We start from the raw sequence: 144,179 nt of genomic DNA, 5'->3' as shown, positions 1-144,179 counted from the left end.
CCTGAGACTACATAGTGAATCCCAGGTCAGCCTGGGCTAGAGTGAGACCCTACCTCAAAAAACAAAACAAAAAATGCTAAGGATATGAACTCCAGTCCTTATGCTTGTGTGGGAAATGCTTTATCCATTGAGCTAACTTCCTAGCTTCGTGGTTGACTACCTTTGTTTCAAGCCTGATCTCTGGAGATGAGATGAAAGGCAGGTTTTGAATAGCATGTTCATCTGCTGTCTTTTCAGCTTTCTGAATAAAGCACAACTTAAAGATTCAATTCCTGTCTGTGTTCATCGAGGTTTGTGTGACAGGCATCACAAGTGCAAGCATTGCAGTTACATTTCTGCATGCCTCATAACCCCACAGAAGTTAGTTTGATTTTTTAAAAGGATTGCTAAGATAACAGCTAAAGAATTTAAATAAAATCACCCTAAATGAGTAAACAGAGATGCTTATAAAATCCATATATATATATATATATATATATATATATATATATATATATATGTTTTTTCGAGGTAGGGTCTTACTCTAGCCCAGGCAAACCTGGAACTCACTATGTAGTTTCAGAGTGGCCTCAAACTCATGGCAATAGTCCTACCTCTGTCTCCCGAGTGCTGGGATTAATGGCGTGCGCCACCACGCCCGGCTCCATATGGTTTTTATTTTTATTTTATTTTTTTGTTCATTTTTATTTATTCGAGAGTAACACAGAAAGAGAGAGAGAGATTAAGAGAGAATGGGAGCGCCAGGGCTTCCAGCCACTGCAAACGAACTCCAGATGCGTGCACCTCCTTGTGCATCTGGCCAATGTGGGTCCTGGGAAATTAAGCCTTGAACCAGGGTCCTTAGGCTTCACAGGCAAGTGCTTAACCACTAAGCCATTTCTCCAGCCCCCATATGGTTTTTAAATAAAAACTTCAGTGCCACAGATGGCCTATATATGAATTGTTGCCGAAGGAAGTAACTAAAACTCCATAACATGCAAACTACTATTATGCCAGTCAGTTGCATGTCAAAACTGAATAATAAGTCCTTATTGCTAAAGATAGTATGTACACTGGATATAAGACATAGAAAAATCAAGTGGAAATTGAACTGGAAACTACTCATAGCTAGCATGTATAGTGCCAGAGAGTACTACAAAAGCTACTGGGGAGAACTGTTACTAAAAGTCCTACTGGGTTATAGATCCTATGTGTTACATTATCAACATGTCATGCAGGATGTGCCACTGGTGCGATAATGGTACAATTAGTATGGATGTAAGCAAGTACATTCTTGTTGAATCTTAGGCCTACTTCACTGGATGGAACCTAAGCCTTATATGGTAAACCAGGACATAACCCTTGCCTAAGGAAGTCATAGGACCCAGCAGAGAAGCCACTACTATTTTTTAAGTGGATATGATGAGCCACTGAAATTGCAATCTGTAGTAGTTACTCCTCTCTGGTTGCTGTAATCAAATACCTAATGACAAATGACTTAATGAGTTCAGGGTTTGTTTTGGCTTACAGTTCCAAAGGATATAGTCCTTAGTGGTGGAAAAGTCATGGTTGCAGGAGAACAAGGTAAATGGACACTTTCTTTTTTTTAAAATTTTTATTTATTTATTTGAGAGCAACAGACACAGAGAGAAAGACAGATAGAGGGAGAGAGAGAGAAGGGGCGCGCCAGGGCTTCCAGCCTCTGCAAACGAACTCCAGACGCGTGCGCCCCCTTGTGCATCTGGCTAACGTGGGACCTGGGGAACCAAGCCTCGAACCGGGGTCCTTCAGCTTCACAGGCAAGCGCTTAACCGCTAAGCCATCTCTCCAGCCCATAAATGGACACTTTCAATCCTGTTAGGAAGCAGAATGATGAATGCTGAAGCACAGCTTCCTTTCTGCTTTGCAGTAAGCCCATTACCACAACCCATGGTATGATGCCATTCATTGAGGGTGAGTCTTCTTCAATGAACCTAATCTAGAAATTCCCTCACACACATGCCCAGAAATTTGTTTCCATGCTGATTCTATATCCCAAATTGAAAAATAGGATTAGCTATCACGCAATCTAAACACGTGTCTGTACCCACGGATTACTATTACAAGCAGCCACAGTTGAGGTGATCCTCTTGTGGCCATCAGTAGAGACAGTGGCAACCCACATTAAAAACAATTGTTGAGTGTGTGGTAAATTCTCATATGCAGTCAAACAAACTTTCTGGGGGACCTCGGTGCCAAGATGAGGCTTTCCTTCATGTAGCATACATAAAAGGGAGCATGTGCTACAGTCTTGGATCCAGGATAAGGCCCCGGTTGGGGTGAGAAAGCACGTACATAAATATTAATCCATCTGTAAATACATACATACCACAGGGCAGGAGCCTCACAAATTCAAAGTCTACCTGGACTACAGACTGAGACCAAGGCCAGCCTGTTCAATTTAGCAAGACCCTGTGTCAAAATAGAGTAAAAACAGGTTTGGGAGATGGTGCAGTAGGTAAAATTGCTCAAGCTTAAGGCCTGAGTTTGGATCACCAGCAACTATGTAAAATTCCAGATGTAGTGGTGTATGCCTATACTCCCAGCTCTGGGTAGGCAGACATTGGAGGGCCCCAAAGCTTTCTAGCTAGCTTGTCTAGCCCAATCAGGGCACTCCAGGCTCAAGTGAGAAATCTTGTCTCAAAAAAAAAAAAAAAGGGCTGGAGAGATGGCTTAGCGGTTAAGCGCTTGCCTGTGAAGCCTAAGGACCCCGGTTCGAGGCTCGGTTCCCCAGGTCCCATGTTAGCCAGATGCACAAGGGGGCGCACGTGTCTGGAGTTCGTTTGCAGAGGCTGGAAGCCCTGGCGCGCCCATTCTCTCTCTCTCCCTCTATCTGTCTTTCTCTCTGTGTCTGTCGCTCTCAAATAAATAAATAAAAAAAAAAAGAAATGCTTTTAAAAAAAAAAAGAAGTACAGAACATATAAAGGAAGACCCTTGATATCAAATTCTGGTCTCCACATATAGTCCTGTGCAACTGTCTATATTTGGAGGCCAGCTCACATCCTGACACATATGAACATGTATACACATGCCACACATGCACACACAATACACACAAATAGATGAGGTGGAATATAGCTCAGTGATAGAGCTCTCTTCTAGCCTGTATGAGGTGCAATCTCCAGTACCGAAAATAGACAACAAAACCATGCATATCACGGTATGGGACAAACTAACCTGAAGAAAAGCTGAACATGGACACCTGTAGTCATATGCTTCATTTTGTCTTGAAGGACATAATAACACTGACACTTGTCTTCATCAACATACAGGATAGTTGCCACATGAGAGTGGTATGAATACCCCATAGTGAAGGAGGACAGGAGAAAGCTAGCCCCTTTTAGGCAGTTTCAGTTACAGATTGAGGCTAAGGGAGAACCAGAAGGTACCACCCCACCTGACACCTTGCCTGACACAAGAATGGATCTCTTGGCAGAAATGGAACTTGGATCTGATCAGGACTGATCTCTAGTGTCCCCTGCTGTCACAGTCTAGCACGCTACCTAGAGAGATGGCTCAAATGGGCTGGCCCAGCTCCACAAATCTAAAAAACAATCAGGTCTAGAAAGGCTCCTGTCTTCCTCCTGTTGCTAGCTCCACCCTGCCCCACCCCAGTCCTTTCTCTGGAATACTCTGCTCTCCTTGCCTCTCCTCCCTCTGCTCCAGGGACACACAGTGGGTCTTGTTTCTGCCTCACCCAGCCGCTGGGTAGGGAGAGGATCATAAAACTGTTTCTTGGTCTGGGGGAACTCTTCTGCTTGCCTCTGTTTGTGCTTTATAGTTTGGGATAACTTCTCATTTTGGTTACATGCATGATTTCCCTCTAGTCTCCTAATCTACCACTTGGGTATTTCCCTTATACCCCAGATCATGGAGGCTTTCACTAACCCACCTCGTGGGTGCTTTCACTAACTCTGGGTCTGCCACCTGTGTAATTTCTTTAAACTCAGGGGAACCATGAGTGTAACTTTCTTCATTACTCATTTCTCCTCTGGATTTCTTGGTCTCTGCTTTGATATTTTCCCTCTACCCTACCCATTTTCCCTCTTAACTTCCCTCCACAGGAAAGCCCCTGGCAGATGTCATATGTGTTCCTTCTAAGTCTCCCTACACAAAATCCTAAATTCCACCTTCTACGTGCAGCCCTACCTCAGCCTTTCCTTGAAAGTCTGTTTAACTCCCCTCCATGTGGTTGCGGCTTCACCCCAGTTTTTTTTTTTCCCCAAACCTCAATTTCTCTTAAACGAACCTTATAAAGTATGCAGTGATTCCACATGAGAGTGTGCTTCCTACTTCCCATGTGTTTATTACTCTGCTCTATCTTTCCTTCCTAGATCCCAATCTCCCTTAAACAAACCCTACAACTTATGATTTAACCCTTAAATAAACTCTACAATTTGTGATTTCTCCATAAATAAACGTAATAATTTATCCTTCCTGAGTCTGTCTTTATCAATTCTTTGTTAAAGGTAGGACAAAACCCAAACTTGAGGGTCATATATTTAGAGAACCCCCCTTGAGCCCCCAAATCCTGCATCAGTAGTCTCTGTGATACAGAATGGAACATAGGACAAAATCCCTTCTACATACTACACACAAACAAAAATGGGATGATAGTGTGGAAATGATTGGTGGTCATATTTGTCGGATCCTATCTATGGTACCTGCCTGCGTTGCTTATTTTCCCTGCAGGCTGGTACGGCAGGGATCCTACCTTTTCCTTCTCATGCCTCCAGAAGGGTTTCTAGATGTTTGGATTCCAATACAGGCTTTCATCAATTTTCCTCTGGAAGCATTAAACCTCACACACAACAAAATGGTCTACATAAATGAGGAAGATAGGATTACAAATCAAAATGGCCTTGGACATACTAACTTCTGACAGTGGAGGCATTTGGCCTTCCTCAGCACCACATGTTGTGCTTACATAGTAAATGGCAAGGATAGTAAACAGATACTAATGACAACATAGATCATTTAGATGTCTTCTGTTGTGCTTTTGCATATTTTCTGCCGCTACCTGATCCTGATCATGGACATGGACTTCTTTTTCTTCTTGATTTTTCGAAATAGGGTCTCACTCTAGTCCAGGCTGAACTGGAATTCATTATGTAGTCTCAGGATGGCCTCAAACTCACAGCGATCCTCCTATCTCTGCCTCCCGAGTGCTGGGATTAAAGACATGCTCCACCATGCCTGGCTTGACATGGACTGCTAATTAGTGTCCATTTTGTTCTAGAAGTAAGCATTTGCCAGTGCAGGCTATACTGTTGTGATAGCATAGTAGCCCGGTGCTTCACCCTAATTACACACACTAAAAGAAATAATATTTCTCCATAAAAGGGTCAAATACCATCACAAAAGAGTGATCAAAATGTAATAATAGGGACCAGGTGTGGTGGTACACATCTTTAATCCAAGCACTTGGGAGGCAGGGGAAGGAGGATTGCCATGAGTTCAAGGCCACGCTGTGACTACATAGTGAATTTTAGGCCAGCCTTGGCTAGAGTGAGACTGTACCTCAAAAAACAATGTAAGGGGCTGGAGAGATGGTTTAGCAGTTAAGCGCTTGCCTGTAAAGCTAACACCCCCCCCCATTCGAAGCTCAATTCCCCAGGACCCACCCTGCCGCTGGGTAGGGAGAGGTTCATCCCCAGATACACAAGGGGGCCCACAGGTCTGGAGATCATTTGCAGTGGCTGGAGGCCCTGGTGTGCCCATTCTCTCTCTCTCTTTCTCTGTCTCTGTCTCTGTCTCTCTCTCTCTCTCTCTCTCTCTCTCTCTATATATATATATATATATATATATATATATATGTGTGTGTGTGTGTGTGTGTGTATCTGCCTCTTTGTCACTTTCATATAAATAAATAAAATTAAAAAAATTTAAAAAAACAATGTAAGAATGGGGCTGAGGAGATGGCTCAACAGATAAGAACACTTGTCACACAAACATGAGGGCCTGATTTGCCTTAAGTCTGGTTCCCCAATACTCATGTAAATAGCTGGGGGTGTACATGCACTCTTGTAACCTCAGTCTTCTGAGGAGCAGAGAATGGAAAATTACTAGGACTCCAGAATCAACCAGTTTGACCAAAACAAACAAACAAACAAATCTCCAGCTGATTCAGGTTCAATGAGAGACTCATTCTTTTTTTTATTATTAATTTATTTATTTGAGAGCGACAGACACAGAGAGAAAGAGAATGGGCGCGCCAGGGCTTCCAGCCTCTGCAAACGAACTCCAGACTCGTGCGCCCCCTTGTGCATCTGGCTAACGTGGGACCTGGGGAACTGAGCCTCGAACCGGGGTCCTTAGGCTTCACAGGCAAGCACTTAACCGCTAAGCCATCTCTCCAGCCCGAGAGACTCATTCTTAAGGAAACACCTGGATGAGCAATTGAGGACCTCAGACATTCAGCTCTGGCCATACAGGGCAAATGCATCTGCACACATACATGTGCACACACACATAGCACATCACACATGTCAAAAACACACACATAAATGTTAGAACTGAAAAAAAAGGTGATGTGTAGGGAGATGAGTCCTCCAAATTCTAGACTGAGTGACATCATTTTGCAGTCTTTTTGTAGTCCTGTGCACAGAGGCTACAAATCAGACTGCAGCAAACCAAAGCCAGCCATCCTAAGGGCTGACAGTGCTTACTGCGTCCCTCACCTTTCTGATGAGGACAAGAATGGAGTGCACCCATATGTAGGTCTGCTTTCTCTCTGCCTTTGTTGGGCACTACAGACACTTTAGAATTCTATAAAATAGGCTCTACCGAGAGCTGGAGTTTGGGGGCGGGTTGTGGTGGGGAGTAAGTAGCAATGGCAACTCTGGTAAGTGCAGCTGCCTGTATTGTGAATAACCAACCCATTTACTTGTCCAACTGGCCTTCACTAGAGGTCTTTTTTTGCTCTGTCCACCCCATCCTGATTCAGAGGCAGACAATGCTTTTAAAACTCCCTGGGAAAGTTATACAACACTTGGTAACATTCCTGGGCTCAGTAGTGACCCACCTTTAGAAAAAAAAAAATCTCAATCCAGCCCACTCCTGAAGTATTTTGATCCCTTGACATACAAAATGCAATACCAATGTTGTTTGACACAGATAAAATGACCTCTTTAATGGCTTAAATGCTGGATTCTCAGCATTGAGGCACCTCATTTGTAACACTGCATTCTCCAGCTCTGTAGGGCAATTTCTGGGGTCATTGCCCTGAAGCTGGAAACCATTACTTTTACCGTCCTTTCCTAAGCTTCCTTTCTCTAATCTTTTTTTGCTTTGTTTTGTTTTTTTCAGCATGGGGTCTCACTCTGGCCTGGGTTGTATTCCCAGGCTGGCCTCAAACTCACAGGGATCCTCCCCTCTCTGCCTCTGGAATGCGAGGATTAAAGTCATGTGCCACCACACCTGGCTTCTCTAATCTTTTAATAACCCATCCTTTTCACATAGTATTCTAAAGAGAGGCCTCTGTAATAACCTCTTCCTCTCTTTAGCTCTTATGATTTGAATTTCAGAAAATTAATGTTTGTTTTTTTTGTTTTGTTGTTCGAGGTAGGATCTCACTTTAGTTCAGGCTGACCTGGAATTCACTATGTAGTCTCAAGCTGGCCTTAAATTCCCTGCAATCCTCCTACCTCTGCCTCCCAAGTGCTGGGATTAAAGGCGTGAACCACCATACCCAGCTCAGAAAATTAATGTTTGTACATAAAGAAAATATAGGTGATCCAAGTCCCAATGAACTTTCTAAGAGGAGAGGCAAAAAGGTGCTCTGGAGAGAAAAACCCTGCCAAGCTCAAGGGTCTCCTGCCCATTTTCTCATGGTAACTCTTAAGCATCTTTTTTGTTTTTGTTTTGCATGTAGATACGTGTGGTGTGCATTTGTGGATTCATATGCATAAGAGTGAACATATGTGAGCATGGAGGCTAGAGGTCAGTGTTCTCTCTCCCCTAATTTTTTTTTTCTTTTGGTTTTTCCAGGTAGGGTTTCACTCTAGTCCAGGCTGACCAGGAATTCACTCTGTAGTCTCAGGGTGGCCTCAAACTCACGGTGATCCTCCTACCTCTGCCTCCCAAGTGCTGGGATTAAAGGCGTGCACCACCACACCCAGCTCTCCCCTAATTTTTAAGACAGTTTCTCTTACTTGAACCTGGGCTAAACAAGCCATCCAGCAAGCCTTGGGAATCCTCCTGTCTCTGCCTCCTCAGCACTGGAATTGAAGAGATGCACTGCTATTCTTGACATTTTATGTGGTTGCTACAGATTTGAACCCAGATCTTCATACTTGTACAGTCAAGCACTTTACCAATGAGCTATCTCCCTGACCCTCCTTTGCATCCTTTTTTGCTAAACTGTAAATTTTATTTGTCCAAATCTTGCTCTGGTGGCTACAGGTAATAATGATTCCTCCAATGTCAGTTCAACAAGATTTCGGGTTTTTTATTGGGACTCTGAGTAGGGTCTTTATGGTTCTGAGCTCATCATTTCTGTCCTTAAGTTCTCTAGTACTTTTATAAAGAATACATCAACTAATAGTATTCTATTTTTTCTTTTTTTATTTTTTTTTTCGAGGTATGGTTTCACTCCAGCCCAGGCTAACCTGGAATTCACTATATAGTCTCAGGGTGGCCTTGAACTCATGGTGATCCTCCCACCTCTGCCTCCCAAATGCTGGGATTAAAGGTGTACACCACCACACCCAGCCAGTACTCTATTTTGACTAAATTATACTAAGGTTTCATTTGACCTACAGACTTCTCTTTTATATAGTATTGGATTATAGCTTTGTAAAGGTGGGAATTTGAATAATTGTTCCTTCCCCCACTGTGTCCCATGGACATCCAGTGCTCTCCTTCCAGAATAGAAATAGAGTCATTAAAGTCCATAAATGAAACAAGATTAAAGACCCAGTCCAGGAAACCCACGATGGATTTAAGGAAAGCATCATTTTGAAAGTCTGCTCCCAAGAGAGGGAAGTGAAGTATATAACGACATGAAAGCAGCAGGGAGGATATTTGATGAGGGGGGTGGAGGAGCAACAAGAGCAGATGGGAAGGCAGTGGAGGGTAAGAACCAAATATAATGAAAAATAGAAAATGTTGCAATGAAATGAATTTCTTTGTATACATCCAAAACTTGATTTAAAAGAAAAATAAACATAGCTTCTTCATAACCAGGGTAAAATAAATTAAAATTCTACTGATTTGGAAACCACTCTTAATGCCAAAATCTGTATCAGTCAGCCTTTATCCAGAAAAGTATAATTACTAGACTTGTTTATGTATACAAATACACATATCATAAAGGTAACTGTTACATGAAACTCCTCTAAAATAATTGTTTGGAGCTAATGAAACAGTCCTTTAAGTACTGTTGTCTCTAGGTTGTGCACTTTATGCTTGAAAGCATTAAAGAAAAAAAAACATAATGTGTAAATTTCCTCTAATGTTTACAAAAGTTTAAATTTAGCTACATGTTATATTTAAATTTTTGTTTATTTTTATTTATTCATTTGAGAGAGAGAGAGAGAGAGAATGGGTGTGCCAGGGCCTCCAGACACTGGAAACAAACTCCAGATGCATGTGCCCCCTTATGCATCTAGCTTATATGGGTCCTGGGGATTCAAGCTTTGAACTGGGGTCCTTAGGCTTCACAGGCAAGTGGTTAACCACTAAGCCATTTCTCCAGTCCCCATTGTTATATGTTTTTATTAATGGGTAAATATTTTGTGTAGAAAAAAGATTTGACTTTACATATATCAAATAACATACTTTGGTCTGGGAAGATGGCTCAGCTGGTAAAGTGCTTGCTGCCCAAGCATGAGAACTAGAATTCAGATCTCCAGCAACTATGTAAAAGATGAGTGTGGCAGTGCACACCTGTAATCCCAGTGCTGAGGAGGTGGAAACATGAGGGCCCAGGGGGGCTTGCTGGCTAGCTAGTCTAGAAGAATAAGTGAGTACCAGGGTCAGTAAGAGACTCCATCTCAAAAAATAAGGTGGAGGGCTGGAGAGATGGCTTAGCGGTTAAGCGCTTGCCTGTGAAGCCTAAGGACCCCAGTTCGAGGCTCGGTTCCCCAGGTCCCACGTTAGCCAGATGCACAAGGGGGCGCACGCATCTGGAGTTCGTTTGCAGAGGCTGGAAGCCCTGGCGCGCCCATTCTCTCTCTCTCCCTCTATCTGTCTTTCTCTCTGTGTCTGTCGCTCTCAAATAAATAAATAAATAAATAATTTTTTTAAAAAAAAAGGTGGAATAGCCAGGCTGGTGTCACATGTCATTAATCCCAGCACTTGAGAGGCAGAAACAAGAGGACTGCTTTGAGCTCAAGGCCACCCTAGAAGTACATAATGAATTCCTGGCCAACCTGGACTAGAGCAAGATTCTACCTTGAACCCTACCACCACCACCAAAACAATAAGGTGGAGAGAGATTGAGAAAGATGCCCAATATCTCCCTCTAGCCCCTGCACACACACACACACACACACACACACACACACACGTACCCCATATACACACAAAAAATTGAAATAAAGCATTTTCATAAGTTTGCTAATGCTGGGGCAATTTCTAGTTGTCTTAGTTTTTAATTCTTTCATAGAAATTCAAATTATATCATTTTCCCAAAATATTAAGATGAAAGGCATCTCTCATTGTCAATGCAGTGTGTTCACGCTGGATTGAGAAACATTGAACTTATATTTTAAAAATGTTTTTATTTATTTACTTGCAAACAGAGAGAAATAAAAGAGAAACAGAGAAAATAGGTGTGCCAGGGTCTCCAGCTGCTGCGAATGAACTCCAGATGCATATGCCATTTTTTTGTGCATGTGGCTTTACATGGGTACTGGGGAATCAAACCCAGGTCATTAGGCTTTGAAGGAAAGTGCCTTAACTGCCAAGCCATCTCTCCAGCCCTCGACTTATTTTTTTCATGAAAATTTTTACTTAAAGTTCATATACTTGTTTCTGAAATGTCTGTTAGAATATTTAGTGAAGTCATCTGTGCCTGGAAATTTCTTTGTAGGGATTTTAAATTAGCAGGGAAGATGGATTTCAAGACAGACTGTGTACAAGCAATAGCCCAGAGGAAAGTTATACAACTCCACAAGCAGTGATGTGCTGAGACTTAATAAAAGCAGATGATACAGATTAACTCATGGACAGATTTGTGAAAAAAAAAATTGGGGTTATGCAATTATGTAAAGTGCTTAAGCAGTCTGGGTGAACTTGTTGTCACATGAACTGAGGGTAGGAAATAACTTGCAGGCTGAATGTTTTATGATCTGGACACAGGTACCAACTGAATATTGTTTTTTATCCATTCAATTAGAGAGTTAAGGCCACTGACATTTAAAATTAGCCTTACAATCTATGTAATAGTCTCATTCATATAAAATGTGATTTCAAGCCAGGCGTGGTGGCGCACGCCTTTAATCCCAGCACTCGGGAGGCAGAGGTAGGAGGATCACCGTGAGTTCAAGGCCACCCTGAGACTACAGAGTTTATTCCAGGTCAGCCTGGACCACAGTGAGACCCTACCTCGAAAAGCCAAAAAAAAAAAAGTGATTTCATTGGGTTGAGAATACTACCTTCTAAATTCTCATTTTTCTCTCTTCCAGTGAGTTTTTTTTTTCTTTCTCAAGTTCTCAGGCACCTGTATATATTTCTTCACTTCTGTAAGTGGTATTCCATCAAATGTCTTCTATAATGTTGGGTTAATATAAATAAATTACTTCAGTTCATTTTTCATTTCTGAAATAAAATCCCTGGTCAGAAGAAGCCTAGGGAAGGAAAGAGATTATTTTTTTAAATATTTTTTGTTTATTTATTTATTTGAGAGCGACAGACACAGAGAGAAAGACAGATAGAGGGAGAGAGAGAGAATGGGCGCCCCAGGGCTTCCAGCCACTGCAAACGAACTCCAGACGCATGTGCCCCCTTGTGCATCTGGCTAATGTGGGACCCGGGGAACCGAGCCTCCAACTGGGGTCCTTAGGCTTCACAGGCAAGTGCTTAACCGCTAAGCCATCTCTCCAGCCCGTAAAGAGATTATTTTGGAGGAAGTATCTGTCATAGTGAGGAAACCATGGTAAGACTGAGCAGGAAGCTTGTGTACCATCTTCATATCAATAGGGAGGAAGTAGAGAGAGCAAGCAGAACTGGCCTGTAACAAATCAAGGCCTACCCCCAGTGATACACTTCCTCCAGCAAGGCTCTACTTCTTAAAAGGTTTCATAGCTTTTCCAAACACTATTGCTGGCTGGGGATAAAGAATTCAAACACATGGGGCTATCAGGGGGGACTTTTACAATCAAACAAGTCCAGAAAGTAAGGCCCTTTTTTTTTCACTAATTTTAAAGGATGACTTGCTGGACATAATAATTTTGGTTGGCAGTTACTTTCTTGAAGATCCTGAAATATATCAGCCTATTGTCTCTTGGCCATTGGGGTTTTAGCTGAGTAGTCTCATATTCTGATAGATTTGCCACTGTAAGTAATTTGGTACTTTGGGAGTTTTCAGTTTTCTTTCTTTGGTTCTTTGGTTTCTTTGGTTCTACATTCTTGCTATCCTACCTCTAACATGACATGAACAGATTCTTTTCTGGTCATGTCTCTTTGGTACTCACAATTCCCCCTAAGTTTACATATTCATATTTTTCCCTATATTTGGACAAGTTTTTCCTATGCTTTCATGGAAAGGACTTTTTATATGTTTAGACTGTAACTTGGCTTTTTATTCTTACCCAAAGTTTGATAGGATTAGACTCTTATGTCCCACAATATTTGGTAATAATTATGTACTTTTTTCTGTGTTGCTATGTGAATGCAATAATTTCTCAGCCTCAATTTAAATCCTTGGAATGTGAATAGAGATTGCTGGGGAGATGAGCATGTTCAAATTTGAAATGCAGAAACCTAAGCATACTTAAAGTAGTCTCTTTGCAGCAGATTTCTCAGCAATTTAGCATCTTTCTATGCAGCCAGGCACCTATGCATGTTAAATAATCAAAGGTGTGAAAGAGTAGCAAAATTATTTTCTTTATTTTTTTTCCTCTCACAACTATCAAGAACTTCTAGAACAATATTTCAAGGAATATTTTTTGCAAAGTAGGAAGCTAAGTTTTAAGTGATCTTCAATAGATTACTCAGTTATTTAAAAATAGTGAAAGTTCTTCATTCTTCCTCCTGCTCCCAGTGCCCTCTTTGTTCTGAGTTCACTTTCACTGGCCTCAAATACTTGGCGATCCTCCTACCTCTGCCTTCCGAGTGCTGGTATTAAAGGTGTGCGCTACCATGCCCGGCTACCTTCCCCTTTTTTCCCCAACCTCTCCCATTCTTCTCTTTGCTTCCCAAACACTTTTATTTCTATATTCATGTCATCAGTATGTGTATGATTTTATGTATCTATAATATCTAATATGCACATAGTAGAGAAAACATATGATATTTGTCCTGAGACTGACTTAATTCATTTAATATATCTCTAGAAGCATGATTGCTGAGGTATGGATTAATGAAGACTGGGTTCTGTATATTTCTGAAAAATACTGAAGTATTCTTGTATTATCTTCAGAATGTGAAGGCACTTTTGAATTGCTTGAGTTACTAAAAAAGCCTCTGGAATTCAAAATAACATCTGTTGAATTTACCATCAAGGATGCAGCAAGGTGGGTCCAGATAGGAATTGTCTATCTTTTTCAAGCTATTGGTGCAAGGTAGTCTTGGAGTGAGGGGTGAAGAACAGCACCTACTTTGGGTTTCTCAGGCCCTGGCCCTCACTCATGGTTAAGGCTGACTCCACTGATGTTTATGTTGATGCCATCTGTATCTGACACATCCTTCCAGGCCCACTCAGCCCTCTCACAGTAATCTGAGCTAGGCGCTAATTCTTGGTGGACAAACTTTATATTTGCTACAACATCCAGTACTTGTACTGATCATTTCCACAGAGATTGGGAGCCCCTTCTTCGAATCACATAGTACTTCTGACAGCAAAGGTTCTTTGGGTGTCTTTTGGTTACTGACATGTTTCTTTATCTTTAGGTTTAAAAGATGACACTCAATTCAATACCTTGAGGAGAAAATGGACAAGTTAATGTCTGATAAGTTTCTCAACAGCAATCCACAACAAGACATGTAACAACAAACAAGGAGTTTGCTACACTCTAGAATGTAACAGGATAAAGCTGAGGCCTCAGCATGTGTTAGATAAGAAAATTACATATTAGCCAGGTGTGGTGGCGCACGCCTTTAATCCCAGCACTCGGTAGGCAGAGGTAGAAGGATTGTTGTGAGTTCGAGGCCACCCTGAGACTACATAGTGAATTCCAGGTCAGCCTGAACTAGAGTGAGATCCTACCTTGAAAAAAAAAAAAGAAAGAAAAGAAAAGAAAAATTACATGTAGAGTCTCTGTTAGTAAACACTACGTTTTTTCTCTATGCATTGAATTTTAAAGCATTGTTGTTTGTTGATTGTTTTCTCATTGTGCTTGTGGATGTTAATGTTTCATCAGGCAATGCTATTACAGCCCTGGTCTCTGCAATAGGTCACAATGTCATCACTGGTGTTTATAACTGTCTACTTCTGTTTTCTTTTCCATCCATTTCTTACTCTCATTGCCTAGGAATAGCTCTTCTACAGATCATGGTGCTCAGCTTGTTGGGATGCCTGAAACCCTCTTTCTTATTTTTTTGGTTTTTCGAGGTAGGGTCTCACTCTAGCCCAGGCTGACCTGGAATTCACTATGGAATCTCAGGGTGGCCTCAAACTCATGGCGATCCTCTTACCTCTGCCTACCGAGTGCTGAGATTAAAGGCGTGCACCACCATGCCCAGCTTTTTGTTTTGTTTTGTTTTTTGAGGTAGGGTTTCACTATAGGCTGGCCTGGAATCCACTCTGAATTCTCAGGTGGCTTTGAACTCATGGCAATCCTCCTACCTCTGCCTCCCAAGTGCTAGGATGAAAGGCGTGCACCATCACACCTGGCTGAAACCCTCTTTTTCTAAAAGTTTTATTTTATTTATCTATATGAGAGAGAGAGACAGAATGGGTATGCCAGGGCCTCCAGCTGTTGCAAATGAACACCAAATGAATGCACCCCCTTGTGCATCTGGCTTTGTGGGTCCTGGGGAATCAAACCTAGGCCCTTTGGCTTTGCAGGCAAATGCCTTAACCACTAAGCTGTCTCTCCAGTCGTGAAACCCTGTTTTCTAAACAGTGTAATCCATTGAATGTTCTGTGTGAATTAGGTTGCTAGAATTTTCCATTATCTCTAATCACAAGACTTAGGCGTACTAAGAAAGCCTCCTCCAGGAATTCCAGACATGATGGTCTTTAACCCTTTTATTCCATTCCAATATTATTTAATAATAATGTATGATCATCCTAGGAATTAAAAGATTCCTTTCTTTGTAGTTGCTGATTAAGTGTGATGAAATATATGCAGTGATCAGTTTTTAGCTTCAACTTCCTTTTCGATAGAATCAATTTTGGAGTCTTTGCAATGAAGATATAGCAGCAGTGTACAAAACTGTTGGGAGCAAAAACAAAATATTCACTCAGCATCCCTAGGAGTGATAAGTAGAGAAGCCCCTCTCATCACTTTCCATATTGCTGGAGACATAGCTGTGCCTGTGGTTGAAGCTGTACCATGCCCTTTATGCCAAAAGACAGTCCTTCCTCCTCCTGAATCACATTTACCCAACTTCACATGTGGTGCCATGGGTCTAGAACCATGCTGATTCTCCAGTAAACTTCATTTCAGTCAGAGCTAGTGATAAACACCCGTAATGCCAGCATTTGGGAAGTAGAGGCAGGAGGATCAGGAGTTTGATGTCATCCTCAAATACATAGCAAGTCTGAGGCCAGCCTGGCCTACATAAGACCCTGGGAAAATACAAAAAAAAACAAATTACCTCAGTCTTCCATTGAACCTGTCACTTTATTTTATAAGGGAACACAACTGTGAATTCCAAGAGAATGTGCCCTAGACACATACAAATTTCCTATTAGAGATGTTGCTCTGTGAAATAGCATGATGGCGAACAAAACATTTTCTAGGCTCACGAATGCTAGTGTTCTCCATTTAACATACTTGGGAAGGAAAATACATGTCATGAGTAGATGCCTACTGAAGTAAGAACAGGTCTGTCTTTTTTCTTAAATATTTTGGTCAGCCAGTCTGCCACTTGGAGGCCAAGTAATCCATCTGGCATGTAAAGTGCTCAGTGCTTAGGGCTGCCCTCTCCTGCTGGGACATAGGGAGTTAGTACAGTTAATCTTGAGAATTTACTCTTTACAGACTCATGTATAATTCCCAAATCTCCATCAGCTGGGAACCTAGCATTCAGAACACCTAAGTTTATGGGGGACACCTGAATCAAACCACCACAGCCTACCTCCAAATGACCAACGTACTTCCTCAAGCAAGGCTCCATCTATTAAAGGTTCCATAACCTTCCCATACAGTGTCACCAGCTAGGGACCAAGTGTTTAAACATATGAGCATAGGTGGGACATTTCACCTTCAAGTCACCACATCCTGCTCTGGCTCCTGTAGACTTATAGCCATTTCATGATGCAAAATTTATTCAGTCTAACCTCAAAAGTCCCCACAATCTTTAATAGTCCCAACACTGCTTAAAAGTCCATAGTCAGGCCAGGTGTGTTGGCACATGCCTTTAGTCCCAGCATTGTGGAAACTGAGATAGGAGGATCACCATGAATTTGAGGCCAGCCTGGGGCTACAGAGTGAGTTCCAGATCAGCCTTGACTAGACTGACACCCTGCTTCAAAGCAAACAAGCTAACAAACAAGGGCTGGAGAGATGGCTTAGTGGTTAAGGCATTTTCCTTCAAAGCCAAAGGACCCAGGTTTGATTCCTAGTACCCAAATAACGCCAGATGTACAAGATGGCACACATGTCTGGAGTTCATTTGCAGTGGCTGGAGGCCCTGGCATGCCCATTCTCTCTCTCTCTCAAAAATAACTTTTTTTTTAAAATCCTAAAGTCTTTTCTGAGAATCAAGGCAAACTTTTAACCCTGAGCCTTGCTAAATTAAAACAAAAAGTTACATACTTGTAACATATAATGACACAAAAGAAACATTCCTATTCCCAAAGCAAGGAATAAGGGAATAGCAAGGAATGGTTGGGCCAAAGCAGGACCAAATCCCAGTAGGGCAAAGACCCAATCCCATAACTCCATGTTTGAAATGTAGGATTTGTAATCATCTAGGCTTCAGTGAGGTTGGGTAACCCCTCCCCTCCAGCCTGCTGATTGTTGCTCACAGAAACTATTCCTGAGGCAGCAAGGACTGGACAGAGAAAGCTCTTTCTGGGCTCGACTCTAAGCCAGGAGAGTTGCAGCCACTTGCCAGTTGATCATAGTAGCACAACTGTAAGGTAAACTCTATCACTACTGTGTCATATACAACTTATTGTCATGTCACCTATTTAGTGGTAAAATATCAAAGTGTAGGTACTTGTTCACTTTAAAACCATTATCTTGAAATACTTCAGGCCACCACTAATAATTTCACTCATATGAAAAGCCCTGATTTTGTTTACAAATGCTTTCCTAAGTTCTATATTGCAACTGTGTTGCCAGTGTGTCTGGATTGGTTTTTATTTCCTGCTCAATTAGAATCATTGTTACAAAGGGAGGCTGTCATGTGTTGGCATTTAAGGACCCTAAGAACTAGTTGATTTGATATTATTATAGATAAGCAGTGCTAATGGCTCCATTTGGCTTTCAATGCCAAATAGCCCTTGCTTCATAGGCCAGAGAACCATGTGAAATCTTCCATTTTCTTTTAAAATATTTATTTATTCATTCATTTAATTTTTCGGAGGTAGGTTCTCCCTTTAGCCCATGCTGACCTAGAATTCACTATGTAGTGTCAGGCTGGCCTCCAACTCATAGTGATCCTTCTACCTCTGCCTCCCACGTTCTGGGATTAAAGGCATGCACCACCATGCCCAGCCGTTTTATTTTTGAGGCAGGGTCTCACTCTAACTCAGGCTGATCTCCAACTCACAGTAATCCTCCCAACTCAGCCTCTCAAGTGCTTGGATTAAAGGTGTGAGCCACTGTTCCTGGCTCCATTTTCTTTTTATTTAATTTTTGAAAAATTTTATTGACAACCTCCATACATATACTCAGTGTACCCTGATCATTATCCCCTCCCACCGCCATTCTTTTCACCCTCCCCACCCCTTCACTGAATCCCCTTTTTTCCAACTAATTACTCTTCTAATTTCGTGTCAATTTTTTTGGCCTCCTTCATCTTCCTTGACAACATGTTGATGGGTCTAATATTGTGCAGGTAACGACAGCTGCTGGGAGGTCATGAATGCAAGTGCCATTTTTGTGTCTGGAAGACAGTGTCCCAAAGCATTCTTCCCCATCCTCTGGCTCCTACAATCCTCCCACCCCATTTTCTGTAATGGTTCTTGAGCCCCAGAATGGGTGATAGTGAAAAAGATGTCGATTTATTGCTGAACACTCAACTGCCACTTTTTTTCAGCACTTGACAAGTTTTGAGTCTGCCCAGTAGGCACCAACATCAGAAAAGAGGAGCCTGTCTGGCCAAAAGTGAGTGCAGCACTAATCTGTGGGCATAAACATAAACTTTAGAGGACAATTTGATGGGCAAAATATATCCATTCATCCAAACAATAACAGTAGTTTCCCCCTTGGGGATTATGACCTTCCCAGCCATAGATCTTTGACTAGCTTTTCAGTCTCAGGCATGAATTTCCTTCCATGGAGTGGACCTGAAATCCAATCACAGAGCAGTTGGTTACCCCCATAACAGACTTGCAACTATTGCAATAGTGGGCACATCTTTCCTGGCTGGCCAGTTGTGTACCTCACAGGGTCCACTGCTGCTTAAGACTGTTGATGACTTTTCTCTGCCAGCAGTCTGCATAGTAATTTCCAGCACTATTACGGCTAGCCAACAGGAAGGCAGCTTCCACCTTAGCTCTAGCTTGTTTTCTCAGTGTCTTATAACCAAAGCATATGATGTCTTCAGCAATAAGATCTTACTGTCTAGTTCTAGTGAGCAACCAAGACCCTTGACAATATCCTGTATTGTTTTGGAGGCCTCATAGGCCTCCCTGACTAACAATTCACTAGGAAGTATCCCATACCTGGCACTGGGATTTTTCTATAACAGCCTGTCTTCTATTTCCTGAATAGTCTACTATAATAATATGTTATGTCTTTGGGGCAATGACTGGAGAGTGCTTTCAGGTACCAATTAGTGAAAATGGATCTGAAGTAAAACCCACATTGTTCATATGACCTCTATAAGCCACTATTCTGATCCCTGAACCACAGTGAAATTTTGTTTTTCCAGAAATGTGTGTTATTAGTTTATAGACAATATTGAATGATCTCAGAATTCTGATTACTTGCCATGATGTTTAATTTTATGTTTCAATTTTACTGCGCCATGGGCATGCCCAAGCTCAGCATTATTTCTGAGGTATTTGTTATAGCATTTGAAATGGTGGACTTGCTGGGTGTAGTGGCACATGCCTTTAATCCCAGCATTCAGGAGGCAGAAGTAGGAGGATTGTTGTAAATTCAAGGTTACCCTGAGACTACATAGTGAATTCCAGGTCAGCCTGGGCTAGAGTGAGACCCTACCTTGGAAAAAATGCAAAAAACAAACAAAAACATTTTTTTGAAAATGTTGGACTCAGTAAACCATATTGTCCTCATTGTCTTTGACAATTTTTACTTCCATGACAGAATACTTGAGACTGGGAAGTTTACAAAGAACAGAGACTGTATTCCTTATAATTGTAGATGCTGGGAACTCTAAAATCAGGGGTCCACACCTTATTAAGAATTTCTTGGGGCTGGATAGATGGCTTAGCAGTTAATATGCTTCTTTGTGAAGCCTAATTATACAGGTTTGATTTCTCAGTGCACACATAAGCCAGATGCATATGGTTATGCATGCATCTGGAGTTAGTTTGCAGTAGCTGGAGGCCCTGGCACACCCATTCTCTCTCTCTCTCTCTCTCTCTCTCTCTCTCTCTGTCTGTCTGTCTGTCTACATATATATATATATCCCTTGCTTGCTCAAATAAATAAAAAAGAGAGAAAAAAAAGAATTTTTTTGAGGTAGGGGTCTCACTCTTGGCCAGGCTGACCTGGAATTCACTATGTAGTCTCAGGGTAACCTTGAACTCACAACAATCCTCTGCCTCTCAGAGTGCTGGGATTAAAGGCATGCACCACCACTCCCAGCTCAAAAAGAATTTTTTGCTGTGTCATAAAATGCATTGTATGGTTAGAGAGACTGAGAGAGGTCCAAACTCACTTTTAAAATATTTTTATTTATTTATATTAGAGAGAGAGAATGGGTGCACCAAGGCCACTTGACATTGCAAATGAACTCCAGACTCATGTGCCACTTTGTGCATCTGGCTTTACGTGGGTACTGGAGAATCAAACCTGGGCCAGCAGGCTTTGAAAGTAAGTGCTTTTAACCACTGAGCAATATCTCTAGCCCTAAATTCACTTTTATAAAAGTGTTGCTCTGGTAAGATTCCTAACCCACTCCAAGATTAATGATAACCCATTTGTGAGGGCAGATCTCTCATGATCTAATCACCTCTCAGGACAGGGAATGTTTTTCATTAGTTGAGTTCTTGTCTGACATGCACAAGGCTGTGACTTTGAACATTGGAATTAGGGGAAGAAGATTTAAGGTTCTGCCTCTTAACATTGTTGCACTGGAGAATGAAATGTGAAGGATACATCAAAACTATAGCATCTCTCTAACATGGGATGGCGTCATCCACCTGTTGAGGACATGATGAGAACAAATACGCAGAGGAAGGAGGAATTCTTCTTCTTCTTTTTTTTTTTTTTTTGCTTCTTGTTTACCCCCTTAGGCTGGGCCCTTACACTATGAATTTTACTATCAGCTCCCAAAGTTCTCAGGCTTTAAGGTTCATACTGATTTATGTCATACACTTTTCTGGGCCTCCAGCTTGCCGATTGCAGATTGTGGGACTCTGTAGCCTACCTAATTGCCAAAAACAATTATTCCTCAACACTATTGTTATTCCTCAAATTCTCTTACTCTTTCTCTTGAATGTTCATATCTTCTTGCTTCTATTTCTCTGGAGAGCCTTGGTTAGTGCACTTACCTTTAACAACACATCATCATTCTAGTAATGGATCACAGATCCATTTGGCAGAAGTTGGTACAATTAGCAGCATAATTATTTTGCAATGTAGCATGCATTGTCCTTCCTCAAGGGCAAAACCACAGCACTTTCTAACAAACACTAGTTCACAGGTGCCTACGCTCTCTGTGGTGGTTTGATTCAGGTGTCCCCCATAAACTTAGGTGTTCTGAATGCTAAGTTCCCAGCTGATGGATATTTGGGAATTAATGCCTCCTGGAGGGAGTGTATTGTTGGGGGCAGGCTTATGGGCTTTATAGCCAGTTTCCCCATGCCAGTGTTTGGCACACCCTCCTGTTGCTGTGGTCCACCTTATGTTGGCCAGGGGGTGATGTCCAGCCTCTGCTCATGCCATTGTTTTCCCCTGCCATCGTGGAGCTTCCCCTCGAGCCTGTAAGCCAAATAAACCTCTTTTTCCCAGAAGCTGCTCTTGGTTGGGTGATTTGCAATGTAGCATGCATTGTCCTTCCTCAAGGGCAAAACCACAGCACTTTCTAACAAACACTAGTTCACAGGTGCCTACGATCTCCTTAGGAAATAATTTTCCATAGCCTTGCTGGAAGTCATGTCCTCAGAGCCTGTGGAGATAGCCAAACAATTCACATAGTCCATTCATTCTAACACTGCAGTCTCATTGTCTTCAGATGTCTTCCTGTGCATGTGTCCTTAATTTACAGTAGATAACCTCTGGGCCAAATTTCTGCTCACAGGCTGGACAAACTATACAAAAAGTTCCTTTCATCAATGAAATGAAAACACTGATCCAGATCCTAAGCCTAAGCCCATATTGATAGCTTAAATTTGTTCAATATTCTTTTCCTTCCACCTTCATATGGCATGCTTAAAATCCATTTCCACACACGGTTTCCATGCTTCTGCATGTGGGGAGTGGGGAGGGGGAGCTCCTACAACTCTTCATGGATCATATTTTGTACCTCACTTTTGGGGCTTATGGGAGAATGATGGTAGGTTGTGGATTCTTAAGGGGGTTCAGCAGTGCTCTCCAAGACACCACTTCAGGTGTAACAACTACCAATTACATAGTCTTCATATAATGGAGAAGTAGCCTCCTTAGGCAAGAGTAAAAAGTACTTCTGCCAATAAAAAGACTTCTCAGAATTTCAGAACCAATAACTCAGCTTCACCAGAGTCTGCATCTATTTCAATATTTTCAATTTCAATATTTTTAGGATTTTTAAAAGTTTTATTTTTACAGACACATCTTTATTTTTAATTTATCTTTAATTGAATAACAAAATTATAAATATTTCTGATGCATGTTGCAGTCTGCTTCACACTGAGGGGTTGAATCTCCAAACCAGACACTGTTCATGGGAGGAATGGCATTTATTGAAGCTTACAGATCCAGGGGAGGTTCCATAATGGCAGAAGAAGTTGGCCCTTTTGGACTGGACAGATTGCTTAGTGGTTAAGGCACTTGCTTGTGAAGCCTAAGGGTACATGTTCGATTCTCCAGGTCCCACATAAGCCAGATGCACAAGGTAGCACATATGTCTGGAATTCACTTGTAGTGGCTAGAGGCACTGACATGCCCATTCTCTCTCTTTCTCTCTCAAATAAATAAATAAATAAAATGTTTTTTTTTAAAAAAAAAGAAAGAAAGAAAGAAAGAAAGAAAGAAAGAAAGAAAGAAAGAAAGAAAGAAATTGGCCCTCTTTTACAGGTCCACTCAGAGAGAAATACTACCACCAGCACCATAAACAAGCACAATATGGGAACCCCAGACAGAGCTCAAACCCTGAATACCTTGGGCTAGAATTTCAGATCCACCCCCAGTAACACCTTAGAGCTAGACCCTAGGATCCACCCACAGTGACACCTCCTCCAGCCAGGCAGCTGGAAATCTAGTAAGTTACAAGCTTTAATAAACTCTTGAATATATTGGGGTCATCCATTCAAACTACCACAATGGACAATATAATGTTTTCATATATATATTTAAAAATCCCTAATTCAGGGCTGGAGAAATGGTTTAGGTGTTAAGTGCTTGCCTGTGAGGCCTAAGGATCCCAGTTCTAGGCTCGGTTCCCCAGGGCCCACGTTAGCCAGATGCACAAGGGGGCACACGTGCCTGGAGTTCATCTGCAGTGGCTGGAGGCCCTGGCGTGTCCATTTTCTCTCTCTCTCTTTCTCTCCCTCTCCCTCTCTCTACCTCTTTCTCTGTCTGTCACTCTCAAATAAATAAATAAAAATAAACAAAAAATTTTTAAATCCCTAATTCAAGATAAGATATCCATTGTCCTACATAGTTTGGAGAGAATGGGAAGTAGGAACATTTAAATTCTTTTTTTTTTTTCTTTTTTAGTTTTTCGAGGTAGGGTCTCACTCTGTTCCAGACTGACTTGGAATTCACTATGGAGTCTCAGGGTGGCCTAGAACTCATGGTGATCCTCCTACCTCTGGCTCCCGAGTGCTGGGATTAAAGGCATACACCACCAAACCCATCTTGGAACATTTAAATTTTATTCCTAAAGCTACACATAGTAACCAATGCCTATAAGTCCAGCCCTTAGGAGGCTGAAGCAAAATGATTACAAATTTGAGCTAGCTTGGGCTACATAGTTAGTGAGACCCTGTTTCCACAAGCAAAATCCAAAAAAAAACCTATTCTCAGCAATTTTCATGTGTACAATGTATTGCTAGGACAGTGTGTTATTATTAACTATGGTCAGCAGGTTGCATAATAGTTCTTGAGCATGCTCCTCTGATCTAACGGAAATCTTACATTCTGTGACCAACAACTCTTTAACCCCTAGAAACCTTCAGTTCTGACCAACCATTCTCTCCTCTGCTCCTATGAGTTCTGTTTCTATGAATCCACATGTGAGCTCATGTAATATTTGTCATTCACTTAGCAACAGATTCCAGGATTAACCATATTGTGGCAAATGACAGAATTTCCTCCTTTTCTGAGATAGAGTCTCATTCTGCAACTCAGGTTGGTCTCAAACTCACTATGTATTCTATCTATACTGGACTCAAATTCACCGAGAGATCCTTTTCACCTCACTTTCACCTCAGTTTCTTTTCTAATATATATATGTATATATATATATGGTTTATTTTTATTTGAGACAAAGAGAGAAAGAGAGAGAATGGGCCTCCAGCCACTGCAGACAAACTCCAGACGCATTTGCTATCATGTACATCTGGCTTATATGGGTTCTGGGGAATAAAACCTGGGAACTTTGACTTCGCAGGCAAGTGCACCTTAACAGCTAAGCCATCCCTCCAACCCACCTCAGTTTCTTGAGTGCTTGGATTATAGACATGAGCCACAATACCCAGCTGAACTTCCTTCTTCTTCTTTTTCTTCTCCTTTCTCTTCCTCTTCTTCTTCTTCTTTGGCTTTTTCAAGGTAGGGTCTCACTCTAGCTCAGGCTGACCTGGCTCTCACTCTATAGTTCCAGGCTGGCCTTAAATTCACAATGCTCCTCGTACCTCTGCCTTCTGGGTGCTGGGATTACAGGCGTGCACCTCTATGCCTGGCTGAATTTCCTTCTTTTAAAAAGCATATTCCTCTGTGTATGTGTCACATTTTCTTCATCTATTCATGTTCATAAATATTTTATTTATTTATTTGCAAGCAAAGAGAGACAGAATGGTCGTGCCAGGGCCTCCAGCCACTGCAAATGAACTCCAGATGAATACACCCCTTTGTACATCTGGCTTTACGTGGGCATTGGGGAATTGAAGCTGGGTTGTTAGGCTATGCAGGGAAATGCCTTAAGCACTGAGCAATCTCTCCATTCTCCACTCATCTTTTTTTGTTTGGTTGGTTTTTCGAGGTAGGGTCTCACTTTAGCTCAGGCTGACCTGGAATTCACTATGTAGTCTCAGGATGTCCTCTAACTCATGGCGATCCTCCTACCTCTGCCTCCTGAGTGCTGGGATTAAAGGCGTGCACCATGCCTGGCTCCACTCATCTTTTGACATGCTTTTAAATCAATTCAATATTTGGTTAGCATAAATAATGCTACAATGATTGTAAGAATGCAAATATCTCTGTAGGAATCTAATTTCAATCTTTTTAGATATATACACAGTAATGGGATTGCTGGGTCATAAAATAGTTCTGTTTTTAGTTTTTTATGCTATTCTCCCTTGCCACTTCTTGCCATAGGCTAAGACATCATTTACCATTGGAAACTAGGTCATTGATATTTTTAAATAGAGTCAGATTCAAGAAGGAATTTCAGAAATCCAAAACAATTTCAGGAAACTCATCCTTAATATTTTTTTTCTGGAACCTTGCTCAGTGCCAATCAGTCAGGCTTTAACTAGAAAACGAAAGCCAATAAGAGATAGCAATGGGCCGGGCATGGTGGTGCACACCTTTAATCCCAGCACTTGGGAGGCAGAGGTAGGAGGATCACTATGAGTTTGAGGCCACACTGAGACTACATATTGAATTCCAGGTCAGCCTGGACTAGAGTGAGCCCCTACCTCGAAAAAAAAAAAAAAAGATAGTAATGGATATATGTATGTGTGAATGTATGTGCATACATATGCCCACACATACGCTTGTGTTTGTGTGTTGGTACTATCACAGGGAGTGGCCTTATGCACTAGCAGCAGCTCACTAGGCAGCCACTGTGCACCTGTTTCTCTCTCATTTGCCATTGTAATGGGGGGGGGGGCAGATGTGCAAAAAGAAAAGACCAGAGTCAGGCTGCAATCTCTACATGAAGAGGAAGCCCTCAAAAACTGTGTGTCCTTTTCTTGCTCTGACTACAGGAAAGAGGGTGTTTTGCACAAGGAAGCCTTTCCCACAGTGCACAGAGCCCCATGGCTCTCTGTCCCTTTCCAGGATTATGTGCCTCCCCTCAGAGAGCTGTCCCTGACTACCCACCACTCAACTGTCGCCTCCTCATCCCATTCCAACTTTCTTTTGGTGAATTTCCAGTATCTAATTTTTCTCTGAATATTTGAATCTTTAGCTCTCAGATGGAATGCAAGCTTCTTAAGAACAGAGCTCCCTCAATTCACGGTTCCTGTCCCCGTAGCCCTACCGCCCCGCACCGCACCGCTAATAAACTCCTCACCTCTCACTGCTTCCCTTGTGTCAAGTGACGCTGAATCAAGAACATTCTCTACTCACTTGGCCCTTCTAACAAGATCTCCCAGGCGAGGGAAGGGAGGGCTTAGCTCTCTTCCCCATCTATATCTACCACAGGACATCATATTTTTATTTTAATGAAAAAGACATGATCCAGGCATTGTGGTGCATTCCTTTAATCCCAGCACTTGGAAGGCAGAGGTAGGAGGATTGCCGTGAGTTCGAGGCCACCCTGAGACTACATAGTGAATTCCAGGTCAGCCTGGACTAGAGCCAGACCCTACCTCGAAAAACCTAAAACAAAAGTAAATAAAAATTAAAAAACAGAAAATGTTTTAAAAATTGAGAAAAAATTAAATTAAATTAAAAAAATTAAAAAAGACATGGCATTCCATTTCGCTCCCTTGACTTTTCAAATGAATCAGTCTTATCCAGTGCATTCATGCTGCTCTGCCACAGGACTCTAGACCTTTCATCTGTAATGTGAGACTCTAGACCTACTGAACCCTCATTCATTCCTTTGCCTCCTCTCCTAGATCTTGGTAACCAACTTTTCACTTCCTGTTTCTATGCCACTGCCTGTGAGTGGCTCATACAGTATCTGTTCTCTTTTGACTGGCTAATTTCCTCAAGGTTCATCCATGTGGCAGAAATCCTTTTTCAGGCCACATAGTAATCCATTGTCTGCATATGTTCCATGTCCTTTATCCAATTATCTCTCCACAGACATTTGTTGGTTTCATGTCTTCACTGCTGGGAATAATGTCATAAAGAAAAACATGTTAAGGGCTGGAGAGATGGCTTAGTGGTTAAGCGCTTGCCTGTGAAGCCTAAGGACCCCGGTTTGAGGCTCAATTCCCCAGTACCCACGTTAGCCAGATGCACGAGTGGGCGCACGCGTCTGGAGTTTGTTTGCAGTGTCTAGAAGCCCCGGCACGCCCACTCTCCTCTCTCTCTCTGCCTCTTTCTCTCTCTGTCTGTCACTGTCAAATAAATAAATAAAAATAAAAAACAAAATTAAAAAAAAAGAAAAACATGTTAAGATGAAAACAGGTATGCAGATATCCCTTGAAGACCCTGGATTAAATTCTTTTGGATATATACCTAGACGTAGGGTTGCCAGATGGTGGAATGATTCTATTTTAATTCTTCTAAAAATCTTTATACATTCTTTCAAAATTTTACAATTTTCACTATAATTTTGCTGATTTTCTGCCTGTTGGAGCTGCACTTTTCTTCTTTCATTCTTCTTTCTCTCTCTCTCTCATTCATTCATTCTTTCTTTTTTTAAAATATATTTTATTCATTTATTTATTTGAAAGAGAGAAAGAGGGGGAGAGAGAATGGGCATGCCAGGGCCTCTAGCCTCTGTAAACGAACTCCAGATGCGTGCGCCCCCTTGAGCATCTGGCTAACATGGGTCCTGGAGAATCAAACCAGGATCCTTTGGCTTTGCAGGCAAACACCTTAACCGCTAAGCTATCTCTCCAGCCCTCATTCATTCATTCTTACTTTCTTTTTGGTTTTTCAAAGTAGGGTCTCACCCTAGCCCAGGCTGACCTGGAATTCACTATGTCATCTCTGGCTGGTCTCAAACTCACAGCAATCTTCCTAACTCTGCCTCCAGAGGGCTTGGATTAAAGGCGTGCATCACTAAGTCCTGCGTATCAATACGAGGGTATTGATATCTCTGACATTAAGAAGTGGGCTCACCTATTTCTCCTGGCTTTTCCAATAGCTTTTGCCTCAGGTACTTTGACTTTTGGTTGCTATGGATAGTTTTGAAAAATTGGACCCTTTAGTACTATGAATTTCCTTCTTTATCCATGATAACTTTTGTTGCTCTGAAGTCTGCTCTGTTTGAAATTAACAACTCTTGCTTTCTTTGGATTACTGTATGCATGGTGTCTGTTTCTTCATGTCTTTAATTTTAATCTACATGTGCCTTATATTTTAAGTGAGTTTCTTTTAGGCAACAGATCATCTTTTCTAAGAATCTCTTAACAGGTGTTTTTAGACTATTTGTGCTCAAAGTGATTTTATTGAAATAGTTAAATATTTACCATGTGTTGTTTTCTGTTACTTGTGTCTTTAATTTCTATTTTTGTCTTCCACTGTTTTCTTTCTCTCTCTCTCTCTCTCTCTCTCTCTCTCTCTCTCTCTCCCTCTCCCTCTCTCTCTCTTCCTCCCTCCCTCTCTCTCTCTGTGTATGTGCAAGATGGAGTCTTGCTATTGTAGCTCAGGCTGACTTCAGACTTGCAATCCTTCTTCATTCTCCAGAGTAGCTGGGATGAGAGGTATATATCAACACACCCAGTCCTCATGTGGTTTTGAGATTTTTATTCTATTTCTCTCCCTATTAGCATATCAGTTGTACTTCTTTCATTACTTTTTGAGTACTTTTCCTAGAGTATATAATGAATGTGTATAACAAAGCCATGTCTACTTATAATCATCATACATGTTTTGCATATCACATTAAGTACTTTATAGTAACAAAAATCCCTGCTTCCTCCCTCCTATATTTGCATCATTGCTGTCATTTATTTCACTCACACAGAAGCGTGCAAACTTGAATACACACGATTGCTATTACAATTTTTGGCAAATTATTATCTGTTTGATATTGGCTCACACCTATAATCCCAGGAGGGTTGCTGTAAATTCAAGACCAGCCTGGGCTACAGAGTGAGTTCTAGCTCAGCCTGGGATAGAGTGAAACCCTTCCTAAGAAAAGAAAAAGGTTTTATTTTACTTTCATTTGTTCCTTTATCAATGCTTTTCTTTTTTTTTTGTTTGTTTGTTTTTGTTTTTGTTTTTTGAGGTAGGGTCTCACTCTGGTCCAGGCTGACCTGGAATTAACTCTGTAGTCTCAGGGTGGCCTTGAACTCCTGGCAATCCTCCTACCTCTGCCTCCCAAGTGCTGGGATTAAAGGCATGCGCCACCACACCCGGCTCTATCAATGCTTTTCTTTAACTCGCTGAATTTTGACCTATGGGATTTTGTTTATTTACATGTGGCATTTCTTCTGAGTCAGTTCTATCGGCAACAGATAGCTTACACTTTTGCTTGTCTGAAAAGTCTTTTTTTTTTCTTCACATTTAAAAGATAGTTTCATAGCTTGCAGAATTCCAAGTTGGCAGTTTTTTTTCTCACCTTAAATATGTCACTCTAGGGACTGGGTAGATAGTTCAACAGATAAAGGTGCTCGCTTTCAAAGCCTGCCAGCCTGGGTTCAACTCCACTGTCATCCACATAAAGCCAGGTGGGCGTTGGTTTGCAGCAGGAAAAGAGCCTGGGGCGTGTACACATGCACCTGAAGACAGCACACCATACCACACACCCATGCACGCATGCACACGCACACACATAGATTAAATACTTAAATAATAAAATAATTATGTCTCTGGAAAGAGTTTGTAGAGGAGGAGGATACAATAGAACACGTGGGATATGAAAGTAAAGAAGCAGAATACTGGGTGTGGAAAGGTTTAAGTGAGGATGGGGTGGGGATGGAGGACAGGAAAGGGTGAAGGAGGATTAACCAAAACTAAAGACATTATGAAAAATCCATATGTAAACCTCCTCCATTGTGATCTAATTAAAAAATAGAATTAAAAACCAGAATTTAAAAAGAAGACCCCCCTGCATGAGAGGACAATGCTGCTCCCAGAAGCCTTGGCTTATTATAGAAAAATTCTAGCATTTGGTTGGGATACCTCCCAGTGAGTTGTTGGTCATGGAGACCCCTGAGACCTCCAAAATAATACAGGCTATTGCCACCGGAGATAGATAATTAGATCCCGTTGTAACAGACACCACTTGCTCCAGTTGGAACACAATGAAAAATCAAGCAGAACCTGAGCTAGAATATTCCTCCCCGGTGGCAAGCTGTCATAGTGCTGCTAGGTGCTATGCAGACTGCTGAAGGAGGGGTATATTCAACAGAGTTACCCAGCAATGGACTCTTCAAGCTACACAACTGACCAGCCATGCAAGATGGTGCAAAAATGGCGTGACTATTGTGGTGATAACCAATTGTTCTCTGATTGGATTTGTAGCCTGCTCCACAGAAGAGAATTCAGGCCTGGTAATGAAAACCTAGTCAAAGGGCCCAGGAGGAAAGCCAGTACTGTTATTTGGATAAATTGATATGTTGTGCCCATTAAATTTCTCTATAAATATTTGTGTTTATGCCTATAGATTAGTGTCAATATCACCTTTGTTCCAAAAAGGCTGTCCTTGCCATTCAAAGTAACTACTAGGGAGACTGGAAGTGTTGAGAACAAAAGTATATATTGCTCAGCACTAAATGGGGCATCTCTATCGCACTGTCCAATGCTCAGAGAACATAGTGGAAGAGGGGAGATAGAATGCAAGAGCCAGAATATGGGGAGCAGTGTTGTGGACAACTGTCTTCCAGATATGACATGGTTGTTGCACTCATGAACTCAAGGCATCTGTGCTTACTTGCGCAAGACCTGCACAATTTTGAGCACATCAACATGCTTTCATGGTTGGTGAAGAGCTTGTGAGGCCCCATCTCTCCTTGACAACCTACTGACAATTAGTGGTTGCTGGGGGAGAGAGAGACATTGTCTGCAATAGTGTACCCACTGGTCAGTTAGTTGCCCATGTGCCAATAAATAACTTCCTACCTATCTTCATGTAAATAACCTTAATTAAACTCATGAAAAAAATGTGGGAAAGGGCTGGAGAGATGGCTTAGCAGTTAAGGTGCTTGCCTGCAAAGCCTAAGCACACAGGTTGAATTCCCCAGGACCCATGTTATCCAGGTGCACAAGGTGGTACATGCTTCTGGAATTTGTTTGCAGTGGCTAGAGACCCTGGTACACCCATTCCCTCTCTCTGATTACCTCTCTCTTTCTCTCTCTCTCTCCCAAATAACTAAATAAAAATTCAATATTAACAAAAGAATTAAAGAAACTTAGCTTTAAATTGTGAAAAATAGAAGGGTGCCTAGGTGTGAAGAACAGAGCTCAGCAGGAGTGGAAGAGGGACAGGAGAGGGTAAAGTTGGTTAAATCTGATAAAGATGCATAAGCATCTGTATGATGGCTTAGTTTCAGTTTCTGTCATTTTTAATTTTTTAAATTTTCATTTGTTTATTTGAGACAGAGAATGAGGCAAAGGAAGAGAGATAGAATGGACGCACCAGGGCCGCTAGCCACTGCAAATGAACTCCAGATGCATATGCCACCTTGTGCATCTGGTTTACATGGGTCCTGGGGAATCGAACCGAGGTCCTTTGGCTTTGCAGGCAACTGCCTTAACTGTTAAGCCATCTCTCCAGCCCTTCTGTCCTTTTTAAGAGTCTGTTTTTGGAGATTTAAGTGATTGCTTTAAGTTTGCAGATGTAGCCGAGTGGTAGTATGCTTGCTTGTCATGTATTAGACCTTGAATTTGATTCCCAGCACCACAAAAGATAGGTAATTTACTGCTTTAATTGGACTGTATTTCTCTGTGTGTTTTGTCAAATTCTATTAGGATTTCAGCATTTGCAAAATCAGCCACCTCTCCCAGACTTTGTAGTCTTGCCCTGTACAGAAGAGATCTTACCTACTTGTTCTGGCTAGGGCTTCTGAACACCTCTCAGGTCTTCTCTGCATCTCTTCTTTCTGGGTTTATGAGTCAAATGTATTTTGCTGATTTTTACTGCGAAGCCCCCACAACTCCCCGCCTGTGATTCTGCAGTTATTCAGATACTGTGCTTATCTGCGGTACTGGGCCTTCCCCTACTGGCCATGTATGGTACTGCAGTCCCTGGTGGATGCCTCCAGCACTACTCTAGTCAGTGTTGGAATTCAAGCAAGACAGAAATTGGTCTTTTGGGCAACATTTCCCAATTCTAGATAGAAAAGATTCTATTCTTTTTCCTTCCCAGGAAGAAGATTGTAATTGAGGAATTCCTCCCGATTGTGCTGAATTACCCCATTCCATAATCTTGATATCACCTTCCTCAGTTCACGTTATTTAAGAGAGATAATACAGTACAAGAGATCTTATGTAGCTGGAATGTAGGGGTCTTTGGATTTAGGGGTGTGCTAGTTGAATAAAATAACTGCCAATTACCTGCCTAGGAGTACCTAACAGAGGCTGTTATTCTGAACCATCAATTTAATATTCAGAACCATTCTGTAATGCGGAAGTTAATATATTGTCTTTTTTCAAATTTTAAATCTGAATTCATGTTCCAAGATAAACAAACTTTCATAAAATTGTCACATGGTAAGACACCTTAAAATCTCATTACATGCTACATTCACTTTAAAAAGCATATGATAAAAAAGTTATGATCAAATCATACCAAATTAATATCAGTTCCTTTCCTTGAGAAAAAATAAAAGCTCATGTGAAATAAGCTAGAGCAGTCAGCAGTGTGGCTCAGCATCTCATGAGTGAGGAAGCCTGAATCCTGGCCTCCCTGGGGTCTAAGTTCTGGCCTTCACTTTCCCCATGTGCAGGGGAGTATCTTTCACTAGATGCTTCCGAGGTCCTGTGTGCCGTAAACATCACGGTTTTCCTTTGATTGTAAACTTCAAGAGCAAATAATTTAGCATGTTTACAAATTTAACTACAAGGTGTACTATGGTTTTTATTTTGTTGCTGGCCATATTTAGGAAAGTTCCACTTCAAAAGTTTCTGATTTGATTCACTTTCTCACATAGTGATTTGTACTTCAGGGATGTTCTCCACAGCCAAGTCCTCCTGAAGCTGTGTCCATGGCTATGGCTTGTTTCTGCTCAGGCTCAAACATCTCTCACATTAGAGAGTGCTCAGTGGATTTAGTTCTTGTTAGCTCCTTACATCCTATTGATTATTGTTAAATTAGTATTTTTAGGGCTGGAGAGATGGCTTAGTGGTTAAGCGCTTGCCTGTGAAGCCTAGGGACCCCAGTTCGAGGCTTGATTCCCCAGGACCCACGTAAGCCAGATGCACAAGGTGGCACATGCATCTGGAGTTCATTTGCAGTGGCTGGAGGTTCTGGTGCGCCCATTCTCTCTCAATCTCACTATCTCTCTGTATCTGCTCCTTTCTCTGTCTGTCACTCTCAAATAAATAAAAATAAAAATAAAACAAATTAGGGCTGGAGAGATGGCTTAGCAGTTGAGTGCTTGCCTGTGAAGCCTAAGGACCCCGGTTCAAGGCTTGACTCCCCAGACCCACGTTAGCCAGATGCACAAGGGGGCGCACACATCTAGAGTTCGTTTGCAGTGGCTGGAGGCCCTGGCGTGCCCATTCTCTCTCTCTCTCTCTCTCTCTCTCTCTCTCTCTCTCTCTCTCTGTCACTCTCAAATAAATAAATAAAAATGAACAAAATAATTAAAAGAAACAAATTAGCTGAAATTAAAATATCTATAAAAATTAGTATTTTTAGTATGCTCCTGCAGAAGTTCTTTTTTTTTTTAAATTTATTTATTTGTTTATTTATTTGAGAGCGACAGACACAGAGAGAAAGACAGATAGAGGGAAAGAGAGAGAATGGGCATGCCAGGGCCTCCAGCCTCTGCAAACGAACTCCAGACGCGTGCGCCCCCTTGTGCATCTGGCTAACGTGGGACCTGGGGAACCGAGCCTCGAACCGGGGTCCTTAGGCTTCACAGGCAAGCGCTTAACCGCTAAGCCATCTCTCCATCCCATAAGTTCTTAACTTCATTCCAATAATCAACACTTGGGGCCTGTGGTGGTTTGAATGCTGATTGTCCACACAGATAATGTGTTTGAGTACTTGATCCCCAGTTTGTGTCCTTGTTCTGGAAGCCATGGAGCCTTGAGGAGATTGAGCCTTGTGTGTCACTAGGGGCAGGACCTTACAGCATTATAATCCAGCCTTGTTTTGTGCTCCTCCGCTTTTCTAAGTCCTCCTGCTGATGTGGTGATGAGGTGCCAGCTCTCTGCTCCTGCCATTCTTTCCCCACCATTATAGAACCCCCCCCCCCCGTTCGAAACCATAAGATGAACTCTCCTAGGAACAGTAACCTGAATGACGGAAAGTCTGGGCTTTCCAGTTAGATTGTGGCAGTAATTCCATATGAAGAATTTTTTTTTTTTTTCAGATCAACTTACTCCCTCCTCACCATGGCTTAGAATGGCATGAAGCAGCTTTTTGTGCAGATCATCTTCTGCAATATTGTGTATCAATTCCAGGTTCTTCATGTGTCATGTCATTATTGTTCCTGATTTCATATTTCATGTTTATGAAAGTGTCCCTGAGACTTTGTGCACCTACATCTGTATCCAGACCCCTCAGTGTCAACCCAAAGCTTGCATGAAAGCTCTTATTATTAATTGACATGTAAGCACATTTCAAGATAATCCATTTTGTAATGATTATCCAAAGATATTCCAGAGTCCACTGACTTGCTTCCACATATGATCATTGTCTCAATTTTAAAAATCATTTATTTATTGTCTTAGTGGTTATGACATACACACACACACACACACACACACACACACACACACGGGCACATATGTGCCACAGCAGATCTGTAAGTGAAAGAATAACTTTCATGTTGATCTTCCACCTTGTTTGTGAGAAATGCGATACAAATTACTCCTTGGTGTTTAAATGAAAGTAAGGGTTGACGTCATGGGCCCATCAGAGAACTTGAGGACCACCAAAGGTCTGACATGAGGGCAGCATAGCCATGTGTCCTCCAAAGTGAGTCCACACAGGTATCTTCTTACAAAAGTGTCATTGCTGACATCTTACAAAGATGTCAATGGCATCTTCATACTATTAAACTCATGTATTCTCTGACAACCACAGCTGGCCTCTCTTTTTGCATTTTTCTGATTGTGTTCTTCATGATGATGAATAGGGTACTCATTTTGCAGGCAGATCATCGCTGCTTGTGATTTTTTTCATTTTAAATTTATTGATATTTTTATAGAAAGGCTGCACACATAGAACCCTCCCCCCCACACACACCACTACCCTCCCCTTGCAGAGGTATTAACCTTAGGGTGGTGGGCTGTCTTTTGTCCCAGGTGAACCAGAGGGCCAGCTGGTTGGTTAGGGCAAGGGCCTGTCTCAGGAAGAGATTAGCTCTGACACCAAGTTACAGGGGCTGCTTGACAAATCACAGTGTTTAAATCCTATGAAAGACCTCTCTCCCAGGAGGGGTCCTGATTGTGGAAAAATAGTTCTACAGAGCTAGGCAAGAGAGATAAGAAGTCAGATGATCTTGGATTTTTAGCAAGTGCAATTTTTCCTGCCCTTTTTACCTTCAGGGATCCAGTCAACCTAACTCAACTTCCTCCCTCACCACCTTGTGTATGTGGCTTATGTGAGTACTGGGGAATTGAACCTGGGTCCATCTCTCCCTCTTTATGCTTGCAAATAAATAAATATAAATTTTATAAAAGAAACGCAAAACAACAACAACAACAACAAAAAAAATAAAACCACAAAGATTTCCCTATACAGAACAGAAGAAGTTACAGAGGACAAAACTCAGGAAGCTATGAGGGTGTAGCAGGCAGCTTCAGGTCACTGAGATGAACTTCCAGACCTGGCACAGTTATGGAGGAAGGGATATTTATTGAAGCTTTCAAATCCAGAGTAAGTTCCATAATGGCAGAAGAATTTGGCCTGCCTTCACAGGACCAAGCAGAGACAGAAAAAGCAAAAAACAAAACCACACAGCACACTTCAGGAACTCCAGGCACTCTAGGCACTTTGCAATCTTTAGATTGGAATTTCCAACCCACCAGCACACCTTAAGTTCTGCCCAGTGACACTTCTTCCAGGAAGGTGGCTACAGATTCAAACTACAAACTATATATGGAGGAATGAAGTTAACTTTTGAGGAGTCTATTCCTCCTTAGATAGAGATAAAAACTTTCTACTTTGATTATACTAGGTATACTATGATATAATCTAATTGTGTCATGTGTGTTTATGATAATTGGTTTCATGTAATTACTTATGGGCCGTTTTTGCTCTAAGATAGCATGGGACAAAATTCAATCTGTTCCTAGTGTGCTACAAAATAACTGAGTAAAAATGCCTGTGGTCTCTTCATTTTTACATTTATTAATGCATGCTAAAATTACTGTTCTTAGCATGCCTAATTTAAAATGTAATTGTATAAGTGTGATCGTTTTGGATATTGTTGCAGTCAGGTTCACATTGCTGGCAGAAATCGCCCAACCAAGAGCAGCTTTAGGGGGAAAGGGGCCTTATTTTGGCTTATAGACTCAAGGGAAAGCTCCATGATGGCAGGGGAAAAGGATAGCATGAGCAGAGGGTGGACATCACCCACTGGCCAACATAAGGTGGACAATAGCAACAGGAGAGTGTGCCAAAGACTGGCAAGGGAAACTGGCTATAATACCCATAAGCGCCCCCAACAATACACTGCCTCCAAGATGTGTTAATTCCCAACTCTCCATCATCTGGGAAGACTAGCATTCAGAACACCTAAGTTTATGGGGGACACCTGAATCAAACCACCACATTCCACCCCTGACCCCCATAAACTGATTACCATCCATGATGTAAAAAGCAATGCATTCAGTCCAACTTTAAAGTCCCCATAGTTTTTATCAATCCTAATGATATTCAAACATTCCCATAACCCAAGGTCTTTTAACTGAGCCATAATACCAAAAAAAACTCCCCCCAAACCCATAATGGAATAGAATACACATTCACACTGCAAAACATGGTATTGGGCATAGCAAATAAATATTCAACCAATACAAGATTTAAAACAGGGCAAACATCAAACTCTGTAGCTCCAAGACCAACAACTCCAGCCAATGACAAATCTCCAAGTTCGATCATTCTAACCAGCAACATGTTTCTGGAATTCCAATTCTGCTCCTGCAGCTACTCACAGTCCTGGAAAACTTCATCCCGGGTCAGCAGCTTTTCCTGGCAGCCATCTTGTGGTCCTGGCATCTCAACTGGGTCTCTACTGCAACCCATGGTTCATCTTCACAGCTCAATCAGGTCTCCATGAAGGCATCCAGCAAACCTGCTTCACACTGCACATGGCCATTTCCAAAACACAGGACTGCATTGCAAATTCAATGACCCTCTCTTTCCTGAATTTCTTATACTCCACAATACCAGGTAGGGTGCCAATTTATTAATCCAGGGGGGAATAAAGCAGACTTTGAAGAACAGGACACACCCTGAGGACTCAGGCCCCTTCAAAAGAGTCTACATTCTTCCTGTTGCTCCAGTGCAGGTCAGCTTGTATTCTCTAAATTGCAGCTGAATAGACAGCAGTTTTGGCCTAAACATTTCTTTCTGTGTCATATCCCTCTGCTCATGCCAGTCTGGTTCTATGCAATGCAACCCTGCACAAGTTCTCAGGACAAAGGCATAACAGCAAGCCTCTTACACAAACTGCCTTTAGTCCAGTCCAAGCAAAGCTCTTTCTCACCCTCATAAGCCAAACCTCACAGTCCATCGTTCTTACTGCATTAAGGTCTTTCAACTCTGACCAGAATAGTCCATCAAGTTGTACTTATAGCATTGCAAGGAGTCTCTTAGGCCAAGGTTTCAAATCCTTCCACATTCCTCTTGAAAATCAGCTCCAAAAGGCCACTGCCACACAGTCAGGTGTCTAGCAGTAATCCAACTACTGGGTACCAATTTACTGTTGCAGTCAGAAATCACCCGAACAAAAGTAGCTTTTGTAGATAAAAGGGTTTATTTTGGCTTATAGACTCGTGGGGAAACTCCACAATGGCAGGGGAAAGCAATGGCATGAGTAGAGGGTGGACATCAGCCCCTGGACAACATCAGGTGGACAATATCCACAGGAGAATGTGACAAACACTGCAAGGGAAAACTGGCTATAACACCCATAAGCCCGCCCCAACAATGCACTGCCTCCAGGAGGTGTTAATTCCCACATCTCCATCAGCTGGGAACCTAGCATTCAGAACACCTAATTTTGGGGGGTCAACCTGAATCAAACCACCACAGGTATGGTATTTTGGACTACATTAATATATAGGAGGTGTTGCCCACATTTTTTTTTCCTTTTGTAAAGATCCAGGAATTTACCTGTAAACTTTAGAGCTAAAAAAAAAAAAAAAAAAACTGGTTATGAGGGCTGAGAAGTTGGTTCAGTGGGTAAGACTGCTTGCTGTTGCACACGTATGAGGGCCTGCGAGGGCATGAGCCCACCTGGGTTCAGTTCTTCAGCACCTACATAAAAAGCTGAGTATGGCAATGCACATCTGTAATCCCAGTCCGTTAGGGGGACAGAAACCAGAGAATCACTGGCACTCACAAAAAGGGAAAGCTCTGGAACCAGTGAGAAGCTGCCTTTCAAGGAAACAAACAGATGAGTGATATGTTAATATTTGCCATCTGCTCATATACATGCATACATCACACTATACCTGCAAACCACAAAACTGGTTAGAAGAGGAATTCACTTCAGTCAGGCCTAACTAAAATATTAACTAGCTCAAATGCCAACTTTCAGCATCTTGAAAAATTACTGACACAGGACTTATAAGAGATTAAAATGAAGGCTAGGAAGAGGGCTCAGTGGATAAAATGCTTACCGTGCAACAGTGAGAACTGAATTTTAGATTCCCAGCACCCACATAAGTGCTGTGTAGGCAAGATTACCACCTGTAATCTTAGCTCCCAGGAGATGTTGACAGAGGTTTCTTGGGGCAATTGAGTAACTAGACTACTTGAATTGGTGATCTCTAGGTTCAACTGAGAGACCGTGCCTCAGTAAATAAAGTGCAGAGAGGTCAAGAGAGACATTTGATGTCAACCTCTGGCATCAAAATATATGTACAGGGCCTAGAGAGATGGTTTAGTGGTTAAGGCACTTACCTGCAAAGCCTAAGGACCCAGGTACAATTCTCCAGTACCATGTAAGCCAGATGCACAAAGTGCACATGCATCTGGAGTTCATTTGTAGTGGCTGGTGGCCATGGCACACCCATTCTCTCTCCCTCCCTCTCTCTCTATCAAATAAATAAATAAAATATTTTTTAAAAATACATGTACAATGGAGTTCTACTCAGCGGTAAAGAAAAATGAAGTTATGAAACTTGCAGAAAAATGGATGGACCTGGAAAGGATTATACTAAGTGAGGTAACCCAGGCCCAGAAAGCCAAGCGCCACATGTTCTCTCTCATATGTGGATCCTAGCTACAGATAATTGGGCTTCTGTGTGGGAAGGAAAATGCTTAGTAGCAGAGGCCAGTAAGTTAAAAAGGAGACAGACATAAAGGGAAGAGAAAGGAAGGGAGGAGGGTACGTAATAGGTTGATATTGTATATATGTAAGTACAGTGATTGAGATGGGGAGGTAATATGATGGAGAATGGAATTTCAAAGGGGAAAGTGTGGGGGAGAGGGAGGGAATTACCATGGGATATTTTTTTATAATCATGGAAAATGCTAATAAAAATTAAAAAAAAAATAAAAAAAACATGTACACATGCATGCACACAAACCCAGATACACATGCATTCATCCACATGCAAACATGCATCCACAATTTCCTTTTAAACAAATGTATACATACACATGCATATGCACAAAATAAAAAAAATGATAAAATGATTTAAAATAAAATAAATTAAACAGACATTTAACAACTTAAAAAGAAAAATACGATGTTAATTTATCATAAATATCATTTAGACTTAACTGTGTTAAAAATCTGTACTGGAGGAATGGCTTAGCAGTTAAGGTGTTTGCTTGCAAAGCCAAAGGACCCAGGGTCAATTCCCCAGGTCCCACGTTAGCCAGATGCACAAAGGGGCACACATGTCTGGAGTTCGTTTGCAGTGGGTGGAGGCCCTGGCATGTCCATTCTCTCTCTCTCTCTCTCCCTCTCACTTTTTCTGTCAAATAAATAAATAAATATAAAATATTTTTTAAAATCTAATAAATTTATACTGCCTTGTAAACATAGGTATTCTTAACTTTTTGAAACCTACTAAAATGGCATTTTGGAGTCTAGTAAGTATGTTTTATAACTTCAAAATGTTTTGAGTACAACTTGTTTCTGCAAACCTTATTTGTTGAAGTCATAAGATTAAAGTTTCATTAAGCTACAAAATTCTATGTTGGCTACATAAATTTTGATATGGTTCTCCCAAAATATATTCTGAAAATAAATTAAATTCATTTCATCTTTTTAAAATATTTGAGACTAAAAAAAAACAAAGGAGGCTGGAAAGATTGCTTAATGGGTAAGGCACTTGCCTGCAAAGCCTAAGGACCAAGGTTCAATTTCCCACTACCCACATTAAACAAGATTCACAAGGTGGTATATGCATATGGAGCTTGTTTCAAACAAAGAAAAAAAAATCAAAGGACACCTAAATACATTGTTAATCAAAATACCTCTATACTATGTACATTGAAATCATTTTACTAGAGCTGGGAGTAATGGTGCGTACCTTTAATCTCAGGACTCAGGAGGCAGGGTTAGGAGAACCACTGTGAGAATTTGAGGACAGCCTGGGACTACAGAGTGAGTTCCAATTTAGTTTGGGATAGAGTGGGACCCTACCTCAATAAAAATCCTTTAGTAGATTAACTGCTATGGATTTCTTTTGCAGAAATATTATTTTAAAATTATCATTTTTTAACTTTTTTTGAGGCAAGCCCAACAGACTGGCCTTTTTTGAGAGAGATGAGAGAGAGAGAAAGAGAGAGAGAGAGAATTGGCAAACCAGGGCCTCCAGCCACTGTAATCAAACTCCAGACATGTGTGCCACCTTTTGCACATGTGCCACCTTGTGCATCTGGCTTATGTGGGATCTGGGAGTCAAACATGGATCCTTAGGCTTTACAGGCAAGCACCTTAACTACTAAGTCATCACTTCAGTCCTATCAAATCTTTTTGATGAATATTTGTGCAAGTTAGTAGAAGATGTGAAAAGTCTATGTTTTCTAGTTTCATCTACACATATATTTCATTACTCCAAAGATAAAAGGCATATTTTATGAGGAATACTTAGATATTTTAAACTTTTTATAATTACTTTTATTATTAATTATGCACTTTACAGTATGGACATATTGTATATTGGTCTTATTCCCCTCTCTCTTACCCCATTCCACTGAAGGGCCTCCTCAGTGGGGTTGTTGGTATTCACTGTGTGGTCATGAATGCACCAGTCACTCTCAGTGCAAGGGACAATGTCTTCGGATATACCTTCTCTCCCTATGGCTCTTAGAATCCTATGCCCTCTCTTCCTCAATGTTCTTGAGCCATGGCATATGTTATAAGTCTCTTTAGTGTTGAGCTTTCTGCAACCTCTGAATTTCTGCTTTGATGAGATTTTAGTCTCTTCAGTGTCTGCCACTATCTCCCTGAAGAGGGTTGTCAGGCTAGCTGTGAGAGCAGCACAAGTTTAAATCACAACTTCCTCTGTAGTGTCTCCTAGGCCCCGGAAGATGTGATAGAGATGACTCATTTCCTGCTAGGAAGTAGGTTATCTTTTCTTATTGTATTGATTTATCTTGGTTCTCCCTGGTATTCACTGCTATATGTATCAGGTCCTCCAACTAAGAGTGGGCATACCCTCTCATCTTAGCCAAAGAACAGTGGAAGTTCCTCTCTAGAGTTATGACCTTCCCATCTATAGGATTCTGACTTGGCTTTAGTACCACTTAAGAATTCCCTTCCACTATGGTACTGATTCAAGCTGTCATTAGTTTTGTGTAACTCCTCCTCACACCCTCATCCTCCCTTATCCCCATCTCCACCATGATGCTTCCACCCCATGTATTCTGTCCCCCCATTTGCCTGTCAACCTGTCAAGTATCTCCTCCTCTTATCCCCCCCTGTTTCCTCTCTCCCTCCCTCCCTCTCTCTCTCTCTCTCTCTCTTTCTCTCTCTCTCTTTGGTTATTCGAGGTAGTGTCTCACTCTCTAGCCCAGGCTGACCTGGAATTCACTATGTAGTCTCAGGGTAGCCTCAAACTCACAGTGATCCACCTGCCTCTGCTTCCTGAGTGCAGGGATTAAAGCTCTCTCTTAACCTCATTCTGGTTCCTTGCAAGTGTTACTGCAAATCAAGCTGCTCCACGTTAGAAACCACATATGAGAGATGACATGAATCATTTACCTTTCTGAGCCTATGTCCATTTACCTTTATGAGCCAAGTCCATTCATTTTCTGAAGGAATAATCTTGATATACACATAATACATGTGGCATGCTTATTAAGGCTCTGAAATACATGAAAAGATGGATATATATATGTATGTATATAACTTGTCAAAGATTTTTATGTTAAATTTCCTTTTCAAAACGGAAATTATGGGCTGGAGAGATGGCTTAGCGATTAAGGTGCATGCTTATGAAGCCTAAGGACCCAGATTTGATTCTTCAGGTCCCACGTAAGCCAGATGCACTTAGTAGCACATGCATCTGGAAGTTGTTTGCAGTGGCTAGAAACCCTGGTGCACCCATTTTCTCTCTCTCTCCCTCCCTTCCTCCCTCCCTCTTTCTCTGATTATAATAAATAAATAAAAATAAATTTAAAATGGAAATTACAAGAGATTAAGCTCCTACATGCAGTAATATTCAGAATCTGGGTAAGCTTACTCTGTATATAATGGAAAAGAGGCCATGTTATTAAATCTTGCCAAAATGATACCTGATACCTTAGAATTTTAACATAATTTTTTGAGGTATGGTTTTACTCTAGTCCAGCCTTACCTGGAGTTCACTATGTAATCTCAGGGTGGCCTCGAAATCATGATGATCCTCCTACCTTTGCCTCCCAAGTGCTGGGATTAAAGGCGTGTGCCACCACACCCAGATTTTAACATAGTTTTTAACTTGCAACTATGATATTAAAAGATGAGAATTATTTGTCTGTCTATTCTATCCTCTTTCAAAACTCAAAATTTCAAAGTCCTTAACTTGTCCAACCTAAAATTAAAAAGCCATTTTAAAACTAAGCTGTTGATGCCTTCTCAATCTACTGAAAGCCTTATCAATGATCAGGTTAGGTTCTGCGTCCTTGAGATCTAAATCTACTATTTAGTTTATATTTAGTCATGTCTTTGGAAGTGCAGAATTTTGGGGCTGGGGAGATGGCTGAGAGGTTAAAGGCGCACGCTGGAAGTACAGGTTTTGAATAAGGGTTGTGTAATGCTATGGAGGAAATAATCAGATCAACAGTCTAACTTAGAACTGGTAAGTATTAAATCTAAATTAAACCTACAAAATCCCTGATTAAAAAAATCTTTTCTAAGCCGGGCATGGTGGCGCACGCCTTTAATCCCAGCACTCAGGAGGCAAAGGTAGGAGGATCGCCGTGAGTTCAAGGCCACCCTGAGACTACGGAGTTAATTCCAGGCCAGCCTGGACCAGAGTGAGACCCTACCTCGAAAAACCAAAAAAAAAAAAAAAAAATCTTTTCTACTAAGGCTTTTGGTTTTCCACCAGGAATAGATGGCAAGACCCTATTGCTAAAGATTCCACATACTTGGGCTGCAAGGTCACTGAGAAATCCTGCTGGAGCTGAGCTGAAAACCTCCTCCATGTAGACCAGCTGACAGAAAGCTAGAAAAAGCTATGCTGCATGCAGTTCCATGGGAGAGAGGAAAAAAATCACCAGTGGAGATACAAAACAATGGACACTGTAAGCCTTAAATTTGGCCAACTAGGCCAAATTAGCCAACAGGTGCAATAGTGACATGTTTATTATGGGGGAAACCAACTGCTCTCTAACTTGACTGGAGGCCCACTCCATGGGAGGGAATGTATCCCTGTTACTGAAAACCTACAAGGGTAGTCATGAGCCCTAGAGCCCTAGGGGTATAATGTCTGCTAGTGTCTGGCTAAATGTATATACTATGCTCACCACACTGCCTGGTAAGCACTTCTCTTAATGTTCATACCCATATATTAATGCTATTCTCACTTTTGGTTAGAAAAGCTTCTCTTTTCAGATGGCGGTGACCTTGAGATGACCCAGAAGGCACCATGGTGCTGAGAAGAAGTGACAGAGGAGTGTACATCACTGAAATATCTCTTTCACATATTCCAAGGCTCAGAGTCTGTTGTGGAAGAGGTAGTGGAAAGACTGTAAGAGCCAAAGGAAGGGTAGGACTCCTTATAATGTGCTCATCCAGACACAAACAGGTCTGGATATCCATGACCTTGCAGTGCCTGACACTACCTAAATAGACCATCATAATAGGATAGATGACATTAAAATAAAAGAGAGACTGATTGAGAGGGAGAGTGGACTTTCAAAGGGGAAAGTGGGGGGAGGGAGGGAATTACAATGGATTATTTTCTATAATTATGGAAGTTGTCAATAAAAAATTAGCTATCTAGCCGGGCGTGGTGGCGCACGCCTTTAATCCCAGCACTCGGGAGGCAGAGGTAGGAGGATCGCCGTGAGTTCGAGGCCACCCTGAGACTCCAGAGTGCATTCCAGGTCAGCCTGGGCTAGAGTGAGACCCTACTTCAAAAAAATAAAAAAATTAAAAAAAAAAATTAGCTATCATTCTGTCATGGTTTGTGTCAGATAGTTGATGGCTGATAAATTATGCAAACAAAACATCTTTTCTATAGCTATATGTATACACATGTTGTATACATATGTTCATGTTTGTAAATCATTTACATGGTACCAACTGTCTTATAAGTGAGTGGTTCCAGAAAATAAAACTGTTAAACCCGCCCAAATACCTTTTTAACTTATAGTGTAACTGGAGCTGTAGGGCCAATTACCTGACTCTGGCAGCCCCTGCAAAGTTTAGCTACTCAATATATCAGACCCAATATACCAATTAAAGAGAGTATCTGGAGAGGTGCTTAGTGGTTAAAGGTACTTGTTTACAAAACCTGATGGACTGGGTTAGCTTCCCCAGTACCCACAGAAGGCCAGATACACAAAGACCTGGAGTTTGTTTACAGTGACAAGAGGTCCTGGCTTGCCCATTCATTCTCTCTCTAACCACAAGTAAATAATAATAATTTTAAAAAAGCAATGGATAGAAAGAGAAAAATTAATCATGTGGCCATGGTGGATGAAGCAAATAGAGAGGTCTGAATCCCTCAGGTACATCTTTGAGGTACTAAGTTTTACACTGAAAGTTTAAAACAATAAGCAAAGAACAGGTGATACACATAACTGAACATTCCTGGCCAGTATGTTATCTGACTGAACCTCACTTCTTAAAAATGATATTAACAAATAGATTTTAGTCACACTTCTTTGTCAAGGACATAAATATCTTCTGATGTTTATTGACCCCTTCTCAAGGCAGATAGAGGCCTACACCACCTAGAGCAAAAGGAAAAAAAAACCCTCAAAAAGTTATTCTCTAAAATAAAATCTTTACCTTCTGAGTTTCTTCAACCTCACATCTGAAAGATAGACCATCAAAACTTGCAATCTGCTAAAAGGTGAAAAGACTTAAACATTATCTTCAAACAAGCAAAAAGGTTGTCTTAACATCTTACAAATACAAAGATAAGCCCTATTTATAAATCTACTATAGCAATCATATTTTATTTTTATTCATTATTTTTCTTTTAGTAATAATAATTACAACCTCACACTGATTTTCTCTTAATTCCATCACTGGATGCCTTCTTAAAATTGTTCATCCTCAATATATAACCATCAGTAGGGCTTTTTTTTTTTCCATTCACAGGATCTTATCCTTGGAGCAAGCTAGATAGGGATGGCTTTCCTGAGTCAATCATGGCCATAGTTGGTCTAGGCTCTTGCCCTTTCTGGGGCTCTTAGTTGTCATAATTAAACTACTCTTATTTAGGTTTTCCATTCTTAATTTCCGTTCAACATTTGTATCTTCTAAGATAAGGCAATTTGAAACTAAACTTTTTTTTTGAGGTCTCACTCTTGCTCAGGCTGACCTGGAATTCACTATGTATCATTAGGCTGGCCTCGAACTCACAGTTATCTTCCTACCTCTGCCTCCCAATGCTGGGATTAAAGGCATATGCCACCACACACACCTTAAAGTCTTTACAATTTTTTTTGTTTGTTTTATATTTATTTATTTATTTGAAAGTGACAGACAGAGAAAGAGGCAGAGAGAGAGAGAGAATGGGCACTCCAGGGCTTCCAGCCACTGCAGACGAATTCCAGATGCGTGCGCCCCCTTGTGCATCTGGCTAACGTGGGTCCTGGGGAACCGAGCCTCAAATCGGGGTCCTTAGGCTTCACAGGTAAGCGCTTAACCACTAAGCCATCTCTCCAGCCCTTAAAGTCTTTTGATTCAGGGATTTCATCCAGCTCCTACTACAGGTGATACAAATTGTCCTCTCCATCCAATGGATGCAATAAGGAGAGAATTTTGTGCTCCCTCTTATAGGAGACTGATCATCATACTTAAGCTCCCCCCACACCAGTTTTCCAGGGGGCTGGAGAGATGGCTTAGTGGTTAAGGCACTTGCCTACTAAGTCAAAGGACCTAGATTTGATTCCCCAGAATCCACATTAGCTAGATGAACATGGTGTACATGTGTCTGGAGTTCTTTTGCAGTGGCTGGAGGTCGTGATGCACTCAATTTCCCTCTCTCTCTCTCTCTCTCTCTCTCTCTCTCTCTCTCTCTCTCTCTCTCTCTCCCTCTCTCTCTCTCTCACTCTTGCTCTCTCCCTCTTCCTCTCCAATAAATAAAAAGTAAAGATTTCTGGAACTAAAGCTCTAAGGGAATATTTGAGGAAGGGCAGTATGGCAAAAGAACTCCAGATTATATGCATCTGACTCTAACCCTTCTCCCCAACAAGGCTGACATGTACTACAGAGACCATGCATAGAAAAAGCACTTGCTAGATACAATGTCCCCAATTTGCCAGGCATGGGCGCTGTTGACCTTCTAACTTGTTTTTCCCTAACCCTGGCAACTTCTTTCCTTGGAAGTGCTCTTTCTTAATAAATTGTGTCTGTTTCTCCACTATCAATGTGTCTCTGACCAATCCACTATCCTAGGACACAAGAATCTGGAAATCTCAGTGGGTGCTGTCTGGATTCTGATTCTTGCCTGTAATAGTGACCAAAATATATGTCTATTTCATATGGATAAAAGCACCCAAACCATGAGATAGTGCCCCTACATATTTAATATTTTTATCACTTAGATTTGTAATCTCAGTTTACCTAACATAAACTAGTTTAAAATTTTTCTGAGCACTTAACAAAAATAATGTTAATAATCTAGCCACCTTTAAATTCAAGATATGTTTTTTCTCAGTAAGACCTAACAACCTGACTATTATAAACTTTTGTCTATTGCATACAGAATAATATAAGGGCTTGTCCGGATCCCAAATGTTACTATCTATAGACGATGATCTCCTATAATCCAAATATTAGAAGGAAATTTAACACAATTTGTTTTTGTTATTTTTGAGGTAGGGTCTCACTCTTACCCAAGCTAACCGGGCACTTTGTAGTACCAGGCTGGCCTCAAACTCATGGTGATCTTCTTACCTGTGCCTCCTGTGTGCTTAACATAAAGATCTTTGACAAACACATATATTCAATATTTTATAAATAGTACAGCCTTAATAAAATTCTCATATTTAGTAATAGTATATGTAAGTATTCCTAGAAAAGGAGATATATGGCCATGATCTAATAATAGGAGCTTTGTTTCAGTTTGCAACGGGGTCTCATGTAGCCCACACTGGCCTTGTACTTTAGGCTGACCTTTAACTCCTAATCCTCTTTCCTCCACATCCCAAGTGCAGTGTACACAGATCTGTACCACCATACCTAGCTAATGAGAAGGCTTCTTTTTTTTTTTTTTTCAAGATAGGGTCTTGCTCTAGCACAGGCTGACCTGGAATTCACTACGTAGTCTCAGGCTGGCCTCGAACTCACAGTGATCCTCCTACCTCTGCTTCCCAGGTGCTGGGATTAAAGACATGCACCACTATGCCTGGCTTGAGGTGGCTTTTAATGTACATTATTTAGAGGTATTTTTGATAGAGAAGCGGAGCAAGGTAATTTTTTTATATAGGTAATCAGCCAGGGACAGAGACCCAAGGAAATGCCACCTTGCCCACCCTGGCAGTACTAGAACCCATGTCTGACCCAGCCTCATCCAAGATGGCTACAAGCATCAACTCCTGTGACAATTTCCTGTTGCTTCTTCAAGTTCCACAGCTTATCAGGCCTGTGTGCTGGCTCTTTCTGAGTCAGCTTCTTGAGCCCACCCACCAATCAGGTCTCTCCATCACACACTGGAGTCTGATGATGAGGCTGAATCTAATTGGATGTGTGATCCATAAATGTGTAAACTTTCTCACTCTCCAGGGTCCCAGCTGTCTTGGTCCTTGCTTCCTATCCCCTTTGGTAAGCTCTCTTTCTCAGCTGACGGAAGGTTTTGCTGCTTACTTTCTACCTGTTTTATTCTGGGTACTCTCCTGCTTATCTACATGGGTGATCTCTCATTAAGTTCTGAGCCCCTTATTCTCCTGTGGTCTTTGACCCACTATGCGAGGGAGCTCTTGTGACTTGGGCTCTCCTGCTTTGTTCTCTTTCTCTCTCTCTCTCTCTCTCTCTCTCTCTCTCTCTCTCTCTCTCTCTCTCTCTGTGTGTGTGTGTGTGTGTGTGTGTGTGTGTGTGTGTCTCAAAGACTTCCTTCCTGGAGATGTGAGGGAAATCTTCTCCACCTAGCCTCCTGCTTCCTGGGGAAGCGCTTCTTGGGGCTTAGGCCTTCCTGCTCGCCTTCCCTCTGGATCCTAACTCTCCCTAGAATAAACCTTATAATTCATAAGTTATCCTTATTTGAGGAGCATTTTCAATTCTTTCCTAACATGGGCAAAGGCCCAAAATTGGGTCCACAAGCCTGGTATCTCCTGCATCTTTATGAAATCCAATCCACTCCCTGCACTCAAAATCTCACACCATTTTGATTAACATAAATTTTTTTATGTTCTCTCATTTTTAATCACCCTTGGAGATTAAAAATTGAACAAAATTTGGGGCTGGAGAGATGGCTTAGAAGTTAAGGCACTTGCCTGTGAAGCCAAAGGACTTAGGTTTGGTTCCCCAGGACCCACATAAGCCAGATACACAAGGTGGCGCATGTGTCTGGAGTTCGTTTGAATGGCTGGGGGCCCTGGCAGTACCCATTCTCCCTCTGTCTCTTTTATCTCTTTGCAAATAAAATAAAAATGAAAAAAAATAGGCCCAGCATGGTGGCGCACTCCTGTAATCCCAGCGCTTGGGAGGCAGAGATAGGAGGATCACCATGAGTTCAAGGCCACCCTGAGAATACATAGTTAATTCCAGGTCAGCCTGGACCAGAATGAGACCTTACCTCGAAAAACAAACAAAAAAAGGAAAAAAAAAACATTAAAAAAAGAACAAAATTTAATTTCTAGCATATTTAGAAGAAAATATTTATCAAAATCTGTCTCTGGAGCTGGGCGTGGTGGCACACGCCTTTAATCCCAGCACTCGGGAGGCAGAGGTAGGAGGATCACCGTGAGTTTGAGGCCATCCTGAGACTACATAGTGAATTCCAGGTCAGCCTAGACCAGAGTGAGACCCTACCTCGAAATACCAAAAATCTGTCTCTGGGCTGAAGTGCATTCTGGCAAGGCTTCTTTGGTGGCACAGGTGGCACATAGGACAAGTACTGGGTGGCAGTGGACCTGGTGCTAGGCCCTGCTGCTGCATCTACCTGCTGATGTGCTGCCAGTGGCAAGGATGCAGCAGATGCCGTGGGCGCCGGCTGCATCCCTCATGGTCCACAGAAAATTTAACCAATGGTTCATATGTCTTAAATGTGGAACAACTTGAGAAACTTCTTTGCCTGCTTGAGTCAACTGAGGACCCTGTCATTGAAAAGATCTTGGTCACTCTGACTAACAATGCAGCCTTTTCAGCTAAACAAGCCATTCATTATTTGTGATATGGTAGGTATTCTAATTGTTGGAAACAAAATCAGCAGTCCAAATGGCAATATTAAAGAGAAAGCTTTAAGTACACTCAATAACCTGACCGTAAATGTTGAAAAGCAAATCAAGATAAAGATCTACATCAACCAAGCCTCTAAGGACATCATCTCTGATGCCTGAACTCTCCTATGCAGCTGGCCGGACTGAGGCTGTTTACAAACATGGCTGTTACCAATGACCACCAGCACATGCTGAGCAACTACATTACAGACCTGTTCCACCTGCTACTTACTGGAATTGGAAACACCAAAGTTCAAGTGCTGAAACTGCTTTTGGATTTGTCTGAACATCTAGCTATGACAGAGGATAACTTGATGCCCAAGTGGATTCATCATTTCTGTCCCTTTATGATGACCATATAAAAAAGGACATTCTTGGGGCTGGAGAGATGGCTTAGCAGTGAAGCGCTTGCCTGTGAAGCTTAAGGACCCTGGTTTGAGGCTCTATTCCCCAGAGCCCATGTAAGCCAGATGCACAAGGGGATGCACGCATGTGGAGTTCATTTGCAGTGCCTCGAGGTCCTGGCGCACCCATTCTCTCTCTCTCTCTCTCTCTCTCTCTCTCTCTGTCTCTGTCTCTCTGCCTCTTTCTCTCTCTGTCTGTTGCTCTCAAATAAATAAAAATAAACAAAAATTTAAAAAAGGAGATTCTTCTTCAAGTACTTGCACTCTTTGAGAATATAAGTAACTGCCTCAAAGTGGAAGGCCATCTAGGTAATCAGTCTTCTTTCACTAAAGGGTCATTGTTTGTCCTGTTATATGGAGAAGAATGTGCCCAGAAAATGAGAGCCACAAAAATTCTGATTTTGGCTGGTTATATTTTTCCAGAGAAAATTAACACACAGAAACTTATATTTCATCTTCTTTAAAAGGATTGTTTTAGCCACTGAATTTGAATATAAACTGCCACATTTCACCCTTAACACAGTTCAGGTTGAGCATTCCTGATCCAATATGGTGGTCAGTGTTTGGGATTTTGGAGCATTTCAGAACCAGGGTTTTTGGATTAGGTATGTATGCTCAACCAATAAAGTCTGTGAAAATATCCCATTCTGAAAAACTCATAAGATCTTATATACTTGTCATGCTCTCAAGGCTAGTTTTGGACCATCTTATGTTGTTTGTTCCATCTTATGGACCATCAAATGAATACAAGATTATATTGAACCATTATGTCACTATAAGCTACTTTAGTGATTTCCTTCAGAAGAAATGGTGATACACACATGGGGGGGGGGATTTTTCACCCTTCTAACTCCTGGAAGTGATGTGCAATTACTCATCTGAGATATCTGAGGAGCTGATGGACTGGACGCCAGGAAGCTGGCTGTTCTTTTTTTAAATTATTTTTATTTATTTATTTGAGAGTGACATACAGAAAGAGAAAGAGGGAGATAGGGAGAATGGGCAGACCAGGGCCTCCAACCACTGCAAACGAACTCCAGATGTGTGTGCCCCCTTATGCATCTGGCTAATGTGGGTCCTGGGGAATCAAGCCTCGAACCAGGGTTCTTAGACTTCACAGGCAAGCGCTTAACCACTAAGCCATCTCTCCAGTCCCCGCCTGTTCTTTAGTACAGTGATCTCCTGCTCTGTCAAGTCCACCTGCCAGCCACCCATACTACTTTCAAGTCTATTTCAATCATCAGAATCCTTTCTATCAGTGGAAATGATAAGTAAAATAAAAATGTAAACTTTTCAGAACAAACTGTTCTTAGTACTCATCTCTATAAGTGTGCCAGCATGTAAAGACATTACATATGCAATACTGAGAAATCAATCTAAATGCCCACCAATAGGTAACTGGTTACAATCATTTAAACACTTTTTGAAAAGTCTGAAGGGAGTCTGACTGTGCTGATGTGGAAATATTCCCATGAAATGATTTTTGTTTTTGTAAAATATTTTTATATTTTAATGATTTATTTGAGAAAGAGAGGGAGGGAGGGAAGGAGAGAGGGAGAGAGATAATGGATGCACCAGGACCTCTAGCCACTGCAGATGAACTCCAAGTGCTTGTACCACCTTGTGCATCTGGCTTATGTGGGTACAGGGGGATCAAACTTAGGTCCTTAGGCTTTGCAGACAAGTGTCTTAACCACTAAGGTAGCTCTCTAGCCTGAAATGGTAGTTTTAATGATGCATTCTAATAGTATATAGTATAATCCCATGTGTTTTCATTAATTTAATTAATTTATTCATGGGAGAGAGAATGGACACACCAGAGCCTCCAGCCACTGCAAACAAACTCCAGACACATGCACCACCTTGTTCATCTGGCTTATGTGGGTCCTGGGGAATCAAACCGAGGTCCTTTGGCTTTGCAGGCAAACACCTTAACCACTAAGCCATCTCTCCAGCCCCCATGTGTGTTTTTACGAGAAATGTTTACATTTCTCTTTAGACAGAACGTTTCTAAATTATTTATTTATTTATTTGAGAGCGACAGACACAGAGAGAAAGACAGATAGAGGGAGAGAGAGAGAATGGGCGTGCCAGGGCTTCCAGCCTCTGCAAACGAACTCCAGACGCATGTGCCACCCTGTGCATCTGGCTAACGTGGGACCTGGGGAACCGAGCCTCGAACCGGGGTCCTTAGGCTTCACAGGCAAGCGCTTAACCGCTAAGCCATCTCTCCAGCCCTACAGAACATTTCTAGAATGATACTCATACTCCTAGGACTGGGACTGGGATGTGGGCACACGGTGTTTCTAGGTATGTCCATTCCTATTGTTTGAATTCTTAACTATGACCATAAATTGAATATTTTTAAATAAAAAACTATGTAACCAAAGCCAGAATGGTGTTGCATGACTTTAATCCCAGTACTTGACAGGCAGAAGGAGAAGGTCATTTATTTGTTCAAAGCCAGCCTGTGCCTACAGAGTGAGTTCCAGATGAGTCTGGGCTAGAAAACAACAAAAATCTATGTAGCCAGTGCAGAAATTTGATAATTTAACAAAATATTTATCTTATGACTGAATGAATGTTGTTTTATATAAGCAAACTGCACTTTCAGTATTTTAGACACTTATTGTCCCTCTAGCATATGACAAATTGAAAGCATTTTAAGGTTTTATGAAACATATTTAATAGACTCATGTGCCATATTAATAGATTATAAAAATCTAAAAAATGCTAATAATACTTACAGTGTATATTTGTCAGGTTTTAATATTTTATTTACTTATTTGAAAGAGAAAAGGAGAGAGAGAGAGAGAAAAAAAAATGGGCATTTCAGGACCTCTAGCCACTGCAAACAAACTCCAGACACATGCACTACATTGTGCTTTACATGGGTACTGGGGATTCAAACCTGGGTCCTTGATCTTTGCAGACAAGTGCCTTAACCACTAAGCTATCTCTTACCAAGTTTTTAAATGACTAGTTAAACCCAAACTTATGACAAATTAAGACTGTCTGCTTTTATTTTAAAACTTCATTATAAATCATTGTGGTTCTCTCTCATGTAAACCAGCAGCAAGGGCTTTTATTCCTCAGCCTTGTTTCCAGAATTGACATTTGAAAGTGCCACATCCTAATGTTTCTACCAGGAAGCTCAAAAGTTAACATTTCAATATCTATAGTTAGCCCTGACTAAGATAAAGACCTTAAGTAACCAAATTTTGTTTTCCTATGTGCCAAGCCAAAAAAATAAAAATGCCCAGCCAGACAGGCAACAACCCAAGTCCCCAAATCCCATATTTTAAATGGGAAATGCCAAGAATAATAATTTTAGTATGCACTGAATATATATAAATGGAAGTGGCCATGGATACAATGGTCAGTTATTTTAGAAATTATGGGGACGCACTGAGATTTAGATTAGAGGTTCATTATGATTTTTTTCTTTTCTTTTTTTTTCTTTTCTTTTTTTTTTTTTTTTTTGGTTATTCGAGGTAGGGTCTCACTCTAGCCGAGGCTGACCTAGAAATGACTATGTAGTCTCAGGGTGGCCTCGAACTCATGGCGCTCCTCCTACCTCTGCCTCCCAAGTGCTGGGACTAAAGGCATGCGCCACCACGCCCAGTTCATGATTTTTTTTTTTTTTGAGGTAGGGTTTCACTCTAGCACAGGCTGACCTGGAATTCAATATGTAGTCTCAGGGTGGCCTTGGACTTGCAGTGATCCGCCTATCTCTGCCTCCCCAGTGCTGGAATTAAAGGCATACACTACCACACCTGGCCATTTTGATGTTTTGATGGCTGAAGTTAAAAGTTAGCTATGAGGAGAGTCTTTTGGATCAGTGTATTTTGCTCAATGGACATTCCTTCCCAGGGTGGCATCAATGTGCCAGGTTTTTACCTCTCTCTTACCTGTATCAGGAAACCCCAACACCAAGGGGCATGAGGTAGCTCTAGGTACAGGCTAACCAACTCTTGGAATTCCTTCCAATCCAGGAACAGGGTATCTTCCTATGTGGTTCCCCATTAGATCACTCACTACATGTCAGGAGGTAATGTATCCCTGAAATCTCGGTTAAGAATCTAGTAACATGGTTGTGAGACAGCTTATAGGTAACAAGGCCCCAAAAGTAAAAAAAAAAGGGAATGTCTTGGAGCCTGTAGTAGAGAATCTAGGTCATTCCAGTTTGGTATAGGTCAGACGTGTCATTAAGGAAAATCTGGGAGAAATGTAAGGAAACTAATCTTTTCCCCCTAACCTGACCCCAGACACCCGGTGTCAGGAATCTAGCCACTCATCCAAGAGTCTCATATAAAAAAGACACTCTCATTTGGCATGGTGGTACACACCTTTAATCCCAGCACTCGGGAGGCAGAGGTAGGAGGTTTACCTTGAGTTGAAGTCCACCCTGAGACTACATAGTGAATTCCAGGTCAGTCTGGGCTAGAGCAAAACCCTACCTTGAAAAACCAAAAAAAAAAAAAAAAAGACAATCTCAAAGGTGTTGGAGTGGGCTTCCTTGTTTTCTGGAACATTCTCTTGCATCCTTGGACAAGCCTATCTATAATCTAATAAAACCTAAAAACTTTAACTTTTGGTCAGTGGTTTTCAATTCTTTGAATTCATAAGATAAGAATCCAGAAGCTACTGACTCAGTGGAAGTTTTGTGTGACCACTGAGTTTCCTGGCATGTTAACTCCTAGGTTATAGCCCAGTCAAGATCCAAGAAAGGCTATGGTGCTCTGAAAAGATAACCCCAAATTCCCATATCAGTTGCAGAATGTAAAGAAACTAAGCCAAGCCTGAGCAGGAAGCTTCCTCACTGTTGCCTAGCTTTCTGTGTACCAGAAGGTGCTATGCAAGCTGCTGGGGAAGAAAAGTCATCAACTAACCTAACCAGCTCTGGACCCTGTGTACTTACTTCACAAGGCACGATATGCCCACGGGTGCATTAATGGCATGAAAAGTATGGGAACAACCAACTACTCTCTGTTTTTCATGGAGAGGACTCATACCTGGTATTGTAATTGTAAATCTGACCAAAACCCTGTGGCTAGAGACTTAGACTTGAAGAAGAGACCCATTACTGTGATTATACTAAATGGACATCATGTCAACCAGCCTTCTAAATGTTTGTTCTCATAACTTGCAACCTTGGCTATTTAAGTTTCTTTATGCAACGGGCAGAGGTTAATATAAAGATTCATAACTGGCAAGGTTATTATGGCTAAGTGACTAGTGTGTGCTCATCTCTAAACATAACATCTAAACTACCCCCTCTAAGGCCCAGGAAGCCTCACAGAAGATGGAACAGAAAGAATGTAAGAGCAGGTGGATGAAAAGAGGGCCGTGGAATGCTACCTTTTGGATATGACATGACCATTACACTCACAAACTCACAGCTGATATGGATAACTGTGTAAAATCAAACCTATCAATATTTTATCATGGATGACAGAGGAATTCATGAGTTTCTAAGCCTTCCAGAGTAGCTAATTGCCACTGATGATTGCTGGAAGAGGAGTCATGTCCTTCAGGGATGTGACCACTGGTTGATTGCCTGTTCTCTAGTAAGTAACCTCCTAACCTCGATCATGCAAATGACCCTAATTTAACTCAGTGGGCCAAAAAAGACCATGACATAGCCGGGCTTGGTGGCACACGCCTTTAATCCCAGCACTTGTGAGGCAGAGAGGTAGGAGGAACACTGTGCATTCAAGGCTACCCTGAGACTACATAGTGAATTCTAGGTCAACCTGGGCTACAGTGAGACCCTACCTCAAAAAACCAAACCAAACCAAAACAAAACAAAACAAAAAAACTAGAATAGGAGGTTGAGGAGATAGCTCAGTAGTTAATGGAACTTGCTTGTACAGCCTGAAGGCCAGAGTTTGACTCCCCAATACCCACATAAAGCCACATGTACAAAGTAGCATGTGAATCTGGAGTTTGTTTGCATTGGCAAGCATTTCAAACATGACTTTAAAAAATCCATGGCAAGAACACAGAACAAACTATGGTCTGGACTTCAACTGAACAACTAAAGTACTTTTCACCAAAAAAAAGTCCAGTCAAAAACTCTTTTCCTTTACCAATTTATCAGTATATGTTTATAAGCAATTGACACGCAAGGGTTAGGAAACTAGGAAACTCTCCCAGCAGCTGGGAGTTCCCATACATTCTAACCTAGGGTTAGCTACGGATTTACCTACGGGATGCCTTTGCCAAAGTTGTGGGGGACCTTATATCAGCCTGCCACATCTTAAAATAGGAAGTGAATTCATGAAGGAAAATTAATTTATTTACAATTTGACCAAACCAGGGAAAGAAATACTCTTAATGTCTCTCTGCCTTGTTTAAATAGCAGAGTTACAATTTTATAAAAAGGGTGAAACAAAAGTTAGACATATGCATATGTTAAGTTGTCAGAACTTGTGAAATCTCTCTGCAAATTCCTCCTTTGGCTGGCACAAGGGTCAGCATGGGATTCCTCTTGAAATTTCTTTGAGGTCCATTGTTTCAATAGTCTGATAGCTGAAGGGAGGCACTCAAAAGTATTTCTTTTTCAAATATTTCCTTTCCTACCAAAGTAGTTGCAATTACTTTCACTAAGTTTTTGTAAATTTGTTTTTTAATCTATGTGGCTAATATTCTGTAATTGGTGTTATTTATTTATTTGATTATTTCTTTATTTATGTAGGAGAGAGAGAAAGATAGAGAGATCTTGGATGTACCAATGCTTCTTGCTGCTGTAAATGAACTCCAGACTCACTTTGTATATCTGGCTTTACATGAGGACTAGGAAATCGAAGTCAGCCCAACAAGGTTTGTGAGCAAGTGTCTTTAACTGCTGAGCCATTTCCCCAGCCCTGTCATTGTTTTATTTATTTATTTATCTATTTATTTTTGGTTTTCAAGGTAGGGTCTCACTCTAGCCCAGGCTAACCTGGAATTCACTATGTAGTCTCAGGCTGGCCTTAAACTCACAGTGATCCTTCTATGTCTACCTCCTGAGTGGTGAGATTAAAGGCATGTGCCACCACGCCCACCTTAATTCTTTATTTTATTTTATTTTTTCAGGTAGGATCTCACTGTAGCCAAGGCTGACCTGGGATTCACTATGTAACCTCAGGCTGACCTTGAACTCAAAGGAATGCTTCGACCTCTGCCTCCTGAGTACTGGGATTAAAGGAATGTACCACCACACTGGCCAAGGTTTTATGTTTATGCTTTTTGTTTTTTGAGGTAGGGTCTCGCTCTAGTCCAGGCTGACTTAGAATTCACTGTGTAGTTTCCAGCTGGCCTTGAAGTCACAGCAATCCTATTTCAGTTTCATTGTTATTTTTATTTGTTTATTTGTTTGAGAGAGAAGGAAAGAGAGAAAGGCAGATAGAGAATGGATGTGCCAGGGCATCCAGCCACTGTGAACGAACTCCAGACACATGCATTACCTTGTGCATCTGGATTTCATGGGTATTGAGGACTTGAACCTGGGCCCTTGGGCCTCCTAGGCAAGTGCCTTAACTGCTAAGCTATCTTTCTAGCCCTCATTATAATTTTTTTTTAATTTTTAAATTTTTATTAGCATTTTCCATGATTATAAAAAAATATTCCATGGTAATTTCCTCCCTGCCCCCCATACTTTCCCCTTTGAAATTCCATTCTCCATCATATTACCTCCCCATCACAATCATTGTACTTACATATATACAATATCAACCTATTAAGTACCCTCCTCCCTTCCTTTCTCTTCCCTTTATGTCTCCTTTTTAACTTACTGGCCTCTGCTACTAAGTATTTTCATTCTCACGCAGAAGCCCAATCATCTGTAGCTAGGATCTACATATGAGAGAGAACATGTGGCGCTTGGCTTTCTGGGCCTGGGTTACCTCACTTAGTATAATCCTTTCCAGGTCCATCCATTTTTCTGCAAATTTCATAACTTCATTTTTCTTTACCACTGAGTAGAACTCCATTGTATAAATGTGGCACATCTTCATTATACACTCATCAGTTGAGGGACATCTAGGCTGGTTCCATTTCCCAGCTATTATAAATTGAACAGCAATAAACACGGTTGAGCACGTACTTCTAAGGAAATGAGATGATTCCTTCGGATATATGCCTAGGAGTGCTATAGCTGGGTCATATGGTAGATCAATCTTTAGCTGTTTTAGGAACCTCCACACTGATTTCCACAATGGCTGGACCAGATTGCATTCCCACCAGCAGTGTAGAAGGGTTCCTCTTTTTCCACATCCCCACCAACATTTATGATCATTTGTTTTCATGATGGTGGCCAATCTGACAGGAGTGAGATGGAATCTCATTGTAATTTTTTAAAAAAAAAATAGTTATCTTTGAAATTCTCAGTTAGCTTATAATATGGGAAAGATATCTATCACATACAAAAACACAAGTTCCAATTTCTTTAATAATGCTTAAAAATGGCCAGATGGGCTGGAGAGATGGCTTAGCAGTTAAGCGCTTGCCTGTGAAGCCTAAGGACCCCAGTTCGAGGCTCGTTTCCCCAGGTCCCACGTTAGCCAGATGCTCAAGGGGGCGCACGTGTCTGGAGTTCGTTTGCAGAGGCTGGAAGCCCTGGCGCGCCCATTCTCTCTCTCTCCCTCTATCTGTCTTTCTCTCTGTGTCTGTCGCTCTCAAACAAATAAATAAATAAATAAGAAAAAAAAAGTATTGACAACTTCTTTACTTACAGACAATAAACCATAATTTAAAAAAAAAAAGGCCAGATGTAGTGTCACACACCTTTAATCACAACACTTGGGAAGCCCAGATAGAAGGATCATTATGAGTTCAAGACTATCCTGGACTATGGAGTGAGGTCCAGGTCAGCCTAGACTAAAAGTGAGACCCTACTTCAAAAAACTAATAACGGTAGTAATAATGCTGCTTAAAAATTAAACTTGAAAGTGATTCTAGGAAAAATAAGCTTGAGAATACCTGTTGTGACAATGGAAAAGGAATATTTTTTAATATTTTATTTTTATTTATTTATTTGACAGAGAAAGAGGGAGAGATAGATAGATAGATAGAGAGAAAGAGAGAGAATGGGCAAGCCAGGGCCTCCAGCCACTGTAAACGAACCCCAGACACATGTGTCCCCTTGTACATCTGGCTAATGTGGGTCCTGGGGACTTGAACCTGAGTCCTTTGGCTTTGCAGGCAAATGCCTTAACAGCTATGCCATCCCTCCAGCCCTGGAAAAGGAATATTTATGTTCATGACTTTAAGTGGATATAGTGTTCTTATGCATTTTGGAGGGGTATATGTTATAGTAATGGCTATACTTTTCATATGTAGCAACATCTATTGGGAAAAATTAAGTTAATGTGTATTTTGGAGTAAATATTGTTGGTATTTGTTGGACAAACTTTGAGCAGTCTATATTGAGCTTTATCTGCAATTTTCAGTGGACTTTGTGGTACATTGGAGTTCTCATTGTTCCCATAATTTCACCCTGTACTGTGGCTTTGGATAGATACCAATAAAGATAAGGGACCCTTTGTTGGGATTAACTGAGTTCAGCTGCCAGTCAGGTATCTGATCTTACAGAGATGATTCAATCCCAGGAGGCTGAGTTTCCTTAAGTGTTAAGGGTAAATCATAGATTCCTCCCTCTCAAAATGCTGTATGAAGGTAGAATTTGAGCATGGAGATGACATGCTATATAGCCAAAACCTGGCACCTTTTATGTGCTCAAATATGTCTTCTCAATATTTATACATGGAAAAAAACAGGGTGAACTACTAGTAGGGGTTATAATCCTGGGGTAGAGTAGAGTTCAAAGTGGGTCATTCGTTAGTTTTCAAGTATCTCCTTTGGGGACTATAGAGAGAAAAATTGGTCTAAGGGTCAGGGATAAACTGGGTGAGAACTAGGTCCTGTCAAATAGGAACATCTTCCTCAGAGTTCAGAGCTGACACAGTGAGGCAGAGACAGGTGAACGCTATGCCTTCTCTCCCCGTGGAAGATCCTGTCAGAAATGGCATGTGAGTAGTGAATGTTCCTCATTTGAGGAACAGGGACTAATGGAAAGCATTGGTTCAGCAGAAGCCAAAAGAGCTGGAGTCTGGTGAGGTCACATTGTTGGGGTAGAAAGCAGTCTGGCTTCGGAGAGACCTCTCATTGGAGTGCTGCTCTACTATGCCATAACTTGCCTATGACCTTTTTGTGCCATACCTCTTTGTGTTTCAAATCCTCTCTTTAAACCAAGGTCCTCATGTCCTGTAGTGCCTGTGGATACTGTCAAATGAGTAGCCTAATGAACATGACTGGCTGCCTCTAAATGTGCTGGAGCACTTGTGAAAGAAAATGATGTTTTTCTAGGATATCAAACTCCCAGAGAATATCCATATAAATGACTGGAAATATTCTCTGACTTGGGGGGGGAACATAACAAAAAAAAAATCTGCTATAGCCTCATAGCCAAGTTTCATCCACCTAGTTGGGCTAAAGATGTGACTTTAAGCGAAACCGTGGTGAATTACCTTCCTAAAAGGAGTCCAGTAACCTATGAAGAGAGTTGTGACTGTTCTGTTGGTCAGAAATTGTTGTCTTGGTCTTGGGGAAGAACCATGTGCTATGGTTTAGGTGCATGTCCTCCACAGGCCCCTGTGTTAAAAGCTGCTCCCCTCAGAGTGATGTGAGTGGGAGGTAATGGAACCTTTAGGAGGCCGGGCTTTGGAGGAGGTTTTCAGGTCATTGAGTGTGTAGCCCTGAAAGGGATAAAGAAGCCTAGCTTATGCTATTTTTCTCTTTTGCTTCCTGGCTCATGATATCAGTTGATTTATTCCACCATGCCCACAAGCCATGATGTTCCACCCTCATAAAGGCCCAAAGCCAAGGGATTGATCACCTGAACTTGGAAAGGAGCTCAGAACTATGGGCCAAGATAATCATTTTCCTTGTACTAATGTAAATTTGACTAACACACCATGTTCCACTGCCAAATATATATGCTTTTAACTGTTGTCCCAACTTTCCTCAAATGGATCTGTGGCCAATCACTAGTATATTACTGAAAGAAATTTAAGCAATCCCCGCTGGTGTTGGAGAGATGGTTCAGCAGTTAAAGGTGCTTGCTTGCAAAGCCTGATGGTCCACGGTTTGGTTCACTAGGGCCCATGTAATGCCAGATGCACAAAGTGCCACATGAGTCTGGAATTCATTTTCACTGGCAGGAGACCATGATGCATCCTTCCTATCCCTCCTCTCTCTTAAATAAATAGAGAAATAAATAAATGTTTAAGTAATTAAAATTCTCGGGCTGGAGAGATGGCTTAGCGGTTAAGCGCTTGCCTGTGAAGCCTAAGGACCCCGGTTCGAGGCTCGGTTCCCCAGGTCCCACGTTAGCCAGATGCACAGGGTGGCACATGCGTCTGGAGTTCGTTTGCAGAGGCTGGAAGCCCTGGCACACCCATTCTATCTCTCTCCCTCTATCTGTCTTTCTCTCTGTGTCTGTCGCTCTCAAATAAATAAATAAATAATTTTAAAATTCTCAAGAATGACACAATATTAAATCTGAATGAACTGCAATTTGATCAAAATGTTACTGTGGCTCATTAGCCATGGTATTGGCTAATAAGACCAGATCATCAAGGACTTTTGTCTCAGTTCTACTTTATAGTGGGTTCTGGTTTCACCCAAACTAATCTGTGATAATGTGTGACACCATCAAGGATTTGAAAGCTGCAAGTGGTTATTGTACCATTCACTTCCACTTAACTGTTTTGTGCAGAACAATTGGATTATGCAGAATAATAGACAATTATCATAAGTCTAATGATACTTGAATCAAATATACCTGCTGTTCTATTTGTGGCTTTGTTGCTTTGGTGATCCCTGAGTGCCTAATATATAGTACTGATTAGATAAATGCTTTTTTTTCCCTCTTCATTATTATCATGAGGAATGGTTTGGCTTTATCTGGAAAGGGTAGCAATACACTATTGCTTACTAGTTTGGAGTTATATCAACTCTCCAGTCTCATCCTAAATGAATCATTTAAGATTTTTGTCACCATTGCCTTATACCACACATAACATCATTCTGTAATATTTATACAAGATACTTATTTAGAAGAAAGAAGTGGGCTGGAGAAATGGTTTAGCAGTTAAGCGCTTGCCTGTGAAGCCTAAGGATGCTGGTTCGAGGCTCGATTCCCCAGGACCCACGTTAGCCAGATGCACAAGGGGGCACATGTGTCTGGAGTTTGTTTGCAGTGGCTGGAGGCCCTGGTGCACCCATTCTCTCTCTCTCTCTCTCTGCCTCTTTATCTGTCTGTTGCTCTCAAATAAATGAATAAAAATTTAAAAAAATAAAGAAGAAAGAAGTAAGTAATCTAAGGCAACACATTTCAAGACAAAATGTAGAAAATCAGTCCTACACAAAATCATAGCCTTACAAAGCAATGAAATTCTTATTTTTCCCCTGAGGTAGGGTCTCACTCTAGCCCAGGCTGACATAGTTTCAGGGTGGCCTTGAACTCACACTGATCTTCCTACCTCTCTCCTGAGTACTGGATTAAAGGCGTGAGCCACCACACCTGGCTCAAAGCAATGGAATTTTTAATAATCAAGTGATCTGAAGCATATCAAGACAGCGCTTATAAGATATGGATAAAGTGATGTAGATTAATCTTTTTTACTGCTAAAAGGGGGTGGGGCACAGCAATATGTTGGCCCAGTAGATGCTACTAGTAACATAAATATGATGATGATGAGGCTATGTTGAGGCTGATTTTTCAGGGTTTTTTTTTAATTTAACAAGAATCACTTATTTCCTGGTAGTAAGGATTGAAACACAGCGCCTCATGCATGCAAGATGCTAAGCAAGCACTGCTTCACTGAGCTATATCCCCAGTCCTCTCTTAGAAAAGTAATTGGGAAATTTAATATATGCACTTATTGCAAATTGGTCATATTCCCACTGGGTTATCCTCTTATATCCCCTCTCCCCTGCCTACATTACACTGAGGTCCATCCACAGTGAGATTACTAGTAATCCCTGTGGGATCATGAATGTACCAGTCAGTCCTTGGGTTGGGGGGGGCAATGTCTCAGAGTACACTTTCCCACCATGTAGCTCTTACATTCTTTCCATCTTCTCTTTTGCAATGTTCCCTGAGCCTTGGCAGGTGTGTCTCCTTTAGTATTGGGATCTTGGCAGCCTCTGGTTTTCTGCTTTAATGAGTTCTTTTATTTTTGTTTATTTGTTTATTTGAGAGAGAGAGAGAGGGAGAAAGAGGCAGATAGAGGGAGAATGGGCATATCAGGGCCTCCAGCCACTGCACATGAACTCCAGACGCATGCACCACCTTGTGCACCTGGTTTATGTGGGTTCTTGAAAGTTGAACCTTGGGCTAAAGAGATGGCTTAGTGGTTAAGCGTTTGCCTGTGAAGCCTAAGGACCCTGGTTCGAGGCACAATTCCCCAGGACCCATGTTAGCCAGATGCACAAGGGGGTGCACGCATCTGGAATTCGTCTGCAGTGGCTGGAAGCCCTGGCACACCCATTCTCTCTCTCTCTCTCTGCCTCTTTCTCTGTCGCTTTCAAATAAAAAAATAAAAATAAAAACCAAAGAAAAAAGAAAGTTGAGGGACCTCATCGGTGCGCGCGCGCGCACGCCCAGCAATACCTGTTTTGCAGAGTGGCACATTAGCTCTGTGCGGTGAAAGCAGAAAGGTCAGAAAGCCAAACACAAAAAACGAAACCACAAACCAAAAACCTAGAAGTGCTCTTTGAGTAATCTTTCTTTACAGAGTGTAAAGACTGACTTGAAGTCAGAAGAAAAAGAACTTACTATTAAAATAATGAACCGGAGTCCAGCACTGGGTAGCTCACACCTGTAATTCCAACATTAGGAGCCCGAGGTAGGATCATTGCCATGAGGTCGACACCAGCCCAAGCTAAAGAATGTAACAGGCCAGCCTGGGTAACAGTGAGACCTTGCCTCAAAAAGAATTATTTTGTTTTAAATCATTTAAAAAAAAAGACTACGTAGTGGGGACTGGGGAAATGGCTTAGCGGTTACAGCACTTGGCTGTGAAGCCTAAGGACCTAGGTTCGATTCCCCAGGACCCACATAAGGGAGCACATGTGTCTGGAGTTCGTATGCAGTGGCTAGAGGCCCTGGCCTGACCTCCCCCCCCCACACACACACACCAGTAAGGAAATCTGTACTTTAATCCTACTTGGGGCTTTCATCATCATAGCAAAGAGAAAAGCCCTTCAAATAATAGATCCATAGACCTGTTATGTGTTAACACGACCAAAGATACAGAATTCCTAAGACAGAATTGTTTCCCCTTTTTTAAGTACCTCATAGGTAAAAGCAAAAAGGAAGAAAGTTTTGATTGCTATTATGGGCACAGAACAAGGGGCTGCGATTTGGTAAACAATACAGACAGGGGCTAGAGAGACGGCTTAGCGATTAAGGCGCTTGCCTGCAAAGCCCAAGGACCTAGGTTAGATTTCCCAGTAGCCACATAATCCAGATGCACATGGTGCATGGGTCCGAAATTCATTTGCAAGTGGCTAGAGGCCCTGATGTGCCTATTCTATCTGCCTGCCTCTCTCTCCCTCAAGTAAATCAATAAATAAAAAAATATTTAAAAAAAAAAAAGAAAGTTGAACCTGGGTCCTTTGGCATTGCAGGCAAGTGCCTTAACTGCTAAGCCATCTCTTCAGCCCTGCTTTGAGGAGTTTTGAGTCTCCTCAGTGTCTACTACCATTGCCCTAGATGAGGTTCTCATGTTAGCAGAGAGAGCAGCACTCATATTTAATCTGCCACTTCCTATGTAATGTTTCTTGGGCCCTGGCAGATGTAATAGAGATGACTCCTTTCCTGCTAGGCACTTGGCTTTCTTATATTGTCATTCTGATGGGTCTTCTGTCAATATTTGCCACTGAGAGGGAACTGATCAGGTAGCTTTGTAAGGCAGGCAGTTAGGGAAAGGCTCACGAGAGAAATATTAAAGGATGCCATATAGCCAGCCCGCTGCAGTAGAACTGGAATTCTTTGTCTTCTCATCTCATTTAATCAGATCTCTCTCTGTCACCTTACCCAGGTGTGTGTGGACCCCTATGTCAGAGCCCAAGCCAATTGGCTCTTGCATTGTACTCAGGTGTGTCAACCTCTTCATGAGACAGCCCCCACTTCTAAGCCCAGTAAATAGCAATTTTCCAGGAAGGGAGGAATAGTCTCTCCTTTTCCAGTTTCTTGTCTATCTTTCCACACCTGAATCTTGAGGGTCCCAATTTTGGTAAGACTATATCCTTCCTACTCTGGTGGCCCAGCTGCCAGAGTGGGAAAGGATTTTATTTTTCTAAAGTAGTTTATTTATTTATTAAAGAGACAGAGAGAGGAGAGAGAGAGAATGGGAACAACAAGGCCTCCAGCTACTGCAGACAAACTCCAGATGCATGCACCACCTTGTGCATCTGGCTTATATGGGTTCTGGGGAGTTGAACCTGGGTCTTTAGGATTCACAGCAAGTGCCTTAAATGGTAAGCTATCTCTCTAGCCCAGACATTCTTTTTATTACTATTCTTATGGCCTTTAAAAAAAAACTATTTATTTATTTATTTTTATTTATTTATTGTTCTGGTTTTTTGAGGTAGGGTCTTACTCTAGCTCAGGCTGACCTGGAATTCACTATGCAGTCTCAGGGTAGCCTCAAACTCATGGCGATCCTCCTACCTCTGCCTACCTAGTGCTGGGATTAATGTACCACCACACCTGGCCTTTTATTTATTTATTTTTTTAAGCACAAGCCTTCTTTAGAAAATCCCTATTCACGTTTTTCCAGGCCCATGTTCCATTCCCACATGGGCTTTCAGACCATTCGGGTGTATCCATTCCCCTTTCCTTGGTCTGTAGACTCTGCCTCACTTCTCTAACTCCCCTGAATAAATGTAACAGCTTATAAACTACCCTTCTCAGCCAGTTTATTTCAATTCTTTGTTAAAAATAGGTAAGAACTCAGGGTCTTGAGTTTAAGTATATTCCCTGAACCCCCAAGCCCTGTTATACCATCATCTATGAAAAGCAGCTTCTCTAAGAGTGAGAGCAGCATGGATAAAAGGGGACAAACACAGACATTTAGAAGACTTTTTGATGAATATAACCTCTCTTTTCAACTAAAAAACAGTGGAGACCATCCAGTCTGTAATCTTCTGAATTGGTTCTTAGTACAAGGCACAAATTCCCTCCCACTGAGCAGGCCTCGTATCCAATCAGAAAGCAATTGATTATCTCCATATGCCTATATGCCACCATTGCACTGGTGGGTACATTTTCTAGTTTGCAGGAACCACTGTTTATTTACATTGTTGATGAATTTTATCCCCCAGCAGCTCACATATTGCTTTTCAGAACTATGTCAGCTAGCTATTGCTTGGGTGTCCCAAAAGTTAGTTCTATTTCTTAGGCTGTGCACCCAGAAGCAGTTTGCCTACTCTTGGATAGGAAGATTCCCAGTGTTAGTCTTTTTTATAAATTCAGGGCTGTGCCTTCTGAATAAGACAGAACAAAAACAGGCACATAGGTCAATGGCATATAGTAAAGATCCAGATGTAAGTTCTAGTAACTACTGCCACCTGATTTTTGACAAAGAGGCCCAAAATACAGACTGGAGAAAAGACAGCCCTTTTGACAAATGGTGCTATATAAACTGGATAACCACATGAGGAAAAAATAATCTAGACCCTTTTCTCTTTTTTGAGGCAAGGTTTCACTGTACCCTGACTGACCTGGAACTCAACTCTGTAGCCCAGGCTGGCCTTGACCCCATGGCGATTCTTCTACCTCAGCCTCCAGAATTCTAAGACTAAGGGCATGAGTCCCCATGTCCAGCTTTCCAGACCTCTCTTAAATTTTTATTTGAGACAGGATCTAAGTTTCCCAAGAAGTCTTTGAACTTTTGGCTTTCCTTCCTAAGCCTTCTGTAGCTGGGATTGTAGGTTTGAGCCATCAGATTTGCCCATATGTCTTTTTTTAAACATTTTTTTATTTTTTTTAAATTTATTTATTTGAGAGCGACAGACACAGAGAGAAAGACAGATAGAGGGAGAGAGAGAGAGAATGGGCGCGCCAGGGCTTCCAGCCTCTGCAAATGAACTCCAGACGCGTGCGCCCCCTTGTGCATCTGGCTAACGTGGGACCTGGGGAACCGAGCCTCGAACCGGGGTCCTTAGGCTTCACAGGCAAGCGCTTAACCGCTAGGCCATCTCTCCAGCCCTCTTTTTGTTTTTTTAATTAGGTTTCTATTGCTGCAAAACTAATTAATCAGCTTACAGGAAATACACACACACACACACACACACACACACACACACACAATGTGCAGTTCTGTAGGTTAGGTTCACTTTATTCTTCTCCCTAGGATCTCATGAAATCAATGTCAATGTATTGACCAATGTGGAAATGAACTGGATAATCCATATGACGGTGAATCTTTGGTGTCAACTTAACTGGATTAAAGGGCACTCAAGATACCTAGCAAAGCATTAACTGTTCTCAGTATGTCACTAGGCAGTGAGCCCACCCCTCCCCACCCAGGAAAACTCAGATGATTTGACACTTGGTTAGAATAATAGGGCTTCCCAAGGTGTGTTTGTGAATGCTTCTGAATGAGATAGGCATGTAAATCTTTGGACTAAGAGGGATAGATCTGACCTCCATTTAGTGGAGTTAGGACTATCCAATTGGCAGAAGGCTGACTAAAACACAGCAAGAATCAGGATTTAAGTTCATTTGAGTTATTGACAGATCAAGTTTCTTAAAGTTGTAGGATTAAGATGCCTCCCTTAGACCTCCTTAGGAACACCCCTTCATTTTCTTTTCTTTTTTTTTTTTTTTCTTGATGTAGGGTCTCATTCTAGCCCAGGCTGGCCTGGAATTCATTATGTAGTCTCAGGGTGTGCTTGAACTCACAGTGATCCTCCTACCTCTGCTTCCCAAGTGATGGGATTAAAGGCGTGTACCACCATACCCAACTCACCCTTTCATTTTCTAAGAAACAATGGTGCATCCTGGTCATGCAGTCAGGGATGGAGGTATGCAAAAAGGAGTTTCCATTCACCAAGACTGATGTTGCCAGAGTCATTGCCAGCTGTCCAATCTGCCAGAAGTGGAGGCAAACCCTGCACTGTATATATGACACCATGTTCCAGACGGATTAGTCAGCTTCCAAGTGACAGGTTGATTACTCTGTATTTGATTCCCTCAGGGAAAAGGTGGCTCACTTAAGCAGTGGAATGAACTTTTGAAGCATCAGTTTCAGTTTTTACCTTTGTGGCATTGTCTTTTTGAGCTGATCTGAAACCACAGAGAGGGTGGCAGTGTTCCCTCTTAATATCCAATATATATGACTATTTCTATCATAATTAATTCACATTGTCAACAAGCAATGTAAGGGTTTCTCTCAGTATTTTTGTTGTTATTTTTAAAAATTTTATTTATTTATTTACAAGGAGAGAGAGAGAGAGAGAGATAAAGAGAGACAGAGAGAGAATGGGCACACCAGGGCCTTTAGCCACGGCAAACAAACTCCAGACACTGTGTCCCTTGTGCATCTGGCTTATGTGGATCCTGGGGAATCGAACTTGGGTCTTTTGGCTTTGCAGGCAAATGCCTTAACCGCTAAGCCATCTCTCTAGCCCTGTTTTATTTTCTTTTTCTTTTTTGAAACAGGGTCTCGTTATGTATTCCGGGATGACCTGAAACTCACTTTGCATGGCAGGGTGATCTCAAACTCATAGCAATACTCCTGCCTCAGTCTCCCAAGTGCTGGGATTATAGACATGTGCCACCACATCTGGTTGCACTATTTTATGTATCTAATAGCAAATTGCACTTCCTGTATCGACAACTTTTAGCATTGCTGTACTATATAGTTCATTAGTGAAATGAAAAAAAAAATATTCACCAGGGAAATTAAAGTTTACTTCCTTGGCATCGAGTAATGGTATACAACTGTAATGCCAACATTTGAAGGAATGAGACAGGAGAACTATGAATTTGAGGCCAGTCTGAGCAACAGAGATATTTCAAGGCCAGCCTTGGTTACATAGTGAGATCCTGCCTCGAAATAATTGCTTTACTTAAGTAGAAATTGAAATTGTCGTCTGACTACTTTGGATAACTCAGCCATCTCACTGACAGGCAAAAATGGGCTACTGTTAACCTAGAGTGATAAAAACTGACTCACAAATGAAAATGAATGCTATTATACAAGGAGCTAAAGAAAATTATGTTTGAATGCTTGGAGCCCTTCTTAGTCCTCCTGTGCTTTGTGATTAGAAGTAATGGAAAATTGCTTGTAAAAAAATTACAGCTCACACAGGAAGTATAATGGCACAAGCTTTTCAGTAAAGAGGGTATCTGTGAAGATATGGTTGATTATAGTGTTGTTCATGTTCTCTATTCCTCTAGACATGTTATGAATACTTGTTCTATCCATTATTGAGTCTCTGACTAAAGTAGACTTCTGAATTCTCCCTTCATTCTGTCATTATTTGCTTCATTTTGAAGCGCTCTTGTATATTGAATGTTTTTAATTGTTTCATCTTCTTGATGGGTCCGCAAATGTATCAACATATAAAATCCTTATCTATCTCACAACAGTTTCTGACTTCAAGTCTGTTTTTTCTCAAATAAATGAAACAGTTTTTAAAGTATTTTTATTTATTTGACTGATAGAGGGAGACAGAGAGTAGAGAAAGTATAGGTTTGTCATGGCCTCCTGCCACTGCAAATGAACTCCAGATGCATATGTCACCTTGTACATTTGGCTTTTATGTAGGTACTGGGGAATTGAACCCAAGCTATCAGGCTTTGCAAACAAGTGCCTTTAACTGCTGAGCCATCTCTCCAGTCCAACAAAATATTGTTCTTTTAAAAGATATTTTAAGGGCTGGAGAGATGGTTTAGCAGTTAAGGCACTTGACTGCAAAGTCTAATGACCTGGGTTTGAGTCCCCAGAACCCACGTAAAGCCAGATGCACAAAGTGAAGCAAGCATTTGAGAGTTCCCTTGCAATGGCTAGAGGCCCTAGCATGCTCTCTCTCTCTTTTTCTCCCTTCTCTGTCTGCTTGCAAATAAACAAATGAAATTTTAAAATGTGGAAAAAGATATTTTTAATATAGTCTCTAAACACAAAGGCTAAGAGAAAAGGAGGTGACCAGAAATAAAGGCACACTAGGGCTGGTTAGATGGCTTACTGGTTAAGATGCTTGCTTGTAAAGCCAAAGAACCCAGGTTCGATTCCCCAGTACCCATATAAAGCCAGATACATGAGGTAGCACATGCATCTGGAGTTCATTTACAGTGGCTAGAGGCCCTGGCACACTCATTCTATCTGCCTCTTTTTCATTATCACATAAATAAAGAAAATTTAATTTAATTTAAAAAAAAGAAAAATCATACTGAAAGTATGTGCTGAATTGAGAGAGTCACAGAAAGTAAAACATACCCAAGTAAGGAATATGGACTTCTCAAGGGAGAGCTGCTGTTCATTTTTCTTTCTGCTTCACACTGGGTAAATTCAATCAACCCCTCTTCAATTTCAGGTTCTTTCTTCTGTCTGCTCAAATCTGCTGTTGAACTCTTTTAAAAAAAATATTTCTCTGCACACGCATGCGTGCGTGTGTGGAGGGGGTATGCAGGGTACTGCAAACAAACACCAGATACTTGCACCACTCTCTGTATCTTGCTTAGGTGGGTGGCTTGGAAATTCAACCCAGGACTTCAGGCTTTGCAAGCTAGTACCTTTAACTGCTGAGTCATCTTCCCAGCCTCTGCTGCTGAACTTTTTTAGGGAATTCTCCACTTTGTCTCTTCACACATCATTATCCTGGTTTCATTTAGTTATTTATCTATGTTTTCCTTTAGCTTTTTATTTATTTAATTTGGGTTTTTCGAGGTAGGGTCTCACTCTAGCCCAGGCTGACCTGGAATTCATTATGTAATCTCAGGGTGGCCTCGAACTCACGGTGATCCACCTACCTCTGCCGCCCAAGTGCTGGGATTAAAGGCATGCGCCACCACGCCCAGCTCCTTTAGCTCTTTAGTATTTAAGACAACTGATTTTAAGTACTTGTGTATTAAGTCCAGTTACTATGCCATCTTCAAAAGCACATTCATGTCATCAAAGAGGCTGGACAAATGTAGCTAGCACAAAGCTCTCCCACCATGTTTCCATCATTCTTCTTATTATTCAGCCTTCATTTAGTACTGTTAACCTTTTATTACATTTCCAAGTTCTAAAGACCTGATTCTGGCAGCCTCCCCACTTCAGTAGTTTTTGGCAGGGTCTGGCCCCCAGGACACCCTTCCACTAATATTATGCAGCACTCCGTGTCAACATGTTAAACTGACAAATAGCGTACACAAGAGACAGCAAACTAGAAATGTATCAATGAACTTGTGCAAATCAATAAAATGATTTTATTTCATGTATGCAAAGTGAAAATCTCTGAACACTTACATTTTTACAAATACAAACATAACAATACTGCTTCATATAAACTTTTGTATAAACGTTAAAGAAAATATACACATTATTTTTTCTTTTAGTGCTTCCAAAGCACAAAATGTACAAGTCCACCTAAAGACTTTCTGTTGTCACATGTAAGAAGAAATGTTCGAGGTTAGTGCAGCCTCAGGTGCACTTTGTAATGTCTCTAGACAAAATGGAAGAGCGCTGGAGGTAGATTGCTTGGTGACTCTCCCTGCTCCTTCCCAGAGAGAAATAAGTTATCTAAATAGCAGCTTTTTTATTCTTTGAATCAAACTATTGTGAATATTACATGGTTTAAAAGGCACAGTAAGGAATTGTTGAAAAATCTGTTCTGCACAGAAGATTACTACTTTGATTTTATATGCTTCTGAAGGACATAATAAGAATGCCACATAGTGATCTACTTGCAGGTGGTCCCTACTCACTCTTACAATGCATGGAATGGCAAAGTTCAAATGAGGAAACGTTATTGCCTGTGGCAGGGGCAATGGTGTCTTATGAACTTAGCCTTCTCAGTTAACATCACTTTTCCCAATTGGAAAAAGAAACAACAAAACAAATATAATGCTTTCAACCACACTTCTTAAGGCAAAAGCCCAACTTTCCCTTCCAGGTAATCATTCAAAGCTCTAATGCTTTTTCTTAGCCTTGCTGAGGCTATTTCCATGATTCAAACATTCTAGAGGGCTGTAACATTATCTCACTCCATCCTACAGCACAGAAAACTTGCCCTTTTCCTCACTGGTCTTTGTATTAACATGATGATTTGCTGTTGATGTGATTAACATTGTTGACAAGGTGATGGGAATCGATGTTCTCTAGTACCTTCTCAAGGTACTGAATTAACACTCGTCTTTTAAACCTAAAATAAAGGGAGATGGCATTATCCATAAGATACCTAGAAGATGTAAAATGTGCAAGGCAGTATACAAAGTCAAGGTCATAACCTAAAGGAACAGAAAATCTTTCCTTAGTGAAACATATGAGTTAACAAATAATAAGAACATCAAACAGTACCCAAGCTCCCATTAGCCTAGGATGAATGAGTTGAACTCAGACAATATCAAGCTCCACACCTATGGAAACAACCTTAAATTATTAAGGACCAGCACTTGAGAAGAGTCAAGGCAAAGACTATTCTTCTCTTTGCTCACATTGGATTTGACTACCAAAACAAAATAGAGCAAAGCAGACACTGAAGAGATTGCTTAAGGCATTTGTCTGCAAAGCCAAAGGACCCAGGTTTGACTCCTCAGGACCCATGTAAGCCAGATGCACAAGGGGGTGCATGCATCTGGAATTTGTTTGCAGTGGCTGGAGGCCCTGCTGTGCCCATTCTCTCTCTCTCCCTGCCTTTTTCTGTATCTCTCTCTCTCTCTCTCTCTCTCAAATAAATAAATAAAAATATTTAAAAAAAAATAGAACAAAGCAAATCAAAAAACAATAGTTTATACCCACCTTGCAGCTTCCTTGATGGTAAATTCAACAAATTGTTTCTTCATCTCCAGAGGTCCTTGTACTTCTTCAAGCAAATTGAAAATTCTTTCATACTCTTGAAATTTAAAATGAATAAATAAATAAATAAATATATTATGGTATTATAAAAATGAAAGAAACAAAATTCAATCATTGAACATCCTCAGAAATCATTCTTTATGGGTGGAAATTTACTGACATAATGATTTGTATTTTAAACACTAAATCAAAATGTCTGCACTTATCTATCTAGAAAACTCTAGCCAACATTAACCAGATGAGGTGGTCTGGATGATGGTTGTCCATAACTTTCCTAATCCATGAAGCCTGGGAATGTTACCATATATAATTGATTTGCTGATAGAATTAAATTAAAGGTTTTGAGATGGAGAGCTTTTTCAGGTTTATGCATGGGGGTTCCAATGTAACCACAAATATCCTTGTAAAATGGAGCAGTAAAGGTCAGAAAGGAAAGCCATTAAGGACAGGAAAAGTCAGAGGAAAAAAAAACCTGCTAATGCTACTAACTGGATGGAGAAAGGGAACAGAACACAGGTAACCTTTTTGGAATGTCTTATCTTCTAATATTGTGACATGACATTGTCATCAACACAGTTTACACTTGGGAACTGTGCAACTAAGGTACAAAAAAAAAAATCCCTCCAAAATATCAAAAGGTTTTAAGTACATTTACAATTTTGTACTGGGCCACATTCCTAGTGATCCTGGGACAGTAGTTAAGCTTCTAAGTTAGAAGATGGAAAAGGGAAGGAAACTTCCCTTTAGATCCTCCAAAGGATCACTGACCTGCCACCAACTTCATTCAGAATTCTGAATTCCATAACTGTAAGGTAATCAATTTGTGGGTTTTTTTTTTTTCATCTGTGAGCTGTTTGATAACTTGTTATGGTAGCAAAATGAAACTATTGCAAGAATCAAGGGAGAAAGGTGATTGTATCGTCTCAGGTGAAGCCAGAGGAACAGCTTTAAATTGAGAAAGCTTGATAATGTTCAAAGAATGTGACCTCAAGAATCACAGAAGGGGAACCTCCCATTGCATTATTTATAGGTATCCCAGCATTACTTACTTCGTCCAAACTTTCTAACTTCCTTCATTAACTGATTCTTTATGTCAGCATTGATTCCTTGTGCCATTGCAGGAGTGATTTGCAATGAATTTGGCGCAGTTTCCAAAGCAGGCGCTACTGTTTTTTGGTCATCTACAGAGAGACTGCAGTTTTTGGCTCCTCCTACAAGTATATTATTGCCGGGTTTGTGAATCAGTCCATCTTTCCTAAGACCACTTAAGTCATCAGACAGAGAATCCACTTGGTTGGACATAATCCCATCTCCTGACAAATTCATAAACTCTGCCGGAGCAGATTTTGACAAGAAGCCATCAGATGGGCTTTGTCCATTTTCCATCTTCTCCTCATGGACATCATGAATGACAGTGGCATCTGGCAAACGAATTATGAAATTCAGCTGTGAAGTGAATTCATCGTGTCAACCCTACTGGACATCTCTATACTCCTCAGTTTCAAGGAAGTCATTTATTTCATGAACTGAGAGGATATATCAAGCAGAGATCTGAAACTCCTCAAATTGAACTCAGAAAAATAATACAAGGCCACCTTCTTCCCTCTCATCACTACAAATATATATAAAAACCAAGATACTAATAAGAAATCACAGGTCCCTGGAACTCATGGCTTAACATCAATATGTATGATTTTGAAAGTGAAAAGCAGCAAGTTTCACTTGATTTCATGATTTCTCAGTCATGTATAAGTGTCCATGCTTTACAGTTTGAATCAAGACAGCTACATTTGACCTCATGTCACCTGAATTATTCCGAGAAAATAAAGGTGTGCATTTGGTTTGAATACACTATACTTCAATCACCTAAATGTCTCTCTATAGATGATTCTGTTCATCTTCCTCTTCTGTGTCAAAGAGAGTTCCTTTTCCCTCCAAATATGACATCTCTATGCCATTTATTTATCTTCTGCTGTGCCAGTTACCAGGCAGGGGGTGGATATCAGCAGTGAACAAGACCCCCAGGAAATTCCCTTGCCCTTATGGAGCTTATAGTAGCCTGGGGACCTCGGAGAGTACACTCAGCCACACTGCACTCACAGCTGTTCTTGTTTGGGGTTAGAAGTAAGTGGGAATAGGAGAGGGAGCAGCAGAGGGAGCCTCCAGAGATGCTAGGTGGTGGAAGAAACTTCTTGGAGTAGAATTCTGAGTACCCTTAGGAGGAGACAGTCAGGATGCCAAGATGTGGTGAGGGCTAGGGCAGGGGATACAAGGGGATGAGCCAGCAGTCATTGAGGGAAGTACAGAGGCAGACAGAGTGGGGTAGAGACCATTGAGACCTTGGAGAGGAAAGTATGATGGGGCAAGACCATGCAGAACCTTGTGAATGTGTCAGAGACAAGTTGTATCCTGAGTGCTAAGGAACACGAAGTATGGTTTTCAGTATGGGTTTCACATGGTTTCATTTACCTACCAACATCTTTACTCTGTCTCCAAGATGTGAGAAGAAGGATAGGAAGTGGGAAAGAATGGGAAACAGGGACACCATCTGAGAATGGCAGCTTGATCAAAGTTCATGGCAGCGTGGAATGAAGGGATGGAGAGAAATGGTAAGATACAGGGATTATATTGAATGTCAAGTTTCCCAGACTTGGCAACGGCTAAAAGAGAAGAACAAAAGTAAAATAGTCTTGCTGGGAATGACTGTGCATGTCTTTAATCCCAGTACTTGGAAGGCAGAGGTAGGAAGACTGCCATAAGTTTGAAGACACCCTGAGACCACAGAATTCCAGGTCTGTAGAGTCAGACCCTACCTAAAAAACAAACAAACAAACAAACAAAAAATGAAAAATAAAAAAGTAAAATGGTCTTGCATCAAATATTCCTGACTGGTACAGTGACCTCAGATTGATAGCTCTGCATCAATAATATTAACTGAATTTGTAAAGTGAAATCTGCAAGTATTACAAACCAAGGTTCATGAACCTTACCAATGCCCACAGTGATACAGTTTTTCCAGCACAATGTTGGATAAGGTCTTTAACTACCATACAAAAGGATGTCAGCAGAGCTGTGTTGCAGGGAGGTATAGTTGGGGGTTTAGTTGAAACACATGATACCTATTAAGTTTTGTTTATCTTTCAGACACCAAAATGGAGACACCATGCCTGTAGTTAAATCAGAGTTAGAAATTAAGATCAAGTTGTAGTATAGTGGCATAAATACTGGTGTTGCTGAAATATAAACCAGATTTGAAGCCCCAAGGCTGCTTAAGATCACTTTGGGAAAAAGTACAGTGAGGAGAAGAGGTCCTGGGATTGAGTTTTGGGGCCCTACAATATCTAGGTGTGGCAAAAGGAGGGAGAAAACATAAAGGGAGAATGGAAAGGAGTTTGTATTAACAGAAAAAGAAAACTGTCCAGAATCCAAAGGTTTCCACAAAGGAGTGATTTAACAATTGAGCCCAATGCTAATGAGAAGGATTGGCAATGGGCAGAAGCCACAGGTGACCCAGAAGATGGCTTCAGTTGGGTCAAGGAGGCATACAACAAATCACACTGGCACAGAGCACAAGGGCTGATGCATCCTCTTAGTGAGCACTTTTGCTCTTCTCCCTGAGAAACTACCTTTCTCCTAATTCTTGCAGTTTCTCCAAATGGTTCCAACGAGCATGCTCCTAACTTTTCATTTCTGCACCAATAATGGTGATACTTGGTAAATCATATAATAATCACTCACTACTATGTTAACATTTGGTATTAATCACTATGTAAGGGTGGGTCTTTTTTCCACCTTTCATATAGACAGTGATCCTAGAGTCAGGGTCTCTGTTTCTCATAGGGCCTGTGGCACCTATCACAGATGACTTAATAATGGTTTACTCAATGAATAAAAAAATGAATGCAGGGCTGGAGAGATGACTTAGCAGTTAAGGCACTTGCCTGCAAAGCCTAAGGACCCATATTCGACTCTCCAGGTCCCACATAAGCCAGATGCACAAGGTGATGCAAGCACACAATGTGGCACATGCATCTGGAGTTCAATTTCAGTGGCTGGAGGCCCTGGTGCACCAATTCTCTCTCTCTCTTAAAAATAATTTTAAAAAAGAATGCAAAAGTAAAATGGAGGAAAAATATTTAACATTTTAGTTCTCTACAACCCATAAGGAAATCACAACTACAACCCTATTTACCTGGATGTACAAGGGTGGGCTTTATGAGGTCTGGACAAGATGGGAACCACGCAGCTGAAAGTGGTCCCTTGCCAACCACATGATTAGTTACAGTAGGTGGTATTGGTGGTTTCCTCAATAGCTGGGACATATTCCGTCTTCTCTTAGATGACATAGGACTGTTGGGTTCTCCAGGGCGTTTCACTTTGTTTTGTGGCCCTACTACAAACTCATCTGCTTCATCAATCATCATTCCCTAAAAACACCAACGAACATATTTCATTAAAGACAAAAGTTCAATTGCCAAAAGACTGAATATACTCTTCACATGCATATATAATCAGTCATATGTTGCATCACTTCTATTACCTTTAGTCATAGGTCAAAGCCTTACCGTGTCCTACATCAACTCTGTTCTCAGAAAATGCGACTTAGGGGGCTGGAGAAATGGCTTAGTGGTTAAGCACTTGCTTGTAAAACCTAAGGACTCTGGTTCAAGGCTTGATTCCCCAGGACCCATGTAAAACAGATGCACAAGGTGGAACATACATCTGGAGTTTGTTTGCAGTGGCGGGAGGCCCTGATGTGCCCATTCTCTCTCTCTCTCTCTCTGCCTCTTTCTCTCTATGTCTGCTGCTCTCAAGTAAATAAATAAATAAATAAAATACTACTCAAGTTTAATCCAGTCCAAGTGGAACAAGGAAGAAACTTACACACAAATTGCCATACAAGACCAAATATACTACAATACTGATTGATCAGAAAGCCTAAAGAATGAACATCTTTAATCAAACAAAATGGGATAAGCAAACAGTCAACCTTTTGGAAAAGTATAAAACCACTTGATACTAGCCCTTAATAAGATTTTTTTTAAATTTTTTTTTCTTAATAAGATTTTAAACTCAAGCTGGGCGTGGTGGCGCACGCCTTTAATCCCAGCACTTGGGAGGCAGAGGTAGGAGGATTGCCATGAGTTTGAGGCCACCCTGAGACTACATTGTGAATTCCAGGACAGCCTGGGCCAGAGTGAGACCCTACCTCGAAAAACCAAAAAAAAAAAAAAAAAAGATTTTAAACTCATCAGTAGGAAGCAATGATTAGCATTGTACAGAACATAAGTACAGATAGGGAAAGGCCAGTAGATGGAAATATGTGATTACCCTAGCCACTTGAAATATGATTTCAAATATGCCTACTTTGGTGTTGGTCATGGAGTGATGAGACTTAGTATTCTTTGAGAGCTACTGGGCCTTGAACCCAGGTTCTTGTGCATGATAGGCAAGTGCTCTGTCACTGTGCTCAACAGCTAAGACTTAGTATTCTTAAGGGTATATAAAAATGAGGGTCAATGGATCCTGAGTCTTGGAGGGTGTGGTAGAAAGGATGTAAGAGCCAAAAGAAGGGTAGGATGGCTTACAGTGCTGTTGTCCTGACACAAAATGGCCTTGATATTTATGACTCATAGTGCCTGACACTACCTACACAAGACCTGCATAATAGGAGGACAAATGATGATATTGGGTTAGAGAGATGGTTTAGCAGTTAAGGCATTCGCCTATAAAGCCAGAGGACTCCTGTTTGATTATCCAGGACCCATGTAAGCCAGATGCATAAGGTGGCACATGCATCTGCAATTCATTTACAGTGGCTAACGGCCATGGTATGTCCATTCCCCCTCCCCTCTCTCTATCTGCATATTTCTCCCTCTCTCTCTCTCAAATAAATAAAATACAGTATTTTTTTTAAAATGATGACGTCAAAACAGAAGAGACTAAATGGAAAGAAGGGATTCAATGGAGGGTGGATTTGAGAGGGGGAAAATGGGAGTATAGGAGGGAATTACTGTGGTTTATTGTTTCTACTTATGCAAATTGTCAATAAAAGTTTGTAAAACCTAAAAATTAAAAACAAATAAAAATATGACTAAAAAAAGAATAAAGAGAGAAAAAAACTAAAAAGAAAATGGAAAAAAATTGAGTATCAACAATATATAAGGTTCCCTAAAAGCTATTATCATCCACTGATAACCCAAGAATATGGGCCTTATTATTGGAAGAAAATCAGGGCAAATTAACCTTTCCAAAGGATTTGTCTCATACAAAAGGAGAAAATATATTCACGAAGTGTTTACTACAAGTTCAGTAATGTTGTAAACAGTACACATGAACTAACTCAATATTCTACATAGAAAAAAAAAAAACTCCAGGGCTGGAGAGATGGCTTAGCGGTTAAGCACTTGCCTGTGATGCCTAAGGACCCCAGTTCAAGGCTCGATTCCCCAGAACCCACGTTAGCCAGATGCACAAGGGGCACATGCGTCTGGAGTTTGTTTGCAGTAGCTAGAAGCCCTGGCGCGCCCACTCACCTCTCTTTCTCTCTCTCTCTCTCTGCCTCTTTCTCCCTCTGTCTGTCGCTCTCAAATAAATAAATAAAAATTTAAAAAAAAAACCAAAAAAATTAAAAAAAGAAAAAACCTCCAATTAACTAAGGTTGAATTGTAAGACTTCAATACCACTTTTGTTACAAAAAAGATACTGGGGCTGTAGTGATTGCTTAGTGGCTAAGGCACATGCCTACAAAGTCTAAGAACCCAGGACCCAATCCCCAGTAGATGCACAGGTGGAACATATGTCTGGAGTTCATTTGCAGTGGCTTGAGGCCCTCCACATGTATTCTGTTTCTGCCTCTCTCTCAAATAAATAAAATATAAAAAAGCTACTGAATATTTTACGCCTTAATATGAGTATTCCCCTGAAGAAATTCAAGTCAAAATCCCAATTTCTTTTAATGATTAAATTTTCAAATCTATAATCCACATGCATTCAGACCTCTAGAATAATTCACACAAAGCAACATCATCTAATGCTTTATATTTCAAAAGACACACTTATCACTGTCTCACTAGAACACTACTGACTGAATCATGGATACAGAAAGTAACTGGTGATCTCAATACTAAATGAATTAGTGTGGGGTGGTAATATAACTGAATATAGGGTACAGATCCAGAAAGATGTGGGTTTAAATCCTGGCTTTTAAAAATTATGTCACAGTGCTTTTTTAATTTATTTGGGAGAGGGAGGCATGCGTATGTATGTATGTGGACAGAGAGAGAGAATGGGAAGACCAGAGCCTCCAACCACTGCAAACAAGCGGACACATGTGCCACCTAGTGCATCTGACTTATGTGGGTCCTGGGGAACCAAACCGGGGTCCTTTGGCTCTGCAGGTAAGCATCTCAACCACTAAGCTATCTCTCTATTACAATTATATCACAGTGTCTTGACAATTGACCACTCTAAGCCTGGATTTTGTCTTATTGAAGGGCAGAGAGTATTAGTCATCTTTCAAAAGTGGTTATGAGAATAAACTAATCATTTAAAACACCAGTTCCTATTAGGTACTCAATAAATGGAAGCTATTATTGTATTCAACCAACACACATCAGAGGGATATCACTTTCCACCCACGAAGATCCCTGGTGTCTACTTTTTCTCCTTTGTATTCTTCTTGCAAAAAAAAGAAACTTAGGAAAATACCACAATTCAGGCAGAAACAAAAATAGATATCCTACCTTCTTATCTTGCTTAAATGGATTGCCAAAAGTATGCAGTCTTTTGGGTTGATCTGGGTCAATCTCTCGTAGTGGAGAAGCCATCATCTTTAGATATTCTTGGTAGTTACCCATTTGTGCAACTGGGACACTATGAAGGGAATCTGTAAAATCACCAGCAGGGAAAAAAAAAATGATGCTATACAGTTGAAGCACATGGTCCACATCGGGCATTCCAGGATCTAGCACCATTTTCTTCCTCCCAATCATCACTACTGCCTACAGGTTCACATCTCAGACACCAGAACAACTCCCTTACCTTCATAGTAGGTGTAAGAATGAGTAGACCTCCAGCCTATTGCCACTTGAATTCAAAACATACAGCTGCATTTTGAAGCACCTAGCCTCATGGTGTTCTGGCTTGTTCTTTCTCTGACTCTTTTTGAGACAGATCTCACTCTGTAGCCTAGGCTGGCTTTAAACCTATAGAATCCTCCTATCTAAGCCTCCTAAATGCTGGGACTACAACCATGTGCCACCATGTCTAGCTACTTTTGGTGTCCTTTTATCATGCCAACAATCTTGGTTAGTGGTGACTAACCTCTGAGGATTTGGTTGCATGCACAGGTTCTTCTTAAACAGCTCTTTTCACACAAAAAATGAGTACAATTTTAGAGGATTATCCAGGCTAAGATTGGCTCATTTTTTGTAGTTAGGGGTCCCCATTTACAATTAACAAAATGTGGACCTGGGGAGATGGCTCAGTAATTACAGGCACTTGCTTGCAAAGCTCACTGGCCCAAGTTTGATTCCCCAGTACCTATGTAAAGCCAGATTCACCAAATGGCACATGAATATGGAGTTCATTTGCAGTAGCAAGAGGCCCTGGAGCACACATACTTTCTCTCTCTCCTCACAAATGAATAAACAAAATATTAAAATAAGATTAACAAAATGGAATAGAGAGAAATTGCATAGTCACAATTTTGAACACTGTCCCATGTTCATTATTTTTATAGAAACAAAGTACTAGTTACTGAATTTTTCACAGCAAGTTGGATGGTATACCTTCTGCATATGCAGGTTGGGAAATATGACAGACCTAGATTATGCACATTCTAATAAGCTTAACCTGGGCAAACTAGTAAAATGTTCATTCTTCATTTCAATGTCTATAAAATAGGCATTAAATCAATATCTATTTCTTGAGGCTATTTGAGACTTATAGAAGTATAGCAACTGTTGTGTATATGCTGATTAACACACATTTGTTTTTAAATTTGAGGGGAAAGCTGTGCCTGGGATGTAGGGTGATGATGGGCTTTGTAAACATTAACAGTAAAAAACAAGAAGCTCATTATGCAACACACAATTTCATGTAGGTCATGCCTTCTAATTTCATAATGAAAAATACTCCGTTGTTCATTTACCTTCATCTTGTCCAACAATAAATTTGTGTGTTTTCAATAGATTGGATCTCATTCTGGTCAACTGATCTAAAAGTCCTCTACGTGGAATATCATAAGCATTCCTATATGTCTGAGGTTTCAAATCCTATTGAGATGAAACAAATCTCAGTTACTCCTAAGGCTTTTCATACAGAAATGTAATCCTTAACCCTTTTAAAATCTTCCTAAATAGAGTAATATTTAATACAATGACAGCAGAATTTTCCCAGTAGGAAACATTATTGCTCTGAATGCTAATACACCCACAAGTCATAAAGCCACTGGTTATATCCTTTTTTAAGCATATTACTTAAAACTCCAAATCCTGAGATTTATCCCTGCAGCCACCTTGCAAGACCACTCCTGCTTGCCACTGGCATCTCCCTACAGGACAGGGATGGCCTTCTGCGGAAGAAGTGCAATTAGTTGAGGGTCCAGCTGCAGTACCATAGGCATCTTTCTCCACAACCCTCATCAAGAGTTCCAGGTGGCCCACAGCCAGGGACTGAGAATTCCAGCATGCAGGGCTTGGCCAGCTCTGGGCACAAGGATCTCCTCCACGAGAAAGGCTGGCTCAGACTTTCTCGAAGCTGCACCAATATTTGAGCCTCTTCATCGCTATCATCCTTGAGGCCCATCCTCTCACAGGTGCTCAGCTGTTCTGTACCCTGCAGGCTCTGCCTGGTCACTGAAGCTCCTGTGGTTTTACCCTTTACAGTTATTTACCACGCCCTCATATAACTTGCATTTTGAACTCCATGTTGGCATCTGCTGTGCAGAACAACTTCAAAACTGCTCCATTATTAACTATTAACTCCAAAATAGGATTGTCATTACCCCAAAGCTGAAGTAGTATGAGCAGCATCAATTCACCAGACAATTTGAAACAATTACAACCTCTTTATTTACCTTGTTGAAGAACCCTACTTGGAAGCCAGCAAATTCTTTGGTATTTAATTCCGTCAGCCTTGGTGCACTTTCCCCTATGATTTCTTTCAATAGTTTTCTAAAATTTTTATTGTGAACCAAGGGCATGCCACCTCCAGAATGATTTTTCACTTTGATGCCAGTTTCCTGGGGAGGTCTCTTCCCCACTGATGCTAGTATTCGTTCTGACTCTACTTTGGTCTAAAACAAAAGTACATAATATGTTACAAAAATATCTACCTTGTTGCTATCATTTTATTACTTAAGAAACACAATACTTTAAGAACTCCAAAGAACAATAAATATTCAATTGTAAATTATAAAAAAACAGGTAATTGAACATTTCCCTGTGCTTCTTTATACTATCACAGCAAGCACAAAGGGGGTTGGAAAGACAGATAATAATGCAATTTTTCTCTTTTCTAAAGTCCAAATCATGATTGAATCATGGAGAGCAGACTAGAAATAAGAATTTAATTCAAAAGCATGTAAAAGCATACTTCATTACTGCAAATTCTAATTTAAACACATTCATTTTGGACCCAGATATAAAGGTTTAAATCTACATATTTATACATATAAATTAGTACTTAAATTCAGATCACAAAGATGGGCATTATATTTAAAAAAAATAAACTGTTGATTTTTAATATTGGATTATTCAAAGTCTTATAAGGTAAAAACCAATTTAACAAATACTACCAAGTAAATAATTTTAATGTGTACTCAGTAAGTTTCTCACTCACAACATGGAATAATCCCCTTAGTAGATATTACATTATGTTCATTAATTTTTCTTGAGTGCATTATAGCAGGGTTTTAGGCATATTTTGTGTTTTAGATACATATGAGATGGTTCCAGTAACACTGGTGATGTACTTTTTTATTAGAGAAAATATAAATTAATAACAACATTTCTTTAACTGTAAAAGATAAAATTCACCAGTTTAATAAGACCAAATGTATTATTATTTCTTGGGGATTAGCCAGTTATTTATTTTCTCCAATTATTGGAATTAAGTATATATTTATGAGTTCCAAAAATTCTCAAGTCATAAAATATAATAAAGGGTCTGTTTTCTTAAATGACCCTGAAAACTCACTCATAAAAGAATACAAGCAATATGTTCTAGAAGGTCTCAGAGCTTGCATTATTTTCATTTCTGTTCATTTTCCTTCCTTTATGGCCATATCCTGACATAGCCTTAAAGGCTTAACATATACATTAAATAAAAGAATCAATAGATCAAAAGATAAATAAATAACCAAAGCATTTACAACAATGACAAGAACAACAACAACAACAAAAAAAAAAACTATTAGAGAGAAACAGGGGTTAGAGGAACTTGGCAGGTCAGAAATTTGGGTTTACCCTATTTTCTTTTCTTTTTTTTTTTTAATGCTGCAGGGTATTATTTAAGATTTTTCCAGGCCCTAGCAAGGTGTGTTAGCATCCAGATTGTGCAGTCTTTTATTCCCTTAGTGACATTTTGCTTAATACTCTGTTTTCTAAAGGCCAAACCAATCCAACTTAAAACATTGTAGCCACTGCAGACATACTCTTCTCTCCCTCAGGATGTTCGTGAATAAGGTAGGGAAGCTGCTGCATTCATCTGTCACACAACACAACTGCATGGCAGCAGAGCTCTGACTCGGTAGCTCCCCAACATTTCCACCCTACAAGAAAGGGCTAGGTAGAGGTGAGAAGTATGATAAGGAGGGGTGAGTGGAAGATGAGGCACTAATAGAAAGGGGCAGGCAAGGGACATGGTGAATGATGGTAAATGAGGTGGCGAATAAAGGAACAGATGAAGGGCAGGAGAGAGGAGGTAGAACTCCACTCTCCAGATCCCCTCCAGGTCAAGGAACACTGGACTCATGTATACCCCTCCTCTCCAGGGAAAAGCAGACAGCTATTTATTTAAGAACTAGCATGTGAGTGTAAGTCCTTCATGTGCTGCCTGAAAATAAATTTCAGGCAAGTTATTGAGTCACACCAGGCCTCGGTGTGCAAATCTACAAAACAAGGGTACACTAGCCAAGGTATATTGAAGAGAAACTAGTTTGAGGACAGACAAAATGTGACCCATGAGAGAATTCCATTAAGCCTCAGCCCCACTTAGGCCACAAAGTATCAGCCAGCTTTTGGGCCAGACAAACTGGCAGGCAGGAGGAGAAATGGCACTGACAGACCCTTAACGGCAGTTTAATGGTGAAGCTAGAAGCCATAGAGAATCACATTATCACTAATCCATAAAGTGTAGAGATATATACACATTTAATTTGAGAAATTACAATTACACTAAAGAATAAGGAAATGCACTTCTGAGGGCAAAGGATTTTTGTTTGTTTGTTTTTACCAATACTACCTGTTGGCTGAGTTTTTTAAGGTAAGAGATAACACTGTAACTAAGTCCACAATCTAAATTATCTGATATCAGATTTGGAGCTCCCATCATCCTTAGTGCTTTCTTTAATGGCTATAAGGAAACAAAATACACAACAGTAAGAATAGAATAAATCTTAAATTACTCAAAGTCAGTTACAAGGGGCAAAGGGACATGATTCATTTCTTAGAAGTCAAGGTGCTGCACATAAAACCAAACATGGAACATTAAAAAGTGGCAATGAAAATAGCAGAGAAGGAGCAGAAAGTAAAAAAAATATATATATTAGAAGAGAGCGGGTAAGAAGAGCAAGTAACAGCAAATTCAAACAAGTAAATTGCTTTGTCTTAATTCCCAAGTTATAAAATCACTTCCCATTACATTTTTATTGCATATCTCATTCCTGCCAACATTACCCAATTGTTCCTCCCAATGCTACCAATGGTCCCAGTGAAGATTCTGCCTTTTCACCTCTCAAAACTTGGCTTTAAGTTAGCACAAAAACCTCTGAAATAGCTGTGACAATCCTGACTTGGGTTATATTGCCAATTCAGAATCATCATGAATATTTCCCTCAAATTATAAAACAACAATCTAAGGACAAATAATATTTTGTTCCTTTGGATCATCCCACTATCAGTGCCTCCACTTAATTCTGTGTTTAAGACACCTTTAACAGGCACCAATGAAATATGATTGCAGAATTTTGTTTTCAGAGGGAAACCCACATTGAGAATATCTAGAGTTAAAAAGGGAAGTTGGTATAACACATGAGTTGACAGCTATCTGTCCTTAGATTCCAAATTAACAATTTTCCAAGGTTAATTTTAATAAGAGAAACAGATGTGTTTCATAAAATAAGCATGGCAGTTAAAAAAATAAAATAGAAATCTCAATGTTCTTTTGTGCCGTCATGACATCTCTGCATTCTTACACATGGCTCCAGAAGTCAGTGACAACACAAATGTCTGTAGGCACAAAGATAGCTATCTTCTCGCAGGGTAAAGCTTTTGATTCATTATTCCTTATGACAAGAATCATCATTAACATTTAATACATATATACACAAAAATACATACTAGTAAGTAGTATGGAGGCAAAGTTTTTAAGTAGCTGTCAAAAGCCTGTCGCCACTTCAGATTTGGCTTAAGCTTGTGAACCTTAAACAAGTCATCTGTAACAGAAAATGAAATAATTTACATTACTTCAGCCCTGACTGTCAAGATCTAAATCACATCTAGAAACCTTCCCTTTTAATTATATACCACGTGAGCATTTCATTAGAGTGCATTTGATTCTTTCTTTGGTCACCATATTTACCAAAGGTAAATACAGATGGTCTCCAACTTACAGTAGTTCAACTTATGATTTTTAAGCTCATGGTGGTAGAAAAACAAGAGACAGTAGCAACCAAACTTCAAATTCTAAATAAACTGTGAGGAAACTTTTCTCAGTCTGGCGATACCTAGTACAGTGCTTTCTCCCAATGCTGGGCAGCAGTAGTGAGCCACAGCTCTCAGTGAACCCATGATCATGACGGGGAACAGCCAGTGTGCCCTGTGGCTCAGCTATGATGATCTGGAAGTTAGGAGTATTTAACTTAACCTCATTGTAAGTCAAGGAGAAACTCTAGTATATTTTTCTAGAAAATGAAATCAAATTTGAACTTACATTCTCTTCCATTTGCAAAGCTACATAAAGTGCAATATTAAAGTAAAATACACTTGAAAAATTTCCCTGATGTTATCTATTAGCAACTAACCCTACAGTAATAATTTTCACTTGAGATGTAATCCACAGTTACTGGTTGATAAGATTAATGGTTCTTTTTTTTTTTTTTTAAATTTATTTATTTATTTATTTGAGAGTGACAGACACAGAGAGAAAGACAGATAGAGGGAGAGAGAGAGAATGGGCGCGCCAGGGCCTCCAGCCTCTGCAAACGAACTCCAGACGCGTGTGCCCCCTTGTGCATCTGGCTAATGTGGGACCTGGGGAACCAAGCCTCGAACTGGGGTCCTTAGGCTTCACAGGCAAGCGCTTAACCGCTAAGCCATCTCTCCAGCCCTAATGGTTCTTTTTTTTTTTTTTTTTGGTTTTGTTTTTCCAAGGTAGGGTCTCATTCTAGCCCAGGCTGACCTGGGATTCACTATGGAGTCTCAGGGTGGCCTTGAACTCACACGATCCTCCTACCTCTGCCTCCCGAGTGCTGGGATTAAAGGCGTGCACCACCACGCCCAGCTGCTTGTTCTTTCATTTAAAAAAAAAATGCTGCCAGGCATGGTAGTGCATGCCTTTAATCCCAACATTCAGGACACAGAGGTAGGAGATCACCATGACTTTGAGGCCAGCCTGAGACACATAGTGATTTTCTGTCCAACTTGGGCTAGAGTGAGAACCCACCTCGAAACAAACAAACAAACAAAACGATGCTGGGTTCGAGAGATTGCCCAGTGGTTATGGTGCTTGCCTGTAAAGCCTAACAACCCAGGTTCATTGCCCTAGTACCCACGTAAGATACATAAGGTGGTGCATGCATCTGGAGTTCATTTACAGTGGCTGGAGGCCCTGGCGTACGCATACTCTCCCTCTCTCTCTCTCTCTTTCTCTCTCTCTTTGTGTCTGTCTGTCTGCCTCTCTGTATTTCTCTGCTTGCAAATAAATAAATAGAATATTTAAAAATAGATGCTATTATTTTGGTGAAAGATCAAGGTCAAGAGATATTTTAAAGCATATGATAACAAAAGCTAAGTTTATTATTTCTAGTAAACAATGGGCAGGCTTTATATTTGGATTCTCCATTGATTTATATTTTGTTTAGCTCTATTTCACTCATTCTTTATTTTTTTTATTTCTGTGTTCAATTTTTTTAAACCAAATCTTATATCCATAAAATATTAGTTAGTTAGTGATAGTAAAAACATACAGAGGCTGGCTATGGTGACGCACGCCTTGAATCCCAGCACTCGGGAGGCAGAGGTAGGAGGATTGCTGAGTTTGAGGCTACCCTGAGACTCCATTGTGAATTCCAGGTTAGCCTGGGCTAGAGTATGAGCCTACCTCGGAAGAAAAAATACAGAGATGGTAGGCTGAAATTTAAAATTCTTTTTTTTTTTTTTTTTTTGAGGTAGTGTTTCACTCTGGTCCAGGCTGACCTGGAATTTACTATGTAATTTCAGGGCGGCATCGAACTCACAGTGATCCTCTTACCTCTGCCTCCCAAGTGCTGGAATTAAAGGTGTGCGCCACCATGCCTGGCTGTATCCTACCCTCTTTTTTATTTTTTATTTTTTTGAGGTAGAGTCTTGCTCTAGCCCAGGCTGACCTGGAATTCACTCTGTAGTCTCAGGGTGGCCTTGAACTTATGGCGATCCTCCAACCTCTGCCTCCCAAATGCTGGCATTAAATACATGAGCTACCATGCCTGGCTTTCCCCCTCTTTTTAAAATAATATTTTGTTTTGTTTTATTTTATTTTATTTATTTATTGGTTTTGGAAGTAGGGTCTTGTTCTAGCCCAGGCTGACCTGGAATTCACTATGTAGTCTCAGGATGACTTTGATCTCTCAGCAATCCTCCTACCTTTGACTCCTGAGTGCTGGGATTAAAGGCGTGTGGCACCCTGTCTAGCTTTTTTTTTTTTTAATGCAAGAGAGCTAGAGTGAGGGTGAGGGGAGTGAGAGAGACAGAACTGGCATGCCAGAGCCTCTGCCACTGCAATCAAACTCCAGATGTGTGTGTCCACTTGTGCATGTGTGACTTTGCACTTGTGTTACCGTGTGTCTGGTTTATGTGGGACCTGCAGAGTCAAAATGAATCTTTAGGTTTCACAGGCAAGCACCTTAGCACCTCTCCAGCCTGCCTCCTCTTTTTTGAAATAAAGTATTTCTTTTAAATGCATTCATTTGAGGGGTGCTGGAGAGATGGCTCAGTAGTTACAGGCAAAGCCTAACAGCTTATACTTGATTCACCAGTACCCATGTAAAGCCAGATGCACAAAGTAGCACGTGCATGCAAGGTTCCTTTGCAGTAGTAGTAGGAGGCGGTGGCATATCCATACTCGGTCTCTCTCTCTCCCTCCCTCTCTCTTTCTCTACAATAAATATATAAAATATCTTTTAAAACTTTATTTGAGAGAGAGAAAGTGAGTCTGTGTGGGCATGCCAGAATATTATACCACTGCAAACATGGGTACTGAGGAATCAAACCTGGGCCAGCATACTTTGTAAGCAAGTGCCTTTAGCCACTGAACCATCTTCCCTACTTGAGAGAAGGTCTTGTTATGTATATGTAGTTCAGGCCTGCCTTGAACTCATTATGTGTCTTAGGTTGGACTTGAATTACTGATTATTTTTTTTTGCCTCAGCCTTCCTTCCAAGTGCTGTGATAACAAGCATACCTACCACATCTGGCTAAACATGTTTCTTGAACACCATGTGTAGCAATAAAATGGAAATATTTACCTTTGATATGCAGATATTACCTAGCTTTCAAAACTCAAATGTAGTTATTTTAATAATCTAAATACATTATGTATACTGTATGTAAACTTCCAAAACATGTCATTATTTTCTTCCAAGTGTAAAAAAAAATTCTAAAATAACTCATAACTGATAGCTCCAGCCATTAACATGTACCTGGTACCCATATAATTACCAAAGATAGTGTAAATCCATCCTGTTTTTTTTTATTTTTGTTATTATTTATTGATTTGAGAGCCTCAGACAGAGAGAAGGAGGCAGAGAGAGAGACAGAGAGAATGGGCGCCCCGGGCCCTCCAGCCACTACAAACAAACTCCAGATGCTTGTGCCCCCTTGTGCATCTGGCTAACATGGGTCTTGGGGAATTGAGCCTCGAACCAGGGTCCTTAGGCTTCATAGGCAAGCGCTTAACCACTAAGCCATCTCTCCAGTCCCATCCTCTATTTTGTATCTTCAAGTTTTTTTTGGGTGGGGAGGTGTTTCAAGGTAGGGTCTCACTCTAGCCCAGGCTGACCTGGAATTCACTTTATAGTCTCAGGGTGGCCTTGAACTCACAGCAATCCTCCTACCTCTGCCTCCTGAGTTCTGGGATTAAAGGCGTGCACCATCACACCCAGCTTGTATCCTCGAGTTTATATATATATATATATATATATATATATATATATATATATATATATTATTTGTAAGCAGAGAGAGAAAAGAGACAGAGAATGGGCATCCCCAGGGCCTCTAACCACTGTAAATGGATTCCAGATATATGTACCACTTTGTTTATCTTGCTCTATATGGGTACTGGGGAATGGAACCCAGGTCATTAGGCTTTGCAGGCAAGTGTCTTCACCACTGAGAAATCTCACTAGCCCTTTTTTTTTTTAGTTTTTTTTAGTTCTTACTTTTTTAATAAACACTTTACTTTCTTAGAGGGGAAAGCATGTACAACTTTCTCTACAAAGAGGGCTATTCTTTAAAATTCTGAATTCGTTTAGAAATGCAACAGCTTTTTCTTCCTTTTTTTGTCTTCTCTTGTTTATATTTTCTTCCCTTTCCTGCTATAATAATGATTCACTCCTGCTGAAACAAACTGAAAAAAATTTTAGTCATAAAATGTAAAAAAAAAAAAAAGAAAAGAAAAGAAAAAATAGTATGAAAAGCTGGCCGTGGTGGTGCATGCCTTTAATTCCAGTACTCGGGAGGCAGAGGTAGGAGGGTCATTGTTAGAGTCTGAGGCTAGCCTGAGACCACAGAGTGAAGTCCAGGTCAGCTTGGGCTAGAGCAAGACACTACTTAAAAAACAAACAAAAAGTTAGAAAAAACAATGGTATTAATATGGTTGTAAAAATTGAGGTCATAAAGACATTTAAGAAAAGGTATATATTAATACATAAATATTGACATATTTTCTTGGCAATCTATAGAATTTAACCTGTATTTTGTAGTGACAACACATAAGAAAGATATTTTTATACTGGGCTAAGAAGTAAAGTAGCTAAGATATAAAAGAATCATGCTGATATATTTATGATGACCTACTCTTAAACTTCTTAAATCCAAACATTTTAAAGGACTGTCTTTTAATACATTAAATACATTGCATATAGATAGCACTAACATGATCACAGTTAGTCAAGATTTGATCCCTTTGTAAGAATTTAGAAACCCTAGTAAATTAAAAGAATTCCTGACTTTACTGCTAGGAAGATACCATACAGTACAGCTACAGCTCTTCAAATGAGAGAAGAATTCTCCACACATTTTCAATAGTATCTGAGTAACAGCTGCTTAAGTTGCTCCTTTTAGAATTTTTCCATGGAAACCTTAACTTCTACAATTACAGTTATAGAAGAACTAGCTCCTTATCCTGCTTAAACCAGATGCCTGGAGAGCATGTAACATTCTGGGAAGAAAGAAATATAATCAAATACAATTCAGTATCCTCACAGAAGCCCTATTTTCTAAAGAAAGCCATCAAATAGCCAGGAGATGAACTCCAACAAAACCACTTGTTTCTTTGGCATAAACTCATCTATAAAAAAAATTCGAAAATAGGAAGGAGATGCTCACTGGAGCTGTAACCTGTAGAACAGCATAAGAATTACATTACATACATACTCAAGGCCTAGTGTCTCTCCTGTGATGGATAAGGAATAAAAAAAACCCAGAAAATATTCAAACTGTGTCCTTTCAAGTCAGATTTTACATATTTATCCATTCTAGCATTCTTTGATTACATTTGAAATCCTGTTTGTTTATCTACCTTTTGTTTTTGTCTTATTTGAAAGATGATTAGATGGTAAATATTTTACTCACCTAAAAGAGGAAGTAAAACTGGGTAGTTGTAAGGCATCACAAAGAGGTTTACACAAGTTAAAGTTGTACTGGCTTTTAAATAACCAAATGGGTATCCAAGTTCATTGTATTTTCCACTACTAGTAACAAATACCTAAGTAGGACATGAAACAATGTACAGTTATGACAATAATGATTTTATGGGAAGCCAAGCTTATAGCAACATTCTACAGCAACAACTGAACAACTGAATTGCAACTTAAAAATAGGAAGAGTGCTTTTTGCTTATGGTCATTTCAAAATAATCACACTAAACATGAATATTCAAGTTACAATTTTTTTGAGGGGAGATTCAAGGTAGAGTCTTCCTCTAACCCAGGCTGACCTGGAATTCACTCTGTCGTCTCAGAGTGGCCTTGAACTCACAGCCATCCTCCTGCCTCTGCCTCCTGAGTGCTGAGATTAAAGGCGTTCACCACCATGCCCGGCTCAAGTTACAATTTTCCATAATCATGTTTAAAATGAAATTGTATGATGCAATAACCTCTTAGAAACCATGGGCCACATTAACAACCCCCAAATATTTACTTGGTTAATATAATGGAAAATAATGCTGAAATACTGCTAAATATACCAGGCATTAAAACAAATTAACTTCCCAAAAGAACAAGGGGTGATTAGAGAAGACTTAGAAAGCAGTCCCCCGCATGCACAAAACAAAGCCTATTGAAAGGATTATGTAAACAGTCCTCATGTGTACTACTATGAAGTTCTGTTCTCGTTCCCTTTGGTGTCCCATTCCTCTCTCCTTTGAGTCATCTTTCACTCAATAAATACTTACTGAATAAACTATTATAAGATGGAAACTATTGCAATTTATTTTGAGGCAACAAAGAGATGATCAATCAATGGGTCAAGAGAGAGGGGACAAAAGAGGATAACCTCATGGGAATATTACAAGTATGCATTAGGTTAAAATAAATAAATAAATAAACAAGAGCTGAGTGTTACTTCAGCTGCCTAAATCATGCCTGAACACAATCTGCATCTTTCAAGGGTTTTTAAACTAAACACAACACATGATATATCCATATAAAATATGTCAATAATAATACTAATAACAGTAATAAAAGAGAAAAACGAATTCTTAACCTGGAACCAGGGACCATATATTAACCACCCTCACAAACAACAAATACGTAGTTTCGTCAGATTCTACTTCCTTATAGTGACAATGTGCATACAGTAGGTTAATGATTTGGATCATTCTAACATTATTTGCTTGCTGTGGCTTTTTGATGTGAGTGTGTGTGTGGGGAGGGGGCGAATGGCAGGTGTTCTCTTCTTTGCTCTTCCACTTGTTTCCTGGAGGCAGAGTCTCTCACTGAACCTGGAGCTGCCATTTCTGCCCAGTGATTCTCTGGTATCCCCAGCCATCCACAACATGAATGGGGTTACAGGCGTGCATGGTCATACCCAGCTGATTATGTGACCCTCATGCTTATATGGCAAGTTCTCTTATCCACTGAGCCATCTCCTTAGCCCTTGACAGCATGTTTAAGAAAAAGTCAGAGTGTAATATTTTCAGATTAGAAACAATTATGAACAATTCTCAGGTCCCAGAATGGTTACAGGCATTTGGTAAATAGGCAAAGTTAAGTACCTGCCAGCAAGTATGAGGAGACTTTCTTTCCAAGATATACTGAGTTAAGGGAGATGGTTCAAGTTCATATTTGTCGAAGGGCAGTTTGTCTATAACCATTGGCTCACAATCTACACAGGAGAATCTCACCACAGGATGAGATGTTCGTGGAGGCTAAAAAAACAAAAAAAAAAGGAAGGAAGAAAATATGATCAAGCAAGTGTGCATTTCCAACAATTCTGCAAGCTCTGTTATATGTGGTCAAACCAGTCCTACAATATGGACTAAATGGGAAGAAGGAACTCAGATTATTTCTACCACCTGTGTAGCATTGTGAAGAGGGAAGGTAAATTACAATTCACAGCTAGAATTTCAATGAAGTAAAAAAAAAAAAATCTAGCTCTTGAGAGCCTCTTAAAAAATAAGAAATTCTGCCAAGTGTGATGGCACATGACTTTAATCCCAGTATTTGGGAGGCAGCAGTAGGAAAATTGTTGTGAGTTCAAGGCCAGCGTGGAACTACCTAGTGAATTCCAGGTCAGCCTGGGCTACAGCGAGACCCTACCTTGAAAAAAAAGACCCAACTCTTTTAAATATTCAGAAGCACTTATGATCCACAGGATAAAGTCTAACTTTCAGAACTACGCTGTAACCTCAAAACATTTCATGGCTTTTATTCCTTTGTAACATGAGGTTAGACAATCCATATACTACTAGAAGTAGAAGCAGTTAAACTTTCTAATGAGGTAACGGCAAAGCTCAAGCCACTAACAAGCAAAATGAAAATAGTAAAAACAAAGAAAGGGCAAGGTACACGATGACAATGAGTCAGTCACAACTCCAGAGCCTCAAAGGAGTTTTATAGCTCTGCTCATACCCACATGCTTCCTTTGAATAACTGCAGTGGGGGATGCTTTTTGGTAGAGCTAGAAAGGTCTGAATGTTTGGGGCAGATTAATGGAGAGGCAATTTTATTACCAGGTTTAGTCTGTTTGATTGGAGACCACCACAGAGAATGGGGGTGGGGGGACAGCAAGGGCTGAGAGATCTGGAAGGATAATAACTATGATAAAATTTTTTGCTTCCTTTATAAAAATGGAGACATTCATTTGGCTTTTCATTTCCAAACCAACAAGATATAAATGGGTTAAGAAAAGCAGCTCTCAAATGAACTTTGAAAGGCAGAGGAATTCTAACATGAATGCCATACAGATTATTTAGAATTTCCTCGATTTTGGTTTCCTGATTTCAATTTATTAATCTTGTGAAATATTTCTGACTTCTTATATCTGAACATGTAAAAAAAAAACTAAAGACATGAGTAAAATCCCATAGTTAGCAATAAGGAAGTAAATCTGTCATTAAAACATTTACTTTGGTGTATGAAGGGCTGGTAGTTGACAATGTGGTTTGTTACATTGGAGCCTTGGGGGGCGGGGGAAGGCGTGGTAAAGGGACCTTTCCCCTTACCCACAGCAGGAGCATCAAGCCTCTTTTTTATATTTTTTATAAAAATATTTTTTATTCAAGCCCTCCATGCTCACTCCTTCAAAAAAATTCAGGAGTTAAAAATAGTAATCCAGTCTATCAAAAAAGTAAGTCTTATCTCATTTTTCCGGGTGCTAACTTACTCTCTGCTGGAGAATCTGCTTCTCTTTTCCAGATAGATGCAGATCCTAAGAAGAGAGCTGCCCCAACATACCTCAAAAGGGGCCCAACTGAAACTAAGGACAACTGGCGAAATTAGCAAGGGTGATGTTTTCCTGTGAACCGGATACCAGCACAAAGGGGAAGGAGATCAACGCAGAGAAAAATCAACTCCTACCAAATCAGAGAGCCAGAGCCTCAGAGGCCCCCAACACCTCAGCACTGAAGCAGACCAAAAATGAACCCAACATGGCTCAGGGAAATCTTGCGGAAGAGGGGGCGGAAAGAATGTCAGAGTTACATGTTGGGTCATGATTTTCAGAGACATTTATCATACTAATAACTGGGGGCTAACTCCACAATGCACGACCCATTTTCAATAACAAGGAGGGTCTAATGGGAGGGGGTAGATCACAGATGAGCCTAAATAATGCTACCAAACTGCCTGTATTTACTGAAAAGAAAACTAATAAATTAAATTTAAAAAAAATAAAGAAAAAAAATAAAAATAAAAAAAAGTAGTAATCCAGGGCTGGAGGGATGGCTTAGTGGTTAAGGCATTTGCCTGCAAAGACAAAGGACCCAGGTTCAATTCCCCAGGACCCACGTTAGCCAGATGCACAAGGGGGTGCACACATCTGGAGTTCGTTTGCAGTGTCTGGAGGCCCTGGCGTGCCCATTCATTCTCTCTCTCTCTCCCTCTTTCTCTGTCAGAGAAATAAATAAATAAAATTTTAAAAACTAGTAATCCAAGGGAAAATAGAGTTAACTGAAAATTTCTAGAATTTAAACTATAGATTAACTGAACCAGGACAGTATTATAATAAAGGAGTGATCAATGGTGTGCTTTGTATTTCCCATCCTATTTCTAGACCATGTCAGAGGAATTTTTCAGGCCTTTTTTAGACTAGAGATAGGGGAAAGAAAATATGCTTCTTATGTGCTCCATTTTCACTGGGTACCTTCTCCCCAGGAAGCCAATTTAGCTGGCACTAGAAGTACCTAGAATATAAAACCCCATCTAAAAAATGCAATGAATAAAAAGACATACTTGCTTAGAGATCAGTTAAAATATTGCTTATTTATCCATCAAGGTGCAGGCATGTCTACAAGAGCAGTACTTGTGAGACTGACTCATTAAGAGTTCAAGGCCAGACTGACTACACTGTGAAAGCCCATCTTAAAAAATGTGAATTTCTGCCAAGCATAGTGGCGCATACGTTTAATCCCAACACTTGGGAGGCAGAGGTAAGAGGTTTGCTGCAATTTCAAGGCCATACTGAGATTACATATTGAATTCCACATCAGTCTGGGCTAAAGCAAAGCCCTACATCAAAAAACCTAAATTACAGACCACTCTTCTTCATGAACACAGACTCAAAAATTCTCAACAAGATATTGGCAAGCAGAATACAAGACTATATCAAAAAGATCAGCCAGGCATGGTGTCACACACCTTTAATCCCAGCACTCAGGAGGCAGAGGTAGGAGGATCGATGTGAGTTTCAGGACAGCCTGAGACTACATAGTGAATTCCAGGTCAGACTGTGCTAGAGTGAGACCCTATCTCGAATAGATAGATAGATAGATAGATAGATAGATAGATAGATAGATAGAGATAGAGATAGATATAAATATATATATCTCAAAAAGATCATTCACACCAAGCAAGTAGGCTTTATCCCAGAGATGCAGGATGGTTCAACATATGCAAATTGATAAATGTAACACACTATATAAATGGACTAAAGGATAAAATCACATGATCATTTCAATAGATGCAAAAAAGGCATTTGATAAAATCCAAAATCTCTTCATTATAAAACTCCTACGGAGATCTGGAGAGATGGCTTAGCAGTTAAGTGCTTGCCTGTGAAGCCTAAGGACCCTGGTTCGAGGCTCGATTCCCCAGGACCCATGTTAGCCAGATACACAAGGGGGCGCACGTGTCTGGAGGCCCTGGTGTGTCCATTCTTTCTCTCTCTCTGCCTCTCTCCCTCTGTCGCTCTCAAATAAATAAATAAAAATAAACAAAATTCAAAACTCCTACAGAAACTGAGAATAGAAGGAACATAGCTCAACATAATAAAGGCTATTATGTCAAACCTACAGCTATCAAAATACTAAATGGAGAAAAACTTGAAGATATTCCACTAAAAACAGGAACAAGAAAAGTGCGTCCACTGTCCCCACTTTTATTTATAATAGTTTGGAAGTCTTACCTATAGCAATAAGGCAAGCGACCCATATAAAAGTATTACAGATTGAGAAGTAAGGGATCAAATTATCATTATTTGTATATGATATGATTCCATACATAAAGGACCCTAAAGATTCTACCAGAAACTGTTAGAGCTGACACACTTTTAGCAATAAAGCAGGATATAAAATAAACGCACAGAAATCAGTAGTTCTCCTATATACTAACAACAAACATGCTGAGAATGAAATCATGGTATCACTCCCATTCACAATTTCCTCAAAAAAAAAAAAAGTAATAAAGTACCTTGGAATAAACCTAACCAAGGAAATGAAGGATCTGTACAATGAAAACTTTAAAACACTCAAGGGAGAAATTGAAGAAGACACTAGGAAATGGAAAGACATCCAATATTCTTGGATTGAAAGAACCAATATTGTGATGTCAATCTTACCAAAGGCAATCTACACATTTAATGCAATTCCCATCAAAATTCCAGTGTCATTATTCATGGAAATAGAAAAAAAAATCTTAAAATTCATTTGGAAGCACAAAAAATCTCGAATAGCTAAGGCAATTCTGAGCAACAAAAATAAGGTTATTGAAGCCGGGCATGGTGGCACACGCCTTTAATCCCAGCACTCGGGAGGCAGAGGGAGGAGGATCGCCATGAGTTCAAGGCCACCCTGAGACTACATAGTGAATTCCAGGTCAGCCTGGGCCAAAATAAGACCCTACCTCAAAAAAAAATAAGGTTATTAGTATCATCATACCTGATTTTAAGCTATAGTACAAGCCATAGCAACAAAAACAGCATGGTACTGGCACAAAGACAGACATGCAGATCAATGGAACAGAATAGAGGACCCAGATCTAGCCATATGTTTTTCTTTCTTCCCTCCCTCCTTCCCTCCCTTCCTTTCTCTGTCTCTCTTTCTCTCTCTCTCTCTCTCTCTCTCTCTCTCTCTCTCTCTCTCTCTCTCTCTCTCTCTCTCTCTCTCTTTGTTTCTTCATTTTTGGTTTTTCAAGGTAGGGTCTTGCTCCAGCCCAGGCTGACCTGGAATTCACTTTGTAGTTTCAGGGTGGCCTTGAACTCATAGCGATCATCCTACCTCTGCTTCCCCAGTGCTGGGATTAAAGGCATGCACCACCACACCTGCCACCACCTTCTTTTTGACAAAAATATTCATTGGAGAAAAGACAGCTTCTTTAAGAAATGGTGCTGGGAAAACTTCTTATCTATATGCAGAAGAATAAAACTAGATCCTTATCTCTCTCCACACAACAGAATCAAGTACAAGTGGATCGAAGACCTTATTATCAGCCGGGCGTGGTGGCGCACGCCTTTAATCCCAGCACTTGGGAGGCAGAGGTAGGAGGATCACTGTGAGTTCAAGGCCACCCTGAAACTACAAAGTGAATTCCAGGTCAGCCTGGGCTGGAGCAAGACCCTACCTTGAAAAAAAGACCTTATTATCAGATCTGAAATGCTGAAACTGCAAGAGGAAAACTTAGGAGAAACCCTTCAAAATATTGGCATAGGAATGAGTTTCTGAATATAACACCAGTTGCTCAGGAAATAAAACCACTAATCAACCACTGGGACCTTCTATACATGTCAGATGCTATACATCTGACAGAAGATTAATATTCAGGATACACAAAGAACTCAAAAAACTAAATAATAAGAAATCAAACAACTCAAAGATGGGCTATGGAACTAAATAGAGAGTTCTCAAAAGAAAAGATACAGATGGCATATAAACATCTTAAAAAAGTTCTACATCCTTAGCCATCAGGGAAATGCAGATTAAAACTACATTGAGATTCCATCTCACTCCTGTCAGATTGGCCACCATCAAGAAAACAAATGATCATAAATGTTTGCAGGGATGTGGAAAAAGAGGAACCCTTCTATACTGTTGGTGGGAATGCAATCTGGTCCAGCCATTGTGGAAATCAGTGTGGAGGTTCCTAAAACAGATAGAGATTGATCTACCATATGACCCAGCTACAGCACTCCTAGGCATATATCCAAAGGACTCATCTCATTTCCTTAGAAGTACATACTCAACCATGTTTATTGCTGCTCAATTTATAATAGCTGGGAAATGGAACCAGCCTAAATGTCCCTCAATTGATGAGTGGATAATGAAGATGTGGCACATTAATACAATGGAGTTCTACTCAGCGGTAAAGAAAAATGAAGTTATGAAATTTGCAGAAAAATGGATGGACCTGGAAAGGATTATACTAAGTGAGGTAACCCAGGCCCAGAAAGCCAAGCGCCACATGTTCTCTCTCATATGTGGATCCTAGCTACAGATGACTGGGCTTCTGCATGAGAATGAAAATATTTAGTAGCAGAGGCCAGTAAGGTAAAAAGGAGACATAAAGGGTAGAGAAAGGAAGGGAGGAGGGTACTTAATAGGTTGATATTGTATATATGTAAGTACAATGATTGTAATGGGGTGGTAATATGATGGAGAATGGAATTTCAAATGGGAAAGTGTGGGGGTGGGGAGGGAGGGAATTACCATGGGATATATTTTATAATCATGGAAAATGTTAATAAAAATTTTAAAAAAAAAAGAAAACAAATGACCATAAATGCTGGTGAGGATGCCGAAAAAGAGGAACCCATCTGCACTGTTGGTGGGAATGTAAACTGGTCCAGCCATTGTGGAAATCAGTGTGGAGGTTCCTGAGATACTTGCTCATCCATGTTTCTTGCTGCTCTATTCTCATTAGTTAGGAAATGGAACCAGCCTAGATTTCCCTCAACTGATGACTGGAAAATGATAATATGGTATATTTATACAATGGAGTTCTATTCAGCAATAAAGAAAAATGAAATTATGAAATTTTTAGGGAAATGGATGGATCTGGAAAGGATTATACTAAGTGAGGTAACCTAAGCCCAGAAAACCACATGCCATATGTTCTGTCTCATATGTGGATCCTAGCTACTAATGTTTAGACTCATATGAATTGGAGTAAAAATCAGTAGCAGAGGCCAGTAAGCTAGAAAGGAGCTATAAGGGAAGAGGAGAGGGGAGGGGAGGACTTAAAGAGATGGTATTCCATATATTTAAGTAGAAGAACAGATTGCGGTGGTACAATGGCCTAAGTGAGGTTACAAGAAGAGGCTGAGTAAAAGAAGGGTGAGGGAGGGATAATCAAAATTCAAGATATTGGGTTGGAGAGATATCTTAGTGATTAAGGCATTTGCTTGCAAAGCCAAAGGACTCAGGTTTGATTCTCCAGGAGCCACATAAGCTAGATGTACAAGATAACACAAGCATCTGGAGTTTGTTTGCTATGGCCAGAGGCCCTGGGTACCCATTCTTTCTCTCTTGCTCTGTCTGACTCTTTTAAATAAATAAATAACTGTTGTGAATAAGCCATAACAAAACCTACTTTTTGGATAATGGAACACCCAGAAGCCATAGACTTACTAGAAAATTTCAGTGCCAGGGATGGGATACCTTCCAGTGAGTTGTTGGCCAGGGAGATCTCTGATGCCCCCAAAACATTACAAGCCAAGACTCTTGGTTTCCTACCAGAAATAGACAATAAGATCCTATTGTTGAAGACTCTGCATGCTTTGGCTGGAAGGTCACTGAGAAATCAAGCTAGACCTGAGCTGAAAGCCTCCTCCCTGCAGACCAGCTGACAGAAAGCTAGAAAAAGCTACACAAGCAGGGAGTGGTGACATACACCTTTAATCCCAGTACTTGGGAGGCAGAGGTAGGAGGATAACCTTGAAACTCCATAGTGAATTCCAGGTCAGCCTGGGCTAGAGTGAAACCCTACCTTGAAAAACCAAACAAACAAAAAAGCTACACTACATGTAGCTCTATGAGAGAGACAGAAGTCATCAGTGGTGAAAGCAGTGGACACTGTGAGCCTTAACTTTGACCAGCCAGGCCACATGACCAAATGGGTTTAACAGTGGCATGTCTGTTAGGGGGGAACCAACCACTCTCTAATTGGACTGGAGGCCCATTCCACAGGAAGAAATACATGACTGATACTGAAAACCTATGCCAGGGGAAATCATGAGCACTAGGAGTGTAATATCTTCTGGTGTCTGACTAAATGGATATATTATGTTCACCAAACTGCCTAGTAAGTACTTCTCTTAATGTTTATACCCGTATATTAATGCTACTCTCCCTTTTGGTTAGAGAACATTCTCTTTTCAGATGGCAGTGACCTCTGGGATGACTCAAAAGACATCACAGTGCTGAGAAGAAGAGACAGAGGAGTGCTCAGCACTGCAACACCTCTATCACACCTTCCACGGCTCAGAGTCCATTGTGGAAGAGGTGGCGGAAAGAATGTAAGACCCAGAAGAAGGGTAGGACTCCTTACAACGTGCTCCTCCAGACACAAAATAGCCTGGATATCCATGCCTGGCACTACCTTCAGTAGACTCTCATAATAGAAGGAAATGATGACCAAATAAAAGAGACTAGTGGAGAGAGGGAGGGGATATGATGAAGAATGGATCTGTGAAGGGGAAAGTGGGATGTGGGGGGTAATTATCATGGTTTATTATCTATACTTATGGAAGTTGTAAGAAAAAAATGTTTTAAAAATAGGTGTACCAAGTTCTTATAGATGTACAATGACTTCCTAGGAAGCTGAACATTAAGATGTTTTAAACAAGACATACTAAATATTCTAGAACCTATGCAGCACATAAAGTAGATTGCAATTTCCAGAAGCTGTGCATGAAAATTAATTTGAATATATTTATTCATTTGTTGTTTGCAAGCAGAGAGGGAGGGAAGGAAGGTGAATGGGAGAGAACAAATGAGAATGAGAATGGGCATCTTAGAGCCTCTTGTTGCTGCAAAGAATTCCAGACACATGCACCATTTTGTGCATCTGACATTATGTGAGGACTGGGGAATTGAACCTAGGGTGTTGGGCTTTGCAAACAAACTCCTTTAACTGCTAAGCCATTTCTCCAGCCTCACAAGTGCACTTTTTGAGACAGAATCTCATGTGTCCTAGGCTAGCCTCAAAGTCACTATGTAAAAGAGTATGACATTAAATTTATGATCTTCTTGCATCTATCTTGACAACACTGGGATTGCAGGCATGTACCATGTCTACCATGACACTTATGCAGTGCTAGGGATGGAACTCAGGGTTCTAGGCATACTAGGCAAGCACCCTACTACTGAAATACACCTGCAGCCTTGCCAGTGTTTGTTAGGCAGCGTGTAAATAAGGTCAGAGCTTGGAAATGAAAACCAAGCCATGCTTTATGACATCAGGAATAACAATGCTTTTACTATCTAAGAGACAAAGGCAAGTAAAAGAAGTACTAGAAAGACTAAAAGAAGTTCTATTCCTTTGCTTTAAGACACAAGGTAGGGCTGGAGAGATAGCTCAGAAGTTAAGGCACTTGCCTGTAGAAAACTAATGACCCTTGTTTGATTCCCTAGTACCCACTTAAGGACAGATGTACTGAGTGGTGCATGCATCTGGAGTTGGTTTGCAGTGGCTAGAGGCCCTAGTGTGCCCATGCTGAACCCTACCCCCGTCCTTGCAAATAAATGAGTAAATATATTTTTAAAAGAAACAAGGTATATATAATTCCAGTAAGAGCTAGAAACAAAATGGAGGAGTACCTATTTGCCTGCAGCACAGCTTAAAATGATCAAAGCTATTTTACAAGCTTCACTGTTATCAAATTAAAAATTCAGACCTTCTTGTTTTATGATACTTACTAATGATGGCAAATTTTGTTCTGGCCAAAAAGATTCTGGAATTGGCCAGTGCCCAACAGGAACTCCAGTTTTGGAATTAGGTCGCACATAAATGAGTTTATGACAGCTATGCCAAGGTGGAACACCAAATGAATTGCTTGGCCTACACAAATCCATAAGTCCATCTACAAAATTAAACAAAAGGAAGCAGACAACATGAATTTCTTTTTACAGTTGCTTATCATCTTGTACATTTTTTCCAAACCAAAATAAAAATGGAAAATGGAAAAACATGACCATACTAAGATTTTTTAAAAAATATTTAGTGTGTGTGGAAGGGGGTGCGCACATGTGTGCATGTGCACATACATGCCACAGTTTCAGGCCTTTCTGTGGAGTCTTGGGATATGAATTCAATATTCAGAGTTGCGTGGCACATGCTTCACCCACTAAGCCATCTGCCCAGCCTGGCACTAAAATTTCCAAATGTTTTCTCTAGACAAATTTCATCTAGTTATCCCCTCTAATCCAACATTTTCACTCCTTAACCTTCTATGAGAATATGGAGTTATATAAAAACCTCTCACTCAAGTAGCTTTAAATTGTATAAGATGTGAACACAAAAATGAAAAACATCAAAACACTATGGTTATTTTTCAAGTATTCAGTTATCAAATTCAGCAAATGAAATCATTTTTCCCTAGTAGAGTTTTAACATTTTTGGAACCTGAAAACAAATAGATGATAAATTCCATTTGTACATTTCTTCTATGTTCAATAAGATGAAAAAAAAATTCTTTTTGATTTAAAAAAAAAAAGTCCTTCCTGAAGAGTTAGAGCCAATGACCATAATGGCAAAACAGAAACTACCAAAATCCATCTAAAGATGCAAAGTACCCATCCTGGGTGATCCAATGGAGAGATGTCAAACACAAAGCAAATGCCTCAAGGTCATTATTGTGAGCTAATTCACCATTTTTTTCCCCATATGTGATTTAAAAACCATGTAACTTGGCCATTGTATAATGCTGCTTAGCAATGTGGCTTGAATGCATTTTCATTATTAAATCTAATTTATAATTCATTTGCCTCATTCACCAAACACATGCAAAAAGAGTCGTATAATGCTTTATACTATGATTTGTTAGTCCAACTTGCATTTATGAAAGCCAAGTTTTAATTATTTTCAACACTACTATAAGTGAATAATTACTGTTTGCTCAGGATTCACTGAGCTTTAGGGAAAACATATAAAAGCATTGGAGGATCACCATGAAGTTGGCCTTACGACACTGGGGGTGTCCCTCTTTCTGAGCAAAGTGTTCTTTGCTTCTATTGGAACCTGAATGGTTAAGAACTCTGCAAGAGGGGAACCAGAGACAGAAACTTTATGCCATTTACATGAAATAAAATCCTACTCATATTTCCCTATTAAAGTTCGCTGTTCACAAAATTATGCACTGGGAATTCAACTGGTCTAGCAAGCCCTTCCTGACTATGACTGACTTAAATCCACTGTGAGACTGTCTTTTTTCCATGGCAAAAATTTTTTAACTTGGGAGTCTAATAAACTCCTGAAACTACATACAAAATTGTATATCTATGACCTATCCCTTTTATAGGAAAGGACCCTATATTTTTGAACAATTTCTCAAAGGGATCAAGGAATGAAAAAGGGAAACACATCAAGAACCACAGATCATTGCTTCAGACAAAAACTAGCATTCTGCTACATGTACTAGGTCCCATCGGCCTTGGCCAAGGGAATCAAATCAAAGAACCATGGTAATAATCAAATGAAGTCTATGTGTGTCTCTCTCTCTGTATGTGTATGTGTGTGTTGTGGTATATGTGCACATGTGTGCATTAACATACATGAGGAGCAACAACAGAACAGAGATCTAAGGAAGTCTTGCAATATGTTACTAGGGTGTAATTTATTTAGTTCCTCTAATCCCTTTGAAATCTATTCACAAACATGCACTTGACAAACCATCTGGAGATTCACCTTGGGTTCACGTCCCAATGTAAAACTAGCTCTGCTTTTATGTATTTTTAGATATCAAACTCTGTAAAATCTCTTTTGAAGAGAAACATTTAGCAGTTAATGAGGGAATGGGCAAATACCAGTGTAGGACATCATAGAACACAAAAAGTTCCTGGATAAACACAATCGTTTGCCATAGGGTGTAATTAAAAGATTTCATAAAGATAGTTCAGCACATCTTGTGCTCACAAGCAGCAATCCAGATCACCACTCAAGTGCTGCACCAGATAGGTATCCAGACAATTTGTGAGCATAGAGGAAAACACATCAGTGTCATCCCAGAAACGATGTCAGTGCACATAAAATGGGCCCCCCAAAAGGAGGACTTTTCTGAGGAACATTTGATATGAAATTAAAGATGCTAGAATTTGTGCATGTGACACAAATGCATGAGCAATGATACAGAAGTTGGATGGATGTTGTAATGGCTGGAATGCATGTGGGCAATATCTTCTCAATTTCAAATCATCCTTCTAGACAATACATTAAAGTTGAGAGCATTATCATGAGCCGGGCGTGGTGGCACACGCCTTTGATCCCAGCACTCGGGAGGCAGAGGTAGGAGGATTGCCGTGAGTTCAAGAGCACTCTGAGACTACATAGTGAATTCCAGGTTAGCCTGGACCAGATTGATACCCTACTTTGAAAAGCAAAAAAAAAAAAAAAAGTTATCACTAGCCATACATAATGGTACATACCTTTAGTCCCAGAACTCAGGAGGCTGAGGCAGGAAGACTGCCATGAGTTTAAGGCCAGCCTGGGGCTATAATGTGAATTCCAGGTCAGCCTGGGCTAGAATGAGACCCTGCCACAAAAAAATTCTTAAAAGTTACTACTAAGAATAGATATTACTGTACCTTCTCCGATGGGCAGTGGATCTGGTCCTGTTTTCTCAAAATTAATAACTACACCACTCTGTACTTTCTGAACTAGAGATTCTAAACATTGATTCAACATTCTTTGTGTTCTAACACAGTAGGAGCGACCTAGAGCAGAAAAAAAAAAAAAGCGAAAAGCACAAGTTTGAGCAAATAAAACGCTATTTCATAATATAAGTATTTGAAGCCCTGAAATGTAAGTTGGGAATAATCATAAAACCACATTGGCAGGAATGTGATAGCAATGATGACCTTAAGAGGTAAGGTTAAACAATTTAGAAGGAAAGCAAGCAGATATGGCATTTAATGAGAACTATGGTATCCTAACCTAAATTCTTCCCTCACAGATATGGACTACTGTCAGTACCTCCTGTGACTTCACACATCTGTGTGATGGCTGATTCATCAGTTGGTACACTCCCGAGTTGCTCTGGTTCCGTAGAAGCCACTCCAGGCAGACGCAACACCAGGGCAAATAACCTTTGATCCCAACGAAAAGGTTCTTTGGTTAGTTCACTTCCAGGCAGAGGAGAATTCAAAGGAAGATGAAGCTGACAAGGCAAAATGTGAAAAGGGTCATCATAACCCATGTAAAATGAAGAACAGGTTAAAGGGCTCACTTTGCTTTCACAGAATGCTACAGAACTGAGCCATCTCTCAGGGATTGCCAAAATAGAAGATTTGCCCATACTTAATCCTTCACTGGAAATGCATGCCTCCCACAGAAATAGTTGTGCATTCTTTGCTATTTAAATGAAAATTTAAAAAAAAAATAAATCTCACCTCTTCTTGAACGCTAGCAGTACTCGTTAACTTGTTTCCATCTGTGATGGTAATTAAAATAGACGGTTCTAAAAAAAATGGGTTTCTTCCCTAAAATACATTTAAAAAGCATTAGATTTGTGTACAGTAATATAATTGTATTCAAACTTCTACATTTGCCTTGCCAATGATCTCTCAAATAAATGATAATGTTTTTTTCCTGGATAAAGAACGAATGATTCATCCACACTCCTGAGCCCATTCACCTGAATCAAAATCCTCAGATTTGGGGACACTAGTGGCATACTCTGCAGTCTGCACAGTGACTCTAAAGACAGTGAACAGAGTGTTTAGGGTAGGAAAGGACAATGTTACCAGCATGAAATTGTTTTCTACCATTCATCCTCTTTTTCTAGACTTTTTTCATCAGGTTTGGGATGGGGTTTTAGGGACACAGAACATTTCTTTCCAACTGTCTTGCTCCAACACTTTCCAGAAATGTATTAATTTTATTTTCTGATATCTGATGATAGGCAATTTTAATTATTTAATAATCAAGCCAGTTCAAGAACCACCAACAGTGTTTTTTGTTTGTTTGTTTGGGTTTTTTTGGTTTTTCGAGGTAGGGTCTCACTCTAGCTCAGGGTAACCTGGAATTCACTATGGAGTCTCATGGTGGCCTCGAACTCATGGCAATCCTCCTACCTCTGCCTCCCGAGTGCTGGGATTAAAGGCGTGAGCCACCACGCCCAGCTGGTTTTTTTCTTATACTGGGTCTCGCATATCCTAGGCTAGCCTCAAATTCAATATGTACTAAGATGACCTTGAACTTTAGAGCCTCCCACCTCCACTTCCCAAGTGCTTAGATTACAGAAGTGGGCCATTACATCTGATTTATGAGGTGCTGGGGATCGAACCCAGGGCTTTGTGCTTGCAAGGCACACACTCTACCCACTTAGCCACATCCCCTATTATTTATTTATTTATTTTATTTTTTCAAGGTAGTGTTTCACTCCAGCCCTGGCTGACCTGGAACTTGCTCTGCAGCTCCCGAGTACTAGGATTAAAGGTGTGTGCCACCATACCAGGCTGTCCCCTATATAAAGTATGCACCTAAAAGGTGGATGAGCCTCTTTTGAGTGGATGAAAAGTAATAGAAATCTCAGTAACCTTGCCCAAGTTGAATTCTTACCCCAAGTGACCAAAATAAATTAGCTGTACTCACTCAAAAATTGTTACCTGTCCATAATTGTCTATTCCAGATATTAATCTATTGAGATTTAGCAAATCAAATGAGGATCTTAGAGCCTGACCAAGAGTAGTCAGTCCAGAAGCCTGGAGATTTTTTAGTTCGCTCATGAATGTTGCATGATTTTCCTTCCAACCAGCCTGAAAACCAAACATTTACAAAGAAATTCCCAATTATACAATGAACAATATGTAGAGTGCAAGCAAGCACTATCAAATATCAAATTTCTGATAAATTAATCATTCTGCAACACGATTCTGTTCTATAGCTTAACTGATCAAGTAGAACTAGAGCAAGCAGTTAGTTTCAGGAAGATCTGCTGATCTGCCTCTACTGATCAAGACCAAGAACTGAAGCAAATAATGCAGTCTTTCATTATGGCAAGAGTTCTTTATCTCAGGAGGCCATTTTACATTAAGGTGCAACCAAACATTCTAGAATATACTAGTTACCTCAGCTTGACACTGGCCATGAACTGATGAATATGGAGTAAGGGGAGAGCAAGGAACATTGATTTTATAAATGCATCATCATTGATAGAGACAATAAATTGACTACTGAGTAGATGATCTACATGAATTTTACTATGTAATTGCTTCACTTTTAAATGAGAATAAAGAGGGAGTACAGAAATGACATTTATTTGGAGACAACCTGGCTGACACTATTAAACTTCCAGGAAAGCCCAAATCTAGGAGAGTAACAGGAGAAAGGAAATTCTGGCAAACACACAACAGTTTCTAGGCACCCCCAGCAGCTATGGATAGTAGCAAAGAACCAAAGGTCCAAGATCAACAGCAAACATACTGGGATTGACTGATCTGTAGAATAGCAGGGGGGAATACATGGTGCTGCCTAGCCAGTGATGGCTATTAAAAAAAAAAAGCAGAATGGTGGACACTGCAAGCCTTATGTTGTGCCAGCCAGGCCAAATGAGCCAACTGGTGCAATAGTGGCATGTCTGTTATGGGAGAAACCAACTGCCCTTTAATTGGACTTGAGGCCCACTCCACGGGGGGGAGAGAATACATGTCTGATACTAAAAACCTATGATGGGGGAAATCATGAACTCTAGGGGTGTAACATCTGCTGGTGTCTGGCTAAGCGCATATATTACGCTCTCCAAACTGCCCTGTAAGCACGTCTCTTAATGTTCATATCCATATATTAATGCTACTCTCTCTTTTTGTTAGAGAACCTTCTCTTTTCAGATGGCAGTGACCTTGGGATGACTCAGAAGGCACCACAGTGCTGAGAAGAAGTGAAAGAGGAGTACTCAACACTGAAACATCTCTATCACAACTTCCAAGGCTCAAGGTCCATTGCGGAAGAGGTGGCGGGAAGAATGTAAGACCCAGAGGAGGGGTAGGACTCCTTATAATGCACTCTTCCAGCCACAAAATGGCCTGACTACCCATGACCTCACAGTGCCTGACACTACTTACACAAGACCATCATAATAGGAGGAAAAGATGATGACATCAAAAATATAAGAGAGACTGGGCTGTAGAGATGGCTTATCAGTTAAGCACTTGCCTGTGAAATCTAAGGACTCCAGTTCAAGGCTTGATTCCCCAGTACCCACATAAGCCAGATGCACAAGGGGGTGCACGTGTCTGGAGTTCGTTTGCAGTGGCTGGAAGCCCTGGTGCACCCATTCTCTCTCTCTGCCTCTTTCTCTCTCTGTTTGTCACTCTCAAATAAATAAGTAAAAACAAACAAAAACTCAAAAAAGAGAGATTTGATTGAGAGGGGTTGGGGATATGATGGAGAGTAGAATTGTGAAGTGGAATGTGTGTGGGGGGGAACTACCATGGTTTATTGAATATAATTATGGAAGTTATCAATAAAAAATAGAATTAATAAATAAATAAAATTAAATTTAAAAGTAACATGAAGCCTGGTGTGGTGGTACATACCTTTCATCCTATCACTGGGATGCAGAGGTAGGAGGATCACAATGAGCTTGAGGCTACTCTGTGACTAAAAAGTGAATTCCAGGTAAGCCTGGACTAGAGTGAAACCCTAACCTCAAAACAACAAAAATATAAAGAAAGAAGGAAAACAAAAACCAAAAAAGGCAGCATGAGAAAGCAAGGAAGAAAAGCCAACATTATTTAAGCTCTCATTTTGTTACAGCCTTCTGAGCCTTAAGGACCCTGAGTCCAGAGGGGAACATGCTCAATGCTAAAGTTAATGCCAACTAGGCTAGTACAGGTGGAAGTAAAAATCAAGAACAAAATAGCAAGATGAACTCAATAATTTAGAGTTCATGTTGACCTGAAAGTATACTATCCACCATCCATACAACTCCAGCAAACACTGTTTTAGTTTCTTGGTTTCTCAAAGCACGATAATATTTGGAGGCTGAAGAACATTTGACCAGAGAGTGATGGAAGCTGGGACATTTGAAGAAGCCTGAAGACAGTGTGCCTAACGGTAGTAGGGACATCTATGAGAAGAGAACAGAGTTCATAAAACAATGGGGCTTAGTGGAGAAATACAAGTAATGTAATTATGATGGCTCTAGGCACATGGCAGAAGGTAAGGTTAATAGGGTAATTTGGGCTCTGAGTATACAAACAAAATGTTATTTATTCCACACGCAATAGTTTGGATTGTGTCTGTCAGACTAGGAAGGGACAGATTCATTGTTGTTGTTGTTGTTTTAAATTAGGGAGGGAGTGGGATCATATCTGCATTTTAGTAAGATCATTCTGTCAGGAGTTAGAGGCTAAATTGAGGGGTGCAAAGAAGGCTGATGCTTGAGGCTTGAGGCAGGGAAACTGGTTTGGACACTGTTGCAATAGTTTACCAGAAATGTGATGAAAGCCTGAGCTAGGGCTGTAAGGATAAGAAGTTGCAGGCTGAAGTATTTCAAGAGGTGGAGTTGTAAGCAATCAGCAGCTCATTAGTAGGATGGGTGAGGGAGAGAAAGGTCATACATTAGGTTTGGGTTTCTGGCTTGGAAAAAGTTACAAATGGCGTACTATTTTCCTAGAAGCCAGTTTATAAAGCTGACCATGTTTGGAGTTATATCATTTAGCAATATCATTTCCACACTGTAACCTTGAATTTACATCTATATTAAGTGTAGAACTTCTAAAGGACCACATGACAATTCATTACATGACTATTTGGGTAAACTTCTGGGATATGATTTGGGAATCACTTAAAAACTCATCAGGATGGGCATGGCGGCACACACCTTTAATCCGAACTCAGGAGGCAGACATAGGAGGATCACCATGAGTCCGAGGCCACCTTGAGATTGCATAGTGAATTCCAGCTCAGCCAAGGCTAGACACCCTACCCTACCTCGAGAAACAAACAAGCGACAACAACAAAAAAAAAAACCCACCTCATCAATATGGGCAAATGTCATGGCACCTGTTTTCTAATGTCAGTACTCAAAAGGTGGAGGAGGTAGATTCATAAACACCTCATGCAACAACACAGGCGTCAAAGCAAGTTAAAAGCCAGCCTGGAGCCAGGCATGGTGGTTCACACCTTTAGGCAGAGGTGGGAGAATCACCATGAGTTCAAGGCTGCCCTGAGACTACATAGTGAATTCCAGGTCAGCCTCGGCTAGAGTGAGACCCTACCTCAAAAAAAAGCCAGCCTGGGCTACATAGTCAGTCAGATCCTGCCTCACAAAACAAGGGACACTGGGCATGGTGGTGTATGATTTTAATCGTAGTACTCGGGAGACGGAAGCAAGAGGATTCCAAGTTTGAGGCTAAGCAGAGCCACACAGCTGAGATTGTCTCAAAAAACAAACAAAGTTTAAAAAAAAAAAAAAAACTGAAACAAATGAACCTAACGGGTGTAGCTGAATGGTAGAGTGCTTGCCCAGCACACACAGGTCTCTGGGTTTTTTTTTTAAATTTTTATTTATTTATTTGAGAACGACAGACACAGAGAGAAAGACAGATAGAGGGAGAGACAGAGAATGGGCGCGCCAGGGCTTCCAGCCTCTGCAAACGAACTCCAGACGCGTGCGCCCCCTTGTGCATCTGGCTAACGTGGGACCTGGGGAACCGAGCCTCGAACCGGGGTCCTTAGTGCTTCACAGGCAAGCGCTTAACTGCTAAGCCATCTCTCCAGCCCAGGTCTCTGGGTTTTGACCCATATCTCTGAAGGTGGGGTGTGTGAGAGGAATGCATCAATACTCAAAATAATGATGCAGCTTGATTGCATACACCCTGTTAGCAATCTTACTAATCAATTTGTCCGAACAGTTCTCCTTACCTTCCTTTAATAACATGCACTGAAAACATATTACAAAGTTTCAACATCTAAATCTCTGACATCTGTTTTTAGGATAATTCTGATCTCTTGCAAGGAACTGGACAATATGAGAAAATTTTAATATCATTCCTATCTGAGTACTACAGTGCTGTCCCTACATTTGCTACCAAAGTGATGCATTTCTTGGTATCAGTTCAGATCTTATTTCAATTTTTAAAAGTTTATTTTCTTATATCTACTTTTCAAAGTGCTAACAGAAAGGGGGTTTGAAGATTAATTAAAATATTTAGAAAATCTTGTTCATGTAACAAGTTTCTTCCAAAAGGACCATTCTAAAGAGAGAAAACGGCAGCCGGGCATGGTGGTGCATGCCTTTAATCCCAGCACTCGGGAGACAGAGGTAGGAGGATCACTGTGAATTCAAGGCCACCCTGAGACGACATAGTGAATTCCAGGTCAGCCTGGGCTAGAATGAAACCCTACCTCAAAAAAAGGAAAAAAAAATAAACGGCTTGGGGAGATGGCTCAGTGGTTACAGGTGCTTGCTTGAATAGCCTACAGTACCAGATTCAATTATCCAGTCACCCATATAAATTCCTGCAAGCATTCTATAATGTGGTGCACCTGTATGCACACAAATAAATAAATAAATACATAAATAAAAAGAGACAGCAGGAGAAAATACATGTTAATGTTCTGCATTCATTACTTGAAGTTAATTTTTCCACAAATTAATTCAGATGGTTAATTTGCTTGTGTATTTATATATTTATTTATTTACTCATTTATTTATTTTTTGCAGCACAGGTTTTCAAACCCTGGCCTCTTGCATGCTAAATATATAGTCTATCACTGAGCTACACTCCCAGCCCCTAACTGACCATCTTTTTTCTGTACTCGGGATCAAACCTAGGGCCTCACAACATGCTAGGTAGGCACTATACCACTGAGCTACATCAGAACCAGACTTTTCTTGCAATTTACTATACTTCAAAGCCATCCCAGTCCTGTGACCAAACTCATTATTCCTGAGATTAATTCCCATGCCTTCTTGCCAACTCTATCTTATAAAGCACTTTCATACTTTGCTTCAACTTGAAACAACCTTATAAGCTCAGTATGTTATCACTCTATTTTGTTTTAACAAATAAGAAGTGAAATTTAGGTATATCTTATTTACATAGATGACAATGGTGACAAGTTACCCTCTAGAACTATGCTATCTAATAGAGCAGCCCTTAGCCATCAATGGCTATTGAGTATTTAAAATGCATGTGTCAAGGTGAGAAGATGTATCAAGATGATAAGAGAGTAGAATATATATTTTGTGAGGTTTCAGGGCTTCGCACATTCTAAGCATGTACTATATACTCCAAATTCTACACATGGAGTTTGGAGGATTTAGACACATCCTCCAAATGATGTTGAGCTCATTATTCAGTATAATGCTCACATTTGAAATCATACTTTGTTTAACATGATACTCTGTGAGCCATTTTCAATTAAATAAAATATACTAATAAAAGTAGCTTCATCTGTTTCTACTCTTTAACATGGCTACTTGAATGTTTTAAATTGTGTATGCCTGATTCCTTTTGGTCACTGATCATCTAGCAGGTGTGTCCAAACGTTTGATATTGTGACATGAAATTGTCATCTAAAAGTTCCTATTTGAGAATTGCAAAATCAAGTTCCAAAAAAAAAACACAAAACCACAAACATGTTTTAAGCAAGTTTACAATTTTGTGTTCAGTCACATTAATAGCAGCCCCTAGGGCCCACAGGCGAGACATACTCGAGAGGGACCTAGAGAGACCTAGAGGTCAGGTGTGAAAATTTACCCTTGAGGCAGCCGATAATGAAGTCATTACAGATTTCAAGGCTGGGAAAACAAGATAAAATGATGCCTCAGGAAGATGGGGTCTGGTAGCAACAAACAAGACAAGCGGAAGGAGAAACTACTCAGGAAAAAAGCAGCTAGAAAGTATGCAGGCCTATGGAACTCAGAGTCAAAATTAGGATGGGTTGAAAAGGAAGAAGTAAATTGAGAAACATGTGAAGCACCGTTTGGTGACATAAATACAGACCTAAAAGAGAGAAGGAAAGAGGATTACAAAGTCCCTAGAGACAAGGAAGGGAGCCCTAGGGCAGAGAAGTAAACCTGGGTGGGTAAAATCCCAAATTATTTATTACCTTCACAGGCTACATTTTTAAGCTTCTCAGAGGTAAGATGATGAATAATGATAGATAATATTTTTTAGTTCCTACATGCTAGGAACTCCCATATATAAAGCACAGAATCCGATACACAGCACCATACTCAGCCTTAGAAACACACTGAAGGTAGGGCCTATTTTTATTTCTATTTTAAGGATGAAGACACTGAAGTTGAGCAGGGCTAAGATACATTTTTTGAGACTATTTTTTATTATTTCTTTTGAGAGAGAGAGAGAATGGGCGTGCCAGGGCTTTTAGCCACTGTGAACAAACTCGACAGGTGTGCTCCCTTGTGCGCATGTGCAACATTGCGTGTTTGCATCACTGTGCACCTGGCTATGTGGGACCTGGAGATTCGAATATGTGTTCTTAGGCTTCACAGGCAAGCACCTTAACTGCTAAGCCATCTCTCCAGCCCTAAGCCACAATTTGGAGGTAGCCTAACTTCAAAATGCCTTCCCACATTTAAAGCAGTACACTACACACTTTTCCTTTTACTTCTTATATTCACATCACAGACATGCCCTGGTACTTTAGCTCATAATTTAACTTAGTAATTTCCAAATTCCATTTCACTTCATTCCCTGATGGCTTAATACAGTTGACATTTGGGGGTGGGGCAGCAAATTAAATATTGGACGAACCTGTTCTGTAACTGGCTGTCACAAACTTGGCAAGTGGTGCAGACTAAGTGACTTCAACCATTTGGGGCTCTGTTACCTCATCCAATGAATGAAAAGACTGAAAAACAATTCTAACATTCCTTCTGACTTTCATATCCTAGAATTCCATATCTCATAATAATCTTTTATATGTCAGAGTTATATACCCTATAATTCTATACCTTGTAATAATCCTATAAGTAAAACTGACTTAAGTAAACACCTACTGTCTTAGAAAGTATTCAGGTCTGTCTTAAATTTGCATAGACAACTAAAATTGTCTTTTCATACCAACAGAAAAACATGGAAGTCCAGTTCATCAATGACCTGTGCTCCGCTCTCAGCTGTCTGTGGCCAACAGCCACTTATTCTGCACTCACATCACTAGCCAACATCACTACCCTGCACATCCCTCCTTAGCACAGCAAAGCCCAAAAGGATTATTTCTTACTACCATCATTTCAACCTTCTAATCTAACTGGGGGGTTTGAGAACAAGGAGCTGGCATGGTCCCTCTAGGCCTATTGCTGAAGCCCTTTTTAATTGTCTGGCATGTCTCTGACATGTAGTGTTTAAGAGATAGGTTCTTCCCCCACAGCAGACCTACATGGGAGGTCTATCAGTATGTAGTGTTTGGAAACTTTTCATGAACATACATCAAGACTGTAATCCTCAGTCTAGCCTTTATCAGAAATTAAAGCTGCTACTTAGAACTCAGAGCAGGATGTGGTAGCTCACACCCACAAAATAGCAGCCAAGCTGGGCTACAAAGTTCCAGGGCAGCATGGATTAGAGTAAGGCCCTGCCTCAAAACAACAACAATAACATCAGCAAAAGCTGTCTTGTGCTTGTGTCATACTGGGTTCAAATGGAGGAGGTATTTGGTGCCTTCCCCACATCGCATTCTGCCAGTAATCGTACTTCCTGAACTTCACGCCATTCAAGACAGACCGACAGACCATTTCTCTGATTCAGATATATATATTTGTTTGTTTGTTTGTTTTACTGCAAGAGCTTTGTCCTTGATCAAAACATTGCCAGGAAGTATAAACAAGTAAAAGAGATAAAAACAGATCAACTCTCCTTGAAGGGGATGTGGTGGGAGTGTTAGAGCCCTTTCTGGAAGCTTCTGCCCTATCTCTAAAGGTCATTTGTAATCCTTTTCCAAAATAATGATGATCTTGCTTGACATAGTACAATACATAAAACATAGTACTAATAATCCTATCCAAAGTAACTCACAAAGGTATTCAGGGCAGCTGCACCTATCTTCTCACACAGGAATTACCCTTTACAAAGTGAATATCAAGTCAGTATTTGTAAATTTAAAAATAAATAATTAAATTGTGAACAGAAAAATAAATAAGACTCTGTACGTTAGTAGTTAAAGGGAATGGCAGTGAATCTTTTCAAAGGATTCTTTCCAAAGACAAAAACAAAAAAGAATCCTTACATATGACAGACTGTCAGGAGGAGGTAGGCTCTCCCAACAGCAAGAGTTCTCTCTAGAAAGGCAGTGCTTCCCTATGTCCACCAACTTGGTGCTGAACCACAGCACTAACTCATTTGGGGGCACATTTACTCCTTAGCCTATTTGGTCATTTTCCTGAATGGGCAGTGCGGTCCAAGTCTTCTCAGCTACTTAGCCCTTCCCGGTGAATGAATAATAAGTGCCCATGTTGACATCCAGATACAATACATGCTGCTTTCCCTCTACCACCCACTTTGCATTTTGTATTAAAGGAAATGAAATCACTGTGATAATATTTGCTCTTCAGAAGCCATGGTAGAGGGCTATTCTGGACTTTGCACTTCTTTTAATGGTTACAAACTAGACGATTAACGGATTTGAGTATTTTCCCAGATGTCTCAAGTTATAAGCCAGTTGAGTCTAAATTTAGCATAGCCATCAATTCTCTTGTTGAAAGATAAACTATTTTCCTTTTTCCATCTGCTTTCCGTAAGTTTGGGAAAATCTTGCTCTGCAACTACCCCAAACAATTACAATAAATCAATTTCAATAGTATTTTTAACCTATTTACTTTTTTTCTTTAATTTATCATTCTATCATCTTTGTCATGGCCAACTGTTCCTATGTTGTTAAGCTGACTAGTGAGACAGAATGGTGAAGAAGAAAACAAGAAGACCTGCTTTTCTAATCAAGTCTGCCTCCTCAGGAGACAAATGACTCTTCTCTTGGTTCTTGCTATTAGTCTTATACCAAATATTTATGCAAGTTAAAACTTTTCGTTCTCAAGAATTTTCTTCTCATCATTAAAATAGACTCTTTTTAGTTCTGTTTTTTTCAAGGTAGGGTTTCACTCTATCTCAGGCTGACTTCACTATGTAGTCTTGGGCTGGCCTCAAACTCACAGCGATCCTCTAACCTCCTAACTCAGTCTCCTGAGTGCTGGGATTAAAGGTATGTGCACCACGCCTGGCTAGGACTCCTCAATATTTTTTTTTTTTGTATTTTGTTTGTTGTTTGTTTTAGGTGGACTCTTACCCTGTAGCCCAAGCTGGCCTAACTCATGGCAATACTCCAACCTGTCTCCCAAGTGCTGGGATTATAGGTGTAATCTACCATACCCAGTTCTTAACTACAATGATAGATATGTGATCTACCAATAATTGAACAGCATGACAGTGAATTCACCATAAAAAGCTAAAAGATCTTTTCAAATTATGCTTACAGCTGGCCCAGCTATGAAGGAAGCTGTTAAAACTAGGAAGTACAAGGGACTGGAGAGATTGCTAAGTGGTTAGGGCATTTGCTTGCAAAACCTGGTAATCCAGGTTCAATTCCTCAGCACCTATATAAAGCCAGATGCACAAAGTGGCACAGGCATCTAGATTTTGTTTGCAGTGGCTGGAGGCCTTGGTACTCCCATTCTGTCTATCTCTCTTTCTGCTTGCAAATAATAATTAGAAAAAAAAACTAGGAGTGCATATTAAGAAGATACCACCATGTCATCACAAGAATGAAACGGATTTCTTGTACCTTCTACTAAAATGTCCTTTTGCATGCTACTTTGTGACTCTAACACAATTATTTCTCTCAATACTACAGGAATTTGATCTGATTTCCTTTTTGGAAGTTTTCTCATTAGACTCAATGTACTGATATCCTTTTATGTTCAAAGGATGCATTTTATTATTCTGAGATTTTATATTTACCTACTATAGCTATTTCTTCCATAAAATACTTATGTTAAGAATATATAATTCTTGGGCTGGAGAGATGGCTCAGCGGTTAAGCGCTTGCCTATGAAGCCTAAGGACCCCAGTTCCAGGCTCAGTTCCCCAGGTCCCACGTTAGCCAGATGCACAAGGGGGCGCACGCGTCTGGAGTTCGTTTGCAGCGGCTGGAAGCCCTGGCGCGCCCATCCTCTCTCTCCCTCTATCTGTCTTTCTCCCTGTGTCTGTCACTCTCAAATAAACAAATAAAAAATGAACAAAAAAAATTTAAAAAAAAAAGAATATATAATTCTTGGGCTGGAGAGATGGCTTAGCAGTTAAGCGCTTGCCTGTGAAGCCTAAGGACCCCGGTTCGAGGCTCGGTTCCCCAGGTCCCACGTTAGCCAGATGCACAAGGGGGCGCACGCGTCTGGCATTCGTTTGCAGAGGCTGGAAGCCCTGGCGCGCCCATTCTCTCTCTCTCCCTCTATCTGTCTTTCTCTCTGTGTCTGTCGCTCTCAAATAAAAAAAAAAAATTAAAAAAAGAACATATAGTTCTCTTGGCTTCCTTTTTGTTTATTTTCTTTTTTTGAGGCCCCTTCTTAGTTCTCGGAACCTATAAAAATGTCCAAAGTGCACTTTACTTCATTAAATAGCTTCCCTTCCCGAAAACATAGAATGCTATATAATTCTGAGGTTCAGACTACCATTTTTTTATCCACATGCTTCAGGAAATGCTACTACTCAAGATCGCAAGAAATCTTGCTTACTTGAGTCTCTTTCTTTACCAAAGGAAGTTGTTAAAAATTTGCCTCCCTAATACATTGCAAAGACTTATTTAAAAATATTTATTGGTAGCCAGGTGTGGTGGCGCATGCCTTTAATCCCAGCACTCAGGAGGCAGAGGTAGGAGTATAGCCTTGAGTTCAAAGGCACCCTGAGGCTACATAGTGAGTTCCAGATCAGCCTGGGCTAGAGTGAGACCCTACCTCAAAAAAAAAAAAAAAAACAATGGGGGCTGGAGAGATGGCTTAGCACTTAAGTGCTTGCCTGTGAAGCCTAAGGACTCTGGTTTGAGGCTCGATTCCCCCCGGTTCGAGGCTCAAATCCCCAGGACCCACGTTAGCCAGATGCACAAGCAGGTGCATGGGTCTGGAGTTCGTTTGCAGAGGCTGGAGGCCCTGGCGCGCCCATTCTCTCTCTCTCTCTGCCTCTCTCTCTCTCTTTCTGTCGCTCTCAAATAAATAAATAAAAATAAACAAAAATATTTTTTTTAAATGCTGTTGATTGAAAGGCCTGCTTGCCCACGTTCAATTCTCCAGTACTCACATAAAGCCAAATGCATAAAGTGTCACATGTATCTAGAGTTCATTTGCAACAATGGTCCTAATGTCTTTTTTTCCTTCCTTCTTTCCTTCCTTCTTCCTTTCTTTCTCTCTCCTTGCAAATAAATAAAGTACTTTTAAAGAGACAGCAGATTTTTCTAACTAAAATAAAGAAAAGAAAGGCATTGTGCATATTGCACTCACCTTTGTTTAAATATTTGCTTCTAATATGGAACTTTTTTTTGGAGAAAGGTCTTACTATATAGACCAGGTTGGCCTCAAACTTGAAATTATACTGCCTCAACCTCCTGGTAACTAGGATTACAGCTGTGTGTCACCAAGCCCAACTGCAATGAGACATTTTATTGACACATATACAAATTAAAATTTAAGTATTGTGGCCTAGGAGAAAATAAACATGCATGAGAATAACATTAAGTACAATTTGCTTAAATTGGTAAATGTCACCTCAAAAATAATTCATAACAGGTATCTTATCACAATAGACATTTATGACTTATTAAAGATTACATAGTATTTCTTTCCCCTAGACTAATCCAAAATTTTCTCAAAAAAATTAAATTTATTTTATTTTTATTTAAGAGAGAGAGAGAGAGAATGGGCACACCAAGGCCTTTAGCCATTGCAAATGAACTCTAGACATATACTCCACCTTGTGCATCTGGCTTATATGGGTCCTAGGGAATTGAACCTGGGTCCTTTGGCTTTGAATGCAAGTGCCTTAACCATTAAACAATCTCTCCAGCCGTCTTTTGAAATTTTTATGAGCTCTTGTGTTGTCGTTTTGCAGGCAGGATATCAGCCTAGCCTAGTCTGATCTGGAACTCATTCTGTAGCCCAGGCTGGCCTAGAACTCAAAATGACTATCTTAGCCTCGGGAGACCTAGGATTAAGAGCATGATCCACCAAACCTGGCTTTATGCACTGCTTATTACATGATAAAAGAAACATACATTCTTTGTTGGAAATCCAGGTTAGCCTGGACTAGAGCAAAACCCTACTCCCCTCCACTCAAAAAAAAAAAAAAAAAAAAAAAAAAAAAAAAAAAAAACAAGGAAAAAAAAGGAAACAACATCAAGAGGTAACTGTTATCAATGTGTGATATATTACTGAATTCCAGTCCTCAATTATTCCACTTCCTGCCTTGTAGTTACACATTTTTTCTCTATGCCTTTTCCGGAACCCTGGAAATAACCTAGTTAAATCCTTTCATTTAACAGATGAGGAAACTGACACCATAAAAGATTAAGTGACTTGCCCAGGGGTCATGTGTGTAATTAGTAGCAGACTTATGCTAAGAAATCGGGCCTCCTGTCTCCTAGTCCAGCAATCTTTATAAACTGTTGAAGTGGCACAACTTGTCATGTGGCACATCTGCAGGAGGAGGCCCAGTCTTCACTGATACTTAGAAGAGTACCTAACAATTATCTAAATCTACTTTTTAACAGACCACTTAAAAATATCACTATGAAATGGAGTTGACATATACACAAGGTTGCATGAAAATGGAAAGATGTGCTTTGTTCATCATTAGCATTTTTGTGTAAGAAATAAAGCAGGAGGGCTGAGGATGTAACTCAGTTGGTAGCATTTGAATGCCAAAGGCCCTAAATTGGATCCCCAGCACAGCATAAACCTCATAAATACTCCCAACACTTGGGAGATAGGGACAGGAGGATCAGAAGTTCAAGGTCATCCATGATTAAACAGTGACTTATAGGCCAGACTGTCTCAAACAAAGGAAGGATGGACGCCTTACTTTCCAATAACATGATATTGTTTCTAAAATCTTAGTCAATCACCTAGTTATGTGGGCTCTCTTCCTAGGAGACAGAAATGCAGAGAGTGAATGGGGCTTCTCATTAAACAACAGTGCCTCTGGGCAACTTTAGGCCAGTTTAAATCTGGTCTGGTTCAGGCTAATAAACTACTAAGGGTCATATTCCAGCTCCCTTCCCCCATTCCCTTGGCAGCAGCTTCTCAGCATTTTAAAAGCACCTTCTGTCACATTATGCCCCTCAAGTCACACCCTTAATGGGATGCTTTCAGTTCATTTTCCTCTCCCAGGCTAGGCTTCAGCTGCCTGACTCTGGATCTCTATTTCCTTTGTTAACTGGGGCGCTAAAAGGCAGCCATCAGGAGTGAGAAGACACTCAGCAAGGAGAGGTCTGGCTAAAATGTAAGACCAGAAGTGAGAAATAAGTTTATAGACAGACATGTGGAAGGAACCACCCAGACAGCTCTGAAAAGTACACTGAGAAAGTTAGACTTGGCCCCATAGGCATGGAGAGCCTTTGAAGGTTTGTGGGGAGGGTGACGAAAACAACTTTTTAAGAAAGCAAATAGTTGGTGTGAGTGAAGTGTAGGAATTTGGAGGCACTTGGGAGACCAATTAGAGCCTGGTACAATGGTTAAAGATTTGAGGGCCTGGCTTGAAGTAATGATGGTGAAACTGAGTTGAATATACCTGTACAGAGGGCACTTCAAAGGAATGACAGATGGGCCTTAGAAGATGGAAGGAAAGACTCAAAGCTGAATAATAACTTACTTTCAATTATGGATGACTCAAAGATGGGTGAAATAGAAGAGATAACAAGTTTTGGAGACACAAAAGTCTAACTGTGAGCTGGTGGCAGAACAGGCAGCCAGTGAAGATGCCCTGTAGTCAGTTAAAATGCCTAATGTGAAAAGCTGAAGTTGGCGAAATGTCCATATAGATAGAATATGTGAAACCATGAATGGAATAGGATTGATTCAAGGGGAAAAAATAAGAGGATACAGCAAAGATAATAAAACAGAGAGCTAAAGAAATAATACAGGAGGGGACAAGTTTCTGAAAGGCACACTTACTTTCAAATGTAGCCATGGACAAAGGGAAAAAAACATGGCTAAATTTGCCCAAGCAGCTCTACAGTAAAGTCTACGATGTTAATAATCCAATTTTTTTTCAACAGTAGTGTTACTCACTTGTACAAACAACAATGTTCTGAGTCTTTTTAATAGTATATAAGTACTAGAATCAAATGAATATAGTTTAAGATACACAACTCTACTTTTTTTTTATGAACAGAAGTGGCACATTGCCACAAAAACCTTCGTGTAATTTTTCTCTAGTTAAGACCTCAGTGGTTGATTTGCCAGCATTTCCATTTCCTCTTTGAAATCCATCTCTCAGACTGGGGAGATGGCTTCGTAGATAAAGGTTTGCTGTTCACATTGGATCCCCAGATCCCACATCAAAAATAAAATAAAAGCCTTGGCAGGCTTTTATGACAAACAGTAAAGAAGGGAGGTGAAGAGAGGAGAATTTCCCTGAAGCTAGGAATCTCATAGCATGCAGCAAAGAACTACAGGGAGAATGAGTGAAGCCCTGCCTCAAAGGACGTGGAAAGGGGAGAAAGGACACCAGAAAATTGTCCCCTGACCCTCTTCATACCTGCACGCACACACACACACACACACACACACACACACACACACAAATAAATGAATGAATACAAATGCACATCTCCACTAGGGGCCATCTAAAGGAAAAAGAACACTATCTAGCTATGGCTCGAGGAGAACAGGAAATGTGGATGAAATGAGGACCGTGCCAGCAGGTGAATGTGGAGTGCTCCATAACCCTTTAAGGGACAGTGTATTACACCTAGAACAAAACAAACAAACCAACAAACAAAAACACCACCAACAAAAAACCTGCTACAAACTGTGTGTGGTGGCATACACCTTTAATTCTAGCAGTAAGCAGGCTGAAGGAGGAGAGGAACAATGTGAGTTCTGGGTGAGCATGGATGGACTACAGTGAAAACTTATTTCAAAAAAAAAAAACTGGGGTTGGAAATATGGCTTAGTGTATAAGGCCTTTGCCTGCAAAGCCAAAGGACCCAGATTCGAAGCTCCAGAACCCACGTAAGCCAAATGCATAAGGGAGCACATGCATTTGGAGTTGGTATGCAATGGCTGGAGGCCCTGGTGCACCCATTCTCTCTCTCTGATAAATAAAATTTATTTTTTAAAAACCTGCTGCAACTATTGGTTGCAAATTAGAAAAAAACAAATGGCTACTGTGGAGAGCACTGAATGCCTTTCTTTTCTTCACAGGAATAACATTTACCAGAAGGCTGGTAAAGCAAAGATGGCATAGCCATTTCTGGCGGCCATGAGGTAGCCAACAACTACTCTTTTGTGTTTACCAGCTCAGCCTAGCCACTCCCCAGTCTGTGCATAGTATCTCATCAACTCAGCATCTTAACTCCACATCTATGCTGAGGAGGGGACCAACTGAGAAACATCAGACATAGAAGTGTTTTGTAAATAAATGCTTAACGTTCTACACCTAGAAATGGCCTGATAAAATAATAAAAATACCACTAGCAGTAATAATCTTTCACTTACTAGATGCTTACTATAATACCAGGGACTACTATGTTAGAAAAAACTCTCAAATAGAAATGTATCTGTGTTACTATTTGCTGTGTTTCTTAACCTCTTTGGGCTCCAGATAAGGTTACTTACTTATCTATTAAATGATGATAATAACAATACCTATCACATAGGCTGACTGGGAAGATAAACTGAATAAACATTTTACATTCATTGGCATGCTGCCCTGGATATAAGCATTACACAATCAATGTCAGCTGCTAGTATTAGAAAGCAATGATGGGAGTGTTCATTTTTACAGGTCAACTCTTATCTACAGTATACAGAGAAGGTGTGCTCTAAGATCCAGATTAACACCTATGACTACAAGATAGGGCTTAGAAGGATCAAAACCTCCAGCTATAAAATGGCACATCTTTTACTCCTTTTTTTAGGTGTTGGGGGTGGGAACCAAGGCCTCATACACACTAAGTAAATGCCCTTCCACCTATTAGAATAGGAGTTATTAACAAGCTTATCTGTACTTCCACCCAGCCTCACAATTAGACACTGGTATTTATTCCTTAAATTGTAGCCATTATAATGACAATAGAATTGCACACTCCAGGAATCCCCACTAGGACACTGAATACTCCAGAAGTTAGGATCCTGGGAGCTTTCTGCCACCTCCCCCTCTTTTAAGACTATTGATGACAAAGGCTATGCTAAGGAACATCAAAAAAACAACCTTAGAGAAGAGAAGTAATTTGAACTCCCTTTTGTTTCTTAGGGCTTGTAGTAGTATGCTGTGCTGAGTAGGAGGATTACTTTTATCTTTATCCTACTTTTCCTGGAGACCGCTGTTTCTGAGAATTCTAGGGCAATGTGGCTATGTAAATCTAATAAGGAAGATGGTATATAATTTTAACATTGAAAGCCTGAAATGAATAGTGCCACAGCTGGGCACGTGTTATAAATGGAATTATGAATCATCACAGTGAGATTGGTTCACACATATATTCAGTTGTGCTTAGCCTAGGAAAAAAAAAAATCTAACCCAACCAGTTGGATCAGCAACTGTATCCAAAAATCTAAGCAACCAAACTGGCTTTCAGTACAGCCAAGAATAGGATGCTTTCATATTTTGCCCCAGGCCCAAGGGTTATCAAGCCATCAATTCTGAACTGTAAGATAACCTTTCATGCATAAATGAGACCTCTATGATAGTGTTCATTTCAAATGAACTTTGAAAGGAAAGATCCTCCTTTTGAAATAGTTTCCAGGGCCTGAACATCAGAGACTATCTTCAGAAAGAATTTTACAGACCAACACTGCTAATGGAAACACAGCCCAAGCTATATATGCAACTTTATATTTTCATGCAACCACATTACAAAAGTAAAAGCCAGGCATGGTGGCTTGTGTTTGAAGTCCCAAGTTCTAGGGGGTGGGGGACAGCCAGTTGCAGAAAGATCCTTGAGCCCTTAAGTACCAGGCCAGTCTGAGCAACATGACAAGTATTCCCAGCTCAAAAAAAGTCAAAATTTAAAAGAAACTGGCAAAATTAAAAATAATGTAATTTATTTCAGGGCTGGAGAGATGGCTTAGCAGTTAAGGTGCTTGCCTGCAAAACTTAAGGACCCAGGTTTGATTCCCCAATACCCACGTAAGCCAGTTGTAAAAGGTGGTGCAAGTGTCTGGAGTTTGTTTCCAGTAGCTAGAGAGGTCCTGGCACACCCATTCTCTCTTTCTTTCTCTCAAATAAATAAAAGTAAATCAAAATTTTTTTAAAATAACATAATTTATTTCATACAATATATCCAAAAATTTCTCTGTTTCATTGTTCAGTATACTCACATGTCATCTACCTTTCAAGTGCTTAGTAACTAACTACCGCTGGCTCACAGATGCTGCACTAAATCGTAGAACAATATCTGAAAAACTATGCCAATCTCCACTACAATCTTAATCCCTCCCTGTCTCTACTGAAGCCCTTTTGGTATCCTCATCAGACGTTACAAGTACCCAGCCACAGGGAGTTGGAAGAACAATGAGGGTCATTAAAAAAAATCAAGTTGAGCCGGGCGTGTTGGTGCACACTTTTAATCCCAGCACTAAGAAGGCAGAAGTAGGAGGACTGTCATGAGTTCGAGGCCACCCTGAGACTCCATCGTGAATTCCAGGTCAGCCGGGGCTAGAGTGAGACCCTACCTCGAAAAAAAACAAAACAAAACAAAAAAACTTCAAGTTAGAAACACAAACCTATTTACCAGTAGAAACAATAACAAACACAATAATAGTGCTATGGATGAGTGACCTTTATGGGTTTAAAAGGCTTTCCTGGGGAGGAAGGTCTGGGAAGTCAATTATTATTCCCAACCTTGTATCCAGGAGATAATGTATTCCAAGCTCCTAACACCCATCCATCCATAGGGTTGAAATGAGTCTCTTTTACAATGTTGGTCAAAGGAACAGGAGGCTATGTCACAAAGCATCTCATTTACAGACCTAAATTAAACAAGCTAAGTTCCTTTATTCATACCCCACCCCCACCCCATACAGAGAGGCCTTTAATAGGCCCTTCCCTAGAAAGCACGTTTCTCAAGATGTGGACCAGTGGCCTTGTTTGGTCACTTGGTAAAACTAAAGCCTGTGCTCTAAGTGGTTCACATTCTCTTCTAGAAGCAAAGGCAAACTGTCAAAGAAAACACTTGCACTCTTCTCACTTGCACCTGGCTCTTTGCCCCACCTACCCCAACCCTAGTGCCAAGACCAAACACTTTCAAGTAGCCAGCACTAATTCAAGAGCAGGCAACTTCAACTGAATCCTCTGTGTTGCTCCCACTGTTCATCCTACCCACTTCAAGGAATACTGGATGATAATAAGCAAACAAGGATGGATATGAAACCTTGCCCTATCCCTCTTCAAATTCACCTGATAGCACTTCATCTCCGAAGAAATGTACAACCTGTTACTTGGTGGTTTGCTAATCTGAACTAGTTACAATCCTGCCTAGATTAAGTGAAATCTCAGAGTCCTGGGCATCCTCTCTCCCTTAGGCCCAATTCTTTGGTACAGTCCACTGTTTTATTACTCTGGTTTTCCCTTAAATTTGGTGCTTCTTGGTGTCCCCTTGGGTCTCTATAACAAAACCTGCTTTACATAGGGTGCTCAATAAACTTATGGTAAATGAATACCTTGACTGTAGTAGCAATCCTTGGGAAACACCACTTGGATCATATCACCACAATGTTGATAAAATTTGGACTAGTGCTTCCCTGCAAGGGGACAGAGGGATTGTTGGAAGAAGCAAGAGGCAGTTTCTGGACTTGGACAGTGATTATACAAATGTATAAGTATGAAAATTCTGAGCTGGAGAGATGGCTTAGCGGTTAAGCGCTTGCCTGTGAAGCCTAAGGACCCCTGTTCAAGGCTCGATTTCCCAGGACCCACGTTAGCCAGATGCACAAGGGAGCGCACGCGTCTGGAGTTCGTTTGCAGTGGCTGGAGGCCCTGGCGTGCCCATTCTCTTTCTGTCACTTTCAAATAAACAAAAAAAAATATGAAAATTCATCAAGTCATTAGGATTTATGTATTTTACTTTATATAATGTATACTATGGGGCTGGAGAGATGGTGTGGTGGTTTGGTTCAGGTGTCCCCCATAAACTTAGGTACGCTGAATGCTAGGCTCCCAGCTGATGGAAATTTGGGAATTAACATCTCCTGGAGGGAGTGTATTGCGGGCTTATGGGTGTTATAGCCAGTTTCCCCTTGCCAGTGTTTGGCACACTCTCCTGTTTTTGTTGTCCACCTTTTGTGGGCCAGGGGGTAATGTCCACCCTCTGCTCATGTCGGCATTTTCCCTGCCATCAGGGAGCTTCCCCCTTGAGCCTGTAAGACAAAATAAACCTCTTCCGCCCCCCACAAGCTGCTCTTGGTTGGGTGATTTCTATGGGCAATGTGAACCTGACTGCAACAGTAAAGTGGTACCTAGGAGTGGGATTGCTGCTAGACACCTGACTGTGTGGCTTTGACCTTTGAGAGCTGATTCCCAAGAAGAATGTGGAAGGATTTGAAACCTTGGCCTAAGAAATGACTTGCAGTGCTGTAAGTACAGCTTGATGGACTATTCTGGCCAGAGTTGAAAGGCCTGAATGCAGTAAGAACTATGGACTGTGAGGTTTGCCTTATGATGGTAAGAAAGAGCTTTGCCTGGACTGAGCTAGCAGTTTGTGTGAGAAGTTTGCTCTTATGCCCGTGTCCTGAGAAGTTGTGCAGGCTTGCTCTGCATAGAAATCAACTGGTGTGAGCAGAGGGATATGGCACAGAAAGAAAAATCTCTGGGTGAACTCCTGCCCATTCAGCTGCAATTGAGAGATTACAGCTTTTGAGATTGGGCCAGCTGACCTGCACTGGAGCAACAAAAGAATGTAGACTCTTTTGAAGGGTCCTGGATGCTCAAGGAGTGTCCTGTTCTTCGAAGTCTGCTTTATTCCCCCCTGGATTAACAAATTGGCACCCTACCTGGTATTGTGGAATATAAGAAATGCTGGAAAGAGGGTCATTGAGTTTGCAACATGTTCTTGTGTTTTGGAAATGGCCATGGGCAGTGTGAAGCACGTTTGCTAGATGCCTGCACGGAGACCCCATGGGGCCATGAGGATGAACCATGGATTGCAGTGGTGACCCAGGAGATGCCAGGACCATGAGATGGCTGCCGAGGAGCTGCAGGCCCCAGTGAAGTTTTCTAGGACTGTGAGTAGCCTAGATGGAGGGACAGAATTGGAATGCCAGTGACTTGTTGCGGGTTAGAATTATCAGACTTGGAGATTTGTCACTGGCTAGAGTTGTTGGACTTGAAGCTACAGAGTTTGATGCTTGCCCTGGTTGTTTTAAATCTTGTATTGGATGAATGTTTCTTTGCTATGCCCAATGCCATCTTCTGCAGTGTGAATGTTTATTCTGTGCTATTTATGGGTTTAGGGGAATTTTTTTGGTATTATGGCTATGGGGACGTATGGACATCATTAGGATTAATAAAAACTATGGGGGCTTTTAAAGATGGACTAAATCCATTGCATTTCACATCGTGTATAGTTATAGTTTATGGGGGCCAGAGGCGGAATGTGGTGGTTTGACTCAGGGGTCCCCCATAAACTTAGGTGTTCTAAATGCTAGGTTCCCAGCTGATGGAAATTTGGGAATTAACGTCTCCTAGAGGGAGTGTATTGTTGGGGGCGGGCTTATGGGTGTTATAGCCAGTTTCCCCATGCCAGTGTTTGGCACACTCTCCTGTCCCTGTTGTCCACCTGATGTTGGTGAGGGGGTGATGTGCACCCTCTGCTCATATCGTCGTTTTCCCTGCCATCATGGAGCTTCCCCTTTGATCCTGTAAGCCAAAATAAACCTCTTTTTTTCCCCACAAGCTGCTCTTGGTTGGGTGATTTCTATGGGCAATGTGAACCTGACTGCAACAGATGAATTAGCAGTTAAGTTGCTTGCCTGTCAAAACTAAGGGCCCAGGTTTGATTCCCCAGAACCCACGTAAGCCAGCTGCACATGGTGGCATATGATGTATGCCATGCCAACAAGTCCATCCCAGGTGTACAGAACAACATATATAACAACAGAAGCAATAGGAAATGGCTTTGGAGAGAGTTTAATTTCTCCTTGTGACTGGAAACTGGGCCCATGTGAAGAAAAGTGAAAAGACACTGTGAAAGTTGAAACAGGTCCAGATCAAGGACACTGGATTCTAGGCCAAGGTGTTTGGGCCTTATTCTAAAATCCTTAATGATTTTCTCTTTGATTTTATTTTTCTGGGACAGGGGCTCATTGATTGGATGTAGACAAGACTGCCTGGAATTCACTATTTCAAACACACAGCAATCCTCCTCAGCCTCCCAAACAGTGGGACGACAAACATGTGCCACCATGCTGGACTTGATTTTGCTTCTGAAAGAAAATATCAGTATCAAGCCAGGATAGAATTATAAGTCAATCACCAGGCCTGGCTCCTAAAGGATTTTCATAAGGGAATAAAGACTTCATTTTACTTAAAGCCTATTAGCAATGAAAGGGAAGAGTGCACAGAGGCAAAACTGGCTACCAACCGAGTGGCAGTTACAACAGTGACCCTGGTGAGAAATGATGAAGGTTGACATGTGGAGCAAAATTGAACAGATGCCAGAGAGGCTATGTTGACAAAACAGGTTGGCTCAATTTCACCAAGTCTACCCTTGGTATTTTCTGGTTGGTCCCTAGCCTAAGGAATATACCTACACCTTTGCAGAGAAATGCAATCTTGTATAGTTAACCCTAGTTATTTTTTTCAAAATAACTATTGCCATAAGCTTTAACTTGTCAGGAAAGATTTCGAAAAAGAAAACAAATTCATGAAAAAAGAAATATAACACAATCCACTACAAAAGTGCTTCTGAGTTTTTGTGAGTGGGTTGTTTTGTTTTGTTTTGTTTTTGAAACAGGGTCTCATTAAGCCCTTATTGGCCTTAAACTCACATACATTACTTAAGGTTGACCTTGAACTTCTGATCATCCTGCCCCTTGCCACCTGCGTGCTAGGACCTGAGGCATAAACCACCACTCATCATGCCCATTTTATGTAGTGCTGTGGGTTGAATCCAAGGTTTCATGTATGCTGGGCAGGGGCTCTCACAACTGAGCAATGGTCCTGAGCATTAGGAGTTAAAAGCATCTTGCATAGCCTAAGATTGTTTTTATAGGCCATGTTGTTCCTATTTCACCTCAAAGCAGTTCTACAGATCTTAACTACAATGGAGGACTCCCCTAAATATTACTCCTTTTATGCCTTAGTTAAGACCGGTTAATTTCTGTAATATTTATCACTTTTTTTCTTAATTTTTTTTTTTTTTTTTTTTTTTTTGCGGTAGGGTCTCACTCTCGCCCAGGCTGACCTGGCACTCATTTTGTAGTTCTAGGCTGACCTCAAACTCATGTTGATGGATCCTTCTACCTCTGTCTTCTAAGTGCTGGGATTAAAGACATGTCCCACCATGCTCAGCTATATCACATTTTAAAATCTCAAGTTTGCCTCTTCAATTTGTAAGCAGAAATTCTACCCTTTTCTAGTTCATATTGAGAAAGGCAGGCCAACACCAGTAAGTAAAACTAGCTATACAACGTAAATGTGGAAAAGAAGAATGAAGGACATTTCACTTTTTCAAAGGTATGTTTTAAAATTACTAGTTTAAGATATTTGTTTGAAACATAATATCTTCCTGTTTATATATATATAAAACCCTCTGACCAGTTTACATATGGTTCAGCTATTTGTAGAAAAGTGACTATTTTGCTAAAAATAATTTCCAGAGACCAGGCATGGTAGAGTATGCCTTTAACCCCAGCACTGGGGAGGCAGAGGTAGGAGGATCGAGACCACCCTGAGACTCCATAGTGAATTCTAGGTCATCCTGAGCCAGAGGGAGACCCTACCTCGAAAATCCCAAAAAAATTAATAAAAGGAAATTTATTATTCATAACAAATAAGACATATAAGACAGAAGTTCAGCCAAAACTATTATGCAAAAAAATCTTCACGTAATTTAAAAAAATATTTTATTTATTTGAGAGAGAAAGAAAGAAGGAGAAGAGAGAGAGAATGGGCATGCCAAGGCCTCCAGCCACTGCAAAGGAACTCCAGAATCATGCGCTATCTTGTGCATCTTGTGGGTCCGTTGACTTTGCAAGCAAGCGCCTTAACCACTAAGCCATCTCTCTTGTCCTTCACATAAGTTTTTAAAACCAGATACTGCATTCATCTTATAAGGGCACACTGGATATTATAAAACATGAAGCAAGGTTGTATCCTGTGTAGAGTAAAGGTTCATTGTATGTGTAACATACGTGTGTAACATGCATGAAACTTGTTTATAAAGTAACCATTAAGATAGATAACACACAATGCTTGCATTTTATATTCTTTTTATGTGGTCCTTAAATCAAACCTAAGTCCATCCACACAGAGCTAACATCAAGTAACAGCTATTACTCATTTCAGAAGAATACCCAGCTATGTATGTGCTAAGAGGTATGCAGTAAGTTACTAAGTCTTTAGTGAAATAATATATTTACATAGTCAACAGTCAACAGTATACATTAGTGAAAAAATCCAGTCACATCAAGATTTATGGTCAGAGATTGCAAGTGGATATACTGGGAATTATATGCCTGATTAAAAAAAAATTCTCCCAATCAAATGCACACCTCATGCCTGTTACAATTCAAATAGAAGCGAATTTGCTAGGAAAATAAAATTCATGCTGAAGCATTTAGAGTTGGGTCTAACCAAGTCGGGAAAAGGTAAATGCTATGTTTCTCAAACTTCTGAGAAATTGAAAAATAAACTCCCATAATTTTGCAGACGTCTTCTACCAAGCCTTCCATCAAGTATTTAGTATTTTGCTAAAAAGACCTCAAGTCTCTAAAGAAGAAGGAAGTTTTAGGTAGAACTAAGATGCCTGCTAACAATCAAAGAAAAACCTATTTGAAAATATGTTTGACAGAAAACAGACATGTATGGCCTCTAGCTATTAGGAAGTGAAAGACTATACCAAATTTTAAGAAAATTATTGTTAGATACTCTAAAATTTCTGAATTTCTAAAAGGCTAGAACATTAAAAACAAGAGAACATATAGTCACCACTTCTCATCAAGTGGCGTGGGACAAGAAGAAAAAGACTCAGAAAAGGGAAAATGTTGCCCAAATATAGCCTATCATCATTAATAATGTCAGTAAAAACAGCAAAAATAACCAGAACATCAGAACCTTTTTCTAGCATATGTAATTATCACTGGAGTAAAATGAGTTACCTGAAAAAAAACCGGAAAGGTTTATAAAGTCTAAGATGAAGATATTAAGTGATTAGTAATTAAACATGATTCAAAGCCTCTTCCCATATTTGAACTACATAGGAAGGAAGTCTAAGTAGACAGAATGCTTTTTACTTTAGGGGGAAAATTTACTATACAAGATGGCAAGATAAAGATAGCTAATGTGGGCTGGATAGATGTCTTAGCAGTTAAGCGCTTGCCTGTGAACCCTAAGGACCCTGGTTAGAGGCTCAATTCCCCAGGACCCACATTGGCCAGAAGCACAAGGGGACACACACATCTGGAGTTCGTTTGCAGTGGGTGGAAGCCTGGCACACCCATTCTCATTCTCTCTCTCTCTCTCTCTCTCTCTCTCTCTCTCTCTCTCTCTCTGCCTCTTTCTCTGACTGTTGCTCTCAAATAAATGAATAAAATAAAAGCCAGTCTGTTGGGCTTGCCTTAAAAAAAAGATAGCTAATGTGAAGTCTCTACTAAAAATAATTTATTTTTTCTTCTGTTCTATAGAAAAACCAGGATTTTCAAAGAAAATATGGCAAAGTCATATAGTCACTGAGCATAAAAAGTATGTAGCAACCCAGTATAATTCGTGAAATAAAATTAGTGGAGTGGCTGGGGGTATATGGTTCAGTGGCAGAACATCTGCTTAGCAAGCAGAAGGGCCTGGTTTGTGTCCACAGCACTGCAAAAATAATAATACACAAAAGAGTAATGAGATTATAATATTACCTTTAAAGATGTAGAAACCATGTATAAAACTAGAAGTCCTAGCTTTTGAGAAATGGCTAAATAAGTCCTTGTAAAGAAAAAGACAGGTATACTGTTTTTTAGTTTATCCCCCTTCTCAAATGAAGGAGTATGCCTTCAAATAACCACACTACAAATTGTGGGTTCTTATGGGTATCAGAAGTAACCGAAGGGCGTAGACGTTCAGACTCTGGATATTATCGTATTTAGCTGTGCCAGGAACCCAGGGCCTTACACTGAGCCTGGGGGTCTGGCCAGGAACTCTCCACCCTCCCATACCCCAGTTCTGGGATTACAGGGAAAGGGGGTCAGTAGATCCTGCACAAACGTTTATTCTATGCACAAAAACTGATGCACTTTATGAAATTGGCATTTCCCCAAAGCATATGGTATTTTGAAGGGTGTCTACTTGCTGTGTTTTTCTAAGTAGAAAAATGAAAGAAAAAAAAAAAAGCACTGAAAAGAAAGTAGTGACAACAGAACTGTGTTCAGGGGAACCTGCAAATCAAACTGTTAACCAAAGTTCTGAATTACCACGTTAAAGCCTCCCTTTACTTTGCTCATGTCAGAAAGAACATTCTTTGGCCAACTTAGGGAAGTAGCTTCATTAAAACATCTCACTAGGCCAGGCCAAGGTTTAAAACAAACCCATACAACTCCAGAGTATGACAGAGGTAAATTGGGGAAGGGGGAGGGAATCTAGGGAAAGTCCTCAAGGATAAAGGTAATAGTCCTTTAACATTTCAATATGTAAGCACGATTCATATGCAGGTTATTTAACAGTTTGAGTTCCTTTTATCTCGGCACTGCAGGCAAACCAGTTCTTTATCTCCTCGCCATGGGAACACAAATAACTCCCCCACAGAGACTAAGTCCTTCCTACTTTTCCCCAGTGGCGCACACACTGAGAATCCAATCCTCGAATTTGACTAGTACATCTGCTCAAAGCCAAGAGTCTTCCCCTTGTCAAATCCCTACGCAGCCAGGTCAAACAGTTTCGGGTGCAGATGACAGCTAGGGCAGGTCCCTAAAAATGTTCTACCTCTTTTAAGCCAGGTCCCTGAAAAAGGTTGTGCCTAGGCATTCCCTCCTCGTCTTCCCTCCCACACACACCATGGTTGCTTGGCTGGCATCTGCGATGAAACAGTAACAGGCGCCAAGATAATTGACAGCCGGGCTCAACCTAACCGAGTTCAGAGCAGAAACTAGTGTCTTGGGGTGCAAGAGTTAGGAGCTGCGGCGCGGGCAGATTTCCGATGGGCGGGGACGAGCTGGAGGGCACCGGGTGCAAAGCAGTGGTGTGGCCTTTGGAGGCCCGCGGCAGGCGCAGCCACGCTCTCAGCAGGAAGGGGAGGGGAGCAGGAGGAAGATGGGGAGAAGGCGAGGGAGGAGGGGGGAGCCCCAGAAGGGGCGGGACTAAGCGCAGGAGGAGGAACCAGAGGAGGAGCCGGGGCTCCGGGGAAGCCGGCGCGCCCAGCCCTGAGCACCTCTGACTCCGCCCGCTGGCCCGCCCGCCTGCGGGGCTGCAGCCTCCCTCCGGGACTCGGGCCCTCCTCCTTCCTTCCCCTCCCTCCTTTCCATCTCAGCAGCGCCCTCAGACTCCCTCTAGCTGGCTCATACAAAAGCAAAATGTCCGCCATCTTCCGAACGGCTGCGTTCGTCGCGCCACGAGCTCGGCGCTCCTGCGGCAGCTTCCCCGGGGCTTCTCCTTTCCCCGACCCTTCTCCCCGACCCTCGGCGCCGCAGCTCCTCGGGAGCCGCCGGCCGCCCCGCACCGCTGGCCCGCAGCGCCCTCCATCCCCTCCCGCCCCGCCGCACGGACGGCACTGCAGCGCCGCAGGCCGAGACGAGCGGGCCCGCAAGCCCTGCCGACCTGGTCCCGCTTCCCGCTCGCCATGGCCCCGATGACCCGCTTACCTTAATGCAGTACGGGGGTTCGTCGTAGGTGACCAGCATGTACCTGTCTCCGCGGCTGGCCGGGTCCCGGGCGCGCAGCTGCGGGGCGAGGGATGACGGAGGGGTCGCATAGGAAACGAGAGGGAAGCGATACAAACGTTACAGAAGCACCTAAGCCCACCCCTCCAAACCCTCAGGAGCAATCCCCATCTCTCCTCTCCCTTCTTATTACCTTCAAGAATAACTCCACAGCGCCTTTGGCAATGTCCAGATAGGAGGTGCCCAGGTCAGTGCGCTGGTTCATGGAGGCGGACGTATCTATAAGGAACAGCAGGATGGGCATCTTCCCCCACACCTCTGGTTCTGCTCCCCACGCTCCTGGCCCTCTTGCCCTCACTGCCACGTACGGCTGCCCAAATCCTGAACTCTCGCAGAGCCAGGGAACTGGGAGCAAGAAGAAGAGGGGGAGCCCGGATGGGGCAGATGGGACCGTATTTGGCCTCTTTCTGCAATTCCAACTCCTTTCCCTCCAAGGGAACTTGAAAGTGTGTGTGTAGCTCTGAGGGCCGTCCCAGTTTCCCCCTTCTCCTGCCACCACTACAGCCGCCGCGGCCGCTGCCAGTGCTACAGCCTGAGCATCCGTCCGCGATCAATAGAGCGCTCGCCCCAGACTGAGAGCCCTCTCTGTTCACTGACACACAACTTCTGTCGGCTCACCTACCATCAGGCACCATGTGACCAGAACCCACGCCATTGGCTGCCAATTATGTATAATTTGCATATTCATTAGATGACAGGGTGAGGGGAGGGACTTGAGCCAAGCTTGGGAAGTTTGAACCCCAGCAGGGGGGTTAAGAGGAAAAGTAAAGGAACCTTTTCGGCTCTGATTCTCCTTTAAAGGACTTGGAAGCTGTTAGGATAATTCGTTTGGTGGTTTGGATAGATCGTCTCTCCGCTCTTCAAAGATGTTGATTGGAAAGAAAGAGCGAATTGAGCAACAATTGTACACAAGTACAGAAGCAGATGCTTGGACAGGCTGCACAGAAAACGTTTTTTTGCGGACTGCAATCGATCAGTCCTGCCAGGGCTAAAACCAAAATATTTCGGTAGCAGCGAACTTCTTTCCTGGCTAGACTTGCTCACATTCCTTTAGATTAGTTCCTCCTCTTGATCAGTATTTGTGCGTCCTTTTCTGCCTTGTATTCTACGTATATCTACTTGGAAGGGAAACTAAAGCTGAAACAGTTTAACCTTGTCTGGCTATTTCTAAGCACAATCTCATTGAGCTCTGAAGCATCAGCCAGCCTGTGCTAATTCCTCACTGTTGTCTGTGCAGCCTTTATGCGTGGGAACTACGTCAACATAGATTCTGCTTCAACTCACATTTATTGAATATCCATGAGGTGCCAGGCACCCGTGGGAGGCTCATTCAAGCTCTGAAATAAATAAACTGTGGATGGCACTGGTACTCAATTTTCAGTGAAGGAAACTGCAGTTCTCCCAGGTCCCGGTAACAATGAGGGAAGTTGTTAGGTCTGACTCCATGTTATGGCTCAATAAATGGTTGACTACTTTATGTGGTTGCATACTATGCGACACAATCTTTTGAGACAAGACTATTTCTGCTTTTCTGGGTTTTTTTGTTTTGTTTTGTTTTGTTTTGTTTTAGGTAGTTTCACTCTAGCCCAGGCTGATCTGGAATTCACCATGTAGTCTCAAGGTGGCCTCAAACTCACAGCAAATATCATACCTCTTGGTCGCCCAAGAACTAAGATTAAAGGTGTGCACCACCACACCCAACATGACAAGACTATTTCTTTTTTTTAATTGATTTATTTGCATGTGGAGGGACATAGCAGGGTCTGGGGGCTTTGTGTGGATGACTGAGGAATTGAACCCAAGTCATCAGGCTTTGCAAACAAGCACATTGTGGTAGTTTGAAGGGATGCCCTCCAAGAGATTCAGGAGTTTTAATCAAGTTTGTTACTTGATGTCATTGTGGGTGGATCCTAGGGTCCAGCCCTAAGGTGTGTTTGGGGGAGGATCTGATTTCCAGGCAAAGTTATGCCCTGCCTGGGTTCTGAGAGTGTGCTTGCTTGTGGTGCTGGTGGTGGGTTTTCTCTTTTCGCCATTATGAAACTTCACCTGGATCAGTGAGTTTCAAATAAATGCCGTTCCTCCCATAACTTGTGTGTGGTTTGGAGTTAATCCCAGCAATGTGAAGATGACTGTGACACACCTATTTTTAATTTTTTTTTTATTAACAACTTCCATGATTGTAAACAATATCCCAAGGTAATGCCCTCCCTCCCCCACTTTCCCCCTTGAAATCCCATTCTCCCTCATATCCCCTCCACTTCCCAATCAGTCTCTCTATTTTGATGTCATGATCTTTTCCTCCTATTATGATGGTCTTATGTAGGTGGTGTCAGGCACTGTGAGGTCATGGATATACAGACCTTTTTGTATCTGGGGAGAGCACGTTGTAAGGAATCCTACATTTCCTTTGGCTCTTACATTCTTTGCCCCACCTCTTCCGCAACAGACCATGAGCCTTGAAAGATGTGATAAAGATATTTCAGTGCTGAGCACTCCTCTGTCATTTCTCAGCACCATGGTGCCTTCTGAGTCATCCCAAGGCCACTGCCATCTGAAAAGAGAAGGTTCTCTACCAAAAGTGGGTGTAGCATTAATATATGGGTATGAACATTAAGTGCATATGGGGCAGTTTGATGAGCATAGTATATACATTTAGCCAGACAGCAGCAGATGTTACACCCCTAGGGCTCATGACTACCCCTGTTGTAGGTTTTCAGTATCAGGGATGTATTCCCTCCCATGGAACGGGCCTCCAGTCCAATTAGAGGACAGTTGGTTTCCATCATGACAGATGTGCCACTATATGTTGGCTCATTTGGCCTGGCTGGCCAAATATAAGGCTTGCAGTGTCCACTGTTGAATTCACTGGTGATTTCTCTCCCATTGAACTGTATGCAGAATGGGTTCTTCCAGCTTTCTGTCAGCTGGTCTACATGGAGGAGGTTATCAGCTCAGTTCCAGCAGGATTTCTCAGCGGCCTTGCAGCCCAAGTATGTGGAGTCTTCAGCAATAGTGTCTTACCATCAATTCCTGTGTGACACATCTTTTTTTTTTCTTTTTTCTTTTTTTGTGACACACCTTTTTTGTATTTTATTTTATTTTAGAGCGAGAGAATGGGCGAGCCATGCAAATGAACTCCAGACACATGTGCCACATTGTGCATCTGGCTTATCTGGGTCCTGGGGAACCAAGCCCGGGTCCTTTGGCTTTGCAGACGTACACCTTAACTGCTAAGCCATCTCTCCAGCCTGACTGTGATACACCTTTAACCACTGACCCATCTTTCCAGCATTGATACAAGACTATTTCTGAGCTAGTACTATATAGCTCAAGTAGTAGAGTGCTTGCCTAGTATGTATGAGGCCCTGGATTTGATTCCCCAGCACTACAACATAGAAATAATAACAGTAATGATACAAAATATCACTACAAATATGTTAAGCCCAGCTTAAAATTTCAAGATTCAATGAGAGTGCAATTTGGTTTTTGTGGGTTTTTTCTTTTACTATTTTTCAAAGTAGAGTTCCACTCTAGCCCAGACTGACTTGGAACTCACTCTGTAATCCCAGGCTGGCCTCAAATTTACTGCAATCCTCCTATCCCTGCCCCCTGAGTGCTGGGACTAAAGGTGTGTTCCACCACTCCTGACAGAGTGCACAATTTTAATGAGATGAGGTGAAGTGAGGAAAGATCACACACACACAGAGAGAGACAGAGAGAGAGAGAGATAATAGATAGATTGATTTTTTTTGGGGGGGGGGGGTTAAAAGCAGAGACTAGCTGTAGCCCAGCTGACCTGAAATTCACCCTGTATTCCCAGGCTGGCCTAAAATTCACAGTGATCCTCTTACCTCTGCCTCCTGAGTGCTGTGATTAAAGGCGTGTACCATGCCTGGAAAGTTGTTTTTTTTTTTTTTTTTAACAATCTGCATAGATATCCAATATGTCTTCTATGTGTTAGACATATATATTAAATATACAATAAATCATATTTTCTGAGAAATAAGATTTCTAAAGAGGTCATATGATAGCCTATGAAGCAAGGACAAACAAATGACGCAAATAAAAAATACTGTCCAGCTGGGCATGGTGGCACACGCCTTTAATCCCAACACTCGGGAGGCAGAGCTAGGAGGATCACCACCCTGAGAATACAGAGTGAATTCCAGATCAGCCTGGGCTACAGTGAGACCCTACCTCACAAAACCAAACAACAAAAACAAACAAAAAACAAAACCAAAACAAAAACACTGTCCAATGATCTATCAGTTCAGAAGGCTTTATGGCAAGAAATGAAATGGGAAAGGAGGAAATCTAAGCTGGAAGGAATGGTGTGAACAAAAATTCAACCAGAAATAGTACTATGCATGATGCATTTCAGATCAGTATAGTGGAATGCTATGGAAATAAGGATGAAAAAGACAGATAAGCTCCTATTTTTGATCTGATTTTAATATTAACAGAGGACAATATCTACATGGGCTAGGATGCATGTGGGTTAGCTTTCAATTGCTGAGTAATAAATTATCACAAAAGCAATTTAAGCCAAAATACATATTTATTATCTCATGTTCTTGATTTAGCTGGATTCTCTGTTCAGTCTCATAAGATTGTCATCAAGGAATTGGCCAGTGTGTTTTTATCTGGCCACTCAACCAGGAAAGAATCAGCTCACAAGCTCATGAAAGCTCTTGGCAGAACTCATTTCTTTATATGGTTATATGTATACAAGCTGGAGGTCACTCACAGGTCTGCCTGCTGTTATAGTTTTGTACCACATGAGCCCTCTCCATCATGTGTTCACAACATAGTCACTATTTCTGGGCCAGCAGGGAAATCTCTCCCTCTAATCTGCTGACATGGAGCATTATAGAATGTAACATAATCACCACAGTGACATTCATTACATTTGCAGTACTCTATTGACTAGAAGCAAGTCACAGGTCCTAATTACACTTAATGAAAAGAGCTCATATAGGACAGATGCAAACCTGAAAATTCTGCCTAACATTTGGCAGGGAAGGCACATTACCTGGAACAAATTTTGCCTAGCTTTTGTTTAAAGTCAGTTTTGTTTTATTTACTTTATTTTATGTTTTTGTTTTTTTCAAGGTAGGGTCTTGCTCTAGCCTGGGCTGACTTGGAATTAACTATGTAGTCTCAGGGTGGCCTTGAACTCACAGTGATCATCCTACCTCTGTCCCTTGATTGCTGGGATTAAAGGCGTGCACCACCATGCCCAGCTAAGGTCAGTTTTTAATAATAATGGCCATAATGATGATGATAAGACACTTTCAGAAGCTGGGCATGGTAGCACATGCCTTTAATCCCAGTACTCAGGAGACAGGTAGGATGATCACTGTGAGTTCAAGGCCACCCTGAGACCACATAGTAAAAATAGTGAAATCCAAGTCAGGCTGGGCTAGAGCAAGGCACTATCTCAAAAATCTGAAACAAACAAACAAACAAAAACCGCCATTTCCAACCTTCCAAATAAATTCATTGACTTTATTTACTTTCCTTTGTTTGAATAGTATAAGCCTTTATTCTTAGCACAACAGAGGCTGAGGTAGCAGGATCACTGTGAGTTCAAGGCAGCCTGAGCTAGAGTGAGGCCATGCCTCAAAAAAGAAACAAATCACCTTTATATTTTCATCCCAGATTTGCTTCAAAAGATATTTTAAAATTACATATAAAAAATTCAGAAAAGTCTCTCCAAGGGGAATACTGTAAGGGCAGTTTTCAAAAGTAACTTCGCAGTATTAGTGAAGAGGAGATACCTTCAGTCACACAATTCTCCAGTTGTCGACATACAGACAGGCTGCTCAGCGCAGGCCTCTGAGGAAAAGACTGTTTCCCCAGACAGGCAAATGCTTTTCCCTTTTTTTCATTTTCTTTCCAAAGAAGGTATATTATTTATTCTCTTTGGCATAATCTCAAATGTAACTGAAATGATATGAATCTAGAATCTGATAAATATTCCTGTCCCATTATAAAATACAAAACTAAAAATATACAAAAAAATAACAACTTGGAGTAACTCTTATATTTATTTTTATTTATGTATTTGATGGAGAAAGAGGGAGAGAGAGAATGGGTGTGCCACGGCTTCCAGTCATTGCAAACAAACTCCAGATGCATGCACCCCGTTGTGCATCTGACTTACGTGGGTCCTGGGGAATCAAACCTGGGTCCTTTGGTTTTGCAGGCAACCACCTTAACTACTAAACCATCCCTCCAGCCTATTTTTTTAAAGTTTTATTTTATTGACAACTTCGATCATTTTAAACAATAAACCATGATAATACCATCCCCTTCCCCACTTTCCCCTTCACAAATCCATCCTCTATCATATCCCCTCACCCTCTCAATTGGTCTCTCATGACCTCCCCCACCATAGGCTTTGAATTACATCTTAAAATCCGATTAACCCTTCCCCTACCTGTCCTTTACTCAGTCTGACCTCACTCAGGCCATTTCACCCCAGTAATCAGTTCTACTTACACACACACACGCATTACCATCACCTTAAATTCTCCCTTCTCTTTCCTCTTTTATAGCCCCTTTCTAGCTTACTGGCCTTTTCTGCCAATTTTTACTCCAACTCGCATACAAGTCTAAACATTTGTAGCTAGGATCCACTGTGAGAGAGAGCATGTGATGTGTGGCTTTCTGGGCCTGGGTTACCTCACTTAGTATAATCCTTTCCAGACCCATCCATTTCCCTGTAAATTTTATAATTTCATTTTTTCTTTATTGTTGAAAAGAACTCAATTGGATAAATGTACATCTTCATTATCTATTCATCAGTTGAGAGACATCTAGACTGGTTCCATTTTCTAGCTATTGTGAATTGAGTGGCAATAAACATGGATGAACAAGTATCTCTAAGGTAATGAGATGAGTCCTTAGGATATATGCCCAGGGGTGCTATAGCTGGGTCATATGGTAGATCTGTTTTTAGCTGCCTCAGGAACCTCCACACTGATGTCCATAATGGCTGTACTAGACTACATTCCCACCAACAGTGAAGGGTTCCCCTTTTTCCGCATCCTTACCAGCATTTATTGTAATTTGTTTTCTTGACAATAGCCATACTGAAAGGAGTGAGATGGAATCTAAAAGTAGTTTTAATTTGCATTTCCCTGATGGCTAAGTATGTAGAACATTTTTTAGATGTTTATATGCTATCTGTATTTTTTCTTTTGAGCACTATTTAGATCCATAGCCCAGTTTTAATTGGTTTGTTTGATTTCTTATTATTTAGTTTTCTGAGGTCTTTGTATATCCTGGATATTAATTCTCTGTCAGATATATAGCTGGCAAAGATTTTCTCCTATTCTGTAGGTTGTCTCTTTATTCATAGTGTCCTTTGCTGCACAAAAGCTCTGTAATTTCACGAGGTCCCTGT

General features: G+C 40.8%; 1 protein-coding gene and 1 pseudogene across 3 annotated transcripts; one reads left to right on the top strand and one right to left on the bottom strand.

Annotated features, from left to right (window-relative positions):
* Positions 1 to 49,995: 49,995 nt before the first annotated feature.
* LOC101608779 lies at positions 49,996 to 51,134 on the top strand (annotated as a pseudogene).
* Positions 51,135 to 72,122: 20,988 nt separating this feature from the next.
* Positions 72,123 to 137,380, bottom strand: LOC101602386 (integrator complex subunit 6-like). Of its 3 annotated transcripts, XM_045140540.1 has the most exons (18): positions 136,902 to 137,380; positions 136,691 to 136,768; positions 109,128 to 109,277; positions 107,910 to 107,999; positions 107,494 to 107,677; positions 107,106 to 107,234; positions 104,223 to 104,386; positions 94,650 to 94,802; positions 93,008 to 93,140; positions 87,296 to 87,390; positions 86,199 to 86,309; positions 83,812 to 84,030; positions 82,885 to 83,008; positions 81,476 to 81,618; positions 77,923 to 78,157; positions 74,780 to 75,151; positions 73,674 to 73,767; positions 72,123 to 73,077 (listed from the first exon to the last, which is right to left on the bottom strand). In XM_045140540.1, the coding sequence occupies exons 1-18, from the start codon at positions 137,010 to 137,012 to the stop codon at positions 72,969 to 72,971; spliced, it is 2,694 nt and encodes an 897-aa protein (XP_044996475.1). In that variant the 5' UTR covers positions 137,013 to 137,380; the 3' UTR covers positions 72,123 to 72,968. The 3 variants fall into 3 exon arrangements, 2 of the variants coding, with proteins under 2 accessions (XP_044996475.1, XP_004654048.1); XM_004653991.2 differs by lacking the exon at positions 86,199 to 86,309; XR_006634609.1 differs by lacking the exons at positions 72,123 to 73,077; positions 73,674 to 73,767; positions 74,780 to 75,151; ... (8 more) ...; positions 104,223 to 104,386; positions 107,106 to 107,234 and having other exon boundaries at positions 107,539 to 107,677; positions 109,114 to 109,277.
* Between the last annotated feature and the right edge of the window lie 6,799 nt (positions 137,381 to 144,179).

This window comes from Jaculus jaculus, chromosome X (genome assembly GCF_020740685.1).
Source record: "Jaculus jaculus isolate mJacJac1 chromosome X, mJacJac1.mat.Y.cur, whole genome shotgun sequence".
NCBI lineage: Eukaryota > Metazoa > Chordata > Mammalia > Rodentia > Dipodidae > Jaculus > Jaculus jaculus.
The sequence above is the reverse complement of the archived record's forward strand: the minus strand, read 5'-3'. Positions and strand labels throughout refer to the sequence as shown.

Bases quoted from the DNA above. Each gene is read 5' to 3' on its own strand.
- LOC101602386 (XM_045140540.1), bottom strand. From the start codon at position 137,012: ATGCCCATCCTGCTGTTCCTTATAGATACGTCCGCCTCCATGAACCAG. The intron at 136,769-136,901 runs GTAATAAGAAGG...CTCGCCCCGCAG, and splicing joins CTGTGGAGTTATTCTTGAAG to CTGCGCGCCCGGGACCCGGC. The intron at 83,009-83,811 runs GTAAATAAAGAG...TCATCTCAATAG, and splicing joins AAGTAGGGTTCTTCAACAAG to GATTTGAAACCTCAGACATA.